The 123,279-nt window shown below is 39.6% G+C and overlaps 5 protein-coding genes across 5 annotated transcripts; 3 read left to right on the top strand and 2 right to left on the bottom strand.

The window, feature by feature from the left end:
- Positions 1–5,114: 5,114 nt before the first annotated feature.
- POLR2D (RNA polymerase II subunit D) lies at positions 5,115–9,130 on the top strand. The gene is made up of 4 exons (XM_059822796.1): positions 5,115–5,187; positions 6,990–7,170; positions 7,635–7,730; positions 8,521–9,130. Exons 1-4 carry the CDS (start codon positions 5,115–5,117, stop codon positions 8,597–8,599), a joined length of 429 nt encoding a protein of 142 aa, XP_059678779.1. The 3' UTR covers positions 8,600–9,130.
- A 2,106-nt stretch (positions 9,131–11,236) lies between these two features.
- On the top strand, positions 11,237–83,344 carry WDR33 (WD repeat domain 33). Its single transcript, XM_059822389.1, has 23 exons — positions 11,237–11,311; positions 29,644–29,868; positions 31,745–31,813; positions 32,267–32,371; positions 33,035–33,130; positions 33,623–33,774; positions 35,545–35,642; positions 63,437–63,563; positions 64,145–64,299; positions 64,419–64,497; positions 65,026–65,136; positions 65,958–66,052; positions 66,272–66,280; positions 66,940–67,026; positions 67,278–67,417; positions 67,787–67,939; positions 68,300–69,349; positions 74,111–74,213; positions 74,490–74,952; positions 78,560–78,726; positions 78,856–78,948; positions 79,745–79,930; positions 82,705–83,344. Exons 2-23 carry the CDS (start codon positions 29,665–29,667, stop codon positions 82,935–82,937), a joined length of 3,975 nt encoding a protein of 1,324 aa, XP_059678372.1. The 5' UTR covers positions 11,237–11,311; positions 29,644–29,664; the 3' UTR covers positions 82,938–83,344.
- A 3,615-nt stretch (positions 83,345–86,959) lies between these two features.
- On the bottom strand, positions 86,960–87,646 carry SFT2D3 (SFT2 domain containing 3). The gene has a single exon (XM_059822931.1). It carries the CDS (start codon positions 87,644–87,646, stop codon positions 86,960–86,962), a length of 687 nt encoding a protein of 228 aa, XP_059678914.1.
- Positions 87,647–89,609: 1,963 nt separating this feature from the next.
- Positions 89,610–122,994, top strand: LIMS2 (LIM zinc finger domain containing 2). The gene is made up of 11 exons (XM_059822582.1): positions 89,610–89,652; positions 104,066–104,225; positions 105,054–105,120; positions 105,431–105,551; positions 115,602–115,751; positions 116,583–116,733; positions 117,680–117,772; positions 118,655–118,703; positions 118,891–118,966; positions 119,780–119,931; positions 121,266–122,994. Exons 1-10 carry the CDS (start codon positions 89,642–89,644, stop codon positions 119,925–119,927), a joined length of 1,026 nt encoding a protein of 341 aa, XP_059678565.1. The 5' UTR covers positions 89,610–89,641; the 3' UTR covers positions 119,928–119,931; positions 121,266–122,994.
- GPR17 (G protein-coupled receptor 17) lies at positions 107,754–108,788 on the bottom strand. The gene has a single exon (XM_009813924.2). The coding sequence runs from the start codon at positions 108,786–108,788 to the stop codon at positions 107,754–107,756; it is 1,035 nt and encodes a 344-aa protein (XP_009812226.1).
- Positions 122,995–123,279: the final 285 nt, after the last annotated feature.

Raw genomic sequence — 123,279 nt, 5'->3', positions numbered from 1 at the left:
GAGGCCATTTCAGTTTGGGAACGTTTTATAGTCAAAATATCACATATCTACAATTCATCAGAAGAAAAAAAAACTGTAAGAAAATCTAAGAGTTCATTTTAACCTTTGCACAGAATAATTTGTTTTCATAGTACATTAACAAACATCTGCAATCGTCACTGATTATTAGTGCTGTTTTCTGTTTGTATTCTGGAAACTACATGTTGTTTTGTTGGGTTTTTTTGGTTAATTTATTTCCTTAAAGCAGGAGACCTCTTTTGACCTTCAGTGCAGAGATGTCAGACCAATTCTTTGTATTACACTTGGTTGCCTCCTACCTATATAATAACTTCTGAGTGTAAATAATTGAACTCTATCCTCTAATGAAGTATTGTAGAGAATAAATCATAATGGATAAAGATTATTTGTACTGTCCTCTTTATATGGTTTCTCACAGCCTGTATGGGGGATAAGATGAAATCTTTCTCATCTAGAAAGATGAACATATACTACTACATGTATGAATACCAAACCTCTAAATTACATTAAATGTTCAGAACGAAGGAGGTTGCCAGACTGGGACGACAGCTGTCTGGAAGCATAGAAATAGTCAAGACAAGCTCGCTAGAAGAAAGCAAGGAAAAGTAGTAGAAAAACTAAAAGCAAAGATTAAATATGTTTCATTAATAATGGTATAGCGAAGTATCTTTGTATCCTGAAATAATGTTTAATTGACAGTAACTCTCTATTAGTTGTCATGATCGTGAAATATATAAAGCATATACATGCAGAGTTCTGTATCGTACTGAAAATCATGAATTTGTAAATCGAGCTTAAACTACCACAATTGGTGTTTTTTTGGGGGTTGTGGGGGTTTTTGTCTTTTAAAATGAACTAATGAAAACAGATGATCTATATTTCACAGGTTGTAGTTTTCAGGTGATCTAAAAATGTTATTTCAGGAAAAAGAAACTCCCATCTTTCTATTCTTACTAAATATTTTAATGTTTGCTTTGGGACAGGATCATTTGATTTGTATAATAGTTCTGATGTACATAACTCTGGCTTAAATCTTTTTTCCATACACTTTCAGGTTATTGCTCATTTTTTACTTATAGCAGATGTATAGTTAAAGATCCTACATTTCCTGTTTGTGGCTCTTGGGAAGGGCAGCCCTGGATATCAATGAAGAACAGGTATAAGACCCCCAAAAACCCCAACCAAACCAAGGAGGGGGGTAGTCTTGACTTAAATATGCCTGAGAAGCTCATTGACTTCAGTGCAACTACAAAGCAAAAACCTATTTTCAGAAAATATGCTTCTGGTACTAGTAAAGCTAGAAAGTAAATCCCCTATGCAATGTGAGGAGTGGGTTGAAGAGGACTGTGTGGCTAACATGATTTCCAGGTGACTCATTGCAAATTCTGAAGTCAACCGTAAAACTAGCATGTTGTCATGTGCCAGGGTAAGTTATCACGTATGTTCTCTCTGCTGCTTTGTTGGCTAGAATACAGTGATTTATTTGTATATTTTTATAGCATATGTTTTTCCTTACTTGATTTTTTTGGTTTCACATTGAATCAGTCAGACATAAAATCTTGTCCAGTGTCTTTCATCAGAGGTTCTTTCATGCATGTTGCTTTCTGTAACTGCAGTAACACTGCGCAGCGCACAATGAAGATGAGGCCAGGTAGAAGGGTGTACATAGGACTGCACACTGAAATAGTTCAATCCAGACTAAATATAAACCGGGATAATTCTCCAGCAACACTTTCTTCTGTTTTTAGTTCTGTTTGAAATAAATTAGTCATCTAGCACTCACTTCCTTCTAAAAACAAATTACAGAAAGGTTAGGAGAAATCTCTACAAGATACTTCAGATGAAGAATACTTCAGCATTTTTATTCTGAACACACACACACAAAAAAAATATTTTTAGACAAAATTTATATTAGAAGCTACCTAATTGTGATTGAGAAATGCCACTTCTTGAGGATAAAAATTAAAACCAGAACACTTTCCCGTACAACTCAATAAATGAATATTTATACTGACTTAGGTATTATGAGGATTGCTCTCAAACTGAATGGTAGTACATGGAGCAGTAGGATAGAAAAGTTCCTAAACTGGTTTTGCTACAATCTGAGAAATGTCTCGGCGACATTTGATGATCGCTCCCAAAACACAGAAAGCCCAGAAGACTATTGTTATCATGTTCCTTAAAACAAGTATGTAATGCTACAAATTGACCAATATCCAGATTATTGAACCCTATTTTTTTTCCTTTTTTATAGTCACTTACACTAGTCTTATAATCAGATGAATTCTGACATAATTTATTTATTATACAACCAGTTGATAGTATGTTTAGATGTCATTATATGTGTATTTAAAAACAGGTCATGCAAGAGCCAGTTTTGCATTCGGAGGCTTATTATCACTTTATTACTGGGTATAACTGTATATTGCTCACGCATGTTCATTTATTATAGTTTTGGATACATAATTTTAAATGGAGTAAAAATAAACAAAGGTAAAATGATACAAAAACCTAAATGTGAAGAGTTACACTTTTAAGAACATAGATGAAAAAGCATGTGTGTCTTGTGCAATAACGGCTATTATGGCACATGGTATTCTGAGTGGGTGACGTTATATCCACAAGGATTTTGACCTATTCCTATAATGTGCTAGAAATGTTGGTGATAACGAAAAGAGAGTAAGGTTTCAATAGCCTAATCCTACCACTTTTCATCCATCAACAACTTTTGCTTTTTTTTTTTTTTTTTTTTTTTAAGTTGGGGGTTTTGACACTCCACACAAAATACGTAATTACTGCTAGAAAGCTTAAAAACTGCTAGGAAGATAACATTGCTGCTGCTGCCAAATTAGAAGGAATGCATATTACAAAGTATGGTTATACTAATAATAGAACATCCTTGTTATTAGTTCTTCCCACATTTTATTACATAGAGGTATTTAGCTAAGCTTTTTTAAGATCTGTGTTGGTGCACTTAGTTGTTACTGGGCCTGTTTTTAAATTATCGCTATGTAGAAATTACCATAGTAGGTCTGTCTAACAATCCATTATCTAATATCATATCTCCAGCAAGGGTCAATGGAATACTAGAGGCTGCTGTTCATGATAGATTTGGCCAAGTTTGGGGGGTTTTTTAATCTGTCTGGTTTAGGATATGACTGTTAAATATGCCTGAAACTTCCTATAGTCATTCACTTTATTTCAATCTATCTCATCTTCCTTTTTTATGCACATTTTCCAATTGAATTGATAAATGCTGAAACAGTCATTATTAATGAGGAAGAAGCCAGTGCATTTTAAAAATAACAAAGGAAAAGTCGGGTACTCTGTTATGTTTGGCTTGTTGCAGTAGCTGAACAATATTTACTGTGCTTTTGTAAGTGCATTTTTTAAATTCTTAAAAAAAAAAAAAGGGGGGGGGGGGGTTGGGGAGCAGGTTCCATTCAGGAATGTTCTTATTTGGCTCTTGAGACCTTAACCAAATGTATCAGTGATAATGAACGTTTATCTTTCACGATAGCCTCTTCAGTGGTACACATAAACTGTTGCAAGTATCTGGCTTTCCCTTAATTGTTTTAGTTTTTGTATGCTTAAGTAGAATGGATCCTTGGTGAAAAACAAAAGTGAAATTAATAACTAATAATTATTAACTGCAAGCTACCTACTAGTCTGAGAATCATGATGTTCCGAGGAGATGGGTTATTTGAGAAGCCATCAGGATTGCAAGTGATGATAAATGCTTCTTTCATCAGTCTGACAGATTTCCTTGTTTTCTTGTAAACCTAACTGAAATTGTTTAATGTGCCAGATGTTCCCCGAGATATTTTCATTTGATCTTCCTCAATGTCTTTCTGCTTGTTCCACTTAACAAATTATTTTCCATCAGTTTCTCTACCATGCTCGTTTATCGAGATAACTAATGTTTCAGATCTATGATTTGACCCCTTCATATTCTTATAGTTTATTCTTAATGCATTCCTTTTCCCAGCATGCAGGAAACTACTCACCTAGGTATGGATGCAAGCTCATGAGAACAGGAGTGGTTTCCTGATAAATCTTTCAACAGTCTATTTTTGCCTTTCTTTAAGGGTGCGGGGTGACATAGTAAGGTCTAGTAAGATGATTACTTTAAGAGTCTTAGGCTGGTTAGGCACTCACATGTGAGCTCTCCTGGGAAAATACTATTCTGTAAGTTATTTTGCTGGCAGTGTTCCCATGACATAGTGTTGGGAGAACTATAATAATTTTCAGCCTACCTATAACTTTTAGGGGTCTATAGATTACTTCTGGGTAGTCTGAAAAAGTGACCTCCCTTTCAAAGTGTGTTATTGATGGTATCAATACTTGTCCTCACAAACTGCGATGCATTAATAACAGTGAGCTAGATAGAAATTCTGGTACAGTTACAGTTTTCCTGAGGTCAGGGTTTGCTGGAGGATGTTCTGGCAGCAAAACGGAGTAGGCTGTAGCTCCCTGATCCGCTTCGGGCGTGAAGCCAGAGAGGTGAAGGTGGATCTGCTGCCTCGGTGCTTCTGGGCAGTCTGACGAGGGGGACCAGCAGAGTTTTGGGCTCCTCCGTTACTTCCTAAACGACTGACCAGAAGGAGCCTTCCTCCGGGTTTGCTCGTGGAAAAGACAAGTGTGGTTTCCCTCAGCGTTCCCACCGCAGACTGCTCTCTCGGGCCGTGGCTTATGCGTTGTAAGACTTCGGGCCCACAACGTCTTGGTCTGTCACACTTATTCGGCCTGTCTTTACAGAAATAAAGCTCCAGCGCCCCACTGCTTTCGGTCTGTAGGAGCTACTTCCCAAGCGAGCTTAAACGCACCTTTGAGGGCTGTGGGTTTTGTGGGTGTGCTGAGGCACCCTGTTCCCGCTGCTCCCCCCCGGTGTCCCACAGGCGTAACCGCGCTTTTTCAGACCCTCTTCAGCGCGGGCCGCGCGCAGATGTACCCCCCGTCCCCCCGGCAGCGCTCCCACACGGCGCTTCCCGCCCGCCCCACCCGTCACCGACGGGTGGCTCCCCCTGGCGGGCGGCGGGGCTGAGGCGGCGGTGCCGCGCTTCCGGGCGGCGGGGCTTCCGGTGCCGGCTGAGGCGATGGCGGCGGGCGGCAGCGACCCGCGGGTGGCGGATGTGGAGGAGGACGCCTCGCAGCTCGTCTTCCCCAAAGGTGCGCGCCGCGGGCCGGCCGCCCGAGCCGGGGCGGCGAGGGGGCCGTGGGCGCCGGGCCGGGCCGGGCGGTGGTGGGAGGCTGGCGGCGGCCGCTGGGCAGCGCGCGGAGCCCGCGGGCGCCTCTGAGGGAACGAGCTCTCCCTGTCCCGCGGCGCCGGCCTCGCCGAGCGGCTCCGTGGACCGGGGCGCTGCTCAGCCGCCAGACCGCCCCACCGGTCACGAATACACCAGTTACACAGCCCCAGATGTGAAAAATCAGGGGTAATAAATCATATATGTATTTAAGGAACCGGTGACTGCTGAAGTATGGCTGTTCTTACTCATGCGGCGCACTACATATACGTACAGGAATAAAAAATTCTTCTTCGTATGAGGTTATAGCAAGAAGATTCTTGATTTTTCATGTAGCTATTACTTTTTAATCGATGTTTTCTTGACGGTAGGCTAATGCAGCATTTTTGGAAACCAGCCATCCAGAGCCTGAATTGCAACTAGGGACACTAACAGTCTGTGTATTTCTTTTCAGAAAACTATTCAGTATAAATTCCAGAGCTGTATTAATTTCTTAGAGCTGCCCTGGAAGAGGACAAGAAAAAAAAAGGGGGCTCGTGCTGCATTTTTTAACATAGTTCTGAAAGACTGGGGTTTGGATGTTTTTACACTAAAATCTATGGCCTACCCATGTTCAGCCCAAGTTACTTTACTGCTCCATGCAAAATAAAAGTTGCCAGTCCCTTTTTAGCACTGCCCTGTAGCTGACTGCTTTTATAAACAGGGCTGAAGGGCACCCAGGGATGCCATCTCTGATCCTGCTGCTTTGAACGGCTCGTACTGCTGATGTTGAAAGACCTTCTTGTTATTGGAATAAATACAGTGATGATTATGATGACGATGAACAAAACCAAGGGGAGTTGGCTAAAAAGGGGGGAAAAACCTATTAAGATTGGTTAGAATGTTTTTTTTCTGATAATAATAAAGTTAAGTGGGTCAGGACTAGAGGAAATGGCCTCAAGTTGCGCCAGGGGAGGTTCAGGCTAGATATTAGGAAAAAGTTCTTTACTGAGAGAGTAGTGAAACATTGGAATAGGCTGCCCAGGGAGGTGGTAGAGTCAGCCTCCCTGGAGGTATTCAAGGAGCGTGTGGATGTGGCATTGTGGGATGTAACTTGATGGACATGGTGCTGTGTGGTGTTGGGTGGGTTGGTTTTTGGTGTGTTGTGGCTTGTTGTTGTTGTGTGGTGGTTGTTTTTTGTTTCTTTTTTTCCAGGTTGGACTTGATGATCTTACAGGTCTTTTCCAACCGTAGTGATTCTGTGATTCTGTAATTAACCTTTCAAGTAAATGAAGCCTTCTCTAAAATACTCAGCAGCATCCACATTTACTTTAAGAACTTCTAAAGGCTTCTAAAGACCATAGATGCCAGTTTTGAATTTTTTTAATATTACAGTTCTAAATGTTTTTTTCTAAAACAAGTCATACATTACTTAAGTTCTGCCAAAAATGGGTGAAGAAAACATATTGCAAAAATGTGACAAATCAGAAGGTTAGGGCTGCAAATGTAAAATGTGTGGTCAAAAAGACAAACACATTGGATTGTCACTTAAAATGGTGTAATTTTTGTCAGCATTTTCAATATGAAGTGCTGCCCAATCATTGGTAAAAGGGCTTGCACAATTACAGTGAAACACATTGTTCATTTCCTTATTGCCCAAAGCTAAATTTATGTAGAAAACTTCTGTAAGTGGACTTTTTCATCCATGCTTTACCTTTTTTGTGCTGATGTTCACTCATTCAAATGCAGAATTTGAAACTGCGGAAACTCTTCTAAATTCAGAAGTACATATGCTTCTTGAGCATCGTAAGCAACAGAATGAGAGTGCAGAAGATGAGCAGGAGCTTTCAGAAGTCTTCATGAAAACCTTGAACTACACAGCGCGCTTCAGCCGCTTCAAAAACCGTGAAACCATTGCCAGTGTCCGTAGGTGCGTGGAAAAGTTAGGGTGTAAGACTATACTGGAGAATTTGGTGTGTAATATTGATGTTGCTTTATGAAAGTACAGTTTAGTGGTGTTTCCTGATCTGTGCTATAATTCTGAATCTTGTCTTTCTGAAGAGGCCAGAAATTTGATCATAATTCGTCACGGAGGGTGGTACTTTGTCTAGGTCAAGCCTTCTGAACTGGTTTGTTAACAATATTTAAGTGACAGCTGACTGCAGTAAATGGGAGGATTTTCTAGACTTTGTAGAGTAATTCTGGGGAAGTGGAGTTAACAGATGTGACTTTTTTTTTCTCTATGCAGTTATATAATGAATCTTTCCTCCTGAAAAAACATTCACTTCAGTGCCAAAAGCAGAGTGAAAAAAAGATATCTATATGGTTTGGTTTATGCCCTTTTGTATTTCTAGCTTTCTTGTAATTTCACCAAGTTACTGTCTTTCCTTACAGTTTGCTGCTCCAGAAAAAGCTCCATAAATTTGAACTGGCATGTTTGGCTAACTTGTGTCCTGAGACAGCTGAAGAAGCAAAAGCTTTGATTCCTAGGTGAGCGTTTATATATTGTAAAAGGACTGCCTTATACTTTCTGGTGACCTAAAGCCGGCTATGGGCAGATGCTTTTTCTTCAATCCAGCTCTGTTGATGGAAAAGCTTTTGGTCTCGGTCTTTCTTCACCTACCCATTGGTCTGACGGTGAGGCAATCTTTGTACGTCTCCCTAATGACACTTCTGACATTTACTGGATTAAGTGTAAACAGCTTAAATTGGGTGTGTTAAGTGTAAACAGCCCACCCAGCTGTGTTTGGGGTTTTTGGGGGGTTTTGTGTTTTTTTTTTTTTTTTCCTGTTGGAGGAAATGACATTGCTCCTATGAAGTGTTTTGTGGACAATGTACAGGGGAGCAGTAACTTCTTTGTATCTTGATCTGTTACCTCATGCCCGGAGATAGAGGAGAGAACGAAACACTCACCTGAATTACAGTTTCTTCCGTGTATGCTAAGATTTCGTAGCAAGACTGGACTGGCATATGAGCATGAGGCTACATGGACTTAATTTAGAGGTCTATTTAAACCTGCACCTGCCTTGCCTTTTTGATAAAACGTTTTGAAATTATTCAGCAGAAAGTTCTGGGAAGGATGGAGTTTTGTCATTTTGAGGAGGCACTGCATGGGGATTAGAGTGGTACAGTAATGTTATAGATGGTGCCTGCTGGTACCTTACAGGTGAGTGATGATGGTGTTGAGACTGACGGGAGAGAATTATGGCTGTCTGAAATGAATCCGGGGGGAGATTATTTCTGAAACCTTTAACGTATCCTCATTGTTCTTATCTTGCAGCCTAGAGGGCCGATTTGAAGATGAGGAATTACAGCAGATTCTTGACGACATCCAGACTAAACGCAGCTTCCAGTATTAAGGTTAACCCTCAAGCCCTTTATCTGAACAGAAAAACCTGGGAACTTTGTTTCTCAGCCCTCTGGACCAATCCAGCTCCCAGTTAAGTAAGGGGAGTTCTGGATACAGGGTGCTCCAGGGCTGTGTCATCCAGGGGTGCATTCAGACTGGAGACCAGTGTCGTCCTTTTGGTTTGTTCCATGTGTATGTTGGTAAGGACGCCTGTATCGTGAGAGCCAAAGAACCTGAAAAGCCTTTTCCCAATGGCTCAAATATTTGTTTCTTCCAAATCCCTCTCCCCGATTTGGGAATTTTCAACATGTTTCTGTTTTGTAGCAGAAATGTAGATGTGACTTTTTTTTTTGTGAACTTCTAAAAGAGATGGAGAAACTTGTTCTTCACTCTCAGAAAGTTTAGTGATGGGTGGCATCAATTTCTGTGGTGGCTTTTTTGTTTGTTTTTTTATTGTTTGATCAGCACAGTGGATTTTTACAGCTTCAGTAATTTTCTATTGTTTAGTGTAAATTAAAAGATTTATAATTAAGGCTGTGTGTTTTGTAAACATTAGATGCATATTATGATTTTATTAATGAGGACTTTTTTGATAAACAGATCCTGTGATTATTAACCTGTGTGGGACATCTGGGAACTCCACGCGTGCAGTAACATAAGTGCAATTTAGGACAGGTCAGACAGAAGCTTTATTAACTATGGTCATAGTGAGAGGACATTTGGGCAGCATCTCCCCCTCTGCTCCCCTGTTCTCTGCCAAGTGATCGCAGACACCCAGCCTATATACCGTTTCAGAAAAGAAAAAGGTGAGGAAAACCAATCATTTCAATGTTAACAAAGCCGGGTGTCCATCCTGGGGAGGGATGGACTCCTTAGGTGGCTTGCTCACTGTCACCATTCTAGGAAGGAATCAGGCAGTAAATAACGTGACACTATGGAGGGATGCCTCGTGGTGGAGCCTGTGGGAGCGGCACAGCCGGTATGGTCTTAGCTCAGAAGTGGGGAGTTGGCAACAATCACAGACTGTTAGCTTTTAGTTGAAAGCAGTGTTCTTTTAGTTAGGGTAAACTTCTTGGCCAGCCCGCTCAAATCTTAAATATTAGTAATTTCACCACACACCTGGAAGAAGGGAATTTTTGCAGGACAGAACAGCTGGGACAAAGAGGCAGGTGGGTGTGTTAAGGCACTGCTTGTGATAATAAGCAATAGAGTTTCACTGATGTTGCAGAAGGGAAAGAAATAAGGTATTATTTCAACTCTTTCTGGAAACTTAATGTAGCTGCTGTGCTGGAAGGCTAAGCTGGTCTATGACAACCGGTTGGGCTACCTCAGCTGAGGCACGTTACCTCAAATAACATTTATTTCTGTGCTTTAGTGGCATTATATCTCCTGCAAGCCAATAAACCAGACATGCCTTTCTAATTAACCAGAGTAACTTTAACTGGATCAGGATAATTATAACTAAAGAACAAAGATAAAAGCAAGGTGGCATGGTGAATCTTTATTTTATAAAGGTTAGTGACTCCTTTTGATACGGGATAAGCTTTCCAGTAGCTGCTCCCACTGTAACTCAGTTTCCCCTATGAAATGTTGCTGTTCAAGCAGCTTTAAGACATTTTCATCTTTTAAATACACAGGCTCTCATACCTTAATGAGAACTCATTTTTATTAAAGAACCCCAACACTCTAGACCTCTTTACCTACACTTCTGGGTAAAAGGATGTGATAATTACAATTGGGAGGCATTACTACTTGTTGATACCTTTGTAAGCTAACATAAGGCTCCGGAGGAGGAGTGTAACAGACTTAGCCATCTTAAAGTGATCTCAGCAGATTTGCACCACCCTCTACAAATAGATAATTATGAGCATTGAGATTAGTTGCTCTTGACTGTTGTGCTTTGAAACCCGGTAATCAGGACAGGGAAGAGGAAGGGAAGATGTCCAAGGGAATCGCGCAAGGTGCGATTCTGTCATAGCACCTGTTTGGTGAACACGTACGAGTATTAACATGAAGCAGTACAGAAATACAGAACTACACGAGAGGTGCAAGGCGATGCGGTTTGGAAGCGGTATTTTGTCCAGCTGCCGGTACTACCCGTTTTGCAGAGGCTGGAGCCAGCAGAGACGGTGGCAGAGGCCTTGTTGCCCACAGCGTCGTCAAAGCACAGGCCCAGGGGAGACAGCGGGGGGGCCCGGGGACGCAGCTTCCCCGCCACGGCGGGTTCATGGGTTGAATTTTGGTCATCCTTTTCCCCCAAGAAAACGCCACAGGGGCAGCGAAACGCCTCCGGCACCGCACCCCCTCTCCTCAGACCCGACCCGCCCCCCGCCAGCCTCCTCGCCTCTCAGTGCGCATGCGCGCACCTCTTCGCGCCTCCACCTTCGAGGGGAAGGGTCAGGGGGGCGCCGGGCTTCTGGCAGCGCAGGCGCAGGTCGTGGCACGGCGGGAGGCTCGCGGAAGCAGCGCGCGCCCTGCCCCGCGCGCCTGCGCACTGGCCGCAGTCTTCCAGCCGCCGTGCCCCCGCGGGCGCTGGGACCGCCTCTCGCGCAGCTGAGCGTGTTGACGTAGGCGCGTGCGCCGCCCGGTCGCTGGTGGGGGAAGGAAGATGGCGGCCTGCCGCGGTGGGGGCTCGTGAGGCGGCGGCTTCCGGGGCCGGAGGGACGAGGCGAGTGGTGAGACGACAGGGCGCGGAGTCGGGGTACGAGAGACCGGCTGGACGGTGAGTAGGGCTCGGTGCTAGGGCCGCTGGCGGGGCGGGCGCAGGGGTGAGCAGCCTGGGAAGTGCGGCTGCCTCCGCCATTTTTAGGCCGCGGCCCAGAAGCGGTGCGGCCAGGGCCGGGAGGAGGCTGAGCCCTGGCGCGGCCCACCAACGGCGCGGGGTGGGTGCAGTAGTGAGGGGCCGTGGGGCTGCTCGGGCTGGGAGCGCCGTCGGGAGCGGGGGGCCCAGGCCTTGTCCGCGGGATGAGCTGAGCGCAGGGCCCAGCTCCGCGGCGCCGGGCCCGTGGGGTGGAGTGTGCTGGAGGGCTGAGGTGGCGGCGAAAGCTGGGGCTGATAGCAGGCGGGTGGTCCCCTGATTGCTGCATAGGTGTCTGGTCGTGGCCTCTCCGAGCCTCTCAATCTTGTCTTTTTCTACTCCGTTGTTTTTTTTTTTTTTTGTACAATATTATTATTCTTACCTCCGCTTTGGATTTGAGCAGAGGTCGGGTTGTGACTGCTTGAAGATACGGCTTGGGAAGCCCTGGCCGTTACAGGTAGATACAACCATGTGTAGCAGACACTTGCTTATTCTGGAAGGGTGGATGTATTTAATGACGTTGTGGTGGTACGTTCCACTGATTGAGACTCACCAGTCTACGATTATGACATGGGTAGAAACCTAGGTGACCTGTTAAATTCGAAAAAATACTTCAGCATTTTTCGTTGGAGAGAACTCATTGAAACTCATGCCTTCTTGAAGATGGATGTTATTTCTCTCTTGCTGACTGTTAGCTTCTTTGTTATGAGTAGATAGCTGTATGGTTTCAAATACAGTATTTTGAAATAGTGATATGAATTTGGGCAGATCTGTTGGTCTTAGAAAAGTTATCACAGGTAAGTAGTTATGTACTCTACTGGTTTTGTACCTCATTATATGCTTAATCGTAATTTGTGAGTAGTATTTGGGAATCCGTTTTCCTGTGCAGACATTAGTCCCGCATCCTTCTCCTTGCAACAAATATTTATCCTCTTATGCTTTTCTTAACTCAAACTGTTCTATCCTTCCTTTAATACAGGCAGCACTATGTATATATTTGTCAGAGTTTATAATATGCAAACAATATTGTGTCAGTGTACTTCAGAGTTCCCTCCTCCTCCTGAATTCTTTATCAGCTAAGCCGGCTTTTACTTCTCAACAGTTTGCTGCAATATTCTGCCATCATCTTTAATGTAAGACTATATAATCATAAAACATATTTCAAAATCTGGTTCTTAACATCTTGTTCAGTTGTGCTATAGTATTTCTAATGGGAAGATCTGAACACGTAGTTAAAAGTCGTCTTATTTAAACACTCTCAGCATGATAAGAAAAATCTGGCATGTCTTTAATTGCTTTGCTATTAAAGTTTTTGGATTTCTCTGCCCAACTGCTCTACAGTTTAGAAGGTAAGCTTTACATGACCTTCCTGCATTTGACTGTTTCAGAAGTGGATGGAACTACCAGATAATATTAAGAGCATCAATTTTGAGAAATAAATAGTGAAAGATGGGGAAAAAAACAAATCTCTCTGAGAATGTTAGGTGCTAGTAACTAATGTAAGTTTAATACTCTACACTTACAGCTGCTAAAACCTTTTAACTTAAATGTCAGTCACTATAAACAGGTAAAGTCTTTGCCTAAGTGTTGGTCCTCCATTGAATCCTTGCAGCAGTAAACATTAGACTGTTTGGACCCCTGGAATTTAAAATTTCTCATCAGTTTTGTATTCCTGTTAGCAGCAGAGGTTAGCACAGGAAGTAGTAGCGTAGTGATCCTAAATTGCATTTGAGACAGAGGTACTAGAAAAGCCTTTTGCTGCAGCAAAGAGAGGCCTTGATCTGAGGAGGGGATGAGAAAGCTTCTGTTTTGTTCCCATCCCTAGCAGATGTCTTAGTCTTCTGACTCACCTGAAAAAAAATATTGTGGAAAAGATTTTTGGTTGAGCAGGGATATGAAAGGAGTACCGTTTAACTTTTTACTGAGATGATTCCATGCAAAATATTTCACTTTTTGCATCTGCTAGCCACAGGGTTGGTATCTAGGGAATTTCCATAGTTGGTTCACTAGTGCTGGAAATAAAAATAATTTTAGCCTTGCCCAGGTGTTACTCTAGCTTATAATTTAGAAAACTACTCATATCTTTGTGCAGGTTGTAAAAACAAACTGAAAACTTTCTGTAGTGTCTTTGTGAATTTTACAAAATTTGTTCTTTGTTTTGCTGTATTTTAATTCCTGATATTTTATCATTTTGTTACCAAAAGTTTTATAAAAAGTGAAAATAAAGATATTAGGATTGGTTGGTATAGTTATTGAAGAAATGTCATTGATAAGTAAACCTCAGTTAAACTGAGCATTAGTGGAGCTTAATGGTGGGGAGGCGGTACAGTAAAGATCTTTCAAAAGATTAAAACCTTAAAATATCCTTAGTTTTATTCTCTTATCATAGAGAATCTCTGAAAGTAAGAGCGAGAAACAGACTTTTTGATAGCTGAATAGTTCTTTGCTTGTATTTTGGTATTAATTTCGCTTCAATTTAGAGCATACATGATACCATATTTTTAAAATGGTGCTAAACTTACCAGCAATCCATTTTTGCTCACTAGTATTTAAAAAAATTACTTGGTGTTTAATAGAATGTCATTTCTGGTTCAACCAGCTCTCCACATTCAGGCTGGGTGTACCAATCATTCTGTTGTGAAATGTGAAATGTGATATGAAGTATATATTTACCAGGAAAGAAAGTAAGCTAGTCTCTCTTCTGTTGTGCAATATTACTTTTGATAACACATTTAGCATGAAAACGGTGCATGCATGGCGATGTGAATTACTGGTTAAAATTTTTCTTCGGTTTGTGGTGATATAGATTAAAGTTTATGGTGGGAAAAGGTAAGGCCTGAATGTGTTGTAGCATAGTAGAAGCCTGCGTTTTTATGGAGGTTGTAGTTAGAAAAATGACTCAGTATTCCAGCCCTTCATTGTTTGCTTACTTTAAAAGGTTTTATTTCAAGCTTCTTATCCCTTGTCTAAATGGGACTTGATTTAAAGAAGAAAAAAAAAACCTGAAAGCCAAACAAAAAACTAACCTGGAAAGAAACATAAAAACTGTACTTTGTAATAGCTTAAGCACAAGTCAGAACATACGAGTTTAAATCTACTACTGACTTGAAACTTTCCCTTGAGCCATTATACTTTTTTGGTACAGTTCCTTGTTACTTACTTAGAGTGATCGCAGTTAAAATTTGTAAGGCATCCTCTGAATGTGGAGGGATACTAGAGACCAAATTATTTTACGCTTTGAAACTAAGCTAACTGGTATTGTTTCTGTTTTACCGCTGCACCAAATTATAAAATGTAAGAAGTATGGTTCTGTGTAGGAAGAATGGCCGTGATAAACAGAACCCAGTTTATCTAGGAAGCTATGTACTTGCTTTTTACTTGAGGGGGGGAAAAAAAAAAAATCACCAAACCCTGTTCATTAAGATACCATGTTGAACAGGAATAATGAGTGCCAACTTCCATAATATGGGATAATCTTTAATGCTGAAAATCCATGTAAATATACTTTAAAGATTGAAAAATGTACCAAGTGTAATAATAATGAATTGTACTGAGTAGGTTGCACTGAAGTCTTATCAGGAATTGAGGGTTCTGTTCTAAGCAGTTTCAAGAGCCATTGCTTCTATCACAATTTCTCTCAGTTGTAGGAAGAAAGACTTGCTCTATAGTACTAAACTTTACTGTTGACTAACCCTGATAAAACTTTTGTGTTGTACACAAGTGTTGTTTCAAACAATTACATGGAAGTGTTCTTGTACATAGAATATAAAAAGTATAAGCAATTTTTCACATTCTTCAGACACAAATTAAAACATCTCTTTCTCTCTGGGCACTTACATGCTGCAACAAATAACCCTGGTACATTTTTGTCTATCAAAAAAGGAGTTAGAAGATTATCTTCAATTTAATTTTTCTTTTAAACAGGGTATTTCTCCACACACTTGTTAAATCTGAACACTTGTTACTTTCTATTTACTTTTAATTAGTGAGTTAATTTTGATACGAAGAACAACAACATGCTTTTCATGAGCTCATTGCTGTTATTTAATTGGTCTTCACTATAATGAAATGTGCTGGTTCAAAAAAAAAAAAAGTTAACTGTTGAAGCTTTGAAAATGTTACCAGTGGAGTTATAAACTTGATGTAACCTAGAATTTTTAGTTCTTTTAAATAATTAAAATCATAATATTCTGTTGCCTGTCTTATCTTGGTACCAGAGTTCATACAATGGTGCAGGCAGCTGTACAGGGGGACCCTTTCTGTGAGCAGAAGTACTATGTTTGTTTTTAATCTGGCTCAGTTTTGTGTTTTGGCCTGTGTCGTAGAAGCACTGGTCCTGGAACCGGTGAGGCGGTAGGGAAAGAAGAGGTGATGGGAACTATCTGTGTCTGCCATAGCATTGACTTACACTGCACTGAGTGACTGTAACCACGTGTTGAGAGGAAGTATGCTCTGTTCTTAGTTAATACAGCAGATATATCAGCTCTTTATAAAATACATCCCTAAATGTTTAAGATAATTTCTATTTAGTACCAGGTTCTAATTTAAGGTAGTTGGTCATGAAGCTGAATTTAGATTGCTTTTAGTCACTCACCTGGAACTCTACCCAAAAGTGAGTAACCCTGAGTTGAACAGTGTGGCAGTATAGGCCAAAAGCAGTTTTGCAACTAAAAGTGTAGATGTGTTGACACTGATCAGTTCTTTATATTAGTGTTTTATACCCTTCAAGATGAGCACACAGATACTTAAAATAATCTGTGTTTCTTGGGTTTAAGCATTTGAGGGTTCCTTTAAATAATTTTCCCAAATCCAAAAGAAACATGATACAAAAGAATATGTTAATGTGTCCTTTTTTTAAAGGGAGGCCAGAGGCTGGATGACAAGGAGTCTGTAGTATTTTTGGGTTTGGTGTAGTTCTCGTGTTCATTATGAAGTTTTGGCAACTCAGTGATTTGTATTTTAGCATGGGTGTATGAGTATTCATCCACAAATTTGGGTCTGGCAGGAGCTGCACTTTGAGTTGTACAAGTAGTACCACAGCTCCAGCTGATGCCAGTGCTTGACTTACAGCCTGAGGATGGCATAATGGTGCAGCTCTACCCTGTCCAGCGTACATTTGCGGTCATCTGCAGGCATTGCAGACCGAAGTGGTAACTTCCCCTGCTTCTGGTCAATTGTTTTTTTCTCCTGTGTCAGTAGAGGCATTCCTGGAACTCTGTAGTCAGCTGGCTGAGAAGCTGTTCTAGGTTTTGACTAACCTTAACAAAAAGGGTCTGTTAACACAGAGCAGTTTTTTAGGTGGATGGCCAGTGTGGTCATCAGATGTTCATGTTGGCTTAAAGGAGGGTTCATGTAGGACAGGAACACACAATTAGGGTCAAAGCAGGACTGCTTTTTTTGGTGTCAGCAGTTTTAGGTTGGGTTCGGGTCGCTATGGAACTTGATTTCAGCAATCCTCTAGACTCTTCCAACAATGCTGGAGTTCACTCAGTACCTATTGCTGCAGTTAAATTGTGTGATCATGATGAGCAGTCGTGCTTCCTACCGTCGTCCTCCTTCCCCCAACCCCAGTAAAAATCACCAGTTAACTTTGAAAATGCCTTTCTTCCTATTGGGGCATGTTTATTAAGCAAACCGGTACACTTCTTTGCAGAGACTAGTGAAATTTTGTGATTATATCACAAGAAAAAATATAGATTGCCCAAATTTGCAAGTAGGAGGACTGCAGGCTGAGTAAGTGTTAATATAGTATGTTCATTCTGTGATGTTTGCACTGTTCCTAAATTATGCAGTTTGGAGTTAAATTCGTAATTGAGTCAGTCATCAAACGATGTTTTGCAATCTTTTTCTACTGGTGGATGCAAATATTTTTGTCTCCTCAGCAAATTTAAGCCCAATAAATAAACAAACTAAGTATTTCTAATAGTATCTTTTGTAGGCTCTTGACTAATGTAATAAACCACAGCTGCCAAGCTTTCTGTACAGTAAGATGAAAATACTGACCTAGAACTGTTGACTGAAGTGCTGCTTTTGCCAGGAAAGCTTGCTGATATTCTCAAGGCAGGCCATATGAAGTAGGAAAGGAATGCCAAGGGATTTTAGACCTTTGGAGAACTCTAGTTTTTAAAACTGAAGCTCCCTGGTGACATGTGTTTCTACTGAACTGTCATTCCCATGGGGAGCTTGATTCTTCCTGTAGTTGGTGAAAATCTTATGCTAGATCCTTGCTCTTTGAAAGGCTTTGCGTGGGATTGATGTATGTCAACTTGAATTTCCTCTACTGAAAAATGTAGTGGTAGAGAAGATGAATACATGCTTTTATTGAACAGTAGTAAATGGTCAATGTGAAGGCGATTTACTAAAGAAGCTTAAATGTGATCATTGAGCAATGTGTGTATATATATATTCATAATCATATACAGGCATTTGCATGCCTCGTAATGCACAAGGGAAGACCATAAAACTTACGTTCCTGGAAGAGTTGTCTGTGTGATTCCAGTTAAAAGCAAGTGTATTTCTAATTAATTTTCAGTTGTGTGAGCAAGTGGTATATGGATCAGCCATCAATTTAGAAAGTGTTCTAGTATTGAAGGTTCTTTTATATAGAAGAATCTCTACGTTGACTGTTTTAAAATAGGCATGTTTCTGACAAAGCTTTTGGAACTGCTTGAGTGATACTATGTAGACTTTTAAACACTGAGAGTTTAAAATTACAATAGTTACCAGTTTATTTTTTCTTATTGTAAGTTTGTTCCTCATTGTATTAAACAGTTTCTAGGCTAATCAGTAGCAAACAGGGATTATGCATTGATCTTCCACACCAAACTGTGGCAAAAGAGTAGTTTGCATATACACTAGACTTTTAAATCATAACTGGAGCAGATATTGAGAAGCTACACTTATGAATTCTGTCTTTATCCACATAAATAATCTGCAGTCAGAACTTTACTTGGTCAAAGTAACTTAGAAGTGCCATTTTCTTTCACTGTTTCCATAATTTAGGGGGTGTTTGTTTGGTTGATGGGATTTATGTTTTCTTGAAACTTCTTTGATTCACCAGTAAATCAATAATGGGGAGCATTGTTACTGTAAGTATGGTTTGAATTTCCCTAGCAGGGTCCATAAGTCTTGTTTATCAGCATTGTGTGATTTGATAAATTTTGAATTGTTCTCTCCCAATTCCACTACTCTTGCTTAGGGTGTCTCTATATTAGCTATGTCTGCGCATAGCAGCTGTAGGAATTAATTTGCATCTTTTGCTATAAACATAGCAGCTAATTTAACTGCTCAAAAACCTTGAGTTTTGGTTTGGGGGGGTAACAAACAAATCTCTGGCTTGGATAAATCTTTCTTTGGGCATCTGCTACATCTTTTTATCAAAATAGAATCAAAAACCCTTGAGGAGAAAAACATCTTGTTGGATATTGCTAGAAAGGTACTGTGGGGTAGTATGTTACAGGGCATTTATTCTGCAGTGTGGCTGTGAAAGTGTTTAGTATCTTCTTTTCTTATATTGAATACATGAAGTATGTAAATGACCTTGACGTGTCCAGAAGATGGGGGCTCTGTCACAGAAAGCCTCCGCTTCTGGATGCAGGTTAGCCAGGGTGTAGACATGGGTGGTGAATGGTTTTTACCATTAAAATACGCAATTAAATAAAAAGGAGTTATTTTGTCTTGAAGTGTTCTACTGAAGTATAAAATCTCTTTTTGGAGAGAGAAGCAGAAAAAGAATCTTTGAAAAACATTGCTTTTAGTTGTGGGGGCTTTTTACCTTCTTACACTTCTCGCTTACCATATAAAGGCACATTTTTTCACATGATCACACATTATAGCACTATTTCCTTTGCTCCTGCTTCCAGACTTCAGTTTCTAAGACACTGGAAACCTAAGACAATATTCTTCTACCTTTATTTGACTCAGAAACTCGTATGGCAAACAGCATTGCTTTGGCAGAAGAGTGGCCTGAGTAACGCTAAGGAAGACGAAAAGAGCATTCTTTGGATCACAAAGTAGAGATTTTCTCAGTTCTTCTCTTCTGATACTTTCAACATTTGCTTTTATGTAGAAGTTGCAAGAGTTCTGGATATGTTTGTTAAGCATTCAGTAGATACAAGTTATGAAAGGTGGATCTTAATTCCCAAGCCTTACTAAAAAGGTTTTGATATCTTCTTGTCAGCATTGAATTTGCAACTCTTAGGGACTCAGATACTCAACTTTGTTTAAGATATTAAAATGTATGTTTCTGTTCCATGGTGTGAAGAGAATCAAACTGTTAGATTGTGTGGACTTTATTCTGTTTATCATCAGAATCTCTGTAGGTTGTTTCTGAAACAAAGATGCTGGTTGCTGTGTTGCCCTACTTAAGTTTTGTCCTGCAGACTGCTATAGTAGTTCTAGTCCTTTTCCCTTCCACTGATCATAAAGTTCTCTGAAGACCTTTTTGTAGTATTTCTTGCCACTCTGGTTTCTTTTTCCACTCCCCCTGTGTCCGTTGTCCCCCCCCCCCGCTGTTTGTGTGCTTTACACAAATGAGGGCTTGAGTCTTCTAAGGAGTTGCCTCGTGCCAGGAGCCACATATAGACAAATGAAAGCAAAATGGCCACATTTCTTCCGTATGGTACCTAAATAATAATTTGTCCCTAGAGTCCGGTAAAGTTCCAGTTCAATCATAAGTGAGCTGAGGAGGAAAGATGATGATAGTCTGGTGGTTTGGGGTGTATCTTGTAGCACTTGAGTCGAGAGGGACCTAGATACGCTTGAGGAATGGGTCAGCAGAAACCTTCTGAAGATTGACAAGGAGACGTGCATAGTTCTCCATGTGCTGGCATAGTCTCATGGGTTTGTACAAGCTGTGAAATGACTGAATAGCAGTCTCACTGGAGGGGACCTGAGAGTTACCACAAATGCCAAGTTGAATATGAACCAGCAATATGTTCTTATTTATAAGGTGAACTGCATGTTGGGTGAAACTAGGAGGAGTATCCCAAGCAGATTCAGCTGTGATTTTTTTTTTTTTTAACCAAGATTAGTGTTAGTTCAGCAGGTCCTGATGTAATAACCACCTGAAGAATATCTTGGTATTTAGGATTAGCAAGGATGAGATGCCTTTTTTTGCCTTTAAACTGCTTTTCCTTTGTTGTGTGTTGTTTTTTGTTTGGGTTTTTTTTTTAGTATTTGTCATGCTGTGTTATGTGATTTAAAAGTTAGTCCTAAAGTTTTGTTTCCTGACAAAATGGTAGCTCCAAGGTAAGGCAGCATCAGTAATCACTTCAGCATGAAAACCAAGCTGGATATATTTCAGCCAGTTAAGATGAATTGCTATTACCATAGTGACTCACAGTAGTAAAAGACAGTCTGGGTTATAATCTAAATGCAGGTCTTGACAAATGCTAAGCAGGAATAAAGATAAAGGTATATATTGGTAGTTTAGAGGGAAGAAGAATATTGTTTTATTATTAAAAAATTATTAAAATATTGCAAGTAAACTTTAACTTAAAGCAAAACTATCAAATCAGTAATACTGAAATCACGGCAGCAGACGAAATCCCCTGCATCTTCTAGCTGAGGTTTAGGTGCAGTCTGCCAAACATCCTCTTCTGCAATTGGTTGCTTCCGTGTTTGTTTTGAAGTACACTTCAAAAAACTTGCTGTACAAGTTGCTTTTGTGAGGTGTGGAGAGGGAATCATTCTAGGCTGTTTTACTTGTGAAAGCAGTTTTCTCTGCTGTGGCCAAAGTGGTAAAGCAGGACCTGTCTCTTGAGTGCTGTGAACTAAAGTATTTTGACTTTTTTATAATGTACATAAGCACCTGTCTTCTGTAAACGTGTCTGTTTTAGAATGAGTCAAGGGTTTAGTTTGAACATAAAATGAGGAATGTTTGAGATTTGTTTGATTATTAGGTGTTTAGAGCTAGAAATGCAGAATTTTAAGAAAGTGTTAAATGTACATGTAAGTTCTGTGCAGCTGAGCAGACTCAACTGTTGAAGATTGTCCCCCAGACTCTGTAACTTGAGACTTTCAGACTGTCTGAATTTTTTTCGCTGATAGCCCATTCTCCCTTGGGCTTTTAGATTTCTTTATTTCAGATTTTGTCTGTATGCTTTCCCTACTATTTCAGAGGTTCTTGGGCATAGTGTGTTTGTATGTGAAACTTCAAAGGTGTAGGGCTTATGTCGATTAAGTATCAGCAGTGCTTCTCTTCCTGCAGAGAATAAACCCTTTGAACTGCATCAAAATAATCACATTTTTGCCAGGTGTAGCTCACTGTACAGTGAAAGATTATTCTTTTCTTGATAGATGTGTTAGAAATGGTACATGTTCTATCCTTTCAGACTCCATATCGTGTGTGTATGTGTTTGGGTTGTGTTAAAAATCCAAATGTTTAAACTTCATGGTGAAACTGGGCATAATGAAAACTACAGAACGGAAATTAAAGGGGGAAAAAAAACCACCTGCATTTTTAGGTCCCTGATCATCCTAGTGTAGTAGATTCAGGGCTGTGTATGAAACAAATCTTTGAAGTGTTTCCAAATAAGAAGAGGTCATTGAACCTTTTTGGCAGAGTAGTTTATTTTACTTAGCCAATGATTAATTTAAGTATCTGTATCTGGTTTTTTGATGAAGATGTAGGAGTTGGTTGTTCTTTGTTTTTGGGTTTTTTTTTTTCATTTTCAATGCAAATAGAATGACTGGAATGGGGAAAGCTGCCAAATCCTTCCCCCCCCCCCCCTTTGCATGGTCAGAATTTAAAACCCATTTCTAGGGAGGTTTTGTTCACAAAGAGAATAAAATAGAGAATGGATGCTAATGTATATTGGGAGTACAGCAGTAGAGCCCTGGGGAAATCTGCTTGCTGCAGAGAGCAGTAATGTTACTTAACAGCAGTCTTGTATAATACAGGTCAGTATTTCCATCTTGAGTTTTGTGATTTGGTGTGTTATGGACCTGCAGCACCTATGAATAATTAAGGAGTCTATTCTCAGATTGTAGGAATGGTATTATTTTTCTTAGGTTTAAACTTGCTATAGTCATGCCTCCACATCTTCTAGAAAATTTTTGGAAATCTGCATATAAAAATGCAGAAAACTACATGCTATTGGCATGCCTTATGTGATTCAAAAGTGGGAATAAGTTTTTTAAATACTTGAAGGACAAGAACCTTATGCAATTTTTTCCATTGTTACAAGTTTTTTTTGTCTACTTTTGACAAAGATATATCCCTTCATAACTACCAGGCTAAGTTGGGCAACTTTGCACTTCATCGTTGCATCTCATTGACTGATTCAAACTTCCCTTATCACTGGGGTATATGCTCTTTTTACAAAAAGTGACGTTCTGTTAACGCAGTTCAAAGTCAGGTCACAGAGTGGCTTTGAAGATGAGAATGCATTTTTTTAACTAGTTTTATATTCCTGCTTAATACAGCCATTATCGTTCATAATTAGTGGGAAAGGTATCATCTAGTTATAAAACTGTAACTCTAAGATCCATAGCATTCTTTCTGGACTAAATTTGTTGAGATGTAACACTCTTGATGAAGCAGCTTTATGTGTCCAAAATCTATGACCTAAAAAAGGACATTAAAAAAAAAGTATTTGTTAAATTATTTGAGATTCCTGAGTGCCTCACAGAAATGTATAATTTTCAGACTTTAGGTGATCTTGTTATGTAATTCTGATTAAATGTTTTTCCAATACAATAGGAAATTGAAACACAAAGCAATTCAAGGAATTGGTTAAATGAATATATTCTTCACTAGATTTGCAAATGAAAAAGAAAAAAATGATGCTGATAATTTTTCTGTGTTTTCAGAGGGGAATTATCTAATGTACTGTGAAGGAAACTTATGACTGATCTTTAGAAAAATTATGTCATCTGCATAGAGCAGAAGCAAAGTCACATGTGCTGTGAGAATTTAATTCATTGGCAGACGTGCAAATTAGTTTCAGCAGATTTCAAGTGTATCTTCAGAAAAACGTGCCGAAAGCTTGCTGCTGCTAGTGCTGTTTTTGCAGTGGTTTTAGTAATGTGAGTTTCTAATACTTGTAGATGATAAGCATATCCGCTTCAGTGAATGAAGTGGTGGAGATGCAGAAACACATGATTCAAAACTAATCTTTTGCTCAGGTTCATTTGCTGTTTAAAAGAGGACTTATTTTGGGATTGCCTAATTTAGCTTACAATATTAGGAAGAGCATTTACTTAAGAATACACAGTTTGCAAAAATGAAGAATCTTTTTTCTGTGTAACCCACTACCTGGTAATTTTATGCTTTCAATAAATGCTTGAGTCTTAAGTCTCCCCCTCTTTTCAGGCCTTAACCAGGATGGCTGACTCTATTCCTGTGTAATAGAGAAATGATGTGTGTACATGCATGTTTATTTCTTTTCTTCTTTACTAAAACATGAAGAAATTGCTGAAGATGACAAAAATAGAACACTTATGTCTGGAATATATCCTTCCAAATACTTCTTTCACACTGGGAAGAGGTACGATTCCCAGGTAAGGAGAAGGACTGGATGATGAGACCAAGGAGCTTTCCTGAAAATAGTGGGAATGTTTCAGGAAGGGGAAGCCATGGAAGGATCCACTGCTTGTCTCCAGAGCAGAGATGCACATTCCTCCAAAGGACAAAAGAAAGGAGAATTTTTTAGAACTCAGTGTTGATACTCTGTAAAAGAGGGAAAGGAATAACTTTAAATTGTATTTGGTCTGATTTTTTTTTCAGAACAGGTGTGTTTATTCAGATGTGCTTACAGATTTCTTAATATACAAATTAAAAAACACAGAGGCACATTTTTTCAGGCGTGACTGTTTACAATAGGATTTTTGAATTTAGAGAAACATTACTAAAAGGAGATTAAGCAGTATCAATACCTTGTAGATATAAAGGTGCTTGTCTAATCAAAGAAAGATGGCGTTTACTACTGATGTATTGAACAATAAACTTGTTATGCTGACTTTGCATTTTGGTGTTCTTATCTTGTACTTCTGCCTCAGAAAGCTGAGGTGGTTCTACTCTTAATAGTGTTTTTTTCACTGAATGTCCTGAACCATGTTTTGGACTCCTATGTGTTATTGCAATGCAAATATTTACTATTTATTGTTTCTAATACACTGTAAAAGTGCTTGCTTTAAAGCCTACATGTACTTTGTTTAACTGTCTAATATGCATTTAAAGTAGTAATACAGAGATAGACTCCAGAAACTTTTAGCACCTGTTTTCCTTTGCTGGTTTAGCCAATTCAGGGGAATGTCTTTTAAGCTGCAGCATGTTCCGGTGTCGTGGGCAGCACAGGGTTTGCAAAGTAACTGGCTGCTTGCACTCCCTGGGAGAATAGCCTTCTGTTCTACCATTTGGAAATATATTTTTCTTTTGACATATTCAGGTTATATTACTCACTGTACTGCACCCAAGTTGTATTCACATCAGTGGAAAATAACTATTAAATAGGCAAGCACATTTTAGTTACCAGTTACTGCACTTCATTAAAGTTGATCTTTAGTTTTTGGGTAAACCATATAAATTTGTCAGGATGATACATAAACCAGTTTTTTCTTTTAGTATTGAAGTATCTGTAAGAAGTGACAGATTTAATATAAGCCATGACTCCCTTTCTCTTCAAACTTTATCTGATTAAACCAGTGTAGAAGGATGCTTTGGTGGGTTTTATTTTGGTTTGATTAATCTAATTTGTTTTATTTTGATTTAGTGAAGTTGTGTGTGAATTGCTTTGGTTGCATGATTTTGGGCAGCAAAGTCCAAATCTCCAATGTCAATTTTCAAAACTTATTGCGAGATTTCATTCTGATATTAAAGAAACAGCCATACCCAAGTGAGATGATAAAGTAACCATGTTACTAAGTGAAATGCTGGTGTTGTCTTTGTAACCTTATTTGAGCACACAAACTAAGTGGTAACCATTTTCTGTAATGGGCTAATACTGTATGTGACTTTTCTCTTGTTTTAAAAAGCAAACAAACCACAAATCCATCTGTCTTGTGATACCATGCTGCCCTGGGTCATCCTCGGCTTTTTTCATTTTTTAACCCTGTTCTACAGCCATGTCCCTCTGATGACTCAATAGCATTAGTAAACCTGCCAACCTTATGGCACTATTAGGAACGAATGAAAGGCTTGCTCTGTTCCAAGTGTATGTGTTGACAGTTAAGGAACAGCGATGGACATCTTGGGTCCTATCACAAGCTCCTTGAGTTCTGTTCTGCAGTTTCTTCTGCCCAATTCTCTCTCAACTAAATTCTTCTTCTCTTTTTTTTAACCTGTGTCTGTCAGGTTTCTCATTCACTTTCTCTTTCTTGACTGACTTTGCTCCTCAGTTACTGGTTTTGCTTCTGTAGTTTCTCCCACTTTTACTGTGTTTCTTCTAACTCGTCTTTGGGTTTTTTGTCCATCTCGTCCTATGCCTGCCTTCAGTTTCATGTCAGATGTGCCTTCATTTATTCCCCAATTTGATTGCATTTCCCAGGCTTTCTTTTGTCATCTTAGCTGGAAGGTAGGCCCAGTTACTTATCTTCCAGTGTTTCTGGGTGGCCTTATCTTTGCTCAGTGAATTCATCATATATTCTCTGTATATCCCCAAATACATTTACCCCCCAAATGTATGAAAGCTAGTCAGCTTTGAAGGAGTATTTGTGGGGACAGAAAGGGGAAAACTGACAGTCAACTCTCTGAAAAGTTGTGTTTCTGTTGCAAACAATAAGGATATGTGAAAGAATGGCATATAGAAATTCAATTCACAGTTCAAATAGCGATAAAAGTATAATGAACTAGAAGAGAATAGCAATTAACATTACTATCCAGAAACAAAATAAGAGCTGACCTGTTCTTGATGTTGGAAAAAATCCTGCTGTTGCTTCTAATTCTGTGCATTAAGGATGAAATGGAGTCTTCCATTTAAACCCTTGTTGATGGATTCTAAAATAAAAACAAAGTTTCGTTCTTTGCTTAAAATAGGAATTTGGATGTTACTACTCTGGATTACATATTGCCCTCTAATATTTGTTTGCATGTTTCTACTCACGCTCCCAATACAGCAGGAGCTTAGCTATACATACACTGAATTCAGACACTTTTTTAGCCGATGCAAAAAATCTAAAGGAGAGCCTGTTGAGGCATTGGTTTCTCCCAACAAAAGACGAAGTAGATACTGATAACTTAAATGTTAAATGGGTATATTTGTCTAACTGGAGTAGAGGTCTTTGGAAATAAATGCTCCAGTTTCACCTGATAACTGAATCTGCACCAGAAAAACCCTTCATTTCTCAAGCTTCTTTCTTTGGAAACATCACTCAGTGTGTATATACACACATCTGTATGTTGTGCACACACTCTTTTTTGATATCTTTTCATATATATATGACGAACGCAAATGGGATTTGGGCATAAGAATATTATGGGGATAAAAACATGATATTTGAGGCGTTATTAGAAGAAAATTATCATGAGCAGCTGGGTAACAAAATTCTTTTTGCAAAGTTTGTAACAGTAAGTAGGAGGCTTTTTCTCAAAAGTTGGAGAAGCGGCTTAGAACATAAACCCTTCATTTTCCTAACCATGGGCCATTTCGCTTGTCTTGTTGTCGTAGTTGTGATGTCACATATTGTCTTGTCATAATCATGAACTTGGAAGAGTCTGTAGGCATGAAGAGGTTTAACATGTTTATGCCTTTGGTCACCTTTTAAACAGTAGTTTTTGCTGATGTTGATTGCATGTTAAGTGAGTGTTGTTTATGCTATTCTAAGCTAGACACTGCTTGTGATAGTTTTGGGTATGTCCAATGTAAATTGGTCCATATCATAGCTAATGCTGTACTTACCTATGTTTGTAATTGAAAATAATTTTTTGGGAGATTCTGTTTTCTGAAAGATGAGAATAAATGATGAATTAACTTGTTGCTTTGGAGTGTTCCTCTAAAAAGGCATTTTTATGTAATGTTTTCTTGCAAATACATCTGATCAAAGGTTTTTGGAAGCCCCAGTGTATACTTTTGTCTGCATTCTTGGTCTTGAAATTTGTTTTTGCATTGCCAATAAGTGAGTACAGATGTGTGGGCCTGAAAAAAATATCTTTTTCCCTCTGGTTTAAAGCACTGGTTGGTATAGGAGTGTATATCTTTAGACTCAAGAGAGATTAGTACTGGAAATTTTCTCTAGTTTTTTTTTCTGAGTAATGCATAAGCTTTAAAACTACATTAGAAAGACTTCATTGATGGACTTGCATGTTTAATGCCAGCTTGTTTTGCTCATTTGAAAAAGCTGCTTTCTCTTTTTTTGATACAAAAACACTACTATCCTTCTAAATTTTACCATTGAGATTTAAAACCTGAAACTTTCTGTACGACAGTTAGCTACGTTCTGATGAGTTGTAGGAGAATCTGAGGTAGTGTTAGGGGTACTTGACATACTTCCTGTGTGAGAAAGTTTTGATACCTTTTTCTTGTTTCAGATGAGCTTAATGTTGTAGTAACTGTGTTGTTACAGTGGTGTTATGGATGTGGCAGTATTTGGCGGTAGACATGGTGTCTTATTAGACCACTTGGTATTGGGCAGCTTTCACACAAATGAGCCTTTCAGCCACGCGATGAAGGTTTGTTTATTTGAAAGCTGGTCTCTTTTTCCAGCTACACGAGTTGGTCTAATAAAAGATGCTACTTCCTGCCTCACTTAAGGAAAGATGCTATTTTAGTGTGGACTTATTTGTCTTGAATGGAGAATAGTTGTAATGGCTCTAGTTTGGTTTTTCCCCTTGTACATTGGCGTTGTTTGTGTAGCGAACAGCCAGGTGTCATAGTTTGTTTTGTAGCTGGCCTGACACACTTTCAGTTAGCAGCGGAAAGGAGTGTGTGATCTCTGGGTTTGCAAAGCCTGTGAAGAAGGTTAATCCCTGCCCTGTGCCAACAACCTGATATTTAAAGCGCAACCTGCTCCTTGTAGTTATGAAGAACATCTTAAAAAGAATCAAACTATGCGCTACTCCCTCTTTTATGTTTAGCATTTCTATCTTAGCTTTGTTTTGCTGTTTAAAAAATGGAAACATTTTTCAATTATCAGGATGAAAACAAGCGAGATAAAATTTTTAAAATGGCAGTTGAAACAACTTTCCAACTCTTTCAGATTGAGGATATGAGTATTTTAACTGAATAGGAAAGTGCATTCATGAATTTACAAACAGATTATTTCAACTTAAAAAAAAATAAAATCTGCCAGTTATATTTCCATTCTTTTTATTAAATGCACTTTGTATAAACACTTTAGCCTTCATGCAAAGGAGGGTTTCTCAGCCTTTTTGCATTCCCTTGATGACAGTGCCAGTTTATTTTGGTTTAACATTTTTTCAAACTACGAGTTCAGTATGGGAGGGGAATATGAGTTGAAAATTAAGTTTGAGCTTTCACTGGTTCAGAGTGTGCCACTGCTTAGTCTGAAGTTAGTATATACTTTAAAGGCAGTGTATATTGTAGTTTTCAGCTGTGAAGAGGTTGCTCTGATCTCACCATTTAAGGATTTTACAGACTGAAAAATTAGGATTTAGACTTATTTCCCTCTGTCAGAAAAAAATCTGAATATTGAAATTTTTTTCCCTGCCCCTCACATTTTCTTAACATTCTCAGTGGGTCTTGTTGGGGGGAAGTTATTTTCAGTTACATTTATCAAACCATGATAAATATGTAATCCATTTATTTTGCGATAATGGAATTGAAAGTATACCTACAGATAGAATGTGATCTGTGGTGTATTTACTGTAAGTTATGTAAAAGGAATGTAATTTTATTTTCAGATCCTAGAGTAAGGTTTTGAGGCAACCCTTTAAAACTTTTCCTTGTTAATAATTAAATTAATTTGTAACTGATGTGGTGTTTCCTGTTGTATATTGAATCTGAAATACCATCTTCTGTTGAAGAGTCTTACTGTTTCTTGCATTTACTTACACTATTTTTACTGAGGACATTCTTTTCCTGCACAGTTCTAGTTTAGGAATGGTAATGCAAACTTTATAGTGATCTGTTTCAATACAAAATTCCTCTTGATGGGGAACAAAGTATTTAACCACTTTAATGTCAGTGTTATGTGGCACAGGGGAAGAATAATTGTTCAGAGGAACCTGCAAATATTTCTTCCCAATAAACAGTGCTTTATGCAGTTGTTATTCATCCTTGTAAACTTATGTTAGTGGAGATACTAATGTGGGATTTTTGTCATTATTGCATAGTAACCTAGTGTTTCACTTTTTGCAGTCTTTCAGAAACAAGATAGCCATGGCCACAGAAATTGGCTCCCCGCCCCGATTTTTCCATATGCCGAGGTTCCAGCACCAGGCGCCTCGGCAGTTGTTCTACAAAAGACCTGATTTTGCACAGCAGCAAGCAATGCAACAGCTTACTTTTGATGGAAAGCGGATGAGAAAAGCTGTGAACCGAAAGACCATAGACTACAATCCCTCTGTAATTAAATATTTGGAGGTTAGTTAATTTTCTGGGTTTGTTTGAAAAAACTTTTTTTTTCCTTCCTGAAATAGGTGATTGTGCTTTTCAGTGTCCACAGAGCAGTCTGGAATACTGGGAGATCTACTGCTGTGTTTTCAAACTAAGTGACAAATGCTTGTAAATTTGGTATAGTATGAGTACAAAGGGGTTTGGTCCTTGGTGATAAAACTGCACATATACACAGCTGATTTTGTAGTTTGCATAAACACCAATTTTTGTTTTGTCTTGGAATTCCAACTTGGAGTGCAGTTGAGTGTCTTGTGTGATGTTCTGACTTTTCAATGAACATAGAAACTCGTTATAAATTATGTAATTGTTCTTGGTTTTGTTTTGAAATAGAAATTTTCTGAAATCGGAAATAAACCATTACCCCTTCCCCTCCAAAATCAGGGCACCGTAAAAGTGTTTTATCATCATTTTACTAAACAGCACCGCAGCTTGCACTGTGGTTTCTGAAAATCGCTTTCTGTACAGTTAATAGACACAGAACAACTTAAATTAAGTTTTGTTGAGGAAATGTTTCTGTAAAAACGCTTATTTAGCTTTCCTGATGGGGTGGTATTAACTTCTTAAGAAATACAACTTTATGGTCAAGATTTACTGTACAAGTACTGGATATTAGCTCAGAAGAAATAGAATCAAATCTGTAAATACAGGAATTGTTGGAATCTCAACAGCAACATTGCAAAAACATAATGAAATGAATTCGATCTGCTGTTGCCAGTGCATGATTATAGCTTGTAGGTGTTAACAACTGGAAGGTTTTATTAATAATAAATCTAAATTATCTTCCAAGATCTGTTTAAATACTGAACATTTAAGACATAGCCTTTATATTTTAGGAATGCCCCAAGAAATATTCTATTAGTAGTGAACTAATTCTAAAAAAATAATTTTAGTAGTTCAGGACCTTTTTTACTGTGGCAGAAATAAGCACCCTCAAACGTCTGTTTATTAAAGCGAAACAAAAAAAAATCAGATCTGTATGTTTTGGATGCTTACACAAAATTAGGATACACCAGAATTCCATTCCAGTCCTGGCTTCAGTACTACTAATTTAATTTGATGTGGTTCTATAAAAAATGAGAAAAATGGTTTATATGTCATTGGCTTAAGAAATTCATATATGTCATATGGCTTAAGAAATTCTAGCAAACTGTAGTAGTGTATGCTGGGTTTGGCTTATGTTTCTGATATGTACAGAGATCCAAATTGTTGAAGTCTACAGCATGAAGCTGAAATAATTTCATTTTTAATTCATGTAAAGTGTTTTTGAAAAGGTTGTGTTTGACAGTTCACAAAATTTTAACTAATTGAAGGCATTCTTATCTCTTGGTCTTCTAAGTTGTATCCATTTGAATGCACTATTACGTTTATGCTTCAGCCACCTAAGCTTCCTTTCTAGCTCGTGTCACTGTGTGGGGTCTCATTTAGAGTTCATCAACACAGCTCCTAATGGTGTAAATGCTTATTCTGAAAGTAAAGCTTTTGAAATGATTGAATGTGCTTCTTGCAGAGTACCTATTAGCCTGGGCAGCAAAGTACCAGTCGTCTTTGTTACAATAATGTGGCTTATTACATAGGACTGCTCCTTTCATATTGTTAAGCTGCAATTTTAAATAAGCTGCTTTAGTCTGATGAAATTAAGACTTTAAACATTCTTGAATCTTTTGCTTATGCTGTACAAATTCTACAATTTCTTGAGACCAAAGTCTTTTAACTGAATTTATTCTAAAATCTTTGGAGTGCTTTGGAATTTCCCAAACAGGCTGTCAATGTGTTCCTTATTTTCTATTGTTTAACAAGGAAGCATAGTGGTGGTATGAACTAGGAGTTGTTTTCTTCTTTCCAGAATAGAGTATGGCAGAGAGACCAGCGAGATATGCGAGCAATCCAGCCTGATGCAGGATATTATAATGATGTAAGTAACATCTTTCTATTCCCTGATGAAGGGAATATCCCTGTGGATAAAATTTGTCCAGAAAATGGGAAGGATTCTGCCTGTCAGCGGAGGTTATCTTTTTTGTCCATAAGAGGCCTTAAAGATAGGAGGGGTATCTTCACCCTACATTATCTTACTCTTTTGGAATCCATGTCCACGAAGAGAATCTGAAATTGGATAGGCTTTTAATTTTTGGACCCAAGAACTCTCATAATGCCCTGAGCTTGCAAAGCTGCTCTTGAAGATGCTGGTTCTGGATGTTTGAGATAGTAAATCATGCAGACTTTTGAAGATTTCTACTGACTGACTTCTGATAATATCCCTGCAAATGAAAAACTTGCTTTTCCAGAAATAGGTGTTCAGAATATAAGCTTTTCTTGCAGTTTCTGGTTAGAAATGTTGTTACTAAATCTTTTGTTTCTTCTCTCATAGTTGGTCCCTCCTATAGGAATGCTGAACAACCCTATGAATGCTGTAACAACAAAATTTGTTCGGACATCTACTAATAAAGTAAAATGCCCAGTGTTTGTTGTCAGGGTGAGTATAGTGTTGGATTTACTTAGTTGTATTGTCTTAATTTAAATTAGGGTGATATTCTTAACTGAAGAAACAACCAAGATAACAGTTACAGCATTTCCAAATAAAACTAGAATGTGGAATATATGGACTACTTCTGTGTCTAGTCTTTCTGTGGAGGGTTTTAGGAAATTTAATGGTAAGTTCTGAGTACAAAATCATTCTTACTCTCAGAGTTTGAGGTGCACTTCCCATACTTCCATATTTTTTTTTTTCATTTGGGGGGGCTACTATATCTTGACTCACAGAAAAAAAAAAGGCAATTCGGTCTCTGTGCTGTTTGACTCTTGTAGCATCTTTTCACAACCTTTCGGTGACGTCAGCAGTATTGTTTAGTACGGATATTGTGTGCTGGAAATGTATTGGTGCCAGTAAGCTGTTTCTCCTTTATGACTAGATTTTTTTTTTTATTGCTTTTACGGTGGGCTTTGTCCTGTTGTTTCAAAAGTCAAAAGCCCTCTGGCACAGTTCTGCATTTTTGTCTATCTTACATCCTCTAGAAAGTCATTTAGTAAATTCCAGTTCTGCAGATTTCCTGGAAGAAGCTTACGATTTATTTGGAGGATTGTGAAGAAATATTTGAGTGTTATATTTGCACAGTTTAGTTAAATTTTTCTTTTGCAGTGGACTCCTGAGGGGAGACGCTTGGTCACTGGTGCATCTAGTGGAGAGTTCACTTTATGGAATGGACTGACTTTCAATTTTGAAACAATATTGCAGGTAAATTCATCTATCAAGATTTCTGTGTTTTTCCTTGAGGTTTCAGAGCATATTTTAGGAACACATCTTCACCCTGCTCATTACGGGTCTGTGGTCTAAGTGCAGTAATGGGAGCCTTAGAGGTCTTTTATTTTTTTTATTCTGTTCTGACCCCATGTTAAACTGTGGCTATAGGCAATTCATTTAATGCTTCTCATTTCATCTCCGTATGCTATACTAACTGTTCTCAAGAACATACTATGAGTATTTGTAATAATAAAGAAACACTTTGGAAACAAAATGCAAATACTCTTCATTTATTAGTTAGGAGACCATTGTATACAAAGTAAGGGATTATTTTTTTCCACAATAACACCTGGACTCTAACTAGATCATCATTGTTTTCATTTCTTTGTTGCAGCTGTTAAGTAGGAACTTTACTAACTTTGGTGTTTGTGTGGGTCAGACAGTGTTTGAACATGTTTGCTAGAAGTTTTGTTTCTGAATTTACAGGCTCACGACAGCCCTGTAAGGGCTATGACTTGGTCACACAATGATATGTGGATGCTGACAGCAGACCACGGGGGATATGTGAAATACTGGCAGTCCAACATGAACAACGTCAAGATGTTCCAGGCACATAAGGAGGCGATTAGAGAGGCCAGGTTTATACACAATATACCATTTTCTGTAGTACCTATTGCCATGATTAGACTGTTCTCTAAGTGTATTCTGGGTGCAGAAATGCATGGGTTCTGTCAGATTCTGGGAAACTTCCTGCACCACATAAACACAGTATTTTCTTTTGTTTCCACATTCTCACCGTTTTGCTGGCACCTTTCTGAATTAGTATTGTCCCAGTATCCGCCTCTGCAATATGTTAGAGATGTATTTGTCTGCCGCATTTTGCACTGGTATTCTTTTCATTTTTATATGGTGACGATGTGTATCAGTTATTCCTTTTTATACGCACTGTGTAAGACAACAATTGCATTCCAAATAAAGAATTCAGTCTTTAATAATCTAACTGAATAAAATATAAAGCCTTCAGAAATAAAACACCTGCATAGTTCTCACGAAATAATAAAACGCTAAATAAAGTGAAGAACTGCTTGGCTTGGTGAAGCCAAGACTTCCAGTAATACTAAATACCCACGCAGACTGCCACATACAGAAGTCTAATGTTAATACTGAATGGGTTCTTCAAGCTTGAAACTGTAATCAAGCCACTGAAAAGAAGACTGTAGGATATTCTCTTGGTTCAGTGTTGATGCCTCAGTTGTGCAAATGTCTATTTATATAAAAAATGGAAGCTAAAGTGATACTATCAGTAAGATGTAAATGAAGGATGTTTCTAAAGCAAACCTGCACATAATCTTTAGTAAGATGTGGAAATGTTTTTAAACTAAGCCTGAAGAGAAGCTGCAGATCCAAAATGAAGCTAAAGCAGTGTTTCTTCGGGTTCAGGTGCTGGCCCTTGGCGATAAAGGTTCACTGCCACAAACTCACTTTCCACTAAAGTCACCATTTTTCTTTAGGGTGCAGCATTTTCTGCCAGAGCTTGGTTATAAGAAGTGCTGACATTGGATTCAGTTACTGTCTGACTATCATAGCCATACACGGGATTTCTCTACTATTTTAAGCCCTTTCCTGATCATAAAGATCTAGGATTTCATGAGGGCTCCCTCATGGTCTTTCACTGCACCAGAAAGGAAGTGAGTGCCTGTCAGTTGCTGGAGATAGATGCTCTGGCCCTAATCACATGGCTAAATAACTCCTTGCTTTTCCAGTGACTTTCATCAAGCAATATTGACTGCTCAATCTGGAAGCTGCTTCTGTGTCTGTAGGATTCTTTTCATGGTGTTGATGGGTGTAATAAGAGGGGTTTTTTCCAAATTACTTTTACAATAAGTGGTACACTTGTTTTATATACAATTGTTTTTCAACAGTTAATCCAACTAGCATTTCCCTGTGACCAGCTTTCCCTTATTTTTGCTTCTCTGCTGCAAATCACCTGTGGCTGAAGAGGAGTTTTTTCCTAAGAACTGTTCTCCTATGCTTCTACACAGTGTCACTTTCTTATGTTATTACCAAAATGAAAATCTAGGGTGACAGTTACCAGATCATATTGATGTTGCTTCTCATCCTGCAGAGAAGGCGCTACTGTGTGCAGTCATAGGTAGGAAGGTGCTAAGAATAAATTCTGGATTTTTTTGCTCATTTGACAGGGGACTGCAATGCAATAGTAATCCTATGCTAAATTCATGTCTTGTGAAGTGTCATTTGGCAGGCACTGTATTCACTTAAAAGTTCCTATGTTCAAATGCATCCTTCAGTGTATAACACATTACAGTATAATTTTGCCCTGTCTGAGAAGCATAGATAATCTGTTAAATGCTGACTTCTTTCCCCTGCTGTGTGTCTTCATGTAACAGTTTCTCACCCACGGATAATAAATTTGCTACATGCTCTGACGACGGCACTGTTAGAATCTGGGACTTTCTACGTTGCCATGAGGAGAGAATTCTTCGAGGTATGTGTACCAAAAGTACTGATTGGGGTATTTCAGGAGGGGGAAAACCTTTTTTTAACTAGGTGTTCACAATACAGAAATATCAGCTTGTCTACATTTTTGTATTACATCCCTGTCTTAAATCCTCCAAACAAGTTTTTGTTTGGCTGCTGCTATAGGTGCCTTATAATATTCAGATAGGCTGCAGTTCACAATGGCGTTACTCTGTTTACTGTCCACTTAAGCTCTAAATGATGGAGGTGGATATAAGGACATTTTTTCTGCTGAGAATGTTAGTAGAAACAGCTGTTTCTGGATCAGGAATACATTTATCTTTCTCCAAAGCTTAGTCTTTGTGACCACTTTTACTTCAGAACACACATCTTCATGCAGAGGATTCCATTCTTTTCATGGGAGTGCCTTCCATTCTGATTTCTTCAGAGGCAAGGTAGTTGCTTTTTCTCAGTCCTTAAGAGGAGGAGAGCACTTAGGTAGAGAAAACAAGTAAATTTTGATCATATCATGCATAGCAGACACAAATAATCCTAGCTTCGGTTCAATAGTTTTATGTCCACCATCTGTGTACACTAACTTCTGGTGCCTTTCCACTGACCTTATTCAGCTTTCTCGTTCTCTTGTTGCAGTCTTACTGAGCAATAACAATAGCTTCTGACAACTATTCCTTCCTTGCAGATGATGTCAGAAGTACATAATTTAATAGGAGAATATATTAAAAGACTGCCATGAGATTGAGGTTGTAGGCCTGCAGATAAACTGCAAAGAAGGTATGCAATAAAAACATGGGATTTCAGTTTTAGGTGTGTGAGCTTGTTCAGTGCTTTCCTAAACTAAGGATTTTTCTTTTTTAAAATCATGCTTCCAACTTGGACCTCCATTATGTATTTTATGAAGCAGAGCTCTCCCTGCTTCTCTTGACTCTTAAACTCTCTTCTTGTTTTACTAATGCATTGCTTTTAAACACCACTACTTTGAAAAGACATTGGGCTCCAGCGTTCTTACAATGTTATTCAAACAGAATCTGTGTATAGACATTATGGTAGATGTGTTCTTTGCCGGAGCTGGCAAGCAAATTTCTAGGCTGTATCACTTACACCTGTTATTCTGGAAGGACCCAAACAGATTTGGGACTGTTTTGCTTGACGCTTTACAAAAGAAATTGTTCTACACTAAACACATTCTATACCCTCCTCCAGGTTTGTACTAACTACTCATTTAAGTCGTGTGGAGGAAATGGGGATTACCCCCATGCAGAGTTGTCAAGATTATAAAAATCCCCCCAATTCTTCTACATTCTTTTAACATTCTGCATAAAGTCGGAGGAGTAAAGCATTTAATTTAGGCAGTAAAGAACAGAACTTGCATTACATTTCCTTCTGTTACCTTGCATACTTGAAGATTGTGATTGTGACTATATCTCAAATAGAATTATGTTTTAATTTCTTATAGTTTATCCATCTCAATATACACTTTCTAGTTTGGAAAATAGCTCTATAAAGAATATCTTTGCTTCTGTTTATATGATGTACCCACAATACACTTCAACTTTTATGTACGTTTGAAATATTTTGAAAACTTTACATATCTGGAAAAAATTGGACAGGGCAGATTAGTCCTCATTTCTGCTGTCAGATAAGAAAAAAAACCAACAAAACACCACCAACCGAAAAACCAAACACCACCACTAAAAAAATCCCCTACAACAGAACCAAAATAATACCCAAAACCCTGAGTGTTGGGGGTGGGAGGATGTTTCTGCAAAACAGGCAAGTTTCATTTGGTTTTGGTCCCTAGCACTGTTATTAAATATGATCAGAAGACGTATTTGAAAGAGCTGTATGAGTAACACTTAAGTAGCTTTCTTGGTGAAAAATACAAGCTTTTATTTTGTTATCTGGAATTTAGAGCTTACAGCTTTAGGAAACTGATCTTCAGCTTTTTGCTTCTCCACATGCATTCTGCTTTTACATATTTAGGAGTGTGACCTGTAAAACTTTGCTTAGTACAGCCTTCAAAATGTGTAAATACTCATGCCATTGCCATTCCAAAGTTAGTGATCTGTAAATTAAAATTCTGGTGGCACTTCATTAAAAATATATTTCATCATGTACAAAAAGTGTTTAGATTAAATACCATGCTAAGGAATGTTTTTTTATTTCCTACCTTCACATCGGCTATTCTGGTTAATATTGGTGCTGTGAAGTTGAAGGGATTCTACAGTGTAGTTTAGATCCAAAGCTTCACTTTGTGTTAAAGTATTCTTCAGGTTATCACACTGAATTATAAAAATCAAATGAAACTATCAATTTACAGTCAGATGTGTTTATAGAAAATAGTGTCACTCTCAGGGATACAATATCAATTTGTGATTATTCCTGCTGATTTTTCAGTAACAAATTAAGGAACACTTTTTAAAAAACAGACTTGAGGACTTTAATGCTAAGGAATGCTTTTAAAGCAATTCTATGAAGAGCATTAAAGGTACTGGGATAAGTTCTGCTGCTGTAGAAAGGACAAAATTCTATAGACTTGTTACAGATGCTTTTGTTTGCACTGGAATGTACTAATATAATTTATGTCTATTATTCGATGAAATGGTTCCCTTTACTTGAAACTGGTCTGAAGGAACAATTTTAGTCTTACCCTCCAAAGAGGATTGGAAGTGGTAAATTACATAGGACTTCTTAAGGTTTTGCTGGAGTTCTTTCAGCTGTCTACAGTAGGCTACACAATTTTTTTCAGTAGTTAAAGCCATGAATACGTGGGCTGCATGAGAAACACTTATTAACTGTGTCCAGCTTCCTTTTAATTTGTCAAAATGAAAATAAACAGGACACCCTGTTTTGTTCTTCATACATAATGCCAGAAGTTCTGGATGTTTTTTCTTTGATCTGGTCCAGAGTCACTTTGCTGCCCAGCTTTTCACTAATTTATGTTACTTTGCTGCTGCTTCTACCATCATGGCTTTCCAGGGCATAGTAGGTAGCGTTTGGGCATTTTGTTAGAAGTATGTGCAAGTTTATCAGGCTCCTTTTTAATACCGTAAAGAAATAAATGGGATTAAAATCTTCCATTTCTTGGGGAGCCATCTTTTAAGTAATTAATCTTCAAGTGAATTATCTTGGAAGAACTTGAAGGTGGGGGAAATGGCATTGTCATAGTTGCTTATCTTCCCCTCAGCCCAATTACAGTCTGTCTCTTGAAGTAAAGGTGCTGCACTGGTAGTTTTTGCCCAAGTTAATTTCTGTAACGTTACCATCTTGATGGTGATAACAAGTACAGTTTGCACTTGCTAAAATACACTGGTAGGAATCCAACTGATGTCAAAATAAAAATGTTTTTGTTAAAATAAGACATGGAAAACAGTCTAGAGTATAGCAATATGTTGTTTTCACATCAATAATCTGTTACTCTGAAAGGCATTTCCAATATTGGCATTTATAACACAACACTATCAGGTCTTCAGTCTAAACAGTTGCAGTGAAGTTAATGCCAGGACTCAATGTGAACAGTCCCCGTTTCTATAAGAACATACATGCTGATGGCTTTTAATAGTGCTAATTACATCTAGTGGAAAAAAATAATGTATGCAGTAAAAGCTTGATGTCCCTTTATTTCTATTGAGAAATTAATGTTAACAATGATTTCACTGGTGGCTGTGAATCTTTGGGTCTGTGCTAATGTATCCCTGTGAACATTTTGGGTAGATCATTAGTAAACACATGATTCCTTAATTATTCCCAGCATGAAATCATGGGTTAGGAGGCTACAAACACATTTCAATGTTGTCGATTCCACTGTGCGTTCTTCTTCCTTTCACGGTTACACACACAAAATCCAGTGGAAATGTGTGCTTGGGAGGACTGTGAGGTTTTCATTCAGAAGTCTAGATGAGCTACATGTTCCCAGGATATCGAAAGTTGCCTGGCTTAAGTAACATCTTTTGGGGAGGATGACTCTACCCAGATCTCTGAAGGATGGTAACCCAGGATTTGATAAGATATTTTGTAGATAAGTTTTTCTATTTTCTGGCTGTAAAATAGAGTAAATGATCTTCCAGCCAACATTGTAGATTTGGCAAAAGATTTTTCTTATCCTAACTTGAACAATTAAAAGCAATCATGATTCCTTTACATTCTGTCTGGATTTAAAATTTGCTATTTATAACAGTGTGTCATTTCTTACTAGTTAGTACATGATTTACTTTAAGGAAAGTCTTTTGCCTGTCTTTAATAACATCGTTCTGCCTGGAATCTCCTGTTCAGGCATAACACCAGTGCAAAAACTTCATCGCCTACAAAATAACATGTACGTGTGCACGTGCATGCAGAAGTCACAGCAATCATGGTAAACTTACTTTTCATCTGCTCACAAGTTCTGAAAAAGTGTCTCCACAGCTAGTCATTCTGAAATAACTGGAGAATTTTTTATCCCTCCCTCTCTCCCTCCCTCCCTCTCTGTTTCTGGATTTTCCTTAGCAAATAAAATACCATGAAGTGTCTTTAGTTGTTTAAATCTATTGTATGGTTTGTATATTCTGCACTTTCTGCCTGAAAGTGAAGCATCTCTTCGAAGTTTTTGGCATCCACTTCCTCAGTCAAATAGCAAATCCTGTACTTAAATTCAGACATGATGTGTTCAATAGTTAGTAGAACCAGAACTAACCAGGACTACATCTTCAGTTTGGTCCTTTGCTTTTAAACATACATTAGTAGCTAGCTCTTAGCCTTTGAAGCAGGTAGCTTCTAAAACTGTTACCTTTTCTGGAATGTAATTGAACTCTACATTGGATAATGAAAAAAAAAACACTGATGTTGCTGTTTCCATCTTTCCTCCCTTTATGTGAGGTTTTTCTATTGTTTTCCTTGTCTCAGTAGGGAGAGAAAACCCAGCAAATTCAAGAAATACATGTATGTTGAGACTGTGTTTCTTGTAAGGAGACTTAGTGTTTATTAAACCTTCAGTGTTTTGTGGGGCCTTGTTTCTTTGTGCTGTTAGGGTTTCAGGTATATCTGACATGTCTGTTAGTCTACTGATGCATCCCTACACGAATGAATATTAGAAGGATTTTTTCCTCAGAACAAAAGCCCAAGATGAGATGAGACCTGGCTGATATATTGGCACCAACCATATTAATCTAGAGACGGCAAGTCCTTGAATTTTTGAACTTAAGAAAGATGAGCTGTTTTGAAATGCTAGTATTGAATCAGTTAAATATCTTCGTCACTAGATTTTAGTATGGCAGCTTATGTTGCAGGTCTCTCATCTTCATGAATCTTCATTGCCAAAGCAAAGTTTGGGATGAGGGAGAGGGATAAGTTGCAGCTAAGTCTTTTTGAAGTACAGTTGCACTCTGAATAGCTATGCCTCAAACTTTTCATGTGTTCTAGACACAAGAAATGTTAGGGGGCTCACTCACTGGGATGTTAATAGTGAATCTATTGAGGGTTTTTTTTTTTCTTCGTGAACAGTTCAGATCACTTGCACAATCAGTGATGCAGGACCCCTTTTGTTCCGCTGTATGCGGTGTGCCAGCCCTGATGCTGTTTCTTTGGGGTTGCATGCATAGAGATCTCTCTACACAGACTCGTTCACTTTTTCATCTCATTGGGAAACCTCTCTGTTGCCTTTGTGAGATTAAGGGTTAGAAATATTGTATACCATTTCCGGCTTCATAAATGGAAGTTATCATGCAACATATATTTTCCTAGTATCTTTCTCTACGCTTTTTCCAGCGTTAAGTAACACCAGGGACTTAGCGTGTGCATACATATGCACCTTCCTGAGTTCATAGATAACCTCAGTCATTGCTGCCTGTTAGGGTGGTGGGTGTAAGCTATGCTAGATGGAAGAATCCAATCTCCTCTTGCTTGAGACTACTAATGTTCGGGTGTCATCTAGCAACTCAGTTCTATTCCTGACTATGACCTTCACGGCTACAGCATCTTGGTTTTCTCTGTATAGGAAAATTTATTAGAGGTGGACTTGTTAAAATATCCAATTCTATTTGTGTTTAAATGTAAAAAATCCATCTGAAAGTTGAGAAAGAAACTTCCTGCTATGTTGACTTATATCAGGTTTATATTTTGAAGTGTTCTGCATTGGACAAAAATTTTATTTTGATCAACTATACTTGAGGTCCTCGATTTCTGTGATTAAAAGGTGGTGATTAGGAGGTAGCTTCATGATGCCTTTGCTCCGCTCCCTGAAACAATGCCAGGAGAATTAGAGGGTATTGAAGACTGCTCTTGGAGCTGGTTGCATCTGATATGCCTAAAAGCATTTGGTTTATATTGCATTTCAGTTCTGAGCAACGTTGAAGTACAACATACTAAGTCTTAGAGTTCTGATTCTCATCTAGAATCTAGTGTTTTAAAAATCCTGAGGAGTTAATGACTAAGAATATATAGAATTCTTACAAGAATGAATGAAAGAGATCATGAGAGATGAGCCATAGCACCATGCTCTAAAAAAAGTTGTACCAGACACTTCTGTCAACACTTTTCATGAGACAAGAATGAAAAGGCTCTGCGCGGGAATGAGATTATTTCAGATTCAACTTCGAAATCTCTTTTCCTCCCTGAAAATTATCCTGAAGTTGGAAGTTATATAATCTCTCATGCTGAGTCCAAGGGCAAATTTTACACTAAAAAGGCTAATTGGAGGAATATTGAGAAACCCTAGTGTTTCACAGGACAGCCAACTCTTAGTGCTGCTGAAATACATGATACTTCATTAAGAAGTTATATGATTGCATCATTAGGATTTCTTGCATCTGCTTCCTTTTGTGTGTTTGATAATTGCGAGGGGTAGATAAATACTGAACTAGGTGAAACCTTTTTTTATGGTTTGTCGCTATAAATACTTCAGTGGTGAGAACTTTACTGTCATGTGTTGTGACTAAGTATAGAAGTAAACATAATATGGCATGATACTTTGCGTAGTGGTCAGAATTTCACCTAAAGTGAGAACCATTAATGCAGCAGTGAGCTTTGTCTTCAAGCCCTGCTCATTGTCGTTGAGAAGGAAAAACACTATTTTAAGCAGATTACATTGATACTAATGAAAAAAAAGCCCCAAACTACAGAGGCATTTCAATACCGATGCTGAGATGATATACCAGTCTTCCTTTCTCAGCACAAGTGTAATTGTTGAAAAGGATGTATGCATAAAGGATGGTGGCTTCCTGGTATCTGCTCACCAGTATTTGTCATATCAAAGGTTCTCAACAGAAACAAAATCATCTGGAGTTAGCCTTAATGCAAGTTATGTTAATAACTCATCCTCTCTGATAAAATCTTATGCGGATACATACTCAGAGTTGGGCACTTCCTTTATTATTTTTTTATGGAATCTCATCTGACATACCATTTCCTACTAGAGTGTAACTACAGAAATACGCTATTTCAGAATAAATGGTAGAAGTCTTCAAAAACCAAAACCCACAATTCCCAGGTGAAAATATTCATCAGTCCTTAAAAACTTTCCTTGTAGGCTTCTTGACTCCACTTTTCTTTTCTGTGTGGATTAAACAGACCACTTCTTTTCTCTTTTCATATCCTGTAGTTACTGTACTAAAAGCCTTTGTGCATCTAGGTAAGCATAGACTTTGCAAAGCATTTGATGTTTTCTTTTGTATCAGTTCAATTCTGCATACTCAAATTATTTCCTATTATAGTACATTTAGCTCTGAGTGATATTCTGGCTTTAGTAGTGAGACACTTTGCATCAAGTTTTATCACATGAATAACATTGCAGTTCTCATACTTAAGATTACATGTTCATATGGACAGCCAGGGAGTGGGAGATGGGGAGATAGCTTGCAAATGTTTTCCCTAAAATACAGTAGTATTTTTTTCTCTTTTCCATACCTGCCTGGCCTTACATTCTCATGAGAAAGCTAGTCCTGCTCATCTCGCGTTGCGTTTACAGGAGGACACAGAGTCAAAAGAGAAACTGGGAAATGTGCTGAAATGGGATTGTACTGCAGACCAAAAGAAAGGGATAAGTAAGAATCCCCCCCCAAAAAAAAATGGGTGAAAGGTGGCTGGAAATGAGAAGGATAGCAAATGGGAGGAAAGTGTGGAGGCTGTGTCAGTAACAGCAGCTGGTGTAAGGATTGAGAAAAGATAGCGGCAATGTGAGCGAGGAGATGAGAATGAGGTGGTGGAAACTAACGGAAGTTATGCTTCTGGCATTGTGGGGGTAAATCAGGGCAAACTCAGTTGCTGGAGCAGCCAGAGAAGAGGCTGGACTTCTATGGCTGGCTGACATGCTCAGACACAAGTGGGCAGTATATAATGTACCAGGAGTATCTGTATATATACTATAATGTGTGTGTGGAACTGTGTAATAATAGTACCCATACACATACACTTTTTCTTCCCCCACCATGTTCTATGTCATGACTCCTAGAGACTCAAGTTGATGGGTTTGAGTAGAGTTAGGAACATGTTCTGTATTCATTTCAGAAGCTGAGTATGGGGTGCTGTTTTAGTGAGTGAATGATGCTATCATTCTTCCTGTAGCTAGAAGGCAGCTGTCTCTACCAGTTGATTAATACTCCTTATGGTTTTTATTAGTCCCTAAAAAGTAATGTTTTGTTGATTTAACAGCTCTAAAATGGAAATATCTAATAGTTCCTTTTCAGACCTAAGGCTAGCTCTGGATTGCTTCAGCTAGGAATATAATCAAGGCACATATGTGCTGCGTGCTTCTGCAAAAATAGGGTGATTAGATTAAGCATGTAAACGTGTAACCAACATTTATTTTTCAAGTGCAGTGCCAGAACTTTCTAAGTGACTGATACTCATTTCACAGTGAAAATACAAACTGTCATTTAATTTTGCTACTTGCAGATAAAGGCTTTTTGCTGAAAACAAAACACTTTTCAAGGGAAGACATTTTGATTTTTACTGCTGAAAGTATATGTGTGTATCGCAGGTAAAGTAACTGTCTTGGAAGTTTTATAAATTCATATTTTATAGAGGAAAGGATTTTTACAGGGTTTTTTTTCAAAAATTAAAGAATGATTGGGCTGTTAAGTGTCTTAGCTTCAAAGAAGCACAGCTGTAAGCTTCAGAAGTACAGCTATATAGGAGAAAACTAAAACTTTACAAAATATCTTTATCTTATAAAAAGTTTCACAGACCAAGTTCAGCATTTCTTCCATCCCAGACAGTTTGGATTACTATTTGTAATTATTATCTCAGTGGAAGCTTCTGATATTTCTAGTTCTGCAAGGCATTATTTTGATATATTACACAATCTGTCAAGTTCTGGCTTCTGTGCAACAATTTAAAGCACGGGTTAGTTACGTATCTTTTTTTATAAATGCAATATTTTCTTAATATGAGTCATACTGTGTATAAATTTATTTTGCTCCAATAAAGATAGGTAGAGCTATTCCAGATATAAATAACTACAGCCACATAAAGAAGTGGTTGTATCACTTCAGTATAGTTTTCTGGCGTAGACAAGGCAAGGACTGCAAGTACCTTGCATATATTGTCTTTGAAGACAGAAAGTTATCTTTAACTGGTTTTAACCAGTCATAGAAATTGTGCGTGTACCGTTTTGCTCACCAGAAAAAGCTTTTTTTAAAGGGAGCTTATTAAGGCTATTTAAATATGAGCCTGACCTGAGAAACTGAAACTTAACTATAACAGGACTGGAATAAGTGCTTCTACCAAGTCCCCAAGATCTCAGAGAGTAAACTTAAAATTTCCATTCAAAACAGCTGAGGAATGTGTTCCCTTGGCTGCTTAAAAATGGGAAAATCGGTATCTTTCAGTAAAAAGCAAACCCAGCTTTCTGGTGTGTGCTGGCAGATGAGTATTTGCTACCATATGCAATAGTTTTTTCTTTGCCTTTTTATTTAGGATCATGGAGCGTGAAAGTATTTTACATGTTACATTAAAATCTTACTTTTTAAACTTCCATCACTTTAAAAAACCTTCCTCTAAAAAGATTCATAACACCTGATAAATTAGGAGCTTAACTGTAGCTCTTCTAGCCCTCAAACAAAGAGTAGGATGAATTGATCAAAAAATTTAGCTTAAGAAACAGTCTACTATTACTATTATATGTTAGGGAAAATCAAGTCTAAATATTTATACTATACTTCTACATTAGAGCTTCTCTTTATAGCTGACTTCTTTCTCTCTTCTCCAAGATGATCCTGTTCTGCTTTATTTTTCTCTGTGTGTGTGTGTGTGTGTGTTAAGATTTAAGGAAGGAGTAGCTCTAAGTATTTACTGTCCTCATGTTGAAAATTTGCATAGCAAGACTTCAACATTCTTCCTTGCTTAACACAAGGCCTAATGCTCACTGAGAACTATTTTTCATCAAAAGTTGAGGTTCTTCCTGGCTTTATAAATGGTCAGTACACTTAAAGATTAAAAAAAATCTGAGTTATCTTCTTTCAATTCCATGAAGAGCTGATTTCCCTTCCCCCAACTTTCCATGGGAGAAACTTGTCCTGAGATGGGGCATAGAGCTTCAGACACAAGTATAACATTTTCCTTTTGAAAAGAGAATTTTCATGATTCTTTAATATTTGGAGATACATAGCACAAATTGATATATAAATGGTATTCACAGGTAAGTAATTTCCCATTTAAGTACAAGTCTAATGGGAATCCCCAGAAGTTTGAGTTCAAACTCATTTGATGTTCCAGGTATGTTGCCATTAGAAAAATAAGTATTATGGTAAAGTTAAAAGTTCTAAAAAGGAAAATAGTTTCTCTCCTTCTCTAGTCCAGTGGAAAACACATTTAAAACGCCATTTTTACTGGGGAGATGGAGGTTCTCATTTTCAGGTTTGTTTGTTTGGTTTTTTTTTTTAGCTTTTCTCTTACTAGTGCAGTAGAACAGTGTGAGAGTTTTGCTTAATTTTAGATATTGTGCAGTCTCTGTCTTTGGAGGTTTTCAAAATAAAACTGGATAAACCCATAAGCAACCTGATCTGACCCAATAGCTGTGAGCAGGAGGTTGAACAAGAGACTTCTGACGTTCCTTCCAACTGGACTTATCCTGGGATCTTATGATACTGAATTCCCCTGTTTTGCCAAAGGGGAAACAAAGGAACAAAAAACTCTAATGATTTAATTTTTAGTTACCTTCAGCTGTACACCAGCATATATGACGCAAGGAACTGACCTTCAAAAGACTGTATCAAAAATTCATTATTTTTTTAGTTTGTTTTTCTTCTAGCTTTTAACATGCCTGAGGAAATGCACACTATTTGGATTGGAAAGATTTCTTAATGTTCAGTGGAACTTTTCCCAGAGATAGGTGTTTGGTCATTCCATAGTGATTTAATAGTTTGTTCAGCTTAATCATTACTGAAGTTTAAGTAGTGCTTAGAGTCCTCTTACAAGCAATGAAAATTTGTTGTAAATTGGATGGAAGATGTGATAGCATGCTGTCAGCATCTTCGAAGCTCCTTCTGATTATGTAATAACAGTGAGGTAAAAAGATACCTATAGATATATGGATATATATGCACTTGTTATATATGCAAATGTAATTTCAGTCAGTCTCTATTAGTATACAGCCTTCATCATGGTACCTATTTTATGGAACATTTTAGTGGACTTAATAGTAGTTTGCTGCTTTCCTGTTTGTTTCAAAATTATGCAGTCCTGAAATAGATGGTGCAGGCAGTGTTGTAAAGCTCTAAAGCACATGCACAATTAAAATAGATTGAAAATGTTTGCTTTAAGAGAAAAAAGTAATTTGGGTAACTGCTTTACTCCCTAAACTGAAGCAGCCTAGGGTTGGTCCATCTGCTTTGTCATTATTATTCTTGAAGGTGCATTTCTTTAGATCATGTTTCTAAGTTCTCTAAAGGAGCCATATGTAGACCTGGTGTGTTTGCAAACATCAGCCTTTATGTCTAGATGAAAGGGGTGTTACAGAATATTTTTTTTTCCTTTCAAGCAAAAGCTGGTCTACATAATGTATTTCATTGTTCATGCCCACACCTATCCCAGGTCTTAACTGACCTTTATGTCTAAACCCAAATTATTTAAATAATTCTCAAGTTTAAACATATTAACAGAAGACTGCACAATATTAAATATAATTTTGAGACTGCAGTTATCTTAAAAAAAAAAAAAAAAAAAATTAGAAGTTGCTTTGTCTCAAAACATGCTACTTTTCAAGCACTTGAAAAGTCCAAGCCAGGTTTGTTCTGGCGTTTCTACTACAGGTGAGTTCAGAAAGGAATAACACCACATTTCAAAAACTGTAGACAAAATTCCCCCCTCTGAATTGTAATTGATCAGTAGCAAGGAACAGTTGTACACAGAAAATACTACCTACGCTTGTACATAGCGTAGTTACAAGATCTGAAAATTGTTAGCAAGATGTCTCTGTTTTCTAAAGGTTGACTCGGTCTGCAGCTTGATACGATGCAGTGTGTTACTGCTTGCTGTTTGTGCCTGGTCAAGAAGAATCCTGCCTTTTCTTTGTCTGCCTTCTGCTCTTTCTTCTCCATGCATAATTCGTAGGCAGATAGAATGTTTTTATTTAGAGCAGCTGATATGGTTAGAAAAAAGGGTTAGTTTTTGTTGATTTTTTTTTTTTTAAAGCCACACCAACCTGACTTAAGGACACAGACACTTGCTTAATTTAGGTCTGCTGATATAGTTGGATAATAAGATGTCTTTTTCCCGACAGATCTTGCTTTATGCTCTTAAATCCTCAGACAGCAACGATTCTGTTGCTTCCATAGCAGGAACTCCACCTACTTAAAATGAATGATGTATAAGGTGTTTTCTCTTTGGCATTACATATATTCTTAAAATGATTATTCTCTTGGCTAGTTTGCTAAATCTAGTGATTAGGAATATCGATAATGTTGATGAATATGGATTTCTGTGGATCACCATTCTCCTTTTGGAAGTCCCTGTTCTCCAGAGACTTACAAGTAAGCATATGGTATTAAGACTAGGAGTGTAAAAAGCTAAATTCACTCAGACAGTTCTTTTTTATATTAAATTGATGTGTACTCTGCAGTTGTATTCTGGAGATCTTTGGGTAAAGGTAGGTTCTCTCTTTCACACTATTCCCAGCTTATCAGGAATATCCTTTGCTTCCAGAGGAATGGAGAAAAAAAAATCCTTCTAATCACCTACATAAGCATGTTAGATTTGTCATTTCTGTACTATGTATTGCATTTGCTGATAGTTTCAAACAGGGCTTTTATAAAAATGCAGTCAGAAATTTTAATACTAGTATTAAACTTCAGAAATTCTGCATTCACATTATAAAACTGGAGTGGTGGAGGCTTTAAGTAGCTGGTGCCGTCCCGCCGGTCATTTTTGTAGAGCTGTAACTGCTGCTTCCTGTCTGAAAAAAAACATCCTGCTTGCTCAAAGGCTTCTTCACATGCTGTGTGCTTCTCTCCTACTTTGCCATTTTCTTTTCCCTGTGTCACGGAATTTTTCAAGGAATATACAGTCTTTCTCCCTAGAAGAGCACTTACTATGTATGTTTCAGTCTACAATTTCACCATGAGGATGTCTGTTCCTAGTAAGTCTGGATGGAAATACTGGCGATGAAGTCTGTGTTGTGCACAGTGGTTGAAGTTGCATTAGTTTCTACAGAACTCTGTCCTATCGGGTATCATCACTGCAACATGTAGCAAGCCTTAGCACTGAAATTCAAAGAAGGTTCTAAATAATGGTGGTTTATTCTGCAGAAATTATTTACTAGAAATACCAGAAGTTACTTTTAACCCATTGCAAAATATTTTAATGACCAAATTAGTAGCTTTTGTTCCAATAGAATGTTGGTATTTGAGTAAGTTTTTAACTTCTTTTTAAGAGGTCAGAATGCAAGTAAGGAATAGGCATGAGACAGGTTTTCCTGAAAAATACTTAGAAGGATTTGTTAGAGCAGCGATTATCACAAGTATCTAACAAACATAGTTTAGCAGTGATATTTGAAAATTAACGATTTGGGGAATTCTTACTAGAATTTAATTTTACTTTTAATTTGAAGTGCCATATTAAAAATCTTAGAAATTAATGTTGCGTTTACTAGACATGAAGAGTATCAGAATATTTTTCATGATGTATCTACTCTTTGCCATCCTTGCACAGAAAAGAGGACTCCAGATTAGCAGTGAAAAGTGAATTAATTTTTCAGTTTATTACAGTCCATAGCTCTTTGATGCCAGTTACTGTGAATTGGACATCTGCATGGTAGCAATCGGTAACCCTGCTGATTTAGGTAACAAGATCTGCCGACCAGATGTTGTGTGATAATTCTTGTTCCAATCAGTCTGAATAAATTACCTGGTAGTGAAAGGTGGTAAATTGCACTGATGTTTTAGAAAATCTATCCCTCACAAAAAAACCCCATTCTCTTCATTCACACAGTAGCGGAAAAGACTATGCATAAAACTGTATGATAGATAAATCAAGCTTTTATTTAAAAACTACTATAACTTCTGTAAAATTTTACTTGTTTGTACATGACAGCAGGAATAATGGGGTTTGCTGCTTATTTTGCCATCGAATGTATCTGCCATGCATAGTGCATCTCACTGTAGACGTCATGTAAAAGAACTGAAAACCCCTAGTGTTTTCTTTTCTGTGAAAGATGCCTTGATACAAAGGCACAGCCAGCCTCATTGATGTGCCGTCTTGAGGAGGTTAGGGTACTGCTGCTGGAGTACAAATGATTAATGCCCAGTCTCCAATAGATGAAGAATGTGTTATTCTTAAAGCCAGGTGTTTCTCAGCCTGCTGTACCTTTTTTCTCCAATGTAGTGCTTGTGTCGCACTTGATCACGTTCATGACACATTGACGCTTGTAAAACTGCATCTTCTAGCAGCAGATAATTCACAAGGGAATATGTATTCCAAAAATAGAGACTAGTCTAATGAAGGTGTATTCTGTGTACTAAAGCAATAACTGTATTTTAACTTGCACTGAAAATAAACTGTTGACATGGGATTATACCTGTTAAAGCTTCCTTTTTTTTTGTTAACTTTTCAAGGTTAAAAATGCACTTTGAAGCTCCCAAATACAGGGTTGCTGTATTAACAAAAATATTAAAAATCAAAATGTAAATTTGGCAGAACTGTTATCTTGCATCATTTTGCCAACAAATATATTTTTGGTTTTTCCGTTTCCTCAGCGGTTACTTCAGTAGCAATGGCATGCTCTTACATAGCCTTTTCTGAAACAGAAATGACGTGATCTTCTTTCATGAAAGTCATCTTTTTTTTGGTCTCAGCTTCTGTTAGTATTTGAATGAGACTACGTATGGGGGTTTATCTGTGCAAGTGAAGAAGAGACTTTACTGCCTCTCCCACAGTCGCTGGCTCAATTTATCAGTAATTTAATTTTACAGAAGATTTCCAAAGTCCAACTTCCTAGAAGAGAAATACTGCGGTTTTCCATTCCTCAGCTTAGCTATTTCTACACAGCACAGACAGGACTGTAAAAGGTCTTTTATTTAAAGAGCACAGATCAGTTCCGCTCGAGGGTCAGGATAGCAACCTTTTACTGGTGATGACTTTTCTCTCACTATTCATGTGCCTAACCTACTTACTTTGTTCTTCCTGTTATTTTGCGAACACATGCCATTTTCCCAAAAGCACTGCTTTTTAGCTGCTGTCTCCTATCTCTGTAGTTTCATATATGGACCCAGTTCATTGTTACCATGTGGACTGGTTTCTACATTTCTGAGACTGGAAAGATATTTTATATTTCCTTTCTTTCAGTGTGTGTAAGATTAAAAACTTTAAAAACTGCTACAGAAAGCACTGAGAGAAATCTAAAGATTCCTTAGGAAAGAACTTCTTTCTGAATCACATCTGCCCAGTAAACATTTGTTCTCTTTTGCCTTTTATTTCAAATTGATTATCTAGCTGGCATTTTCTTTTGGTGGTTTGAGCCCACATTTCTTACACAGCTGCAGATGATGTTGCATGATTGAAGTTTATCTTTTGTGGTGGTGTTTTCATATAACAAACACACCAAAGCCCAGAAAGAGTGCCATGAATAACCTGTTTATATTTTCAACTTTTATTTCCAGAATAGTAATAATTAAAATATCTAGTATTAATATTACTGCTTCTGTGCTAGTCTTGTAACAAAGATGACTTGAGTTAAAATACAGCAGGCAAGATCATTGTTTCAGAAAAATTTGGAAGTTTTTTCTCAGCCTTGCTGAGGAGATGGTCTGAATTGTTCTTTTTCTACTATGGCTGCACTTACGAATAGATGGACATTCTCTGTCTTGGATTCTTTCATCCACATCATTTGGCTTTTTATGTATTTTCTAGAATTTTGGCTTTATGTATTTTGAAGAATTTTGTATAAACTTTTTAAAAAGCTTTTTTAAAAACTTTATTGTGGAGTTTAAAAAGTTTTTCAGAGTAACTTTTCCCTGGGAGTGTAGGGTTTTTGACTAACAAAGTTTTTGTCTATCTTTTAATTGGAAAATTGGAAAATTTTCATTTTGAAACATTGTGTAATGTTTCTGTTGCTAACATGGAGGGGTATGCAATAATATCCAAGAGTTATTTGTTCAAGGTGTAGATGTGGCATTTGAACTGAAGATTTTTCTGCTTCTAGGAAGAAAATTTTCCTGTTCTAGTCAACATTTTTTTTCCATTAAAGTTCTGCTTAATTCATGAGAACATACACTGCAGTTGTAGTTGCAATGTGCTCTTGGGATACTTTCCTGCAAACCTCTGCATTGTTCCTTTATGCTTATTTTAGAAATTTGTAACATGCTGCAGAGTGCATGTACCTGTAGATTCAAATACGAATTCAGTTGTAGACTACACCACAGAGGGAAACACCACACTTAAATGCCAGTACAATATTTGTATCTTGTCTGATGTTTTTATTCCTTTGAAGTCAGCAGTGAAAAAATCTAACTGGTAGTCATTTCAAGAAGCACAGGGTTCAAAGAAGTATTCAATCTATCTATAATATGGTGTGGTGGGGTCTGTTTAATTCTTGTATCCTCTATTCTGATCTTGAAAGAACAGTCCATTCATATGTTGTCATGGGAAGCCTGTTTCACACCTGGTTTTTTTACATGAAGAAGAAATAGTTTTTTTTTCCCCCGCACTTTAAATCAAATACCACTTGTTTTGTTCACATTTACTTGTGACATTAGTAAATGAATCTGAGAACAGCATTTTCCATGAATTGTTACCAGCACTTAAACTGGTGATGGGCCATTTTGCCTGCCTTTTTCTCATAACCTTATATGTTGTCTTTTACGTGTTCTTCATATTTTTTCCCCTGGTTTTGATATATCTGAGTTATCTTTGGATTGTTTTATCCCATTTCTTCCTGTTGACATCTCTCCCTTTCTTTGTTAGGTTTTATCGCACAAAATCCCTGGTAAGTTTTCAACACCATCTTCTTCTCTGTCTCTCTGTTCGATCACATGTGAAGAGCTTTACTATTTGATCCATTCATGTACTTGTAGAATTTAAAATGATACATGGGGATGCATGGTATTTTAGAGAGCTTCATAGATACTTATACAGCCTCACTCTACAAAACAGTTGCTTAATAGGGGACCTATTTTTAGAATTAAAATAGAAAGTGTTTGGGTTCCTCTACTTAAATAGGAACTTTAGTATTATCTTTAAATCTGAAAGAGGAAAATATTTTCTTAAATTTCAAAATTAATAGGTGGTAGGAAAGAGGACCAAGTTCACAGATGTGGTGGTGGTGATATGGGAAAGCACAGGAAAATTAAGTAAGAGCACTGATGGTGCAGAAATTTGAAGTAAGACTGTGATAAAACATTCCATGTTTCTGTCTCTCACCTGACCTCAGCTTTTCTTTGCTGCTTGATTGAAATTTCAATGGACGGTATTATCTCTATTACGTTTCTGTAACACTATTCAAATAATTGTTTTGCTCCTGCATTTTAATTACATTTTTGTACTGAATTTTCTTTTTAATTTTGCTGTGTTTCTTCTTGTTGGCCCCAAGATCACCACTAGATGAGACATGTTTGTAAGTCACTGTATGGTATTACATGCTGGGTTTTTTTCCTATTTTAGTTCATGGTACTCTGCTCATCTTGTGTGTTTCTGTCCTCATAATTTACAGCCCTTTCATATTTCAGTTGTTTGAAAATTGGTCCCTTGTACGTGAGATGAAAATTCTCCAGTCTGTTCAGCTTCACCTCTGTATAGAAGGAGAGCTTTGTAGCTTAGGCCAATATTACGTGCTCTGCTTTCTGCCACCGGTTTACTTCCGTAGATCTGCTGCTTCTTAGTTTGCTCGATCTTGGTGGTTTTGTAAAATGCAAAGAGCAAGTTAAATGGCTTCTATCTGCATATCCCTTCTCGGATCTCTCATACTTGCTAATTATCTGGATTATTGGCTGACACAAATAAATCTTTTCCTAGAGTTTATACAAAGTTTGATAATCTCTCTGTTGTCCCCCTGCCCCACCCCTGGGCCAATTGCTTTTCAGTTATTACTGAGAGCAGGAGCTCATGCAGTATTTGCCCTAGAACCAAAGAAAATAGTTCTCCTAACTTCTGTGTACCTAAACTCATTATTTCTTTGCTTAAAATGATAATGGACTCATACTTATGGGATGTTCTGTATTGGTAAAGTTAACAAAGTAGCTTACATGGCTTTTTTTGTTGGCAAGAAGGAAAACAGTTTTCCTGTAAACTTGCTGTCCCTTAAAGTAAGAAGCTGGCTGGACAAGTGTTCTTCTTCTGTGACTGGCCAGATGAACATGGCTGTCTTTTAAAAGTAATGTACTTGTCTGGTAGAGAAGAGAGTTGATAGTACCTCTCCTCTCAATGGGATGTAAAAGACTAGGATCTTGCCCTCTAGTCTTAACCACAGAAACACATTGAAACGTGTTCTTCCAATGAAGGAAGATCGAGTTGACTGAAAGATCTTGGTAGTCCTTCTCTGTTGGGTGTTTTGATTAAAAGATTCTGGGTTCACTTGGGTGTAAGGGTATATCAAGTTATATAAAAGTAAAAGACTTCTTGTAACTTCTTCTGCTGGGATCCACAAAATTTTTTCTTAGGTTTTAGCAGCTTGCTGAGAATGATGGCTGCTCCTGTGGCCAGACAGTGGTTTGAAACTTGGATTATCCTCTAAACTAGATATTTGGACTACACTTTTGTCTTGCAACAGCCATAATCGCCAGCAGAACTTTAATGAACATCCAGCAGGATGTTAAAGGAAATAAGTACTGCAAGTGATTAATGATGGTTACTCTTAGCTTTTCTGGAAGTATTTGTTCTCTTCCCTGAGTTGGGAACTAAGTATTCCAACTCTACTGCTTACAACCTTGACTGAAATTATGATCAGAGCACAGAGCTTGAGGCAAGCTGGTACTAAGTGCTGCAGTGCATCCCCCGATTGCCTTCCTTTTCCCTCCTTTCACTAAATTGCCATGCTGAATTTTAGGATGCACCAAAGTTTCTTTATTAGCTTCAAGTTAATTTAAAAATACATCTAAATCAATATGGTGTTTTTGACATTCCTTCTTCCCATCACTTATTGTAGTATTCAGTAAGAATATCAAACTTTGTCTGGCTTTGCTTAGTGGTGTTTCACCTGGGTGTAACAGGCAAAGGCTCGACAAAAGTCTGCAGGTGGAAAGGCTGGGGATTTTGACCCCTTCGTGGCAGCAAGTGAACACACCAGTCAACATTTTCATTAATTAGTGAATAAAACTAGTTTCTTAAGTATGTGTTTAAAAAAAAAACTCTCTGAAGCTACTCTAGGATCAGTGCATCTTAAAATTACATCACTTAACTAGAAACTTAGCTTCAGGCACCAGTTTTTTAATACATGTCCCACTTCATTCTCGATTCATGAAGTAGAAGTGTATGTTCTGACTGAGCAGTAGTTAAATAGTTACTTTTGAGGTAAACTGTCATTGTGAGGCTTCAAATTATCTGATTATTTGAATCAGATTCATCTTTTTTTTAAAAAGTTGATGGTACAGGCTATGAGCAGACTCCAAAACACTTGTTTAGTTCATGTTTGGAGAGCTTGACTGGGAACATTTTAAGGTAAAAGCTCACACTTTCAAGGGATATTTTTTGTTTTGTTTTTACAAAAAACCATGCTGTCCAGCAAACTGATTCTGTACCCAGCTATAAAGCCACAAATCTATGGGAACGGCAGACTGATGATTGACAAAATCATTGAATTTCTCATCTTTCAAGTTCACACTTTTTCTTCCCTTGAAGGACCGCCAGTTGTTCTATTCCTGGACACAGCTATACTCTCCCCTTTTCTATACGGCATTACGGAGTAATTGCCGTGCTGCGTTAGGCTAGGGATCAGTCTTGTCTGATGGCTTAAGACAGTAAACACTCATTAGAGGCAGTGCAAGCTGGTTCAGATCCGGTGCCTAGTACCAGATACTTGAAAGGAAGGTGCCAGAAAACAAGCAGTAGAAAATTATTGGACAGTTTCTCTGTGAGGGAGTGGTTTTTTGGCTCCTGTCAGCTGTTTGTTATGAAGCTTAAGAATTTTTCTTACAATTGCTGTTCATTTTTAATGTTTCTTGTACTACATTTATTTTTAATATCGTTAAATGTAAATACCATTGTAAATAAATATTTTCTATCAATGAAAAGCAAGTGTGTTGCTGCTTTCAAAGTAGGCTGGCTAATTTTTGAACAGAAAAGAACATCTAGTCCCAGCTACTTTACAGATAATGTAACCAGCAAAAAAAAAAGGATGATGTTCTACCTTGTGCAATTTAAAAAAGCCCTCTTAATTCTCTGATGAATACCTGCAAAGGAATTACAAGTAATATGCCATGAGAATTTTAATAGATAACTGTGCCTAAGTGCAAAGTAGAATCCAGTCTGCTTTTCATAAATAATTTAACTCTAACTGTAATGAAAATCTGCCTTTGTCCTTGAATTCAGCTGCTATTACTGCTAAGCACTAGCATATATATATTGAATAAGAAGGTGTTGGACAGTTTTAACGTGGTGTATCTTCCCCTTTTACACTTTCTGCCCTATTTTTCCTGTCATTTCTCTTGAGCTAGCGCTGAGCTTCCTGATGGCTTTCTGATGAAGATCAATAAGGACTTCTTAATTAGAAATAATGACTACTGTATTGCACTAAGCATTATGCTGCATTTTACAGCATCGTCACATAGGTGAACTCTCAGTGGCAGAGGTGCACTTAATGCTATAAATAGGTTTTATTGATTAAGTGCATAAAAGTGGTGGTAAATTAGAAAATCTGGACACTGATTAAGCAAAATCAGTGAAAACGTAGTATTTTTACATACTAAAATGATTTTCTATTGATAATTATCTGTGATCAATCTAGCTGTGACTTAACTATGTCTTATGATTAGAAATTGTGGAACATGCAGAGTTAATTGATTTTTATGTAGTTCTCACTTCTAAGAGAATGTTAAACAGCTCTTCACATGTTACAGATGCTGGTCCCATTACTGTGCTGTTGCACAACCTGTTGTCAAACTTGTTTTGTTTCTATTTTGTTACAACGTATAGAGGAAATAACCTGATTGGGTGTAGGTAGTGATAATGCTCAAAAATAAATTCAGGAGTTAGGAAAAAGTGAGTATGTCTAAAAGGAAAGGTGTCTCTAGTGTTTGTAGACTCTAGCATGAACATACTCAGTGATTTAGAAAAAACGAAAGACTTGACACCACAAATCTAAAAAGGTGGACGTATTCAGTTGTGTAACTTTTGTTTCTGTTCAAAGCAATGCATTTCAGCTTTGGAAGTTGCTCAGCATTCTACCTTCAATTCACTGAAGAATTTAAACATTCACTTAAGTTTAACATGTGAGTAGTCCCATTAGTTAAAAGACTGAACCCTGCGTGACCCGGTTCCCACATACCCCGGGACCCAGCTGGATTTCTTCCCCTCACTGTAAACCCTTACAGAAGACATTGTCATTGAATTTCAACAAATGTAAAGAATTCAGATCACTACCTGCCATTACTGGTAATTACATGTAATATAACAAGATTTTTTCCTGATTCTTTGCAGTGCATTTACCGTTACGTAAGCTCTGCAAGCACACAACTAGCATTAAGTTCAAACTTTTTCTTTTGCTAGTGTTTTAGGATTTTGTAGAATTCAAACTATTCACTGAGTAACGTAAGTTCGGTTGGGAGTAGCACATAGAAATTCTAAACTCATTTATGGAAACACATTTTGGGGGCCAATTACCTGTTCCAGGTAGTCTTGGGAGAACTCATTTGTTTACCCACACCTATTTCGCCAGTGTTTACTGATTATTTTTTTTTTAGCCTCCTGATTTCACAGATGATAAAAAACAAACTGGTCTGTTATAAGAGCTTTTGTCTGGGAAGAAAACTTAGAATGATTCTAGAACTGTAAAAAACAAGGGGGGGGGGGGATTTGTAAACAAGGCTTAATTATGTCCCGTTCTGCTGCTGGTTTAGAGGAATACTGATGATCTAGGAGACATCCCCTGTAGGAAGATGAAAGCTCTAGCAGTCTCTCTAGATACCATGTTTAACAAACTAGCAGCGAGCTAGAGAAAGACTGTGAGCAAACAAAGCAAAATAAAACTTGAGTTTATGGGACAGAGGTCTGACAGTATACTGGGAGGCATTGTTCTTAATCCACTGAAGACTGAAAGGAGCTTTTTCCTTAATGTCTTATTCACCAACCTCCCACATTATGCTAAAAAGAAAAAGCATACTGTGTATCTGTTGACGGAGGGTTTCTGTGGGATTCATTCTTGGAGAACAGGAAGTGAAAGAGCTCATAGAGGAGCTTGCAAGAGGAGTGTAGTTCACATAATGTGATAGGGCAAAGAATACTAAATTACTGAAATGAAAATATATTCTTGCCCATATTGCTAACCTCATTGGTCTTATCAAGAGAGTACCTAGATTCTTGTAGATAGGAGGTATTCAGTTCCTAAGTGAGCTTTACATAGAAGTAGAGAATTGCTAGGGGAATGGGTGACTGTCAAATAACGTCTTAAAAGCCTTCCATAAAAATGGAATGGGCAGAATAATCCAATTTGCCTCGTAGGCTGAAAGCAACTAACAAAGTCTAAGGGAATTATGTAGAAAACTTAGAACATCTTTCTGCTAACATGGTTGTTTTCCATTATCTTTGACTTGTAGGGCCTCTTTTTTTTTTTTTCCCCCCCCTCTTCTTTTTGGGGGTGGAGAACCTGAGCTTGCAGATCCCTCGGAAATAGTCCCCTACAAAGGGCCTGCTCTTCTGAGAGGTGTTCTGTTATTTTGGGGATACAGATTACAGGAAGGTGAACATTACTGTGTGGTGATGAAAAGGCTTTAAGTCTGACCAATTCAGGTGGAGGATACATAGTTCTATTTACTCCCCATTTAAAATGGCATAAGAGAACCATGTGTCTTTAAAAAAAAAAAAAAATCCAAGCAAATAGAATTCTCTCTAAATGAGAAACAGTCAGAATTGTTGCAATTAAATTATTATGTTCATTCTTTAAAATATATATATAGTTACAAATACCCATTTTCTTTGGAACGTGGATGTTAAAAAAGTACAAGAAGATGCCTTAAGAGTGTCATTCAGTATGTGTATATACATCCAAATAATTGCTGAGAAGGATCTAGAAATCCTACAATATCATATATAAAATCCTCTTTCCAATTTATGTGCCTTCAGAATGGGGCTCATTCCTAGGGGAAAGGATATAACAGAAAAAAATTTGGCTACAGCGATAAACCTGGTATATCTATAATTGATAGTTTATACACAGTTGTATTCTATAGATATGTTATAGACTGTAATAAAAAGACAATGATCCAAAATAACTTTTCTACACCATATATTACATTCACTAAGTCATATATGCAGAAATGAGACTGAGAGGGGAAAAAAAAAAAATCAAGTCCTTAATTTATGTTTACTTTTCCAGACTTGTGACATGCTGGATTTGATCAAACACTATTACACATAATCTTATTATAGCTTGTTATGCCTTTCACCAGCCAGTATTTCTGTTCAGTGTCTTTTAAAGAACAACCCTTCAAATAAGCTGGCTAGAAGTATTAACAATCGGTATTTTAATTAACGGGGTTGTGACTGCAGTCACTCAGTTCAAAAATGTATTATGCATATGAAAAGTATTATTAGAGAAATACTTTTGTATCTGAACTTTTAAAATAATCTACATATGCTTGGTTTTAATTTATTTTTTCTGCAGATTTTTTAAAAGGTTAGAAAAAGTTGTAGTAAGTAAAACTGACAAGTGTTAGTATATTGTTTTATGCTCAGACGTTAACTCATTATTTTAAATGAGTTCAGTTTATCAAAAATCCATTTCAGTTTGTTTATAGGCCTTCCATTACCATGACTTCTAAGCAATTCACACATTGCAATTAATTTATCTGCAAAGCATCCCTGCAAGATGGGGAAATGATATAACATCTTTTGCCTTTTACAGGCAGGGGCTCAGGAGGCGTAAGGGATGCAAGCGTTGTTCAGAGAGGAATTCCCATCCTGGCTTTCCTAGGTCACCGAAACATATGTGTGACTGTTGAAGTTACTGAGCAAAAGCTGTTTAGAGTCAGCAAATAAGGAATGTAAACTACAGAGATTTGCATGAATTAAGGTTTTCTGCGCGTGGGGCTTGGTGACAGGGGTTCTGTACCAGAGGAGAGTCAGATTCCCAGGTCTTAGCCTAGAACTAAGAGCTGAAAACAGCTACAAAGTAAAATCTACCAGGCTTCTTTTTCTCTGGAGTTCTATTTTAAATGTATTTTCTGCCTCATCTGTTTCATTACAGATAGTAGTTTGTACCTCTATCAGCAGAAAGAAGGAAAAGCAATATATAGTGTCAATGGCTGCAATTAAAAAAAAAAGAGAGAGAAAAAAGAAATTAAAAAAAGAGAGAGAAAAAAGAAATTAAAAAAAGGTCTGATTAGACGATGCTGTTCAGTTATCTTATGTAATTCTTCTGAGTTAGTTTGTCCCTTAGGAATAGTTTATTTAAAGCATATTTGTTGTAGGAAAGAATTTATTTTCTCTCGAGAAAGCTTCATTGCGTTAGGAACCTATAGGTAAGTATGTATGAGGATCCCATTTAGTGCAGAACTTTGTCTGAAAGATGCCTCTCTTGAGGGCAGGATAGATCATTTTGATTACATTACAAAGGAGGGTCCCAGTTTTTCCCCCACTGTTGCCGTAGTCCAGAGCACACTGGTTGAAAGGTTGCTCTCTGCAGGAAATGCCAGTTATCTATCTTTCTAACGGCTATGTTTTCAAATATAAGTTTCTTCTGATCCCTATGGTCAATTTTAATGTGCTGATGATGGTCAAAAGCCTGCTGATAAGTACCTAATGATTTATCTGCTCTGGTTACAAGTTCTGAGTGTCCTGGCTTCTTTTACTACCTTTCAGCTTTGTGGTCTGAGACTAGTGGGTAGTGACTATCAAACCTGGCTGCTGAGAATCCCATCAGTCCGGTGCTGTCCCATCCCTGTCGCTCCCTTTTGAAGGCTTGTAAAGGATGGGTTCTTCAGTTGCTCTGTTTAAGAGCGTGGCTCTGAATTTGAGCGGGATTGCCCACTCTGAGCCTTTTTTCCCTCAGGGTACATATTTGGGCTGGTTTAACTCAGATTAGGTCTCGAAAGAAAAGCCTAAATCAGGCCTTGTACAGGATGAGTTGTCATCCAGAGAGGGCTTTTCACCAGCGTAATTTGTTTTCCGGATGCAATCTTACCGACCAAACAGAGTAGCCCTTTGTCTCTCAGCACTCTTCCGTTACTAATTGCCTTTATTTCAGCAGCAGCCAATGTAATTCCAGTCCGTGTGGGTAATGTTTTTTATGGGTTTGCTGGGGCTTTGGTTTTTTCATATTTATGATAGTACTCAAGTATTCTAGTCTGAACACATTTTCATACGGTTCAACCAGTTATTAACTGTAATGGAACGTTTCTCTATAAGGGCCTATTGTTGTCCTTGAACTAAAATCCCCCGTCTCTCCCTGGGGGCTGCAGGTTAACAAGTACCTACAGAATATCACCAGCTGAAAATCTGCAAGCATGAATTGCCTTCCGCCATGGAGGAAGAGCACTTTCTCTCTTACTACTGACCAAATCATTCTTCCCAAATAAACACTCGGAAGCAAGGTTTGCTCAGCGTTCAGCTTCACGTTTTAGTTGAGAGAGAGGGATTTAGTGAGAGCAAATCCAGACAGACAGTGCCTTTCATTTCTTTCTGCATCAGAAGAGCCAGTGAGAAGGGAAACAACACATGTCAAAGTGCCCCTCTCTTTGTAGGACAGACGGCCAGAGCGGTCGCTTGTGAGCATGTTGATAGTCCACAACTTGAGGATCCTGCTCTTCCCTGAGACCCTGCATATTCCAAGGGCAATTCTGCCTGCTGTGGCTGGGGGAGGAGAGTTGGGTTCCTTCATCCATATCATCAGTCAGTCCTTAAAGTTGTTCCCCATATACTTACCAAAGCTGTATTCATTTCTTCTTGGGTCAAGAATCTCTTCCTTGTCTGTCATTTCCTCTGGAGAGGAGGAAAGTTGCGCTCATTTGATGGAGAGAAAGAAGGAAAAGCAACGTACAGTGTCAACGGCTCCAATTAAAAAAAAAACCTATGTGCTCTATGTGTTAACATTTTGCTTTTATTTTGAGATAGAAGTATGTTGCTTATTCTAATTTGATTTTCCTGTGGCCTCAGGAAAATTTCAACTGATACTAATTTTTAATGTCTTGTCAAATTGAGGCTTATATTAAGACGCTTGTGCTGCTTGAAGTTACATGTTCTACTACATAGCAAAGCAGTACTTGTGCGAGCTGTCTATGGGAACCCTTTGTCTTTCATGGAACATGCTACCATTCTTCCATACCGTTCTGTAAGTTCAGTGTCTTTATGTTGCAGACAACCCTTTGTTTCTCATCTTGCTTTTTCCTTTAGTTACTGCATGCTGCCCCATTTTCTGGCATTGACTATTACTCTTGGCTTTCCCTTGAAGTGGGCTGGCATGGAGAGAGGTTGGAGAAAGAAATCGTTCGTTATTTCTTCTCTAAATCCCTGTAGTTCAACTCAGAAACCTCATTTTGTTGTGTAGCAGGAACAGGCATTTCTTCCTGATGGATTTTGGATCATCTGAGCAGCACTGATTCTCTGTCAAGGTCAGCCAGTCTGCTTAAAATGAAATGATATCACCAGGGTTTTTCCCTCCTAACTCTTGAGCGTTAGAAAATCCTGAATCCTTCTGACCTGATAAGAGGTTACGTCTCATAAGATTTCTTTTCATCATATGCTAATTTAGTTTTCAGATCTATAATTTAATTTCTTTTCTTATTTTCTGACAGGACAGCAAAAGGGTAGTACTGATAGGATAGGAACAAATACGTATTTGCCTTTCATTTATACAATATTTCACAGAAAGTGAAGTATCACAGTGTTATTTTCCCTTACCACCTCCATACAAACGCTTCATCAGTGTTACGTTTAAAATATTGTGTAATAGTATAGGGCCAAAGCCTAAAGAAAAGCACCAGTTTGAGCAGAAACTTCTTAGAGAATTTTTATGTTGGTGAAGTGAGCTTGGTTTGAGGGCGTAATCCGAGGAGAAGATGCTCCCAGTGATGAATGGGAAGGAATGCAACCTAAATAACTCGGAAGAGTTCTTATTTTGTTTGATTTTATGTTTTGTGACCTGTGCTCTGTGATGTTTTTCATTCATTTTTACATTACAGTTATAAGGTGTGCACCCTTAGTGTCTTTTCAGTGCCTGTGAAATCACAAAATGAATAATTTTTATCTTCTTAACAGGACATGGAGCAGACGTGAAATGTGTTGACTGGCATCCAACAAAGGGATTAGTTGTATCAGGAAGTAAAGATAGCCAACAGCCCATCAAATTCTGGGATCCAAAGACTGGCCAGAGCCTTGCCACACTGTAAGTTCTTGCCCACAGACTTTGATTTGCTCAAATATAAGCTAACTTCATAAACTATTTTTTTTTTTCAATTCCCTTCTTTGCTTTTTGCGTCACATCTTTTCAGCCATACATAATTGCTTCAAATATAAAGCTAGTGTTTTAGCTGTGCCAGAATATCTAGAGGTTAGATGAAATCAAGACTATACTTGGAAAACTGTGACTTTAATATTCCTTATTTAATTTTACTTTGCCTTTCTCCATAGACCTCCTAGTCACACAGTTCTCATTTGGGAAACAGAATTGAGATACGGAAACACAACTGAGATGTTTCATCTGGCTGATGAAAAATTTCTTATGCTGCAGTAGAAACGTGCACAGTAACTGAACACTGTCTCAATAAGCACTACCGGTTGCTCTGAAGTATAAAAGAATAGGATTAAGGCATAGGGCCTTTGCACAGAAAGCCACAGTATCCTGGTTTAGTAGCCTCAACTACTTTGTTATTGACCTGACCATTTGGGATGGGGAAATTATCACGTTCTTCTTTGTGTCCGAGAAATCAGTACCTGGACAAACAGTCTGTCTTTATCTGCTTGCAGACATGCTCATAAAAACACAGTGATGGAGGTGAAACTGAATCTGAATGGCAACTGGCTGCTAACAGCTTCTCGTGACCATCTCTGTAAGCTCTTTGACATTCGTAATCTTAAAGAAGAACTTCAGGTCTTCAGGGGTCATAAGAAGGAGGCCACAGGTCAGAATTATGTGGATTTTGATTAATAAGTTTGGGTTAAAAGTTATAGTTTTTGAGATCCTGATTTCCATTCATTAGAAATCCTAGCATTACACTTTGTGGCTTACTTTGTATTTCAGCTGTGGCCTGGCATCCTGTTCATGAAGGGCTGTTTGCCAGTGGAGGATCTGATGGCTCTTTGTTGTTCTGGCATGTTGGGTATGTGGCATATTCATCAGCATGTTGGAAAGATGTTGGTCAAATGTGTAAGCTATTATACTAAACGTAAAATACATTTTTCACCTCCGAATATGTATTTAACATGCATGTTTATGGTATAGTTTGTCTCTGTACCTGAGAAAGTTTGTGAATATGCTTCATTTATGAAGAAGTTTTCCTGTGCAGATGTATTTCAAAGGGTACAATTGCTTGCACAGAAAATAGCCTTCTGTTGACATGGTGATGAATGGTTGAAACTCCTAGTTTCTTAGAGCTTGTTCTGAGATGTTGTAATTATTTTGTTCTAAATGTTCAGTTAAAATTCCCTACATTACTGAATTCCCTGTTAAGAACAACTGGGAATGATCAATTCACCCAGTAGAAAAATATCAGAGGCTTAAGCATAGCAAAATATGGGATAGAGGAAGAGGAGCAACTGAATAGCAAAAGTTTTGTATCTGTAGAAGATATTCACTTGTGTGATGGTTGTTTTACAGTTTGGATTTTTTGGGTTTTTTTATGCATCAGGGTTGAGAAGGAGGTTGGCGGGATGGAAATGGCCCATGAGGGAATGATCTGGAGTCTGGCGTGGCATCCCCTTGGACACATTCTCTGTTCGGGCTCAAATGATCACACCAGGTATTTTCAAGTATTTAAAGAAAAGATCTAAGGGAATGTATGTACATTCAGAAACTAGAAAGGTGCATGGCATCAGTGAGCAAAGAATAGATTGGGGTGATTCTGATACACAACCAATGGGCAAAGTGGAGGGACAGACTTCTCTAAATGGGAAGGCACTGACATTTTACAGTAAAAGGTAGAGTCTAACCTCTTGTCCTTCATCTAAGGAAGCCTTAAATACTAGGATTTGGGGTTTGTGTGAGCTTTGAGATCTCCTGAAGAAATTTTTAAAAGAGAGTTGTAGTTTCTTGCTGAAGAAATATTCTTACCTCCACAGGATTTTTTCCCACAGATCATCTGCTGGTCATGTCTGTCTTTTCACATTGCAAACATGTTTGGACGCATATAGCTTATGCTTTTAGGTTAAACATGCTGTAAACATGGAGCATCTTATAAATGGAGTAAATTTTTGTGTGTGGATGTGTGTATTGACAAGTTTAGTTGCATATATAAATAATATATTTGAATTGAGTGAGAAGTTTTTGGAATGGACTAGAAATCTATCTGTCCATGATCTGATGTTGATGCCTTGTACTTATACCCCTTACACTTTGAAGTATCTTCTGAATTGTAACTATATAATTTAATATAATAGTTGAGTTTTTATTTTTTGGTTTGAACCTCACACCTAATGTTCAGATCTAGCGCTGAACTTGATTTAGTAAGAGTTGGATCCTTATATAATCAAGGTATCATGCTAAAAATTAAAGAACTAATTAGATTAAGAGTAGTTAATACTCTTGACCCTTTATTGAGATCATATAACTTCCTTTTGACAGCAAGTTTTGGACTAGAAATCGGCCTGGAGATAAAATGCGAGATCGTTACAACTTGAATCTGCTGCCTGGGATGTCAGAGGATGGTGTGGAATATGGTAAGGCAATTTCCCTCAATATAGAAGAAAGAGGGTTGGGGTCAGGACGAAGCCTAGGTCGTTAGCTGACACTACAGTGCAGCTTCCGGGTGAGACAATGAAACAGTATTACAGCGTTGGTGACTACCTAGACAAAGATATTTTTTTACAAGGGTGGTTTTACTCTCCATGTTATCAGCGATCACCATTCCAACAACGAGTTTTCTTTTGTTTCCGCAGCTCCGGGAGGTAAGACCTGCTCTGTCAATCGCAGGAAGGAGGTTTGGCTCTCCCTCTGGCAATACCTCCAGTTTACTTTTCTTCCTGAAAACTTCATGTGACTTCAAGACTTCCCCCAGTCCTGAACTACAGCAGGAAAATCTTTCAAATTTTTGAACTTGACTTAAAATCTTAAAACTTTACCCCCCTCTTAAGGATTTATCTTGGTAATTTTAGGCTGCTCAGAGTTGCCCAGCTCTACAGCATGCCTCAGCAACCTTTTAATCTCTGGGGTTCCATCTGTTTCTTCAGATTTTTTTATTATTTGCTCTTTTGTGTTTGGGAATGGTAATTAAAAGGCAGCACTTTAATCCAATTTAATTTTTAAAATATATAGATTTGTTGTAACAAAAATGGGAATGGATATGGGTTATTATTTTCTTTTCTGAGTTTCTACCCTAAATGTAACTTTCCTGAAAGGACATAGTTTCTGACCTTTTGGGGTGTATTTATGAATCTGAATTTGCAGTTCTTTTAATATCCTGTAATTTATGTATGGAATTAAAGCGCCCCACCAATTGTGAAATATGTAATGATACCAATGGTAAAAGCATGTGAGAATCCAAAGGGATAAAATGATAATGTAAAGAAAAACGTTCCAAGTATAAATATTGATTGTTTTTCTCTAGATGATCTGGAACCCAATAGCCTAGCAGTCATTCCTGGGATGGGAATACCTGAACAATTGAAAATAGCCATGGAGCAAGAACAGATGGGTAAGTAGTTGCCATGGGGAAGCATTTTCCTGAGCCATCCAGATACCACGTGACTTCTCTTCCATTCCGTTCACATATTTTGGTAGCACAGGCATGGTTTTTTTAAAGTTCTGTATTGTTCGTATTTCCCATGTAAAGAAGGAAAAGTTGAAAACCTCCTGGTGTCTTTTGCTAAATAAGCTGTAAAGAGAGTAACAGAATTTCTCTGTAAACCTGCATTGCTCTGACTGTTTGTCTCCCTGGCGCTAAAGGGAAAGATGAGTCCAATGATATTGAAATGACAATCCCAGGACTGGATTGGGGAATGGAGGAAGTAATGCAAAAGGACCAAAAGAAGGTGCCGCAGAAAAAAGTGCCCTATGCAAAACCGATACCAGCCCAGTTTCAGCAGGTAAGTACCTGATACACAGTGAACGGGAGAACAACTTGTTATTTCCCCAACTTCAAAAAGTGTGTGGCTGCTGAAATGTTTTGGATTTCCACTATCAGCCCTTTTATATCAACATCCAGTGCAAAATAATTTACCACAGTAGTTAGTTTAATTACCATTTATGCATAAAATATTTGGTTAAATCCCTTATATCTTGTATCTGTACCTGGAAAATAGGATCTTATAAGATACGGAAGTTTTATTCAACATTGGTTTTAGTTTCTGATCATCCATATTACTCAGCATTCCAGCATATCCTTTCCCAGTGCAGCTATATATTGCATACATGTTGTTCCACAGAATTCATCTTGTGCTTACTATTCTTTTTAGGCATGGATGCAGAATAAAGTTCCTTTGCCTCCCCCACCTGAGCCGTTGAATGATAGAAAGGAAGATATTAAGCTGGAGGAGAAAAAGAAGACACAGGCGGAGATTGAACAGGAAATGGCAGCACTTCAGTACACAAACCCACAACTCTTGGAGGTAAGTATGTAAAGATAGTTATTAGCAAATTTGTTTTAGTGCTCTATGTGATGTATTTGGGCCTCAACACTAAAATGTGTGGCTTGCTTTTTGCAGTACTGTTTTTGCTTTTTTTCAAAAAAAAATCTAATTGAACAGGATATTGGACTTAATGCATGATGCTATGAAACCTTCAGTGAGGCCCCCACCTTTCAGTTAACTAATACTGATCTATGGATCTCTTTAGTTGTATTTCTGTTAATTAAGAGAAAAGGACTAAATCTTTTTAAACTCCTGAGGAATGAGATGATCGCTTCTGATTTTTCGTTATTGCTATGCTTCTGTGCTTAGTTGATTTTCTGGGTCTCTTTTTTCGGACAGCAACTGAAGATTGAGAGACTTGCTCAAAAGCAAGCTGAGCAAGTGCAGCCACCCCCTCCAGGAGGCTCTCTTCACGGACCCCAGCCTTTTCCAGGACAAGGCCCAATGTCACAGATGCCTCAAGGATTTCAGCAGCCCCTTCCACCTCAGCAGATGCCAATGAATATGCCTCAGATGGGACCTCCTGGTCCACAAGGACAGTTCAGACCTCCAGGACCCCAAGGACAAATGGGACCTCAAGGTCCTCCGTTACACCAAGGAGCTGCAGGTCCACAAGGGTTCATGGGACCACAAGGACCTCCAGGCCCCCAAGGGCCTCCCCAAGGAATGCCACGGCCTCAGGACTTACACGGACATCAAGGAATGCAGAGACATCCTGGCCCTCATGGGCCAATGGGGCCTCCAGGTCCACAGGGTAACGCTGGCCCGCAAGGCCACTTAGGACCACAGGGTCTACCTGGGTCCCAGACTCATTTAGGACCGCAGGGTCCGCCTGGCCCACAAGGTCACTTGGGTCCTCAAGGTCCCCCAGGTGGTCAAGGAATGCAAGGGCCACCTGGTCCCCGAGGAATGCAAGGACCTCTTCCTCATGGCATGCAAGGAGCTCCGGGATCTCAAGGGATGCAGGGCCCTATATCTCAAGGGCCTTTGATGGGACTTAATCCAAGAGGGATGCAGGGTCCACCAGGACCCAGAGATAACCAAGGACCTAGTCCACAAGGGATGATGATGGGTCACCCGCAAGAAATGAGAGGTCCTCATATGCAAAGTGGTTTACTAGGACATGGTCCCCAGGAGATGAGGGGCCTCCAGGGACCCCCACCTCAAGGTACAATGTTAGGACCGCCACAAGAATTACGTGGGCCACCAGGTCCACAAGGCCAGCAGGGACCTCCACAAGGCTCTTTAGTAGGGCCCCAAGGAAACATGCAAGGACCTCAGGGACAACCGAACTCTTCAAGGGGGCCGCACCCTTCCCAGGGCCCTCTGCCTTTCCAGCAGCAGAAAACGCCGCTGTTGGGTGATGGGCCTCGTCCCCCGTTTAATCAGGTATGTGTTGGTCTGTATAACAAGAAGAGTGTTGAGAATGTAGGAACGCTACCATCATGCGGTAGAAATGCAAAGCAAGAGCTGAGAGGCCGGAGGTTCGGTGTACTTGCCGGACTGAGGCCTCGGGAAAACTTAAATGATAACGAAAAGAGTTACGTGGTTTGGAAACAGCAGAGGAAACTGTAGAAAAGGGATTATAGGAAATACTGGTACAGAAATCAGTCTGCTATGAAAATATGTAACTTTAAGAGAAACTCCAGTTTTTTAATGTAAAGACACTGAACTGTCTTAAATGGGGAATTTCCTGGGGAGTAGGTGAGCACTGATGAAAGTTGAATTTAAGCAAACTGAACATAAGAAAACTCACATGTATTAATTAAAGCAAGTTACTGCCAACTCTCAGTTGTCCCAGAGTAGTTAATCTGAACTATGGGATGCACTTACCATAGATGCTGACGCACCTGGAATCAGGTTAGGTCTGGCTGAACTTACCAGTTCAAACGAAGCGCAGAGGAACACAGCTATCCTGCTTCCGACCTTGGCATAGAAATCGTTTAGCCGCCTTTGTGCTTTCTGGAGCACAAGTTAAGAGATTGGCATTGTACACCGTTAACTCATTAGTTCACCATTTGCCGAGAAGCACGGGAGGGAGCAGGGCTATCGGACGGGTTTGTGTAGGACTAGCCCAGGCCTGGTAGGCTGAGCACTGAGCTGGAACCGCTGAGCGTGGCCTGGATGTATGCTGACCGCTGCGCTGCCAAGGAGATGTCCCTGTGCCGTGCTGCCTTGGCACTCGGCTCCAGGAGGGTTCACCAGCTCAGCAATATGCTTGCGCTTAGCTGACCTGCAATACTGGAGACTGTCGCTTATAGATGCACCAATTAATTCTGCAGGAATCAAGTCAGGTTTTGATTAAGTCTGGTTCAGTAAAGTCCAACCTGCTCTGCCCTCTTCAGCATCTTTTGTAACAGGCTTCTTCTGTCTTCTGATCTACCAGAGAGAATGCAGAGCTTTCTGTATTTATTAGCTCTTACAAGTTCCTATTTGTATGGCACTGATTCTGTACTTAAAATTTCTCCTGATTGTCTTCAGCCTTAAGGTGAATTTTGAAGGGGATGTTTGGAAAAAAATTCTACTTACTCAATTTTAAAAAATGTGTGGGGTTTTTTAAACAGAATTAAGTCTTTCAGACTGTGCACTCAATAGTTTCTAGTTAAAGCTTTAGGCAGGTATGCGTATAGTCCTTAGTGTGTAGTCCAGTACCAATCACATATTGAAATGAGCTTTAAGCTCAGTGATTCCATTTCAGATTGAGGCGGAGTGGCCTACAAATTGTGGATTTATTTGAATGCTTTTTTCCTTACAAATCAGCAATAATTCCCTCCAGAAGTCCGTTAATGTGACACTATTGCTGAGATTTCAAAAGCATCAAAGTTAAGCGAACGAGAGTTGGTTCCACAACTATCTAACTTAAACCAGCATAGTGTTTTTCATTGCTATCCCAGGGAGACTACTTTTTCTGCTCTGAGAATAATTCCCAAGCTTGTGTGTGTATAAAAGTTTGTATATGTTTACATATATGTGTAGGGCTGTCCTTGTCTGACCTGGCTGTTAACGCTCTGGTCAGAATTCAGTAAGTAGCTTTTGACAGGAGGCTGGTTATTTTCAGTGAATACTGCTGTCTTGAAGTCTTTTACAGGTATTAAAAAAAGACAAAGTATTTTTGACCGTTTTTCCTTCCTTGTGCAGCTTTAGTATGGTAACATCTTTTAAAAATGAACAGATTTTCAAAAGCAGCAGTTTGCTGCTTTGTAATATGACTATAATAGTAGTTTCTATTTTAAAAAGCCCTGTGACTTTTTTAAACAATAGGCTTTAGCTTGTTTTTTTGTTCCGAATTTGACATTTATCTTCTGTAAACTTGTGCAAATCACCTGCCTTCATTTTCAGTAGCAGGACTGTGTATGAAAATATATCTGCTTTATCAAGGGCTTGTGACATTCAATGCTGAATATTTATACATATTAGTAAAGGTTAATCTCCATGTACGATACCACTTTTACCTGCATCTGCTACACATTGGGAAGCAGAGGTTTGCTGCAGAGCGTGCGGGCGAGATGTACATCTCTTCCTGAACATGAGATCTGCTACCTTCTGCAAACATGAAACGGAATGGAGAACGGTTTATGAAAAGGAAATTGCCTGAGATACGATTGTCAAAATCTTATTCTGGAGATAGGCATGTTGGTATTAAAATGCAGATGGATAAATAGAATATTCCCAAGCTAGCAGTAGTATTTTGGAGCTCTTTTGCTATTGCTAATTTAGATTTGATCTTCTCGCATTCCTTTTAGATAGATGTGCTGAATTTCATCTCACTTACTGGTTGAGTGAGGTACGAATACTTCAGGCCAAGTCTCTTGTCCGCATAGAGACAAACTTTAGGAGCTTGTGCAGTATTTTAGAAGAAATGCAAATTTTTCTTCTGGGTGAATACAAAGAATTCTTTCCCCCTTCAGTGCATGGTTTTAGTTAATACAGACTTCTATCGTAAAATAGCTGTGCCATTTGCATATACAGGGCAGATATGCTGTTAACGTCGAGCAGTTGCGTTCTGCTGCACCAGTTTATCTGACTCGTGCAGAACCTCAGCCCCCGTTGGGGAACCCTTGAGCCGACGGCGGAGGCGGCGTGGGGTGCTGCAGGCGTACCCACCTCGGGGCGCGGGGTGCGCAAGGCCTTTTACAGCTTTGAGTGCGCTATCTCCTGAGCTGTACGTACACATTTTTCAGTTTCGAGCCTGGTTTGGGGCCTGGAATGTATTTTGAAATGAAAGGCTTGTGAAAAGGCAGTGTTACGGCTCTGTCTTCCGATCTTGTCAAAGCGTGATTTGTTTGGAACGGAGGTTTTTGTTAAATGCTAAGGAAACTCATTTAGTGAGTGCTAAAAACTGCTGCTTTGGTTAAACACTAGTGGCATAAATTTAAGAAGTTCAATAAAGGTTATTTTAAGTAAGCACGTGCTAAATATATGAGGAACAATGGCACTCTAGCAAGGTTTTCATCAAGAATGGCAGAAGCACTGCGATAGCTGGATCTTACCTAGTCAGGGAATTTAATTTGTTCTGGACTCAAGTCAACATTCAGTCACTAGGAAAGTATTTTTTGGGGTTTCTTAATAGGCATTGGACCAGGCCTTTTATGTTGCTTTTTTCCCAAAGTCCTTACAAAATTACTCGATGCAAACGTGATGTTTGTAGTATATACTTGTGTGCTTTTTTTTGTTTATCACCTATATTGCAGTTGAATATAAATGTTTAATTTAAAAGCAGTATTTCAAGATATGATGGGAAAAATACACAAATGAACTTATTGCTTCTCTGAAACCAGGAAAAAAAAAGGTAATTTTTATAAAAAATGAATGTAGAGCATTAAAATTCTTTAACTTTGATTCATGGAGAGATTAAGCAGTGTAATTATGAGTACAGTGACAGTGATGGAGTATAGGTTTTTAAGTATTTACAAACTACCTGCGTCTGGAGGGTTTTTTACAAGCCAATATGAAGGCCAAGTCTAAATCTTACGTATTAGACATGTCTAGGAAAAAAAATATTAGGTGTTTAGGGTTTTTTGGTGTGGGTTTGGGTTTTTTTTTTTGTGATGTCAACATAGGAAGGTTTTGTATAGCAATCTTGCAAGTTTCAACTCTGTCTTGTTCACAACAATACGTTTTTATTCTTGGATCTCATTGCTACAGTGTAAATTGTGTACCTGCCCCCTTTCAGTTCAAACCCCAAATGATGACTTTTTGTTTGGCCTTTGCTGTTTAAAGGCAGAATGGGACAGTTCAACCACATTATTTCCCAACCGATGTTACCATCGTGGGTCCAGCATAAAGGTGGTACCTGTAGAAATCTTTCATGGGTCTGTGACAGTAGCTGAATATAAAGAACATTATTTTAACGTTTAAAATTCACAAAAAAGAGAGAAAATAACAAAAGACATATATATATACACACTTTATTTTTTCTTTGGCATCGTATAACTTACACAAACGTCTGCTCACTCTACTGTTTCTGCTTGAGAAACGCAAGTGAGTGCAGCTTCTGCCTTTAGCGCTGTTACTGCTTAATAACCCATTAACAACTCGTCTCTTGGTGCTTAGCCAAGTATTAGTACTTTCTTTTGATCCTAGAATTAGAATTAAGAAAAACAAATTTTGCCAGCATGTTAAAAATGAAACTCATGTATTTCCATGTTTACAAAGCTTTGTAGGATAGGTTCTCTTATGGTGGTGGTGGTGTTCCCCCCTGTCCAGACATTCTTGATATTTTTATTTTTTCATTGTTTCATTTTTTTGTTAATTTGCAAAGGGAGTCTTTGCTCTTTGCAGCTCTTTAACTGCATATAAATAAGTACCTGGTATTTTTCAAACAAATACACAGTTTCCTCATCTTTTCTAACAGGCAGCTAGAATATGAGCTTTATCATCTTTGGTTGTTACAGGTAAAATATTAGTCCTTGAAATGCTAAGTTTCCTATAAAATTATGTGTTTCTCAGTCAGTGACTGAAAAGTATTACTGATGTGAATGTCTGAAAAATTAGGCTGAAACCATTGGAAAATCAGCTGTTTCTATTGTAAGACCTGTGAAGATGCAGTCTTTATGTAAAGAAAATTGTTTTGCCCCCTTACAAAATGCTTAAAAGCAAAAATACTCACGCATGGCAATTCACATGCCTTTTCTTATTATATGCTCATAGGACGGACAGAACCCAGGTCCTCCACCACTGATACCTGGACTGGGGCAGCAGGGAGGACAAGGTCGTCTCGGCCCTCACAACCAAGGACCCGGTCTTAATAAAGGTAATTAAATACCTTGTCTGTTCTTCTGTGAGGAGTTCTCCTAAAAGAGGCTGTTCCAGTGCAGTGCCTCTAGACAGAAAAGGCTACAGCAGAGCACAGGGCTTTGGCTGAGATGAAAGTTTCCGTAGACTTGGGCTGGAATATAGAGAAGTTTCCCCAAAAAGCTACTTAATGTGAAATGTATGGTGTATGCTTTGTAGAACTGTACGAACTAGAGCATCCTAGAGCGTTTTTAGAAAACGTTACAGAAATCTGCTATGATTTTTTCCCCTCAAGGTGACTCCCGTGGTCCACCAAACCATCACATGGGCCCTCTCTCAGATAGAAGGCACGACCAGAACAGTGGTGGTCCTGATCATGGGCCTGAGAGAGGGTTGTTTCGAGGTGGCCAGGAGTGGGGTGATGGTAGAGACAGCAGGGGCATGCCAGATAGACGAGGACCTCACCCAGATTTCCATGATGACTTTGATCGACCAGATGACTTCCGTGACGACTTCCATCCAGATAAGAGATTTGGCCATCGATTACGGGAATTTGAGGGGAGAGGAGGCCCACCGTTGCAAGATGAAAAATGGAGACGAGGTGGACCTGGGCCTCCCTTTCCTCCTGATCACAGGGAATTTGAAGGAGGGGGTTCAAACCGTGGGCCTCCTGGTGCTTGGGAAGGACGGAGACCTTCAGATGATAGATATCCACGGGATCCTGAGGATGCACGGTTCCGAGGAAGACGAGATGAGAGGTAAGAATAAATCTACTCATCTTTTTTGGGTTAAAGGGTAAATGGAGGGAACTCTTTCTTCCTGGTTTCCTTTTCATTAAGGAGTCTATCTGTTTCAGATTTATAAACTGGAAACCAATAAGGAAATGAAAACTCTAATATACCTGAGTATAGAGTCCATAAAAATCATTCAGTAATAGAAGAAAACTTGAAAAATGGTCATTGTACACAGCAGCTTCCGTGTCTTTAAACAGTAAGTAAAGAGAAGGGAGGAAGTTTGTAGAGAAGATCCAGTGACACAGGATGAAGATTTGAGACCGTTTTGATGAAAATTGAGAGGAAACTTGAAGGTTAAAGTGACAAACTTTTGAACACTAGAAGTGGATTTTGAGACTTTGTCTCCAGTCACAAACTACAGCGTGACTGTAGAGACTGTAGAATGAGATGTAATATACTTGTAAGGAGCAGGAACAGTGATCCTACTATCAAATATAAGGGGCAGAGCTACAGCATCTGTTGGACTGTTGAGACTATTTTCTCATGTTTTTGCTTGTAGAAATTTTATTTCTCTTTCTGACTTATTTCTTAATGCCAAGCGAAGAACTCAAAAATAATCTAATTTACAGCAATGTCCATGTCATTGCTCACAACTTCCAGATAAATCACAAAGGGATGAATTTGCTTCTAGTTACCAATGTAAATATGGAGGAATTACGCTAAGTCAGCAAGATTAATTGTCATCGAAATTGCTCCAGATCTATGCTAGTTTAACTGAGTTAAATTTGGCCTTCAAGGTCTAAGCCTCTCACTGACCACCAACTCTATAAGAATGTGTACTTGTACAAATATATTGTGGTCTCCACATAATGTGAATTTTGTGTGTTTTAGTTGCCTTTTTAATCATTTTCTTACATTCCTTTTACTTTGCATCTATACAGCTCTTCTTTTAGCTATTTTCTACCTAGCTCTGTAAAGATGTACCTTCCTTTTGTGTGAAGAGTATGAAAAGAAATGAACTGTAACTAAAAGAAGGTAACAATTAAAGCCATTTTAAAAAAGTAAAAATAGAGAGAATCCAAGCTGAATGGTCTGCATTATAGAATTCTAAAAGACACAGCAGACACTACTTTTGGAAGCTCAGTACAGATTTTCAGATCTTATATTGGAAAAGCTTAGGGAGTGGAAAGTATTTTATTACGATCCTGATTTTTTAAAAAGGTTTCAGAAAGAGAGTCCAAGAACCTTGTGACCTGTAAATCTGACGTCTGAACTAAGAAGAGTCTATTTGTCAGAGTACAAGTGTTTGTACAGAGTTTGGTTTAAAAGGAATCAGCACAGGGCTATAAAAGTCTTATTGTGCTTGCAAACTCAATGAATTCCTTTGAATGAAGGTGAATTAGGTGCCATTTACTGCAGATACTGACGTGAACTTAGGAATCCCAACCACTCATTTAGCTGACTTGGTTTGGAATTTAGATTGTAACTGGTTTGATCAAGCATGAGAGGGAAGTGTGTGTATGTGTGTTTCTCTCTAATTTCCCGTCCTTTTCATCCCTGTCCTGTTCTTACTCTACCTGTGCATATCAACATGATGCTTCTACCGCAGAGACCTGCCTCTTCCTGCCTGCTAATCTGCACAGTGTGTAGTTCTGTACATTAAGGTCCTAGGCCTCAAGGAAGAAGATCTGAGAGCAGTCAAACAGGAACTGAGCCCCATGCAAGGCAGGGTTTTACATGTGACTAATATAAAAAAGTGAAAAGGGTATACATAACACAGTATTAGGAGCTGTGGCTACGTCAGGCATAGGTATGATAGGTTTCAAAACTAAACTGTGTCCACAACGTTGCCCGGAAACAAAAGGCAAGGCCCTATTCCTGCTAGCCATAGGACCTTGGGTTGCAAATCTTGGTGATTTACAAGCTAAGCAGAATCACACCATGTCAGTATTAAAATGGGAGGCCCTCTAAAGAACATCTAGAGGACTGTGCTGTTTCAAGGCTAAACAATATTGCTATGTGGTTATTTGAACCATTTGTACCTGAAACTGTTCAGTTTGTTTTCCCAAATCATCCAGGTTAATGTAAAATGGTTCATTGTCCATATGCAGCACTCCCTCCATCCACGGCTGTACCTATACAGGCACAGCAGCCTCCTCTCTGTATTGTGTTTGTTTTCTGGGAGGTGGAGACAGACCTATTGTTTTTAATTAAAAAAAAAAAAAATGTAAAAGTTTAAAAATATTGTATTGTGTTATGACTACTGTTAAAATATTTAAATTTGTAATTAAAAGGTTAATGTTGTTAAAATTCTAAATAAAAGTATCTAAAGTTTTGCTTGTAATAGGATGCACTGTGTCGTTAATGAGCTGGGGAAGGGGATGTTGCACAAAGCCAACACCATCTGAGTATGACGGTGGTTACGGTTTGGCCAGTGGGAAGAGAGGGGAGGTGGGGGGGTCAGCGTGAATGGGCAAAGAGTGGTCCACGTTATCTGTGCTGTCGCTGAGGGGCGGGCAGGAGCAGTGTGGGGTTGCACCGTGAGGACTCCTGAACCAGTGTGCCTGCACCACCTAAACATCTCGCCTGTGCTTGCACAGAAACTGGGCTGTAAACTGACAATCGTAACGACCGGTGCCAGTGCGCACTTTTGGAGTTGCAGTAATAACACAGAACGTGTATGTGCTTTTACAAGCACTCCAAGTGTTTAAACTGCTGATGTAAAAACCAAAACCACTAGTATTCATGCAGCCATCTATAGGCTTACCTGAAATGGCACTGACAGTTCATTAAGAACTGTTCTTATCTCTGAAGACCTCTCTTAAAACCCCAGTGTGATACTGGAGGAGCTATACTCATTTAAGATGAGATGCAGAACCCAGTCATACCAAATTACGGAAGATGCCATGGTACTTGCTAGAAGAAAATTATCAACTTTAGTGTCATTACTACGTTCTGCAAAACAAAATTCTTCATTATTGCAGTTGGATAAACTGCTCTTCAGGTTGTAGCATGCCACTGTGCACGCTGTTCAGCAATCATCATCCCTACAGAGCCAAGCGCAATCTAGATTCATTTGCTAAAATTGTGAACTTAGAAGAATGGAATGAAAAAGAGAATGTTCTAGCAAAAGAATCCCAAATCAATAGGAAAGAGATGCTGGAATGTTTTGTTACAGCCTTGACTCTCATTGCTTGTATTTTTTGAGTTTGTTTTTATCACTAAAATGGAAGGGAAAAAAGGGAAGGGGAAAGTAAGACCACCACGGTTAAGGGAAATTCACTTATACTTTTCCTTATCTTACCTTTTATCTATCATCACTCACTGATTGTTTTTTCCCCCTTTTCATTAAACGAACGCAGTATATTTGACAGTAGTTTTCTTGTATGAAAAACCAACACAATCAACAGAGGGAGATAGGAGGGGAAAGCTATAAAAATGAACAAATGAAGTGCTCAAAGGCAGAAAATGAGCACTTTTCCACCTGCAAATCCCATTCTAGTAACTGTATGTGCTACAGTATCAAGTAAAACAGTTCAGAAATGAGTTGATTATTAAACTGAAGCTGACTCCAGTTTATCAATCTAAATTACACCTAAAAACCACATTTGTACCATGTTCTTTCTTGTAGCTTCAGAAGAGGAGGACCCTCGAGGCATGAGGGCCGGGGACCCAGGGGGAGAGATGGCTTTCCTGGCCCTGAAGATTTTGGGCCAGATGATGCTTTTGACTCTCCAGATGAAAACTCAAGAGGAAGGGACCATGGTGTTCGAGGGCGAGGTCGTGGTGCTCTTAGAGGTGAGGGGAACATTCTTCCACACTGAAATGCAAGGATAAGGAAGCAGAGACATTTCTTGGGCAAATTACGTATTTTCATGAATACAATGTCTCTTCTCACTCCTGTCCCCTGCATCTCTTACTGCTCAGGAGGCCGGAAGGGTTTACTTCCTACTCCAGATGAATTTCCACGCTTTGAAGGAGGGCGGAAACCAGAATCCTGGGATGGAAACAGAGAACCAGGTAAAAAATTTCATGAGGTTTGTTTTAGATAATAGACTAGACTTCTACAATATAACCACTTCAATTTTTTTTTTTTTTTTAAATCGCCTCTTTTTCCTGTACCTCATATGCTCATTACCAGTCTTTTACCACGAGAAAAGCAAAACATAGTTCTTTAGACTTCTAAATTTAGGAAAAAATTAACTATACAGCTCTTAACTGGCTCTAAATGCAACTGTCTCACTGAACAAAAGAAGACTGTGGCCTCAAACTTTTAAGTTTAATTCTTGTACAGCCCAGAACTGCCTGTTGTTGTCACCCATGGATGACTGATGCCTATATCATGGGGGTTTTTTTGAGATGTACATTAATGCCAATAGTAATCTTTCTCTTGGATGGCATCTTCTCTATTGTTTGCAATATTTCTGTTACTAATGGCAACCGCATATGGGGTAAAACTGAGTTTTAGAATGTCATGGAAAAAATGAGCACAAATGACACATGAATAAATAAAGATGCGATTGTCTCTAAAATGTATGAAAATATTTTATACTGAAATGAACACTTCAGATCTCACTTTCTTTCCCATCATCTTTCAAACCTGTTTTACCATTAGCTTTCTTACAACTTACTCATCTAATGTTTGCTTTTTTGGCTATTGGGATGGGGGGGAGGGGAAGCTTTATGTAATTTTAACTTAAAAATTGTGTGCTAAATAGTGTGGAAAGTATGTAAATTTATGTGACTGCCTTCAAAAAAGAGCAATAATGATCAGATGAACATTACTTATTATCCTGGTTTTTCTCTTCATGCTCAGGTCCTCGTCCAGATCACCCTCCTCATGACGGGCATTCTCCAGCTAACAGAGAACGTTCTTCTTCGCTCCAGGGCATGGACATGGCCTCGTTGCCACCACGTAAACGTCCCTGGCATGATGGACCAGGGACCTCTGACCACAGAGAAATGGATGCTCCAGGTGGACCTCCAGAGGAGAGGGGCAAAGGTAAAAAGCCCTTTGTACTGAAAATTTTATGTACCACCAGCACATTTTTCAACAGTAGGCTTATCCAGAATTCTATATCTACTCAGAGGGGATAAAGCTGAACTGGTAAATACTTGATCTTACCAGCTGTGAAGCTGAAGACCAATTCTATAGGAACACAAGAACAGAGGGATTTTCTGGGACATTAAATCCAAATCTTCTCTCCAGCATCATATAATCCTCTTCTTTATTGCCCTGTTCAAAAGCAGTTAGTTTTTGGCTCCCTGTTACTTCAGTTGGAAAACTCTTGTTAAGAGCTTTTCTCCCCCTCTAATTTTCAGAATAGTTATTTGTTAATATTCATGCTTGTGCTAGCATCCTTTAACTCAAATATCTTTGTTGTCTCAGACTCCATTCTGTTGGACTTAATGAACCCTGACGTTTTTTAAGTCTTTCCTTATGAGTTCTCTGCTTGTAAGAGTGTAAGCACGGCCTTCCATGATGAGACCAGAAGTCCATAAAGCTCAGTAGCTTGTCTTCAACAATAGCCAGTAGCCGGTACTGAGGGAAGAGTGTTAAGAACACTGTAAGTCTGTAGTGATACGTCCCTGAAATGCTTTCTAAACTTACGAAGATCTGTAGTTCAGTGACTTACTGAAATATTGGTTTTATATTTAATGGCTTTTGACAGTTACTTTTTGTGTGTTTCTCTAATTACTTTAAGAATCATGTAAACTTTTGACATCCACAACATCCATGGACAGAGCTCTAAAACTTAATTGCAGTAGACTATGCGTTAAAAGGCAGGAAAATGTTTTACTCTTGTTTTAAGCCTGTCATTCACTAATTTCATTCGATGATGTCTTGTGTTTTAATTGGAACAGTTGAAAGTTGATCTTTATTATTTCTGAATGCCAACTCTGATTGCATCGAACTCTACCATTTCCAGCCTGAACTAGCTCTTCTCCAAGTCAGAGCTCTGATCTGTTTAGTTGTTCTCTCTGGGAAGTTGTTCTGTATCTTTTACTATGCTTATTACTCTGTATATACTCCTTTCAGTTTTAATTTATCCTTTTGTAAATTAAACAGGGTAACTAGGAATTGCACACGCTATTAAGATGTGGTTTAACCATGGATTTCTACAGTTCACTTGGTTTTGTTCTGTTTTCTCCACTCTTTCCTAATAGCTCCTGATGTCACATTTCCCTCTTTAAAACTAGTAAACAGTCACATGGCACTGTCATGCAACTACTGTAACCCACAAAATACATTCTTCTGGCGTTACTAGCTGGTTCAGAGCCTATTACTGTGTATGCCATTTCCACAATCATCTTGTTAGCCTTGCACCAATTCTTGATCCTTTTCCTTCTTCTAAATCTCAGGATTGCCGTTGTCTTTTTTTAAAATTGTCTTTTTTTTCATGTCCTCGTATTGCCTACCCACTGTTAGGTAGTGATCAGTGACAAAGATCCTTCTCAGTTGCTTCTAAATGCTGAGCTGCCAGCCTATAGTTGAATTTTTTGTTGTTGGACCTCTACTGTGCAGCTTTGTCTTTGATGCCACTGAATTTCATTGAAGTTCTCTTATTGTTGTCCTGATGCTTGCTTAGTTCTAACTGTATGCTGGTCCTTCTCTGCGTGGACTGTATTTCCAGTGTTGTATTAACAGCAGGTTTTATCATTCGTTCACAGATGTTTTTAATAAAACTCTGCTGGTAAACTCCCTCTGTATCAATATTTTTCCTTTCGAAACTGTATGCTGCGTTTCTCATTTAGCCAGCATCTTCGCAAATCTGTAAGGATTCCATCTCCAGCTTCAATAATAATTTCTGGTAACTCTATCAGATTCTTTATTGAAGTCCAAACAATTGTTAACTACCACACTTCTTGTGCCTAGACAACTCATTAATGTACTAGAGAAAGTTCAGAGCAACAGCAGAAAGCCTGATAAACAAAACATGAACAATACCTTTTCATATGTGGGCTGTGTCACCTTCAGTTGTATTGGTAAAGTCATTTGAAGATAAAACTTCACGAATTGTAAACTCTGTGGAACAATTTGGTCTCTATTTTACACAGAACCAAGCAGAGTCAACAAAAAATCACTGTTGCTAAAGTGGAGCAAAAATATCCTAATTTAGCTGTTAGCGCGTTTCCATAAAGCACCATTACCATTAATTTTTTTCAAAAGACTCCTTGTTATTTTGAGCTAATGACTTTAGGGTTTTTTATGTTCATTTACATATCAGTACTAAAAAGATCTGTGTGAAGTAGAAAATCCTGTTCCTGGCAGTAAGAGCTCATGTAGTTTATGTTCCTGGTTAGTAGTAAAATAGAGCATTTTTCCATTATTTCTAGTAAAAAATGGAACAAAATAGTAATGTTGTTCACTGTCATCACCACCAGCCTCAACTGATCCATCAGTGCAATATCGTTGTTTAGGAAAAAAATGGTATTTTGCGAGAGAACCCCAGATGGTGTTGAAGCGTAAGAATCGGATATGCCTGGTAGTTTTGGGGACACCATGACTATCACAGTTCTAACTTCATTTAAGCAATTGCTGACTGTATCGAATATAATCTCCTTGATTGCTGTTCATCTTCTGGACCGTAATGGAGACACTAATTCTATGTGAGAAAAAATCGTATAGAGGTAGGAGGCATAAAACTACAGGTCTCGACTACATTTGGTCTGTGAATGATTATACCACAGAAGAACTAGCTAAATATATGGTATGGCTGAGAAGAGGCATGGCTTAGACTTCAACATCAGTAACTGATTGTGCTTCATTTTTAGGACGAGGAAATTCAGGACCTTCACAGAGAGCGCCAAAATCTGGGAGGTCTAGTTCTTTAGATGGAGACCATCATGATGGATTCCACAGAGATGAAGCTTTTGGTGGAGGCCCTGCAGGAGGCAATAACCCTTCTCGAGGAGGAAGGAGTGGAAGTAATTGGGGAAGAGGAAATAACATGAACTCTGGTCAATCAAGAAGAGGAGCTTCTAGGGGTGGTGGAAGAGGCCGATAGAAGAGGCTTTGACTGGGTCATGCCCAGTCCTTGCCGGACAATATTTAAACAGACTGCTACTCTGGACTCATAAAGTAACCCTGCAACACCACAAACCTGGATTCTTAACTGGGATAACTGAATGTGCATTAGTTCCTAACAAGGGTCTTTTCCTAGATCAATCAACTGCTACTAGCTGCAGTATTGTAGCTAGCTTTCTGTTTTGTCCTCTCCACCCGTTTTCCTCACCTTCTTTTACCTACTTTGTTTTGTGAAGAGCTGGAATTTTTTTTAAGTGTTCTGAGACATGGAGCACCTCCACAGATTTCAGTTCACCTCCAGACAGAAACTTGTTTCTATATGTACAGTTTGTCAGAAGAGTTGCATTGTTTTTGTATGAATACAGAATGTAATTTGCGCAAAAATTATCAAAAAATCAACACAGTGTGTGATTCTTTACTCACCTATTATTATAAAGAGGGTTGTCTTTAGGCAAACTTGTGCATCAGATGGAGCAACAGAACTACCTCCTGAAAACTCAGCTGTTTAAAATACTAATAGCCGATTCCTAGTTTTTTTGCTTATCATGTATAGAGAACTTGCATTGTCACCTTTAGCCACAGCTGTCTACAGATTACAAGTGGTGCTGCTGTTAAAATTCCAAAACACGGGAAATCACCGCTGCTTGCTAGTCTACCGTCCTGAAAGAGAAAAACGTGGAACACCATTTAGAAAAAGTTGTCATAGACATAGTGTGAGTTATAACCTGGACTGCTAGCAAAATAGGCATCATGACAAATACTGTCATTCTACGCTTCACCTGGGCAAGTCAAATATTTTTCTTCAAAACAGCATCTGTTTATAGAAATTGAGAAAGTTTAGCAGCTTGATTAATATGGATGCATATGTTTTACAATGGCTGTAGGACACATTGCTTCAAGGTATGGGTGTTCAGTAGAGTCTAGTGCATTCAAATGCTGAAGTGCAAACCTCGATAGTTGATCACTTTCATCTTAACAGTTTTTAAGTATCTTTTTCATTAGGATATTGTTTCCTAGTTTTAGTAGGGGAGGGAAATAAGGAGGAGGGGTTATTCCCATTTCCCACATTTCATAATAAAGCTGCTTACCAACCACAAGTTTCTGTTTTCCCCATAAATCATTCATATTAATCATCTCCAGTCATCAGGTTATCAAAAGACTCCTTTAATACCTAAAGACTCAATGAAAATTTTATCACCTAAGTACGTATTCTAAAGCCAGCTCTCAGGAAGGCCCTACATTAGAAGTATAGGATATAACATCTAATGAAAAATATTGCTACCAGGCTTCCCCCCCCGCCTTGAATTTCATGTTACAATATTCAGAATAATATAGCAATGTAGTTCTATAGCTGACAAGGCTACTGCAACAACGTAAAGGTACGCAGCAGCTATTTTATCTGACTTCTCATACAGTCGAATATACTACAGACTGGCTTAAGGCCTGATGACCTATCTTATTTAAAGAGATCAAAGCACAGTTGCTTAACTGCTGTTCTCTTGGTTCAGTCAGTCACAAGTAGGGTTATTTCCCTTAGATTTTAATTTGCAGTATATAAAATGGCATTTGAAAATTACAGTAATTAACTCTGATCATTAGCCTATAAAATCCTTATCATGGGGCTCTAGAGAAACAGAATGGTCTTAATTAACTGGGAAACAGCTGAGATACACCTGATATGACAGTTTCTCCTTTGAGAGAAAAAAAATGAAAATTGCTTTTTACCTCTATCTGAAGAAGGGCTTTGGTCACTTTTGGTATAGATCTGGGAGTTAGGATCTGTCCTGAAGTTTTAAGGATATGTACCAATGATTTAATCATTAGCAATGGGGAAAGCTTGCCCTCTTTTTTTTTTTTTTAACCAAGCTTGATGATACATTTTTAAGGTGCTGAAAGTTCTTTTGTCTAATAGTTAGAATATGTGATGTAGAAGACAAGCTTTAGCCCTTAATTAAACCACAGTCCTCTACCAACACAAGTTACAGAGTGCACCCAACAATAGGAAACCCAGCTTTCTCGATCTAGGCAGAAGGGAGCATGCTTGTTTTTCCTCTGATGATTCGTTAACTCCTTAAACCACTATGGTACTTGGCATTAAGTAATATTCTTCATCAATGGGCAGCTTTTTTAATTAAGTAAGTTTTGAAATATTCCACAATCATGGAACATGCACAAAAAGTCATGAGAAAATGGGATAATTAGCTAACTTTTGTATAAAATCTTAGAAGGTGACAGCATAGCAGGAGAGACAGAAGCAGCTTCCCAGTCCATGATACCGTGACCCACTATTGCTGGAAAATGGATAAAATTACTTAATGGGAATATACTTCTGTACTCTTCAGGTAAAGTTCTTTTACCAGTGCTGCATGTAGAATCCTTATGCTCTACCTCCTACTTTACAGCTCCACCTTGTCTAAGATTTGTTTCATTTGATACTGCTGTTAGGAATAAAATTAATTTTATATACTATAGCTTAGAAGTTGTAAAAATGAGAGAACTAATTAGCGCTGATCTACATTTTTAAGGAAAAAAGTGACCATTAGTGGAACGTCTACGCTGACATTTGGTACACAAATAGTTTTATTAAAGCGATCTATGTACATTTAAGTCCTCCCATTTAACAATTTCAGTTTAATTCAGAGCAAGTATTAGGTGAATACGCTAAACCCTACGTGGTGATAGCAGATAAATATTGCAGTGTTTGGCTTTATTTTCTATGACGCACATCTACTCGGTGAGATACTCGCTTAGGCTCTGAGCAGGTTAGGCCTGGTAGTCCCATTTATCTGCAGCAGTGCAGCATACAGCCCAGACTGAAGTACCAAGCTCTCAGCAGGGACTCTCAGCCTGAAATCAGCACCTTCCTAAGGCTGCTTAGTTTCTGCATTGAAACAGAGCTGTGCTAGCTGAAACAGGCTCTAATTACTAGCAAATCTATTCTGAAGCAAATTCTATTTCTGAAGGTCATGCTGTGACAATTCCTGCCCAAGTTGAGAGAGTAAAAAAAAATATATATAAAAAATAAAGTTCTAAGAGCTGAAGCTACCCTTTTACAGCCCAAGTATCTGCTACCTGTAAGGCAGCGATACCTGCAAAGGCCAGGGCTCTTAGTTAAGATTAGCACCTTTCGTCCTAGCGTCGTCATGCAAGAAGAATACCCTTACAATTACAGGTAGTCTTTGTGACCCACAGCCCCAGGAAAGTTTGTTCCACTTACTGGCTGGTATTTTAAAGATGCTTTTTAGAGAGAAATGCAGTTCAGTGTCACATAATATTCGTATTCACCACTGGTCTGAGGTGGCTGATGACTGCACCATACAGCGACTAAAACGATGTGTTCAGAGTGTAAGGGTTGGCACAAGAATGAGTTAACGTTAATAGCAGTTAAGCATTTTTGAACGTTTACCCCTACACTTGACCAGATTTTGCTAAAAGTCTCCGTGTTTCACCATCAGCCCGCCCTACGCACCTCAGCCGTAAGATACTCGCTTTTCATGTAACGGGCAAGTCAATAATTACATTTCATCGGCTCTGTAATCTCACTCACGTTTTGAAGTAGGCTGCAGCAGCCACATGGTCCTATACTGGAGGTAGGAAAGTGGGAAGCTGCCAGCTCCCACCCAGAGCCGGAGAGACTCCAGACCATGGCTATCAAGCTGACTTTGCAATAAGGCAAAATCCCGTGCTCAGGGACGGCTCGGCGGGCTGGCACCAACACCGCTACACCTGAACACGGCAAAACGAGCTTAGAGTCACTGCCGCCGTTCCCGGGTGCCAGCCGCTGCTTTTCTTGCTCAAGAACTGGCGAGGAAAACCAGCAGGAACGCGAAGGAGGCGAAGAGAAGCGGCGTACGACGGCGCCATCCTCATCCCCGCCTCGCAGAGGTGTCTTCGCGCCCCGCGCCTGGGCTAGCGCCAGCCCGAGTCCCTCAGTCCCTTTGTCCGAGTCCCGCCGGGCTGCGGCCGGTCCTTCCCCCCGCGGCGGCGGCGTTGGCGCGGGGCTCACACCGGCAGCGCTTTGCCGCGGCGGCGCAGCGCGGCGCCGAGGAGGCCGCCGAGGCGGCGCAGGCCGGCGGCGCCCCCGGGCAGCGCGGCCAGGAGCGCGGCGGCGGCGGCGCCCAGCTGGACGGCGGCGCCCAGCGCCGTCAGGAGGGTGCTGCGCAGCCCCAGCGCCGCGTAGAGGGTGCCGCCGAGGGCGCCCAGGTAGAGGAGGGAGCCGCGGCTGGGCTCCCGCAGCAGGCGGGCGGGCCCGCGCAGCAGGGCGGCGGCGCCCAGGGCGCAGAGCGAGCCGAGGGACCAGAGCAGCGCGAACTTGCGGGCGCGGAGCAGCAGCAGCGGCGCGTACAGCGCGGCCAGCCCGAAGCAGAGCGCGGCCAGCAGCAGGCACAGCCCGCTCCCCGCCAGCCGCTGCCAGCGCGACAGACCCGGCAGGCAGGGGTCCGCCTCGGCCGCCCACGGCCAGCCCGAGCCCGGCCCCGATGCGGGCGCCGCCGGCGCGGGGGGGGCGCCGCGGCCCGGCGGGAAGGGGTTCAGCGGGCCCAGCCAGGCCCCCAGGCCGCCGCCGCCGCTCCCCGCCTCCTCCTGCGAGCAGCCGGCGGGCGGCGGCGCGGAGGCCGTGCTGGAGCCGCCGGCAGCAGCGGCCTTCGACTGCGCGAGGTACTCCTGCAACTGCCGGCCCAGGTCCGCCATGGCGGGGCCGGGGACCGCTCGCGGGCGCTACAGCGCGCCGCCCGCCCGCCCCGCCGCCATCTTGCGGAGTAGCTGCATCCGGGTTACCGGCCATCTCCGGCGGCCCGCCCTCACGTGGGGCGGCGCGCATGCGCGTGGGGACGCGAGGGGCTGAGGCGGGCTGCGAGGGGCTGAGGCGGTACGCCGCGCCGCCCTCAGTTGCCGTGTGGCGGCGGCGCGGGTCCGCTTTGCCATCTGTTACTGCTTCTTTTTGCGTTCTCGTGGTTTTAAAGGGAAGGCAGATTTGCCTGACAGAAGGAGCGGGGAAGCCTGTTAGGCAGGGTGTGCCAGAGGCGGCCTGCGGGGGGTTATGTCGCTGTTGCAGGGAGGGCCCGCTTCAGCTGTTCCTCATGAAGAGACTGAAGGGGCTTGGCAGCTGCGAGCGGTAACAGTTCGCGGTTTCAGCGGCTGGAAAGATGGTGTCAGATTCAAAATGTAGATTGGTAAGAGAAAGATGATACTTGAGATTGATACAGCGCACAGGTAGCCCCACGGGGCATAGGAGGCAAGAGGAAGCATTGGCTGGGGCGACGGCCGGCTGGCTGGGAGGTAGCTCTAGGCCGAGCGCTGCCCTGGGCCATGCTGCTCCCAACACCCTTGGCAGCACCTGGAGTCTCCTCCTCACACTCGGTCTGAGTAATCTCTGCTTTTCTCTAAAGGAGAGCTGCAAAAGTGGAGACTTGTTGGCACCCAGAAACCATTACAACAGGAGAGACTAGAGACGCAGAGAATGACTTAAGAGCCTGTCTTTATTACTGTGCACTCAGCCAAATCTGTTAAATTGTTGGCTGTTCGTTAATCAGATTACCCATTACCCTTTTCTCAACCAACCGTTAAACCAAAATAAGAACTTCTAACTCAATTCTTCACCCTGGTTTAAATAAGTAATAAAAATACCATTTGCTAATTTAACACGTATGATTCTACATGTTTACTGCAGGGCTGAAAAATGATATGTTTGGACACCAGGAAACAAGAGAGCACAGAGTTTCCATCATCAGTCCCAAGCTTGCAACAATATCCGTAGCAATGGTGAGTCGCATCATACCCTTACAAGATGCAAATAAAGTCTGAAATTGCTTTTGGGCAGAAGCTTCCTGTTCCATTTGGTGGATCGCTTTAGCATGGATACATTATATGTATTATGTCAGAGAATACAAAACTCTTTAAGTGCTCAGGACAAAGTTTGATCATCAGCAAGAAGAGAGAGATGTTACCCCCTCCATCATGCTTGGAGGAGTCCTCATTAGGCAGTACCATCACTCTTCCTTTTGGCAGCAAAGGATGCCATCTAACCGCCTGCTAAAAGATAGCCTTCCAGACGTGTCTTCTGCTGCCCTGAGGGTAAAACACGCTGCAAAGTTGTTTTCCCCTCGCCTTGGGGATGTGCAAGGAGCGTAACAGCCTGTCGCAGCAGGCAGGAAGCGTGGCCGCCTTGTTCACAGGAAAAAATGTTGCATCGATGAGGTATATGTCAGGTATAACTGTACACCAGGTAACGGCTTCGTGATAAAACCGTACCGTCAGCGTTTCCGCTCTCCCTCCCAGGCTCATAGTAACTGCCGAGGTGTTTACTACCCGGTGGGGCGAAGCGGCTCCCGGGCAGCCCGGCAGCAGCTTCGGCGGCGGGGCAGGGGCAGGGGCAGGGGCCGTGCCCCGGGGCCGCCAGGTCCCCGCGCCGCGGCCGGGAGGCGGGCCCGCTCCGCCGCTGCGTTACTCAATATTTCTTTCCCTTTATAGGAAAAGTATGCGCGGGGCCGGGGGGGGCTGCCCTGAGTCACCGGGGGCTGCGGCTCCCGCCCACGCCCAGGGGGCCCGGGCCGCCGCCGGGCCGGGCCGGGGCGGGGTTTCTGCTGCCCGCCGGGGCTCGCTGGGGCTGGAGCCGCAACGCCGAGCCGCCTGTCCCGCCTCGCAGCCCCTCCGCCACAGCCCGGCGCCGGCCGGGGGCGCGCCGCCATGACGGGCAGGTAAGGCCGGGGAGGGGGGTGCGCAGCTCGGCAGGGGAGGCCCGGGGAGCCCGGCCGGGGGTCGGTCCCGCGCCCTGGCTCCGGTGGGCTGTCCCTGCCTTCGCCGCCCCTGTTGCAGGCGGTGAGGGGTCGGGAGCAGCCTCTGTTTGCCCTGGGTAAAATCATGGTGTGCCCGGTAGGAAGCGGTCGGGGGAGAGGACGTTTTCCTCCTGTGAGGTTCGGGCGGAGCGGGACACGCTCCGACCGGGACAGACCAGCTCCCGCACCGCCGCCGGCAGCGCTGGCGGCTCCGTGCCATGGTCGAGTCGGAAACTTGACCTCGTGGAAGAGCAGAACAAGGGCTGCTCCGCCGTGCCTTACCCCTGCACGGGGACACAGCGAAGGGTGGTGGGAAGACCAGAAACAGAGTTGGGAAGGAGCGGTTGTGGATCTGAGCAGTGTCTGCCCAGCAGCCAGGCTCCCTGCAGCCGGGTGGTGTGGCTCAGGCACTGCCAGCCTGCTCCCGCTGCGCCCCGCACCGCCGTCCCCCGCATCGGGGCCCTTCTGACTGATCGACACGCTGCCCCTCTGCCCACACATGCAGTCTCCTCTTCTTCGGGCTGGCCTTGGAGTTACATGTTCCAAAAGCTGTTTAAATATGGAGCTTGATTCTCCTCCCACGCTGTCTGACATTGGAGAACTCTGTAAAGTCACCTAATTGACAGATGTAAATGAGAAAAGCAGAGGGGAAAGCGTTTACTGGCGTCTTCCGAGGGTTTGCACAAATGCTTTAGTGTCTCCGATCACTTTGTTCTCCCATCAGTAAAATAAAACCCAGACGTTATGAAGCAGTTTGTGAAAATAAGCTTCCTTTTGTAAAATGTCTTGAAGATGAAAAGCATGAGGAAGTAATATTAAAAGTAGTAGGGTGCCTTTTTTTAGGATAGTCATCCTGAATCCTGCTATCATTATTGTAATCCTGAAGCATTGCTCTTCATGACTAGGAATACTGAAATGGATCTGGAGTAGTTTGTGTATAAGCGTTCATTTTTCTTTTGTGTAAAGTCTCAATGTTTGTATTATGCAGCTTCTTATGATTATTCAATGTAGATCATGTTTGGTGGGTTGTTAGGTATGAGAACGTGCTGAATAATTGTTATATCCTCATCTATGGTTTGCGTGAGTGTTATTTTTGCTCTCTCTGATGACGAATTGATGTTGATGGGTGGTGGTACATGCTCAACTGTTTTTTGCCTCCTGTCTTTAGATTGCTTTGTCTTCTCTGTCTTAATGGTCCCTTTTTTGTTCTTCTGACGTGTGAACTCGGTGTGTGTTTATAAGTTTACATTAATTTCCCTTACAACTAGAGGAAGACTCAAGAGTCTTAAATGTTCACAGGTCAGGGGCACCTGTGCAGCTCCGAAATAGGGACGAGATGAGGAGGACCTGGGAAAAATTGTGGCTGTATGAACCCAGCTGATTTTATTGTTATGGAACTGTGGTGTAGTACTGTTTAGAATGACATGTTTACCTCAGGTGAAATCATTCAGCCTCAGTGGGAAATGCCTATGGACAGTAGTCCTTGTCACCTTCTCTTCATGCTTCCTTAGAAACCTACCTGTTAAGGTACAACACTGTATTCAGTGAGAAGCTCCGACGTGAAGCATGAGGCTTGGTGGAGAGTTCCAAGGTAGTTGAGACACTGCAGAGTGTGCAGTTCTTCAAAGCAGTACAGGATTTCTGTCTTCTTTCCCTCAGAGGTACTTCAGAGGATTGTTAAAATGAGCAGACCTTGGCTTTAGCTTTTGAAAAGTGAATGCAAGTGTTATTTAATGTTTTCAGAAATGTTTGTCCTGGAAATTTGTCGGCTATGAACATTTCTAAATTTCTGTCTGCTGTCGTTCCTAGGACAGAATGATTAACTGTTCTTTCAGAGATGTCTATCGTAGCTGTAATTCAACTGACTTTTTCCTCGGTAATGGTATAATCCATTTAGGGTAGCAGTTTCCCAGCAAAACAAAACCTGTACTTTTCAGAGTCTGTGAAACATTGCACTGCTCGGCACCTTGCATGACTGATGATGCCAATTGACAAGCACCGTGTTTGATGTTGTTTTCGGGCTGGGACGGACTTCTAAGTCATTAGAAAGAATTCAGCATCGAGAACGTACTTCCTTAGATCCACCTACAGGTCACTCTACTGAACGGTGGCCAGATGTTGTTCCATGTTTGTCACGTGGTAGTTCTTAAAATCTGTCAACATTATGTAATCAAATGTTCTCCAGCTTTTGAGATTCAGGGTTTTCAGGGTTCCGGAAGGAGATGAACTGTTTCACAGCTGGAGTGTCCCCATAATATTGATCAATGGGAACCTTCCAGAGCCAGGAACATGACATAAATGTGCCCCTGGTCTTGAAACTGTCGACACAGGGAAGCAAATGATTTTGTTGTGTTACAGTGTGTTAAAGCAAGGAAGACTGGAGAACATGAAGTGCTGACATTATTCTTTTTCACTTCACTGTTCTTGTCAAATAGAAACACAAAAGGACTCACTTCTACGTACTATGATTACTGATGCGTTATAAGCAATTAAGAGAGATGAAAAATAACTCCATTTTTGTTTTTAAGTGTTCTGTCCCATTTAGCTGCAGAGGGTGTCTCCTGAATTTAAATAGCTGCAGTAATTTGATTTACTGATTTTTAGCATTAGGGAAAAATATAATTCCAGAACATACAAAGAAAGATGTGCATTTCTATGTATTCGTAGTAGAAAATTATTAAAAACAGGTGACTATTTAGCAAATTAAATTAAAATATTACACGTATCAGAAGTTACATTGTTACAATGTGAGGATTGTGTTTTGTTAGAGAAAACTGGTAAGTGGATAATTGGAATTTGCAGGTAGTTAATTCTGTCTGCCACATCTTGGCTGAGCTATTTTATTTCTCTGTGTCTTGACTAAAGTGGCTGTTATAGTCCCTAATTTCAAGAGCAGCCTGCAGTTTAAGGGATGCGGTTAACTTAAAAAAAAAAAAAAAATCACCCTTTCTTCACATATATCTGTTCCAACTAAGATCCAAAGATAATAGGACATAAAGAAATTAAAGGCATATATGTATTTTAATTTTAAGTTACATGCTGTTTAACTACATTTGGAAATAAACTCTGTATAAGAGATAATGTGCTAGACATAAAAATAGTATGTTTCTAAGCAGCCTTTCTATATTTTGCAGTGTTGAGAAATATAATTTATGTGATTTTTGGTGCCTTTAGAAGTATACTATGGTACTTCCTTACCAGTAAGTGAAGACTGCTTCTATAATTTGTATTTGATGTGTTTGGTCCATCTCTCCATTTTGATTTTTGCCTTTTTGAGGATTATTAGGGTTTGGGGGGTGTGTTGAGTTGTTTTGGTTTGGGGGTTTTTTTGCTACTGTGTTTTGCCCTGTTTTCTTTGTTGTTTGTGATGAACTTACTTACTCCTAAGAAAGAGGATCAGTGAATGACCAGTGAACAAAACATTGTCAAATGTCCAAAGTAGAAAATAAACCAGAATCGAAGATAATTTCTTTTGAGACTTCACTGCTCGGTGTTGATTAGAAAACATAAAGGTAAAAAATGCCTGTGCTGTTTTATATTGCCTTTAGAAATTAATCTAATACAAAGCCCAAGGAAAAATGTTTCCTAAGTGCATGTTTCAGGGCATAATTATTTTTGTAAGAAATTTTTGTTATCACTATACTTGGTCTAATTGGGATCTGGATACGCCTATGCACTTCCTGCAGTCAACAAAAGAAGAACAGCTGCATTTACAGATACGCTTATTGATTGTTCCTAATCCAGTTGAGGTAAGAAATAAGAGTATATTATTTTCGATTAGGCTAGCATTTGACTAGATGCTTTTTAATTCAGTAGAGAGCTGCTGCTGTGCATGTGCTCCATTTTATGAAGCAGTTGCAAGTAAAATGGTTTGAAGGAGAAGGAGGGAGTATAAAGGTCGATAGTATTAAGAAAGGTTCTTGGCGCTGACTAGAAAGTACCTGCATCAAACTAAGAGAGGTCTCATCTCTCTGAGTTATAAGCAGCCATTTCTACTCTTCTGGGTTGAAAAATGTGGTTTTAATCTTACTATCTTTTCATCTAAATCTGCTCTCTGAGGCTCTCTAGATAGATTTTAACTTGTTGGAAGGTCCTTAGTAGTCTGTTCTGGGGACATAGAGGTGCTTCTCTGAGGAGAACTACTTGTTAATGCCTAAAAGAAGTCTATCTGCTTTCTTCTCTACTTTGGCCCAGAAAGTAACCAGCTGTAAGATTTTGGCATCGACCCTGTCTCTTAAAAGCAATCTGTCAAGAGGGAAAGAAAAACCCATGCATTTTCACTCTTTATGTGCGAGGCAGTAAGAGACGACGAATGAGTGAGCGAGCTTGTGTTGAGGGATGGGAAGACAGGGTGGTTATTGTTTTGATGTTTTTTTCCTTCAATCCCCTCATCTTCCCTTTTGAAGAAGAGAGTCATACTTTTCTGTGGAAGAGTGGTTATTTGAAAACCAATAAAATCATGTCGTGTGAGTAAGAAAGGTGAAAGCTTAGGTGTTTGAGAGAGAAGGAGATTTTTAGCCAGATTGCTTAAGGTTAAGGGAGATAAATGTTGCAGTGATGTAATATTTTGCTTTGTGCTAAAAGTAGAAAGGTGATTTAATATTGCATTTTAAAAGTGTTTTATTGCTCTAAAATTTAAAAGGTCAGCAAAAACAATCCAGTATGGAGGACATTTTTCTTCTTCTGTTCCATGTACATCATAAAGTAGAAATGGATAAAGCACACATGCAATCTGAAAGATAGTGTCAGACTGCTGTCACAGGTCAGGAGCCTGAAACTCCCAATGAAATGTGGAGTGAATTGTAGATTTTGAGGTTACTGATTTCTGGTTTTGAAAGGATGATGTTCTTTATTTGTGCCTGTTCTGCTGCGTCCCAGTAAACCCTTCTGTTTTTCTTTAAAGGACAGAAGGGATCTCTGCTGGCTAATTCTCATTAGGTACTTATAAAGTCATCACTTCTCTCGTTTTGCTTTTTTTTTCCTCTATAGCTTGCCAGGCTGTAGTCATGGAATATATTTCACTCTCATGCTACAAAAATCCTCCTTTTTTTATAATTTACTAAAAAATAATTTGTTGATAATGACTCTTGGGCTGTTATTCATGGTGATACTGATCAAATGACACTGACTCAGATGCTCCCATCCTCCACTCCTTTCCCTTTGTTCTCTTAAAAACTGACTTCTGTATTCTCAAATTTTTACTCTTTTTTGTGCTGTGTGATCCTCTTTCTCTGTTGCAGGGGTGGGTGGAGAGCGGGAGCGGCAGAAAGGGCAAGCTCCTGTTAGGAGGCTCTGTTGAGCTCCCAGCAGAGAGCTCTGGAGGCCGGAATGCCAAGTATGTTCCTTCTCCCTGCTTCCTGACCCTCTGCTGCATGCCGCTTCTGCAGGCTGGAGTGTGTCCGGAGAGCAAAAGTCTTCACAGTTTTGTTTCTTGGAATATGCTTTATCCAAATGGAAGGAACAGTTCTGTTGTTTGCAGTATTCTTAAAACATTGCATGATGCAGAAGCCTGTAGGGAACCACCTTAGAGATGCCAGGGTCAGATACTGATCTGCAGCAAACTGAAGTGTTCATTGTCGAGGGGTCTAGTAATCTATTTTGCTTTTCTGTATTTCTCTGTTGCTTTGATCAGAAAGTCTTCTTGAATTAATTGGATTAATTATGTGAAGACTCAGAATTTTTTTTTTAAAACTCAGTTGTGAAATTTATACAGGTATATTGTGTAAGTCTAACACAGAATAAGTTGCTGATGTAGACTCCTAGTGTGCTGGCTTAAATAGGTAATTACTAGTGGAATACCGGAAAGAAGTTGTCTGATCTTTAAGACTGTAGCAGAACGGCAGAAGAATTGTAAGAAACAATGCTTGAGCAGGGGCCTATGCATCCTGCTTTAGCTCTTCTAAAATGTAAAGGCAACTCCCAAAAGGAAGGTGACTCATTGAATATCAGTGTTGCTAGCGTTCGCTCCAGTTGTCTCTCTGCATTCCCCTTCACAGTGGCATTGGGTGCCATGGCTGGCCTGAGACTTCGGGGGCTGGCATCCTCCAAACTTTATCAACGCCGGCAGGATCGGCTAAGTGGCACAGGGTCACTCCTGAGCAACAGGACAGATACAGCAGCTGGGATACGTGGGTATGTCTCTGAGATGAAGGGAATGGTATTGTTGAAGCATTTTCCAGGATTTGATGGATGTTCTTTTTTTTTTTTTTTTTTTTTGGGGGGGGGTTGCTTTTATATTTAAAGCGGGAATTGTCTGCACACAGCCAGAGGGGATGAAGTCTGTTTATTTTCATTTCCAAGTAGATGACGACGGAAAGGACTTTCCTGATGAGAAAGCTTTCAGTTTTTAACAATAACAGGAAAGCAACGATGGAGAACCTTTCCCATTTCGAAGCACTGCACTAGACTGTTCAGAACCAACATTAGTGCTAGTGTTGTTAATGGTGAAGTATTTAGGCACTGTGGCAATAAAGAAATGGTGAAATGCAGTAATTTTTCAAAATGTTGATAAAATTCTGCTGTTCCTTGATTTTTAGGGCTCAGTAGTCCATTTCTTCTGTTAATAGCAAGCTAGTTGATTTTAGTTTTTGTAAATAACTCAAGTCCAGCAGAAACTGAAGCTTCGCGTGTAGCTGCTTCTTGAGATTATTTAGAACACATCAACCAAAGCTTCTTAAATCTGCCCAGACAATTCCTTTGCTTCATTTGATCATTATTTTTCATGTGCTTCAGATTAAAATTTTGCTTTAACTTCAATGAAAATTGAGAAGTACTTTTGTGCAGGAGAGAAATTAACAGGAATTAAATAAAACTTTGTTTCTTGCATTTTGGGAGAACTGTGAGCTGGAGCAGCAACATGGGCTCTGAAGTCTGTGTCACTGGGGAGAGCAGTGAGCGTGCAGGAGAGGAGATTTTTTTCCTAGCAGTCAGAATTTTTGAATTTCAGTCTTTTCTTAGCAGGAGATAGACCTGATGCTTACCTGTAATTGAGCAATTGGTTTGGCTTCTCAGTTTGAACTGTGGATCCCTCACTAGAACCCTACTTTTCCCACTATTTTCCTTTTAGCCTGTAGCTATTAGTTAGTTGGTAAATGTTCCATTTTTCCTGCACAAAGTTGTGGGTGTGAATGTTTGAGAATTTAGTGAGGAGGGGAGTAAGAAGGAAGTGAAAGAAACAGTGATGCTGTTGAGTGGAGAGGATGCTGTTCAGGAAGAGTGAGAAGCATAGAAGGGACCTGTGAGAGAAAAGAAAATAAGCATTGAAAAAGCAGCAGTGGAACATAAACAGCATAGTATGAACTGAAAATAGGAAGGATGAGGAGATAAATACCCAGACATAGTCATCTCACATTATAAAAATGTAGTTTGCTTTCAGCTGTTTAACTGTGTTTCACTGTAACCTGTAAGAGCCTTCCAGAAAGAACGTGAAGACACAATATTTTTTCCCATGATTTCCAATTATTATTTCTAATAATTTTTTTTCTGAGTTTGTAAACACGACAGAGACTTTTCAAGTGTTGATTTTGTTTTTTTTTTTTTAAATTAGAGTTTAAAACTCTCTCTTAAGAAGATGTACTTAATCCACTATGCAGAAAGAATGCCCTTTTCCGAACAGTGTGTTTATAGTACTCAGCACTGCACTAGAATGGTTTTGCAGGAGAACAAGGCTAGTTCTCATTTGCCTTCTATGTCAGCTAGATTTCAGGAGCTGGAGGCTGGTGTTTGGAAAATGCTCATCTGTGTGAGATCTCTCTTTTAAAACCTATTCTGTTAAGCGTGCCGTGTGAGGCTGCTAGAGGAGGTGAACTGGGCAGCACTGGCATAGCAATGCTGACAGTAATGGTTCTCCAAATGTACTGCGTCGAGCTTGGGCACGTTAGTAAGTCTGGGAAGAGTGGAGTGGGGTGGGGAGCTCCCTCTGAAGCCGAGCACAACTAGGACTACAGGGATATGGTGCTAGGTGGGGAGAATGCTTAGGGGCTGATACTATACTGTGTTGAAGGAGGGAGGCTGTGTATGTATTGCTGTGACGACACCTGTACAGAGGAAGGCAGACCATGCCTGCATATAAACGATATGCTGGCAGAATTTTTAATTAAGCCAGGTGGGTTTGGAAGAAAAAACTTTTGCAGCTGGCAGAGCGATTTAGGGGGGAAATGTCTAGATAGGTAAATTGAATACATTTTTCACATCGTAGTTCTTGAAGCAAAGTAAGCATAAAGTCACATATTTTGGTTTTACTCAGCAGATGACAGTGCTGAAGATTATAATCTGTTTGGGAATTTTGTCTCCTGCATTATTTATATTTTATCCACAGTTTTTAAGGTACTGATAGGTCCTGATAGATAGATGCTTCCTTCAGGCAAATGAGAGTAATCCAGAAGTAGTGTTGCTGCTGGTTGGTAATTGATGAATACATTTGGGAATGATCTGTCTTATCAGTGCTGGTAAACAAACATCACATTTTAGCTCCTTTGAGATGATGAGAGTGAAGAAGACAAAGATTAAATATGTGTGAGAAGTTATTTATCTAATAGACATTGTGGGTGAAGTGGTACATGCTTGATAATAAAATGGTGTTTTTCCTGTATAAGAGGTGTAATCTGTTTAAAACCTGTACCTTTCTTTATGTTTGTTGATGTTTCCCTGGGCTGAGTGAACACTGCTAAATGTGTGTCTTTTTAAGTAATTGGTCATGGTTTACTAGAAATAAGTATTGCATTTCGTTCAGAGGGACTACCAAGTACCTGTGGCATAGGATTTTTTTTTCTGTGTGAATACTAACAGACTTTCATTGCTGCTGCTGGTCTCAAAGGTCCAGCTGATTGTGGCTTCCCCTGCAGGCCAACCATACGGACATCCTATTCTGTTCTCAGCTGAAATGTGTGAAGGAGTGGATTTTTTTTTAAAAACCCTGGCTTCTACTAATAGCAAATCGCTGCTCTTGGTAGGCCAAGGAGAGATGAGGAGCCGTAAAGATTTTTTTCCATATTGTGACCATAAGTTGCATTTGTATGTTTTTCTTAGTTTTGGCTATCCCTGTGTAGTAAATAAGAACAAAAAGTGTAAGGTAAGGGTAGTTGAGAGCTGTTTTTCAGCAGGAGTTAATGAACTGATACCCTTCCTCTTTCTTTTTTCTTTATATTAGTCATTATCTGTGAAATGAATCATAAAGTCTGGTATTGTCCTGGCAAATATGTTTTTTGGCTTTGCCAACATTAAGGACTTAAAGCCACAAATCCTCAACAGTGCTATGGGGATGGGAAGAAGCCCCTCTCCTGGAGTGCTCTGATTTTTATCTTAGCTACTGGCATCTATGATATACACAAGTGGTGATAGCTTTCTGGGATTTTGACTTTTCGCTATGCTAGGCATCTGTGTGTGTATACATACTAGAAATGGCTATGTAAATGTTACTATATTGTGGTATCTTCTGTATACACTGGTTTTTACTGGTAGACCAGAAAGAGCAGAGAATACCTTTCTAGGATTCCCTAGCATGGGTACAGTGCCTGTCTGATGAGGTTTGGACAATGCCCTGGGCTCTTGGATCTTGAAATTTTGTCTTCTTTCTTTTTGTAGTATCTGTAAGGTTTTTGGTCATCTCTGTATTAAGAGAACTCTCTTTGACACTAAAACCAAAGAGTTTTCAAGACGAATTAAAGAAAACTGATTTTTTTGACTGGGCTTTTCTGACAGAAGTGCTCCTTCCAGCTGCAGTTCTTTAACTGGACCTGATAGAGTCTGAGACTGTTCATCTGTTCTCCTGGTTGTCTAGTTGTCTGGTTCATTTTCTCTTGCATCCATGTTTAAGATACTGAATTCTACTAATGCAAAGGCTGGAGCTTCTGTTCTACTCTCTTAGCAGTGCAAGTATTAGATTTGCTTTTTTTCCCCTCAACCTGTCACCAGTGCTAGATCCCTGTGGACAAATGTTTAAATAAGGAGGTAACAGTATAGAAGCTGTAGCATTTTAGCCAGCTTTGTTGGTATTTCAGTCCAACCCTTTTTTTTTTCTGCAGTAATACAGGCCAAATTTCCTGAATCTGTATGAGAATATGACATTTGCTAGCCCAAATATATATGAAACCACTGTTTTTGGAAGATAGATCCATATTGACTTTAGTGATATAAGAAGGTAAAATGCCTTCAAACATTTCTATAGCACCTGTACCAATGGCACAGAATGGGTCTCCCAATTAACTTCTGCTGCTTATAAAGAAGGAATTTTCCTTTTTTTTTCTTTTTGCCCAATTTGAAAGCAATGCTGGTATCTTACAGTAAATACTTCTGAGAAGTCAAAGCATGAGAAACCCACACCTAATTATAATGGTGAATAACTAATTCCTGTAAATTAGGTACTTTGACAAAGATAATTTGTTAAAATATGGCAGAAAATGATGGAAGATTGGAAAACGCATTGTTTGAGCACTGGTATTTTTGGGGTTTGCACAGGACAGGATAACTTCAGGATGTTGAGCTGGTCATGTTTTAATAGCCTTTCCTGTCTTTGTGTCTCCAGCTTATTGTTAAAACAGAGGAAGATTCTGTATTTTACTGAATTGCAAAAAAAATCAGTGAGCAAACAGAATACAAGAAGCACTCCATATTGGGGACTGTCCTTTGTGGGAAAGATTCAGATCTAAGTAACTTACGATGGACACAGCAAGTCAAACTTCCTTGCTCACTCTTGGCACCGCCATCAAAAGGATTGTTGTGGTGTTGCTCTTCCTCTCCGCGTGTCGCTGGCAGAAGTGTTTTTGCAGCAGTGTAGTAAACTGAATCATACAGTTGCTCTGAATTAGAACTGTCCTTCCTCCCCCTTCCAGCCTTGGGTAATTTTAACATTGAGCTAGTTTAATAAATCCTTGGTTTTGCACAAGGAAGAGGGCACACAGGGCTGTGTAGTTGAGAGAGATTAAGAAACTATGGCATATGTGACAGCAAAACTTTTGAATAAATGCAAAGTCATACCTTTAGGCCAATGCCAAAGTTGCAAATTTTAGTGTAAAAGAATAAAACGTCTTAAGTAAAAACGGATGCAAAGTCATGAATGAAAAGAGAGCAGAGAGGTAAAACTCAAGCTATGATTATCAAAGAGCCACAGCTGCTGGTTTGTATTACAGGAGACATATTGGTCAGGAGCCGATGTGTGATTTAGTTGTCTCCTGTACGGCTTTCCCCAACAAATTTCAACTGTGTTATAGTTGAGGGAGAGAACTGTGTTATTTTGTGTACAGGTTCTTTTATTTTATTTTTTTCCTGGACTAATAGTTTCTCTCATGTACAAGTAACAAGTCACAATCATGAGCTCATTTGCATTGTGGCATTTCTTGGACAGCTCTGGCTGTATCATGATCATCTTTCTTACGCCTTTAAGGAAATCTTGTCAGCATCAACCAAGTTCTTCTAGCTCAAACATTTTGAAAATTTGTTGATGTTTTCCATTTCCAAGTCTTTGAAGTGCTTGTTCTATGCTGTTTTGCAAAATCATTAGTGATTTTTGGCTGCGTATCATATTCTGTTCTTAAAACAGTATTGGAATACCTTGAGCAAAATTCCATAGCTAGTTGGACCTCCTGCATCAGCATGCATCAGCAGAACGGTAAATAAATGCTTGGGACTCTTGATATTATCTTGCTTTTGCAAGTGAATGAGGTAAATTAATTTTTTGAGAGTTAAAAATTAAATCCAAAGTTGTACTTCATGCTAAGGGAAGATGGTGAGAACACAGAGCAATAGTGCATTTGACTTTCACTAGGAATTTCAATTTCCCCAATAGATATTATATTGTTTAGAAGTTAGGGTTTACTGTGGGGTTACTCTGTCTTGACAGCCCTCAAATGCTGGTTTCAGAATGGAGGCTCCTGAAAGCCTTATACTTATGAGTGAGTCCCTACGTCTTCATTATCTTTCTCGCCAAAGCAGCCATGGGCCTTGTGTCAGAATCTCTCCCAGATAAGTATATTCAGTAGTGTTTGGTGTGAACTATCACACTCGTGAACTTGCACTGTGTTTCATACAGGAGCGTGGCTGTGCAGGTAGCAGGCTGTAATTGTTGCATACTGCCACTGCCTAGGTGGCAGCTCTGTTCTTATGGAGTTCAGCCAGCAAGTAGGTAGTTGGTAGTGGCAGTGATGGGTACTGTTCCTTCCCTAGAGTGCTGCTAAAGTCCATTTGGAGAAAGAAAAACAAAAAAAAAGGATTTTTAAAATGTTGAGTTCATGTTTATAAAGCAAAAAACCCAACAAACACAACCTTAGATCATGCTTTGTTGTTCGTGTGTAAGGTGTAATACTTGCTGTTGTGTAGGAAACTGAGACTCACTGGAACGCTGTTTTGCCCAGTTCTCTTCTGTAACCCAGAGGTGCTTTTTCACTGGTGTTGACATGAGGCTTTCTTAATCGTGGCTATTGGCTAGCTCAAGTCTTGGTATTCGGGCATCAAATTTTTCAAGAGGGAGAAAATACTTGATGGGGAGATTGTATTTTTTAAGACCTGGTACACATTTGCATGGTGTAACGGAAGGAGTGGCGATTGAAAACTAAGCTGATTAGGTCTCTCGGCTTTACTGCACACAGTGGTGTTTTTGTGGTTTGGTACCCTGGTACTCTGTCAGGATAAAAATGTTTCTTTAACCTATGATCTCCAGTTTATGAAATTATGGGATTTCCTGCTTGTCCATAATTCCGGTCCATGTCTGTTTTTTAAAGCTCCTTTGTACTGCCATAAGGAAACAAGTTGTAACAAATTTCTGCTAAATTGGTACTCCATTCTTGAAATTATTACCAGCTCCCTTGGTCTTTGCCACCCTTGGAATTGCAGTTGCAGAAAGAAAGTATATTTTTACTGAGCGGTCACTCCAGGTCACAGTGTAGGATATTTGTACAGGCTGCAGATGCCATACATTTGGCTCAGCTGAGCCAGCTGAAGCACAGGGCTGTTTATGTTGCTTCAGGGCTATGAGGCTGCTGCCTGCACTGCTGCCTGCTCATTCTAGTTGTGCTCAGAGCAGAAAGCCCTGGGATACAAACAGTGGCATCTTTTTGTAGGGCTGTGTCTGACCAGAGGAAAGAGAATCTTCTACTACCGGAACATGCTTATTGAATTACTGTTCTCTGTGAAGAGGTGTGGAAAGTAGCACGTCGGGTTGTAGAGTAACACTAAAGATGGAAATTTAGTTCAAAATAGCTTTGAATATAAAAAGAAAGAAAAAAAACCCCCAAACTTTTAAACCAAGCCAACTTTCATTTTATGTATACGTTATGTGCTTCAGGAAAACTTACACAAATATTTTGGAGATTTTTGACATGATGGAAATTTTTTAGTCTCCCACCTATAAAATTGCTGTCTTTCCAATCATAGAATTCAGAAGGTGCCCAGAAGGCATAAAATTGTTCTTCTATATCTAAAAGTGTAACAAAATTGACTTTTTATATTATTGGATAGTCTCATGGTTAAAAGAAGGATTGCATTGCAACAAGAAACTGAGACTCTTCATAGTTTTTTCTTCCTTGTTTGGACATGCGATATATGATTTTAAAACTGCATTCTGTTAGTATATAGAGAACTTAGATTAACATGATGGTAAGTGAGAAAATTTTGTGAAAGAGATTAGAACTGTGCCACATTTTAGGGGAGATAGAGGAAACGTCCTTTGCATGATTTGTGAGTGTGGCTTTGGGGTTTTTCTAGCCTCACTCTCTGAGGAAATGAAGCTGATGTATTTGCGCAGCCAGCCAGAGAGACTTCTCTCTTCCCATATCTTTTTAAACTTTTGACAGTTTCAACTAATATGTCAGGAAAACAGAGGCCTTGTATGTAATTATTTTCCAATGAACCTTGTGCACGTAAGCTGCTGGGTAGGGGGTGAAATGCCCTGTTAATTCCTACAGTGGAGACTGCAGTTGGGATATCAGTGCTTATTACACATCAGAAAATCCTCGGACATCCACATACTGAGACCAGAAATCCCAAGAAGTCAGGATCATTGTTTGCTGCTCTCCAAACTACTGGTTTATTTAAAATTGTGAATATTTGGTATGAGCTGTTAACAGGATGACATAATGGGGTGAAAGACTGGTGAAGCAGCCAGAAGTGTACAATAGGTAAGTCTGCTACATGAGCTCATTCTGCCACGTGTGAGTTGCAAGGACATTATTTATAACTGATGTCAGTGCCGAATTGACTCACTGGTCTTTTTTTTCATGTAAAAGGGAGTTTAAAGCAGTGGAAACGTTTTGTTCATAGATGTTGAGGAAACTTGGATGATATGAGTATACTCATGTGATTGGCTGTGACGTTGCTCATATTCTTACTCTTGTCTTTATTTCAGTAATATGTCTGATGCTCTTGCAAATGCAGTATGTGAACGCTGCCAGACTCGATTTGATCCTGCAGAGAGGATTGTGAACAGCAATGGGGAGCTCTATCACGAAAATTGCTTTGTCTGTGCTCAGTGTTTTCGTCAGTTCCCAGATGGACTTTTTTATGAGGTGAGGTATCATACTGTGTGTAAGACAAGAGAAATATCTTTAGGTGAAATTGGGAATTAGCTGAAAATTCTGGCAGAAATACGAATTTCCATCTTTCTTGCAGGTTTAATTTCTTAGCCCTAAATCTTTGTTGCTATTTTTTGGAGTGGCTTCCAACTTAATTTCTGTTTTTTTTCTCTCACATACTCCTTTCTAGACATCAGTAACAACAAAAACTGCCTGCTCTTTGGGTAAAAGATATTTCAAAAAGAAAATAGAAAATGTTTCTTAATATTTCATTAGGCACAAGTGCATTTTTGTCTTTATTTTCAGATATTTTGTGCCAAACTTTTCCAAATGGGCAACTGAAATTGGTGAACCCACTTAAAAACGAGGTTGAAATATTTTTACAGAATATGCGTGAGCATGTATTTCAAATAACACATTATTTTAAACATGCTGCATTCTTAATTTGGCCATGAGTTTTAGTCTCATGTAGGAGGAATGGTTCTGAATTACACGAGTAAAAAAAAATAAAGCAAAAATGAAATTCAAGCCAGCTATAGGAAAAGGGCTTTGGATACTTCAAAATTTTTACTGTCTTGTAGCAGCATTGCATATGATTTAACTGTTTGTTATGCAAATTCACCATGAGGCTGAAGCCATACCTGGATATTTCTTCAAGAAAAATCCTTAGGAGTTTAAAAACAGGTGAGTGGGGGCTAGAACTGGAAAACTTGACTGACCTTGACTAATTGGTCATTTCAGTGGAAAATCATGCTGAACTATCAGAACATAAGAGTAATTCAGTTATTCATGAGGGCTCCTTCTCTCTTGTTTTGTTCGCAGTTTGAAGGTCGGAAGTACTGTGAGCATGACTTTCAGATGCTGTTTGCTCCTTGCTGCGGGGAATGTGGTAAGATGTGGTGCATGTCAGCACTGTGGGTTAACAGCTACATGGCTATGCAAACCTCCCACCATTGCAGTGACATCTGGGCCTGGGTTGGGATTGTTGAGGTCATTTTAAAGAGCAGGAGCTCTGGAGGGAAACAAAGCATGATACCAGCAGTAATTTGGGGTATGCTGGTTCTGGGACTAATTGGGTTTTTTCAAAGTTAGACTGTAATAGTTCTTGTGGAATTAAAGTACAAGGATTATGAAGGGCAGTAGACTTTTGATAAGGCTGTTTTCTGTATGCATCTTAAGATGTTGCTTTCCTTTTGCAGGTGAGTTCATCATTGGGCGTGTTATCAAGGCAATGAACAATAACTGGCACCCAGAATGTTTCCGCTGTGAGCTCTGCGATGTAGCACTTGCTGACCTGGGTTTTGTGAAGAATGCTGGCAGGTAAGATAGTGCAGGAGCTCTGAAAGTTTTATCAGTATGTTATTGACACAGTAGTGAGATGTTGAGAGTGGTCAGTTGCTTGTATACTGAAAGGTAAAGCTTGAAAATGTACAGAAGAAGCTTTAAGGAATAGCCTGTTAGGAGATGGAAATGGAGTGAAGAACGGTGTTCCTCATCCAGTGAAACATGTAGGAAGCAGAAACTCAGATTTTAGTAGCTAGTGGATGGATTCTGGAGAAGAAAGGGATTTCAGGCAAAAGGCTGAATATCAAGTGAGAAAAAGGGATTATGTGATCCTGGGCAGGCTATTTATCAAGTAAGCTGCTGAGCAGGAAATCAAGATATAGCAAAAGGCCAAGAGAATAACATGAGGATTACAGCAAAGCCTGTTCAGCATGTGATTCCCCTGGTCTTCAGAAATCATTCATTTTATATACAGAAATATAAAAATGAGTCCTAAAGGTTGATTAATGCATTTAATTAAGAAGTAAGAAGTAAAAAAAGGGAACTTGTACAAAAGCATACTATGGTAAGAAAATAAAACAATCCAGCAGTTAGCAGACAGTGTTGCACAATTCATAGTTAATTTCAGGCTTTCATATGTCTTGAGCAAAGCCTAGTAGTTTCCTAGAGTTTATATTCTCACTAACTAGATGGTGAAGAAGGGAAGGAAAGGTTATATACTTTTACCCTGACCAGCAGGGATTCCTCTCAACTACCTCTTCTCTTCAATCCTGCATGCAACTTCTGTGCCTTAGTTTTTGGAGTTGGGCGTAATTGATTTTCTTTTGACACATAAGCATGTTAAAATGGGCTGTTGTGGTATTACCTAGGAGGGTTCCTGGGTGTTTTTGGGAAAGCAGCCAGGATTGAAGCAGTTCAAGCAAGATAAAGTATGTTTGATTTCATAATTTGTAGACCAAATCTAAAATGGCAAGGAGCTCATTCCCAAAAGCATAGGAGAGGGATATCCATGTGTATGTATCTGTACATAAAAAATATAATTCACCTGTCATGTGATTTCCTGTAGTTTTTATCTGCATAGCATAGAAGAAGTCTTCTAGTAAATATTATTGGAAACTCTTGGGTTCTTTTTCCCAATTCTCATTGTACCTGGTCTTCCCTAGTCTGCCTGTCATTTCCAGAGAGATTCCAGTGGGTGCAATTTGTGTCAGTGAGGATGGTTAAGATAATCCCTACTTTATCCATAGTGAAGGAATAGTTTTGCTAGATAAGTCACAAAAAATAATTGTAAAACACCTCAAAGGTAGGAATCTTCTGGACAAAGTAGACTTCACTTCTTCATATGCTTACTTTTCTTCATTTTTGCCATTTGGATTCATACTTTTATGATTCATTATGTAGTAAGGATGAATGCTGTATTCCTAAACAGCCCTTTTCCCTTCTTTAGTTTGAGAGTTATCAGGATATCTGATGTTTTGCAGGGAACTACGTAAAAGAGGCAGTGTAGTAGATGTTGTCCAAACTCTGTCTGCAGCTTGGAGACAATGGCAGAGGGCAGATAGAAAAGGTAGTGTGAAGTTTAGTGCTCATCTCCAGCTCTGAATGCTGGGAAGAAGTAAAAAAAATTCTAAGTCCTGTCTTAATTTCAGTCCAGGTCGGGTGCATTGCAGCATTTTGGTCTTTTTTTCTTGCCATGATTTAGTAGCAATTTTCTGTCTACTATGTATAAACACTTGAATTTGGAGACTTGAACAAGATGTGCAAGCATGTTGTCTTTTCAGGCAGGTCTATCTCAAGAATGGATCTCTACTGCTGGTACAATATAAAATTTTAAAGTAGACTGTATGCATTGTGCAGAGGAAGAGTCATTACTGAATGCTTTGGGAGTAAAGTTCTTTTTTTTTTTAAAAAAAAAAACAACCAAAAGACAAAAGTCCGTTTAATAGCCTGTTTGCTCCCTTCCCTATTCCTAAGTGTTCAGCCCTCAGTTTCACATCAGTAGAACTGTACAGTACTGTACAGTAGAACTGTACTTCTGTTTGCAGTTTCAGTAAGACGAGAACATGTGACCTCTGTTGTCAGAGGGGTTCTTGCTAATTGCAGTCCCATAAAAGCAACAGAACTTCCCTCCTCAGGAGTGAGTTTGACTCTGGGTGGACTATCTCGCTGCATATTTGCGCCCTCAACTGATTTTAGTGGAATAGTGTTCTTAAGTCAAAGCAGTGACGAGAGTCATGTTCACAGTTCGGATTTAGCACTTAATGAGCTTTCATTTGTCTTACCCTCATATGTTTGAGGCAACATGACAGTCTTTTTAACACAAAATAGATTGCACAAAGCCTCACGGAATTTCTCGGCTACAAAAAAATACATGACTGGGTCAAAGGCACCATTTAGACTCGTGAGGCAGGAAGTGATGCGGTTACTGAGGGCTAGAATACGCTGTGTTTCACAGGAAGTTTTGGTCCCATTGTAATGGAGAATGTAAATGTAGCGATTGACATGATAAGGTACAAAGCAAACCAGAAAGATCATCAGGACCATGATGATCATTTTGATAGCTTTTTCCTTTAGGTGTTTCTCAACTCTGTTCCCACTCTTCAGGCTTCGGATGATTAGTAAGTAGCAAGTCACTGTAGTAAAAAATGGGAAGGTGAATGCCACTGCTAAGGACACAAGAGCATGACGTGATGCCTTTTCTCTGTAGAGCTGCAGGCAGATGGTTGTGTTGTTCATCTCAACTGTCTGCACACTGAGCAGCAGAGGTGCCATTGCAACCCCAACTATAACCCACAGGAAGGCACATGCCAAATGGGCATAAAGGGACCTGCGGAGCTTGATGGACTTTACAGGGTGCACAATGGCTAGGAAACGGTCAACGCTGATACACATGAGGAAGTAGATACTGGCATACATGTTGAGGTAAAAAAGGAAGCCAGTGAGTCTGCATGGGATCTCACCAAATGGCCAATGATTACCAGAAAAATGGTACACCAGCCGGGTGGGAAGTACCAGCACAAAGGACAGGTCAGCCACAGCAAGATGCATCAGGAAAATGTTGGCAGGTGTGCCTGACTTTTGGTCCCGGATGAAGAGCCAAAGAGCCAGGGCATTGCCAACAAAAGCCAGGATGAAGTCCAGGAAGTAGAAAGTGGCAAAAAGGATGTTCTCAAGGTGTGTCTCTTTGCCACATTGCTCTGACGTTTCCAAAGAGAAATTTGTTTGAGTTGAGCAATTGAAGAGGAGGCTTGAGGGATCTCCTGGGCCATTCATTTTTCACCACGGTTTTGAAGGAAAAAAACCCCAAAAACCTGAAAGAATTGAGACAGTATGTTACGAAAGAGCCTGGTTTTATGAAGAAAAAAAAAAACAAACAAACCCAAAAAACCCACCCAAAAAAGGATACATGGAAATCGGTGATGTCTCCTGTTTGCTAATTTTGGTATTTAATACAACAGGTCAGTCTGAGTTTAAACCCTTATATTTGAAATTCTGAATACCTCCTGCTCGGCTGGGTTTTCCAGACCATTAATTTCTGTTGAAGGAGCCACTATAAAGAGCTAGGTAGCTGATTATGAGCTTGTCTCCAGCCTGTGCTGAGATCAGTTTAATAACAGAGTAGTAGAATGCTTATGTGTCTGGTTAATGGAAGAGTGGAAGTGGGTTCTGTATGTCTAGCTAGAAAGTATTTGCTATGTTTAATTTGAAAGCCTGATTCAGGAGTCAGCTTTTCTGAGCACAGGTATCTGTTGTAAGATGACCTAGCTTAGAATATCTGTCTTCTTCCTAGAAGAGGTGGAAGACAGATCAGGTATTGCTGTTATTAAAAAAACCGCAGGGTTCCTGAAAATCTTTCAGAATTATTTTAGTCTGAAGTGCTGTATTTAAGGCCAATGCATCTAGTTCTGATATAGGAGGAAACTTTTCAGATGGGTAGCAGCATCTCATTTGAACAGCAAAAAGCAGTGAATTGACTCAGAAAAGATTATTAGTAATGCCCATGCTGTCTGTTACTTGTCAAAGTGTCATCCTTCCCTGCAGCTTTCTTCTTCCCCCAGCATAACTCTTTCTCCCTTCCTCCCTCAGAAGCCTGAACTCCACTGTTGCTTATCCAGGGCCTATTCAAAGTAGCAGCTTAGTAAAACTGAGCTTAGCTTTGCCAGTCTCTCTGTTGTCTGCAGGCTCCTGAACAGCATCAACAAAAGGTGGTAAGATTTTCTGGGCACCTACCCATGGCTTTTTATACATTTCTCATTTGTGGGTATAGGTGATAGGGAATTGCAAGCAGTCTGAGTTTCCAGCATTGCCTCTGTTTCTTGGATTCCTCAGAGGTGTTGTGATACGTGCAGCAGTACCTCTATTGTGCTCACCATTGCATTTTGTGCTGATTGACCATTTCTCCATAATACTCAATACATCTTTAAATACATCCATTTTCCTCTACTGAGGTTAAAATTTTAAGATGCTTGCTGACATTGGTAGACCAAAATTTTAGTCTCGGGCACAAGCTAAGCTATATGTTGAAATCTTACATCGTTAGACAGTTGATCCAAGGCATTACTCAATGCATCCAGCTTTCCAACAAAGCTGATTATTCAGATGTCTAAAAATATTGGTGGCTAATCGAGAAACTGAAATGGGATTGAGAACAGACCGATGTATTGGAAAAGGTAAACAAAATTCCAAGGTTGCTGTTACTTTCAGGTGGACAGAAGAGTGCAATAGCTAGAGCTGAATGTGCTGGACCACTTCTGTTTAGTTCACAGTCGAAGAGACAAAAGTCAACAGAAGGGAGACTGAATGAAATTCAGAAACTGAAATTTCTTCGTATGACCACAGAGGGGCCTTCTTACTCCATGCATTGCCTAGATACCCCGCATGTTTATGGCACAAAAAAAGGCTCTGGGTTTGAGTGCATAGGTACTCACTGCCTACTGCCAGCTGCATGCTTCTTTGTAGTCCTAGAGATGGCAACAAATTATTATCTTGGAATTACTAGAAGTGCATGTGCAAGGAAGACTGTATAGCCCTTTCCCCAAGGGATGTTTTATCTATAAAAATACATGTGAAATCTTGCTTTCATGTACAAAAGGAAAATTCCCTGTTGGAATTTTCCATGTGAATTTCCTGGGTTTGCAGAGGAGCACGCCATTTTTGTTCCTAGTGTTTATTTGTTCCTTACAAAGTAAAACCTGCAAGTATTTTTGAACACAAGATTTTGAAGTTTGTATGTGGTAGTAATGTTGAATGCTCAAATACTTGTCCCCCCTGGGTGGAATTAGTTTAAATATGTATTTTTCTACTGCATCCCAAAGGAGAAATACAGTGAGACCATGCCTTTTTACTGACTGTTTATTTACAATGGTACCTATCACCTGATGTTCTGGCTATGTAGCCTTTTTTGTGCCATGCACTTCATTTAAATATGCAAAAAAATTAAATCAGGTGATCTTTATAGACACACACCTGTCAGTGACCAGGTGGTCTGATGGCTAAGCATTACTCTATACATGGTTGTGACACCACTGAGAAAGCAGTAAATGCTGGCTTGGACCAGTTGAAAAGGCAGAAGCAAGGGTTGTCTTATGGAACTGACAAGGATGTCTCTTGTCTTAATGATGATTTAAGTCAGTTCAGGAAGTGAAGGAGTAAGCAGACTTTTTCCCTGTTTACAAGCTAAAAACTAGGGGTTTAACAGCATGATGCATTGAACAGATTCTATTTAAGCTGATTTCCTAAGGACGATCTTTGGAATTCAGGTTCAGCTGAGTGTCAGTGCCAGACTTGGAATAGCCAAGACTTAAACGTAGAGAGTTTTGTCCTCACTGCAAAGTACTGTGGGGTGGAGTAGAAAAAAGAATGTCAGAGCTGTCTAGAAGCCCAGTATGTCAGTGTCAAGAAGTGGGAGGCTTAGAGCTAATGATAAAATGGAAATAAATTCAGTCTTTTCATATGACTGCCTTCATAGGAGAGCTGCTGTTACCTAATTTACTTTTTAAAGGAAGGTGAAGGGAGGTGTTTTTCATTGCCTGGTTAGAAATCATAGAAAAGGGAGGTGGGCCTCTCTCTAATTTTGCTTGCGTTTTAAATTAGAAGGTAATTTTAATAAATTTTTAAATTTTCTTTACAGTTCTGTTTGTTGACTTGAAAATTGTCATGTAGCACTTGAGTAGCTTAAGAAAAAAGCTGATGTGTTGCTAGGGTTAATTGTTGAACTTATTTTTAGGATTGATGTGTTTTCAACAAAATGCTACAACTTCACGTCAGTAATATTTCTTGGTGTATTTGTAATTGCAGATAGTGTGGAAAGCCCTTTGCTGTTATTTACAGCTCCACTTCTGTTTCGCCTGGGTTTATCCTATCAATTTAAAATAAATATATTTAATTTTTAGTGTTTTCTTGGTTTTGGTTTGTTATGCTTACAAAAAAAGCACTTAAAGTCCTAGAAAGCTTCTTGTACTAGTCTGTATGAATGCTAAGAGCAAACTAGAAACCTTCCCAAATGACCTACAATGTGTAGTTTGTGCTAAGCTATATGGTGCAAGATGCTTTCACTCCACAGACAGAAAACTCTTTTAGGAGTCTGGCTCATTGTCCAATAATTTCCGCTTGGATTGCACTCTTGGTGTTGTGCGAATATTTCGTGATTTACGTATAGCTAAACAGAGCACTATTCTGGAATGAGCCATTATCCCAGGCCTCCAAGGGCTGAGCTGTAATGGGGATGTCACTGCTCGTTTGAAATGCATGCATACTGACCGTATTTTACGCCCTGTTTCTCTTCTGCTCAAAACCAAGCAAGATAACAATCCACAAGGCTGTCAGTATAGAAACAACGTGATTACTCTTTCAGCAGATGCTCTACCTATCATTAATGAAACAATTAATAAGCAGAAGAAATAGCTCATCATAATGCAGATAAATTTGAAGTGTATGTTAGGGTTTGTGGTGGATTTCAGAAATTCCCATTCTTGCTCTCAGCTAGAGCACTTTCTGGTTTGGGCATATGCTAGTTTCTGAGTTTTTATGATTATGGTTGTAGTGTCTTGTCAAATGGGAGTGTCTCCTATCTTTCACTGAAAGTGTTCTTCATTAGAAGTAGCCCACTTCTGACTGAAATTATTCTCCTGAAAATCACTCCCTGCTGAGCCTCCCACTCTTCAGCTGAAACACTTGTTTCTTGTGAGCATCAAAGCAGTGTCAGAGAGCACTGGACATACCATACAACTGTCAGTTTTCCTGGCACAAATGGATGTACATTAGGTACAGAAGTTTGAAAACTTTTATGTTTTGGAGGAGTGATGTAAAGAAGAGTGAGGAAATTGTTCTCTGAAGTTCAAAAAATGCTGCCCGTTCTTAGTTTCAAACATTTCCGTTATATTCATCCTCCTCTGTGTGTATGTCTTTCCACCTCACTGACACCAGCTAAAACTAATACCACTAGGAAAGCTCCTTCATGATTCTGCTGACAGAAGTTTGTCTCTTACCTCTTTACAGTGCAGTCCTATGGGTGGAGTATAGGGTCCTTTTGGGGAAAATCTTGAGGAACTCCTTCTGACGACAGCAAACCAAATAGAAGCAGCAACGGTGAAAACAACAAGATGATCCAAAAAGAGCACACAGTTGCAGAGTTGCTGAGGGTGGAGAGGGGAGCCCCTCTATATAGCGTCCTTCTAGCTCTGATAGCACATTATCAGCTCGGTCACGCAACAGAGCAGGGGAGAGGACACCCTAGCACTGAAGAGCAGTCTTCATCCCAGCTGAGCCCTTGGCACAGGGGTTGCTGCTGCTGTTATAGATATGAATATACTGTATGAATATTCCAGTGTTCATGGTGCTTACTAAAGGCGGCTACTGAACTCCCAGCCGTGAACACAGACTTCTTGGAGTCCCTTGATTATTTTAGGAGGGTGGAGAGAAGCATTGTTTGGGGGAAGTGTAGTATTAATAGATACAACAGGACATTTCAGAACGGGATAATTCCATAATGGTGGGAGTGGGAAGGGGGAGAAGGAGAGGGGCGGCTGCTATGGTAACAGCTTAGCCTGTCCAACACTTCCCTTTGCTTGCAATAGAGGAGGGTCTATGGGATGCAGAGAGGGTTTGTGAGTGGGGAGGGGTTGATAATGGTTTATCAGTGCAAATGGCTGAAGGCATCTTATTCAGCTGAATGAGAGGGGTCTCTTTCAGGACACTTGCTTCAGGGTCCCTATGTCCTGCCCCGTATAATTACTCTGCATTTGACAGTGCTGAATAAAATTGATGCCTTTATGCTGAGATGAGCACAGCTGCATGTTTCCTTATAATGGGGTGCTGTCTGCTTTTTCTGGACTCCGTCTGGGCAGACAGTAGTTCCAGCCCTGGAGAGAGACACTTACTGACAGGAGGACTCAGATTTGGAGAGAATAATAATGATACTTAGCACTTAGACAGGCGCCTGCCAGCTGAGGGTCATAAATGTTTGAGGTCTCACAACAACATCTGTGTTGTATTCTTATCCCCATTTTACAGATCTAAGGGTAAGTGATTCATCACAGCAGAATTTTGGAGGGGGCCCTGCAAAGAACCCACTACTTCAGCCATAAATCTACCCTTCCCATCTGAACTTTTCCTTTTGTCTAGTATCTTTTGAGAATGACCTGTAAATCTCAGCGAGTGTTTCACTTAGTGATACAGTGAAAGGAATTAAGCAGGCTTGTCTATTTTGGGACAAAGAAACCCACAGAAGTCATTCCTCTGTCATTTTTGGTTTTTTATAAATTCTTTCCAGCCTGCAGCATTGCAGCTAGAGGGGTAGGTAATAGGCAAGTAAATGGAACAGCTTCTGCTCAGAGCCTCCAGATATTGGGATGAAATTGGTGGATTCCATCAGCCTTTACAGAAGTTTTTTATGCCTTTGGCCAGGCTTTTCTACCAGAAATTTGGCTTATCTACCTGTTCAGGACCGTACTTACAATATCTTCTAGAACATGTGATAGGAACACAGTTATATTTGCCACATAAAATTGCAAAATTGTATAGTTCTTTATTTTCTTTAACTTAGGACTAAAAGGAATTTGTAGGCAGAAGAGGTAGTATTCAGTGGTCTCTTGTTTGTCTTAGCTATTGAAGACTAAGGAATCCAGCCATGGTAAAGGCATTCGAGCAATGTGCTTTGGTTTAATATTGTTTAGCCTGGAGAAGAGGAGGCTGAGGGGAGACCTTATCGCTCTCTACAACTACCTGAAAGGGGGTTGCAGAGAGGTGGGTGTTGGTCTCTTCTCCCAAGTGACTAGTGACAGGACTAGAGGAAATGGCCTCAAGTTGCGACAGGGGAGGTTCAGGCTAGACATTAGGAAAAAGTTCTTCACTGAGAGAGTGGTGAAACATTGGAATAGGCTGCCCAGGGAGGTGGTAGAGTCACCCTCCCTGGAGGTATTCAAGGAGCGTGTGGATGTGGCATTGTGGGATGTAGCTTGATGGACATGGTGCTGTGTGGTGTTGGGTGGGTTGTGGCTTGTTATTGTTGTTGTGTGGCGTGGGGTTTGTGGTTTTTTTTTTTTTTTTGGTGGGTTTTTTGATGTTGTGTGTTTTTTATTTCTTTTTTTTTTTTTTTTTTTTTTTTCCCCAGGTTGGACTCGATGATCTTACAGGTCTTTTCCAACCGTACTGATTCTGTGATTCTGTAATATTTTTTATTCTCTCTCCTCAACTCTCTCCCAGTGCTGTAATGCCTCTGTTGTGGCTGGATCCCATAGTTAGTAATAGAGAGAGGGTGTTGCCACCTTCCCTTGCCCTTGTCTCAAAAGGATCTAGAAGAACGGGAAAGGATATCTAGAAGAATGACAGGGTGGTATCCCTGATGGGACATAAATCAGTGAATGTTGGAGGAGCGTTCTAAGGAAATACAACTCTGTGACTGCTCTATCCACATATTCTTTTCGTTGCAACTAGTGTGAAAGATAGGATACTAAACTAAATTATGTTTAGTCTGACCTCAGAAGATGCTTCTTCTGTTACATAAAGTACATCCTACGGCATGCACTGTGCATTGTTTTAGGAGAAAGAATTTATTAATATTTTATTTTCTTTACTTTGTTCAACCAGGCATCTGTGCAGGCCATGCCATAACCGAGAAAAAGCTAAGGGACTGGGCAAGTACATCTGTCAGAAGTGCCACTTGATAATTGATGAACAGCCTCTGATGTTTAAGAATGATTCCTACCATCCAGATCACTTCAACTGCACTCACTGTGGGTATGTTCTCATATTCTAAACTCTGACAAAAAAGGAGAGACATGAACAATACAGTTAGCAGTGCAGTGCTTTCCAAGGCCTAAACTTTGCTGCTCTCACATTGCTGAACAAGCAGAAATTGTGTCAGGAGAAATGGAAGGAAGTTTGGAAAGCCTACAGGAACTTTAGCTTTATTTTGCCATTCAATGTTCTTTTATCCTAAACTTGAATGACACTATTTTATACTGAAAATGAAAATAGTTCCTTGGTATGAACTTACCTGAAAGGCTGTGTGCAGATTACAATAATAGTGTTGTCCAAAGATAGCTGTTGCCAGGCTATGCAAAATAGTTTCACTTTGCTTCCTGGATAGAAAAAAAAAGATGACTTGGTGAGCTGTGTCAGTCTTCTGGCACAGTCCATTACCATGCTGATACCTGTCGGACCTGAATTACTTACCATGAAGGCAGTATAATCAGAGCACAGTACTGCCCTGGAATGGGTAACAGTGCTGAAAAAGAAAGTAAATGGCTCAGTGCTGATGGTCCTTGTGCCTGAGCTATCCCATTCAAAGATAGCTTGAGTCTTTGCATGACACTGCATTGTTCCATGTAAGTGCATCTCATATTTCTGCCGAAGATATGATATTCTGCATATGTTCTCTTGTCTGGCAAACTGAGAAAGCAATTTTAGAAAGATGAGTTGACAATAACTGTATTTCACTAGCTTAATTTAATGACTCTGTATTTGTTGCATGAATGTTGCCAAAGTATGTTAACTTCCAAACGTCATCTCAGGCACTGAAGAGCTTCACTTGGTGTTCTTAGTTGAGGGACATGTTTGTGTTTTCAGGAAGGAGCTGACTGCTGAGGCCCGGGAACTGAAGGGAGAACTGTATTGCCTGCCCTGCCACGACAAGATGGGAATCCCCATCTGTGGAGCCTGCCGCAGGCCCATTGAGGGACGAGTGGTCAATGCTCTGGGAAAGCAATGGCATGTTGAGGTGAGGCCTCTCTGAATCTGAAACTTCCTTCAGGAGCCATTTTGGAAGAGGGCTAGTGCTAGTTGGAAGCTGTAGACATTTACGTGATCTGTAGCATATGAATTCAGACAAAAAACAGTTGCTTATGTTTCGGATTGTCTTCACCTTATGTGAATGAATGAGTACAGCAGGGTCATCAGTGTTGCCTAAGAAAGCTATGCTTTCACAACAGTAATAACCTTAATTGTAAAAGGCCTGAGTTGCATTGAAAAGATTCTTGCAGAATATGGTTCACTGAACAGCATTTATTAGTAATAAATTTACATATTTACTATGATGTACTTAGACATATCCTCTCCAACCCCAGTTAACAGGTTCATAACAGTGTTAGAATTTGTAATGTAGGCAAAGTCAGTGCAATTCTTGCTTTTTAAGCCTTTTCAGCTCATTGTTTCTATAACTTTCAGCTGAGTCGTCATAGCTTGCTCTGAAGTTTTTTAGTGATTTAAGCCTCCTAGGGCTCATTTGAAGTGCATTCATACCAACCATGTTTTATGTTCCTGTTTCTCTTCTCTAAAACAAGCAAGGTAATAGTCCGCAAGTCTATCAGTATAGACACAAGATGACTGCCCTTTCAGCAGGTCTTCTACCTATCTTTAATATAATCCTCAATTACTATAGTAGACTAAACATTTCTTTACTGTGAGTCGTGGATGCCCCAACCCTGGAAGTGTTCAAGGCCAGGTTTGATGGAGCTTTGAGCAACCTGATCTGGTGGAAGGTGTCCCTGCCCGTGGCAGGGGGGTTGGAACTAGATGATCTTTAAGGTCCCTTCCAACCCAAACCATTCTGAGAGTCTATGATTAAGTGTCTCGTATTGAACCATTGTTTGTAGCCATGCAAGTTTTTCCACCGGTGGTGGAAAAGTCACTTCGCCTGCCACTGAATGTCTTCTTTTCTTTTACAGCATTTTGTTTGTGCCAAATGTGAGAAGCCATTCTTGGGGCACCGACACTATGAGAAAAAAGGACTGGCTTATTGTGAAACTCACTATAACCAGGTAAATTCTGCTATATATATTGTAGGTACTTGCTCTGACTGGCAAATGCTTTTTTGCATTTTACATATAGAAAGCTATGCAGATTTTGCATAATCTGAATTTGTAGAGGCAATGCAATATTAAGAAATTAGTGAGATTTAACAGAAGAAATAGTTTTTCTTGGTAGATGTGAAAAGTGATGCTGAGAACAGACTAGAAATGTCTTGGGGATATTGATTTCACTTTGTGCCATTGACAGAAAAAAACACTGACCATGGGTTGTGATTAAAATCCCTGTAATTCTACTCCAAAACTATTTGTGTAGACTTCTTTGATAATTACTTGCTTCCATGGGCCTAAGATAAATGTTGTGCTGTTTAAAGCGTAAGAAAAGTATGTTTCAAAAGCCAAACAAAACCTATTTTTTCTGTATGACTCTACTAACAGCTATGAGTTTGGCATTTTCTTCTGTCAGATAAATTACTCTCTTTCTTTCATAAAAGGTAAGTGCTACTGTTTTGAAAGTAGCTCTAGGGTTTATTTTGATGTTTATAGTTAAGCATCAGGAGATGTTTGTCTACAGTAAGCATCATATTCTACTGATCCTCTTTTCTCCAATTGACACATGTACAGGACTTTAAGATCACACAACAGTGGTAGAGTGTGAGGCATCAACAAAAAAGGTTTTGTAGTATTAGTGTGGTATGAGATCCAAAGAGACATAGACTATTTGGCAAGTGTATGAGAAGTTATTCAGAAGATTTAAATTGGTATATTTGGGGGCTACTGCAATGTCTGGGAATTCTTTGATTGTTAGGATTTAATGTTCACACCAGCTGTGTAATTTGGGGAGCATGAGTAGTCAGTAACATGAGTTCTGTTCTTACTTCTTTTGCTGTGCAGCTCTTTGGAGATGTCTGCTACAACTGCAGCCACGTGATAGAGGGAGATGGTAAGATTTGTTCTCTCCTTGTTTTGGGTTGCTGTCCTCTTTCCATTTGTTAGTGCAGCTGTTGCAGTCCCACAGTTGCAAGGCACCAGTGTTTCTTTTCACATCTGGCCTCATTTGAATTTGGATACAAAATCTGAATTCAAATAATCGGGCAGTTTCCTCTTATTTTGTGCTTTTGCTTTTGCAGTGGTGTCAGCTCTTAACAAGGCCTGGTGTGTGAATTGCTTCTCCTGCTCCACCTGCAATATCAAGCTTACACTGAAGTAAGTCAGTGTTTATATTTTGTACCATATGAGACATTTGTCCCTAAGGCAGGGTATCAGCTTGGGGCAGCTGTAGGCCACTGCCTCTCTGAGGGGCAATATACCTTTTCTCTGTCAGAGCAGGTGCTTATAATTCCACTGATTTCAGAACTAAAAGGGAGCTGGAACTCAGCATCCTCTCTGATTTATTTTCCTTCATTAATCTATTCTGTAAGAAGGTTGGATAAGAGGAGAACTCATTCAACAGTGCAGGGGGAAGGCTTTAAACTTCAAGTCACTGTCCTGAAATACCTGCAGCCTCCATGCCACCTTAGTCTGGATGCTCCCCTCAATGACAGTATTTGCAATTGTGTAGATTATTTTGAAAGAAAATATTATGCTAGTTACCTCAAATATGTAGAAGAGGGACAGAAAACAAAGCAATCCTATGTTTTTCCTTTCTCAGGTTCAAACCCTTATCCTACTATGCTGGGTTGGCCCCACTGGCCTTGTAGATGAAGGAGCTCTAATTCATCACAAAGAGGACCTTTAAAGTGACACTTCCATTCCACGATAACAACATTTTTATTCTAGACTGTTACATGCAATTATATAGTAAAATCTCGCTCCTTATTTAACTAGCAATACTAAAGACCATATTTCCTTGATAAGAACCCAACCTCTGTACTTACATGACCAGATGAGGAAGTGAGTTAACAATACATGGAGTAGAACATGAACAACAGCATTTATGTATGTGCACGGAGACTTGATTTAGTGAAGCACACAGTTCGCAAATACCATTTTAATAGGCCGCTGTTCTTTGTGTTAAAGGAATAAGTTTGTGGAGTTTGACATGAAGCCTGTATGCAAGAAGTGCTATGAGAAATTCCCTCTGGAGCTGAAGAAACGCCTGAAGAAGTTGTCAGAGCTGGCATCCAAGAAGGCACATCCCAAAGCTCTGGATTTAAACTCTGCTTAAACAGGTCTGTCAGTCTCCTGACTGCACTCTTGCAGTCATAAGCTGCTGTTCACAGCAGCTGTTGATTACAGAGGCAATTACTAAAACCAAGTGAAACCAAAGATAAGTAGTACCTTCCTCTGCTTCTGGTAACGTAGCTTGCATATTGACTATCCCTTTTCTCAAGCAATTTTCTGTTAACACTGACAGAAAGAGGAGTATGATTTCTGCTTGAGCAGTTTACAGGATAGTTACTAATTTGCTAATAACAACTTACCTGCCTTTGTGGAATTGTATACAGTCTTTCCTTCCTCAATTGAACTGTAGTTCTCTCTCCATTCCTCTATAGTCTAAGGAATTTGGAAACAGTGGTTGAGTGTAGGCATGGAAGAAACATGTGATTTGCTCTTTTTCAGTTAAAGTATAAAAATTTCTCTTCTTACCCTGGGTGAAGACATTTTTAATGTTTTTAATATGTGGGCAAATATTCTGAAAGCTGTCACTCTTTGCTACATGCAAAATGTTCTGGTCTTTCTCCAGATTCCTACTGAGCATACACAGATACTGTACAGTCCTTCTGGTTTGGAGGTTTACTGGGAAAGCCCAGGAACCAATAGTTACGGCATCTGCACTGCCCACTTGTCTGGCTTAGGTCCACTGTTAAGACAGCTGAAGAGGTTTGCTTTGCTGCTTCCCTGTTCAGTACTAAGAAGATTTCAATTGTCAAGACCATGTCAGCCTCTTCAGCCTTTGGCTCTCCTTAAGGAGGAGGTGGCTAAGGGAAATGAAAGGTTTTGTTAGAAACTGACACTATAATTTTCTTGGTTTGTTCTCTACTACTACATGGGTACTAGAGCTTCTAGTGGTCAACATAAAGCATGTCCTATCCACTGGCATAGCTGACATTTCTTGAGGCAACGTGGCTGGAGCCTTGGTTATTCTTTTGCATGATGAAATCAAATTGATAATAAGGTACCAATTTAAGTGCTTCAGTTTCCCCATCCTTCTCACTTTATTTGAAAGATGAGATAATGCTTGTTGGTCACGTTCCAGAAAGCCCAATTACATGAAGGGGTTGCTAATATTTACAGTTTGTAGCAAGTGTGGTCTTACGCAGAAAAAAAACAGGAAGTCTTTTTCTTAAAAATTTCAAATAAGAGTTTCCCATCACCTTTCTTCTTATGACCTGAGTTTACATAAGGAGAGGACCTCAGACATGACTGTACATCTTAAGCATATAGTTCTGCTTTGTAGTTTTGCCTGTCACTGGTGGAGTTTCACTGGTCTTACTGTATCTGCTAGTACAACTCAACATGCTGAGAAATTTACTGGTTTTGAACATTCTCAATATTTCTTTAGGGGTGAGCCATCAGCAGTGCTGTTCCTGAGCCCACCTGTGTGTTGTATATTCACGGCGAGCTTCTGAGACCTCTGGAGATGTCCCCATAGTTTCTTGTGCTGAACTAAGCTGGGCAGCCTGAAAATCCCTTTCCCTGAATAGTTGGAGACTGTGCCTGCCCTTTTGTGAGGTGGACAGGATGAAAGGCACTGCTGTCCCTTGCATGATTTAAATCTTCCAAAAAGTGGTTAGTTTAGCAGGTCAAATGAAGACTGCAGTTGGGCATAGGCACCAACATGTACCTCCCAGTGAATTAGCTAGCACGAAGTTAAAGCTTCCTCACTTTGTGTGTGTGTGAGCAGCAACTGGATTGGGGCAATAATCTACCTTAAAATTGTCCACACTGCCATCACACTCTGCTCAGGATAGATCTAAAGATAATAGCTAAAGCATTGGTAGCTGTTAACATGCTTTCTGTTGCTACTACCCATGAAACTGCACCGTGATATCACGGCAGTGGTGGGCAATCCTGGTTAACTGTGCAGATAGCAATCCCACATGCAAGACCATCTCTTAGATACTTACTGGCTTTACTAATTCAATTTCCTTCAGCTGCTTTGCTTTTTGTTGCTGTAAGTTACCATAAACTTTTAACTGGGGTATACTGCATCCACTATAACACTGATGAGGGGATAGGATAGGCCTAATTTTAGCAGTAGAACTCTTCCATCCTCTTCTGACCAATATGCACTGTAGATTACAGTAATAGTAGCTGCTTTTGTCACTGCTTTAGGAGAACATGTGGCTAGTCGCTGTTCTCTCACCAGCCTTTAAATGGTCTTTTAGTTAAGGGCACAAAGAGCAGCATGTCTTTTGGTGCAGTAATATGTGGCCACTGCAAAGACCAGTCTTGTAAGCCTATTCTTTGGCCTTTTTTTCACAGCATGAAACACAAGAACTACTGATCTAGGTGCAGTTTGGTTTGTTATGCAGATTCTTCTCAGCATAAAACATTCAGGGCTGTTCCTATAATCTTAGTCACAGGCCACATCTAATGCTAAATCTGGGCAGCTGTGATCTTCAGCCTCCTGGGAAGGTGGTGGAGGAACACACAGCCATATAGCTACTGGTAAATATGGAAAGACTGTGTAACTAGCAGGCAATAGGCAATATTCTTTCAGTGGCCACTCTCAAGTTCAGCAATGGAAAAATGCATGTATGTAGAGGTGAATGGAATTACCTTTGTACTGCAAGTAGAGGTTTAGCGTGTGCTGTCACTTTGTCTCATATTAGAAATTCAGTAGACCTAGTGAAATTCAGTGTTCAAAGGACAATTGATATCATTCTCTTTAATAAGCTGTTTAGTTCTCTAGGATTTGGATTATGTCCTTATCTTCAGAGCATTTCCCAAAATTATTGGGGGAAAAAACTCATCATAATCCCTGATCTCTATATTAGCAGAGGGTGATGTTCTCTTAGTATCTCTTAATTTATTAATTTTTCACAATTATTTTTCTCATACTCCTGCTGCCCATAGCCTACAATGTGCAGAGTTACAGTGGTGAATATTACTGACATACCTTTTGTGGGACAGTGGAATTGAAGGAGTAGGAGAAATAACCATAAATAGTTTAAATAAATGCATCTCCCTCTACTTCTTTGAGTCCACTTTTTAAGAACTAAGTAGAATATGATGCGGACTTACGAATTCTCCTTAGTGTGTTGATAGGCTGTCAGGTTGGGGTTTTGGTTTTGGGTTTTTTTTAAATAAAGTCAAGGTCTCAGTCAGAAATAAGCTGCATGCTTTTTTCCATTGCTGTAAATAGACCTGCTGGCCAAATTCATCCTAGGTATCACACCACTGGAGAGTATAGATTTATATCAAGGTTGAACTTGGCTCAGAAGTCTACACTTACTAAAAGCTGTTGTCTCATTATATACATATATAGTTTACATTCATATTTATACATACTGAATTAAAATCACTAATATTCACTGAGTACACTTGAAAATGGTTTTGCTTTTAGAAACCAC

This window comes from Gavia stellata, chromosome 11 (genome assembly GCF_030936135.1).
Source record: "Gavia stellata isolate bGavSte3 chromosome 11, bGavSte3.hap2, whole genome shotgun sequence".
Taxonomy (NCBI): Eukaryota; Metazoa; Chordata; class Aves; order Gaviiformes; family Gaviidae; genus Gavia; species Gavia stellata.
This window is presented reverse-complemented; position numbering and strand designations above follow the sequence as displayed.

What these genes read in the sequence shown, in the direction of transcription:
- POLR2D (XM_059822796.1), top strand. Translation starts at nt 5,115, where the DNA reads ATGGCGGCGGGCGGCAGCGACCCGCGGGTGGCGGATGTGGAGGAGGAC. An exon ending in GCAGCTCGTCTTCCCCAAAG is followed by an intron (nt 5,188 to 6,989) that starts GTGCGCGCCGCG and finishes ATTCAAATGCAG; the next exon opens with AATTTGAAACTGCGGAAACT. An exon ending in ACCATTGCCAGTGTCCGTAG is followed by an intron (nt 7,171 to 7,634) that starts GTGCGTGGAAAA and finishes CTTTCCTTACAG; the next exon opens with TTTGCTGCTCCAGAAAAAGC.
- WDR33 (XM_059822389.1), top strand. Translation starts at nt 29,665, where the DNA reads ATGGCCACAGAAATTGGCTCCCCGCCCCGATTTTTCCATATGCCGAGG. An exon ending in TCATAAGAAGGAGGCCACAG is followed by an intron (nt 64,300 to 64,418) that starts GTCAGAATTATG and finishes TTTGTATTTCAG; the next exon opens with CTGTGGCCTGGCATCCTGTT. An exon ending in TCCAGAGGAGAGGGGCAAAG is followed by an intron (nt 79,931 to 82,704) that starts GTAAAAAGCCCT and finishes CTTCATTTTTAG; the next exon opens with GACGAGGAAATTCAGGACCT.
- SFT2D3 (XM_059822931.1), bottom strand. Translation starts at nt 87,646, where the DNA reads ATGGCGGACCTGGGCCGGCAGTTGCAGGAGTACCTCGCGCAGTCGAAG.
- LIMS2 (XM_059822582.1), top strand. An exon ending in TTCAACTGCACTCACTGTGG is followed by an intron (nt 115,752 to 116,582) that starts GTATGTTCTCAT and finishes TTGTGTTTTCAG; the next exon opens with GAAGGAGCTGACTGCTGAGG. An exon ending in GTGAAACTCACTATAACCAG is followed by an intron (nt 117,773 to 118,654) that starts GTAAATTCTGCT and finishes TTTGCTGTGCAG; the next exon opens with CTCTTTGGAGATGTCTGCTA.
- GPR17 (XM_009813924.2), bottom strand. Translation starts at nt 108,788, where the DNA reads ATGAATGGCCCAGGAGATCCCTCAAGCCTCCTCTTCAATTGCTCAACT.